This window comes from Thalia democratica, chromosome 3, assembly GCF_965202585.1.
Source record: "Thalia democratica chromosome 3, ktThaDemo2.hap1.1, whole genome shotgun sequence".
NCBI lineage: Eukaryota > Metazoa > Chordata > Thaliacea > Salpida > Salpidae > Thalia > Thalia democratica.
The window spans coordinates 87,119,376-87,263,554 of NC_139167.1; the positions used below are offsets into that span (position 1 = coordinate 87,119,376).

The 144,179-nt window shown below is 24.8% G+C and overlaps 5 protein-coding genes across 5 annotated transcripts; 2 read left to right on the plus strand and 3 right to left on the minus strand.

The window, feature by feature from the left end:
* Positions 1 to 8,064: 8,064 nt before the first annotated feature.
* LOC145832642 (phosphate-regulating neutral endopeptidase PHEX-like) lies at positions 8,065 to 23,452 on the minus strand. Its single transcript, XM_082939942.1, has 21 exons — positions 23,363 to 23,452; positions 22,882 to 23,041; positions 19,452 to 19,605; positions 18,759 to 18,865; positions 18,385 to 18,450; positions 17,723 to 17,884; positions 17,362 to 17,445; positions 16,515 to 16,708; positions 16,073 to 16,132; positions 15,372 to 15,566; positions 14,958 to 15,085; positions 13,235 to 13,357; positions 12,777 to 12,873; positions 12,250 to 12,432; positions 11,805 to 11,967; positions 11,150 to 11,204; positions 10,507 to 10,709; positions 9,551 to 9,612; positions 9,046 to 9,147; positions 8,592 to 8,668; positions 8,065 to 8,164 (listed from the first exon to the last, which is right to left on the minus strand). Exons 1-21 carry the CDS (start codon positions 23,450 to 23,452, stop codon positions 8,065 to 8,067), a joined length of 2,565 nt encoding a protein of 854 aa, XP_082796068.1.
* Positions 23,453 to 28,778: 5,326 nt separating this feature from the next.
* LOC145831270 (methionine aminopeptidase 2-like) lies at positions 28,779 to 44,456 on the plus strand. Its single transcript, XM_082938452.1, has 12 exons — positions 28,779 to 28,800; positions 33,516 to 33,630; positions 34,169 to 34,231; positions 34,482 to 34,680; positions 35,325 to 35,474; positions 35,761 to 35,834; positions 36,353 to 36,565; positions 36,943 to 37,032; positions 40,787 to 40,893; positions 41,165 to 41,286; positions 41,599 to 41,696; positions 43,106 to 44,456. Exons 2-12 carry the CDS (start codon positions 33,525 to 33,527, stop codon positions 43,267 to 43,269), a joined length of 1,386 nt encoding a protein of 461 aa, XP_082794578.1. The 5' UTR covers positions 28,779 to 28,800; positions 33,516 to 33,524; the 3' UTR covers positions 43,270 to 44,456.
* Positions 44,457 to 44,466: 10 nt separating this feature from the next.
* LOC145831268 (methionine aminopeptidase 2-like) lies at positions 44,467 to 70,241 on the plus strand. The gene is made up of 14 exons (XM_082938451.1): positions 44,467 to 44,569; positions 45,303 to 45,405; positions 45,941 to 46,048; positions 46,619 to 46,784; positions 47,352 to 47,513; positions 49,711 to 49,784; positions 60,641 to 60,794; positions 61,358 to 61,416; positions 61,568 to 61,657; positions 62,166 to 62,269; positions 62,733 to 62,772; positions 63,894 to 63,975; positions 64,379 to 64,474; positions 69,398 to 70,241. Exons 1-14 carry the CDS (start codon positions 44,474 to 44,476, stop codon positions 69,552 to 69,554), a joined length of 1,491 nt encoding a protein of 496 aa, XP_082794577.1. The 5' UTR covers positions 44,467 to 44,473; the 3' UTR covers positions 69,555 to 70,241.
* Positions 70,242 to 77,914: 7,673 nt separating this feature from the next.
* On the minus strand, positions 77,915 to 87,211 carry LOC145831366 (tRNA (guanine(26)-N(2))-dimethyltransferase-like). Its single transcript, XM_082938605.1, has 15 exons — positions 87,039 to 87,211; positions 86,216 to 86,271; positions 85,973 to 86,019; positions 84,497 to 84,687; positions 83,745 to 83,860; positions 82,872 to 82,984; positions 82,370 to 82,518; positions 81,857 to 81,928; positions 81,400 to 81,472; positions 80,936 to 81,070; positions 80,107 to 80,192; positions 79,446 to 79,554; positions 79,134 to 79,291; positions 78,665 to 78,718; positions 77,915 to 78,274 (listed from the first exon to the last, which is right to left on the minus strand). Exons 1-15 carry the CDS (start codon positions 87,188 to 87,190, stop codon positions 78,148 to 78,150), a joined length of 1,638 nt encoding a protein of 545 aa, XP_082794731.1. The 5' UTR covers positions 87,191 to 87,211; the 3' UTR covers positions 77,915 to 78,147.
* A 14,732-nt stretch (positions 87,212 to 101,943) lies between these two features.
* Positions 101,944 to 120,268, minus strand: LOC145831510 (uncharacterized). Its single transcript, XM_082938787.1, has 5 exons — positions 120,148 to 120,268; positions 116,842 to 117,020; positions 115,466 to 115,580; positions 112,767 to 112,880; positions 101,944 to 104,353 (listed from the first exon to the last, which is right to left on the minus strand). Exons 1-5 carry the CDS (start codon positions 120,238 to 120,240, stop codon positions 104,246 to 104,248), a joined length of 609 nt encoding a protein of 202 aa, XP_082794913.1. The 5' UTR covers positions 120,241 to 120,268; the 3' UTR covers positions 101,944 to 104,245.
* Positions 120,269 to 144,179: the final 23,911 nt, after the last annotated feature.

Sequence of the window (144,179 nt, forward strand, 5' to 3'; positions counted from 1 at the left end):
ATCTCTAAAGCTTAAATAGTTCAAGTGAATATTTAACGAGTTAACTACTTTTAATAAGTTAAGACTATTTTGAATTTATTAGTTTTAAATTTAATATGTAAAAACTAAATGCATGTCAATCTTAATTTTTAATCTGATAGCATTAACATCTAGATAAACAACATGGTAATTAACAACATTATTATGATACTCAAGACACAACTATATAAGATTAAAATTGAAATTCTTAAACAAAAAACTAAATATATCTTAACAAGCATGAGAATTAAACAAAATGATCTCATAACAAATAAAGTCAGGTGAAAAAAAAAACTTTTTATCATCACACCATTTCAAGTTTATTTACTAATTGAGGATAAAAATGTTATTAATTAAAAAACTGTCATTTAACACAAAAAGAAGTGTTTATTTTACAAAAGGAAGTCACACAAGTTAATCAAATTTAACTTAAAATTGTTACACTGTTTATAGTGTTCTTTTGCACAGCAGGTTAACTTAACCTTTAACCTTAAAAACCTTTAAGAACAAGAACTTCAACTGTATGAACTGTTTCTTGATCAGTAACAAATTATAACTGCAATTAAATGTTTTTTAATAATTATAATGAATCAGTAATTAAATTATCATAATATTTTCTCAACATATTAAAAATACATAAAGAACTTGTTTTTAAAGAAATGTAACACTAACATAATATAAATACCAGTAGTTCAGACTTGTGTAACTAAAACTTCAACCAGCTCTATCTATGTAATACAAGTTGTGTGTGACAGTTTTAAACAATTATTATACAAACGTCTTAAGCACTTTTATATGATAAACAAAGAACTTTGTCATGTGCAGTTTTTTAACAAAGGTGTAATCAAAAATCATAAAAACTTCTCAAATACAGCAAAACTGACTGTCAGAAAAACCTCTTTTATTTTAAAACTACTAAAAACTACTAGATGAGTACATGCTAAAAATAAATTTACTTCCTCTAAATTATTTATGTAAAATTTTGAAACACTTAGGATATTCCATAGGTTAATCAGGGTTGCTTAATAAATCAAAAATAACAGCCTGAGTCATATCAGACAAAGTTTACTAACCTGATAACAAATTCAAAAAAAGGAGTAAAGGGCCAAAAAAGAAATGATTTACTGTTATTCAATAATAATACTTAACATGAATATAATAATGACATTAAAACTAGATTTTTAGATCTTTCAAACATAAAAGCTAGTACTGAAAAAGTTTTTATTTAAAAAGTTAAAATATTGACTTGACTGATAACCCTTAGGCTGTGATTTTTCTTATTTCCATTTAGGAGTTTTTTTTTTCTGAAAATATGGTCAGTTTCTAATAAAAGCTGCAAACCCCTCAGCTATATCAAGTCAAAAAGTTTAAAAAATAAAGCTGATCAAAACATTTGGTTCTTAACCTTTTTTTTCATGTTTTACCCCTTTTTGGAAGGTTATAACCAAACTTACACCAATTATACAAAATAGTGTTTAATTTTGAGGAAAAAACTAGACTTTTTTAACTTCAAGTTTTTCAAATAAAAAAAATCGTGACATTTAAAGAAAACGGTCAACTTTTAAAATTAATCATTTAATTACAAACTAATAAATTAAAATGACAATTGTAAAATATTAATTTACACAACTTGTAATAAAGAAAACTTACATCCTAATACAAAGGTAAATTAACCACAGCTTTAGAACTGGTGGTGTAAATAGTAACTTTGTATCACTATCAGAAATTTATAAAAAACTGATGTTAGTAAAATTAAAGAAGTAAAGAAAATTAAAGGCTCTTAAGCATGGTAAATAGCTTGGTCCTATTAACAGCATTGACACTGTACAACTTGTCAAGACCAAAACCTGTAACTCAACACATATATAAAAACGTGGACCTAGTAAGGAGATAGATAATTGTGTCATTGAGGACTCATTTAATTTGTATAGTGCTGGATGTTAAAATTAGTCCTGGACAAGACGTTAAAAGATATGCAAGTGCAACTCAATAACCAAAAGGTTTCTGGTGCACTAGGTCCTCTGATCAAACACATTGAGTGTATTTTTTGTTGTTCAATAAACTATAATATAAACAATTAAAGGCCTTTAAGCTACTCTAATAACTTTATTTTGTTGTCTAACCAAAACCTAACTTTAAAAAACTTAAATCACGTTTAAAATTTTTTAAATCAAACATCCAACGTTTAAAATGTTTTAACTACTTTTAATTATCTGAAATTAAAATTTATTAAAACCTTAACCACAATAAAAAGTTTTATCACAAACAAAAAACTACAATAAAAAAATGCTTTGTTCAATGAACATCTAAAAATAAAAACAAAAGCTTGTTTTGATTTACACAAACTTCAAAAATATTTTTGAAACAGCTTAGTTCTTAAATACAAAAAACCTTAAAATGATGTAATATTTGGCACTTAGTTTGAAATTAGAGCTTGCAACCATAATCAAAAGGAAATTAAATTCCCACTCAAGCAGAGCATTTAGCTTTTTGCATTCAAAACTTTCAACTAAATAAGACATTTCGCCCTATAAAGTCGATTTTCTTGTCTGGCAAGAGATTTATTGTTACTAAAAATGGACAAAAATAAATATACCATTAAATAGATTTTTTTTTGAAACAAAATAAAAGATTTGACATGAGATGGAATTTTACTGTATAAAAATCTACAAGTTGTTTTAAAAAATAAGTTATTTGTTTAATCTTAAACAAAATGTACATAAACTTAAATAATTGTAAAAAAACCAATATGAATAAAAAATATTAAACTTTTTTTGGGCTTTGATTTAAAAATAAGTTTTTAAATTAGGTTAAATTCTAACTCATGTTTATTACTTATCAAAACAAGCATTAATAACCTTTATTAATGATAACTTAAATGTCAATTGATGAAACTTCAAGTCAAGTCTTTATTTTTCTTTTTAACTTATAAAAATTATCCGTGTTTGTATTAAGTCCTAAAAATAAGTTAACAAATTTGCTTTACAATTTTGTAATTAAGTCTAATAAATAATAAATATTAAACTTAGCTGCCTAATTTCGACGTGCAGGTATTTCAAAGGGTTCTACCTTAGTTTAATACAGAATAAATAAAATGTTATATTTTTGAAGTGTAAAACTAGAATAGTAACGTTGTACACTGATAACAAACATATATTTACATTACGTAACAACGTAAGTTTGGACAATTGAAACTTTGACAATTCAAGTTCTCAAAAATGTATTTAATAGACTATGTCTCGAAAAGTAATATAGATTTTTTTAATAATAAAGGAGTTGTAGGTCTAATTAATAACATTATGATGGTACAATAAAAATTAACAAAAGTATTTATATAAGTAAAAATTTAAAATTAACTTAAAAATATTATATTTAAATACTTATTATAACTATTTAAAATATGAAGTCAAGTGTTTGTTAACAAAATATCCCACTGAAACAAGTTCACTGGAATATATAATAATAACAAACTGTACATTGTACAGTATCCTTCTTTTATTACACAGGTCACAGACATATGTTTCTGTGTGTTATGTTAACGAATTAACACACTTCTACTGGGTTCTGTGAATAAATGAATACTGTAATGAAAGAATAGAAGCTAAAGTAAGTGTATACATGTGTTCATTAAAATAAAAAGTAATTGCTATATATTTTTATAGGTTAATGATTAAAAATAGATAAAATACTTAATGTTAAGACCGACTATATTAATATTTAAATAATTATTATAGCCATATCTTAAAAAGTACTTGATATCTTGCAAAATAAAAAACTTTCTGTAGACAAATAATAAAAGTGCAACCCATTTTTAAATTTTTTCAAATATTAATTACTTTTTAAGATATGATTTTCATTTTTTTTTTAGAACTTGAATTTTTGTGCACCCATATATTAAGCACTATGCTATGTTAGTTTATTTAAACTTCTTAAAAAACTAGAATCTTAAGCTTGCCATTTAAAATAACAAATGCTTAAATTTAGATATTAAGTTAAGACTCATATAGTTTTTACATTAGGGGTGGGTAACGTACGGTCCGCGTACCGAACATCAAAAATGACCCCAAAAGTTTTTTGAATTTTAAATAGGGTCCGCCCGTAGATGAAAATGACCGGTCCACGAGTGAAGTCACCGGCCCGCCAAGGTCAATATTACAAAACTTGTATTAATCTTTGTATTGAAGTTAAAACAACCGTAAGAGTTTAACTTATTAAAAAAAAATGTTTAAAAGCAGTTTGATAAAGTTATTTATCTACAAACTTAGTATTAATTTTTCTCACAGCTACAGTTAATATTGAATTATGAAAACTAAATAAATATTAAGTTAAAACCTCATACTTTATTTTAAGTTTTATATTTAAACTTTTGTGAGGTTAATGGACTCAAAATAGTGATCTACCGGCTCAACAAAATTAGTATCCGACTAGATCCGAAACTTTTAAAAAATTAGTATGCTGTCGAATTAGTTTTTTTAATTAGGATCAAAAAGGCATTATTCGGCTGGATCATGTTGATAGCTAATTCAAAACACTCCGGTCGCAAAGGACTAAACTGTTTCGGATCCGGCTCGCCGATAAAAAACGATGCCCACCTCTATTATATATCTTAAAGGTATTTTAAGTATAAATACTTATGTTTTAGCTATATACCTAAAGTGTTATACTTTGCTTTATTAACCAAGTGTCACAATCTGATTTAAATATATATTACTTCAACAAATTATAAGTTAATTATTTAGTAAAAATATATTGTTTTTTTACTTATATAAAGTTATCTAAATGCAATAATTCACTAGTGACTGGTAGGTATTTAAATTAGTGGTAAAATCTGTATTAAAATTCTAAATGTAATTGTTTTAACACATGACAGTTATTAGTTTAAAGCAAAAACTATTAAGTATTATTTTAAAGTAAAAATCACAAGTTTAGTTTTACAAAAAATATATATCAGTTCGCCTTCTTGCATAAAGCACTAAAAAACTCACTTCAAAGTAAAGAATTGTAATATTCATTATTAAATATTTACTTATAAGATTGGTTTCATGTTACAAGTTTTATTTCTGGTTTCATTTTCAAAATCATGTACAGGATATTTAATATTAGCCGTTTATAACTTAAAAGTTTTAGTTTTTCTAGTATTATAACTGAAGTCCCTGTAACTATTTATAAGATAAAACTTAAGTAAAATAAATATTTGAATAGCATTGATATATTTACATATTTTAGCAGACACTTATAGTTTAACATTGTTGTTCAGATTTATTTTAAACTTAAAAATTAAGTAAAAAAACTAGTCTACAATTTTTAAATAAAAGAGAAAAAGTTGAGGAAGTTTTATTGAGTTAGATCTGTTAAAAAGTAAAAAATATGATAATGTAATTGTTTCTCTTGTTTAAATAGATAATAGAATTTATTAACTAAAGTTAAGTGTATAGAATTTAAACAAATTTATACTTTTGATAAAATCACAAATTCAAACACTAGCGTGAACTTAGCTTGAGAGCGTTTTTTAGAAATTTTATAAAAATGTCCAAACTTAAGACCAAAATATTTTCCTTATCTTAACAGCTAATTAAAAACTTTTCATTTTATTCTAGAGAACGGTCCTTTGTCTTTAATTTAAAAAATCCATTGAATTGGGGTTTGACTTTTTGAGTTGGGCCCATTTAAAAGTTTTGTGTTTTTTTATTTATACAACCTTTTCTCCAAAACTAATATTTTTATTTCAAGTATTTTTTTTAACATACTTATAAAAATGTATTAATAATTTTGTAATTTTTTTTAAATTTTTTTTTTATACCATCAGCCTGAATAAACTTTTCAAAAAAATTCCAATTTTTCACGATTTTCGTTTTTCAGATATCCAACTTTTTATGCAAAAATAAAATATTTTTTTAGTAATTTTTATTTTTAACAGATTTGTATAGTTATGTTTTGTGATGTTGTGATATTTTTTTTCCAGTTTGTTTAGCTTTTAAAATAGATGACCCATACAAGTTTTAACTAAATTCTTAGCACTTGAGCGTGAAATCCCTCAAATAGCGTTGCTAAGAATTTAGGTAAAACTTGTATGGGTCATAAATTTTAAAAGCAATAATAAACTGGGATAAAAATGTCACAATATCATAAAACATAATTATACAAATCTGTTAAAAATAAAGACTATTAAAAAAATATTTTATTTTTGCATAAAAAGTTGGATATCTAAAAAACGAAAATCGTGCAAAATTGGAATTTTTCTGAAAAGTTTATTCAGGCTGATGGTATAAAAAAAATTGAAGTAAAAAATTAAAAAAAAAAATTACAACAACATCAAACTCATTTTTATAAGTATGTTTAAAAAAAATTGAAAAAAAAGTATTATTTTTGGAGAAAACGTTTTATATATAAAAGACAAAGTAAACCACAAAATTTTTAAATGTGTCCAACTCAAAAAGTCAAACGCAATTCATTGAATTTTATTTTTTATTAAAGACAAAGGACTGTTCTTTAGAATTAAAAAGAAAAGTTTTAATTAGCTATTTCGATAAGGAAAATAATTTGGTCTTAAGTTTGGATATTTTTATAAAATTCTTTAAAACGCTCTCGAGTTAAGTTCACGCTCGTAATTCAAACAACATTTTAAATTTACTCTTTAAAAGCTACATAATTAAATAATTACTGTTTAATGTTTAATAAAGCGAATAAAAAGTTTCACCCGGTAAGCATTAAGGTCTATTATTACACTAAAACAAATCTACAGATTTTTGTCTACTCAATACACAAAGAAGCTTTTCTTAACTTTTAAACAAAGGTTTAGTAAAAAACGTCTAATTAGGGCAAACTACGGTCCGCGAATCAAATCTGGCCTTTCAGTAAAAGGTTACTGGTTCGCGATGTAGTTTTTTTTGTGGAAAAATCAAAGTTCGACCTTATTGAAAAAAAACAAAGTTGTGCGTTTTAATTTTTTTAAGTTAACAGTAGTAATTATTAACATATCATTTCATCACAATTTTGCTTTTTTTTTTCTTTTTTTTTTATATACTTTATCAAAAGTTTCGAGTATCATGTTTTTTGAAAGCACTGTTTATGATAGAATTTTTAAGCTTATACTTTTAGAATGCATCTAAATCCGGGTTTCCTAAACATTTTTTTAAATTGCCTTCTTTTTATAAATTGAAATAGCAATGGCCCCCTTCTACCAAGTTTACTCAAAAACACCTAAGACTTTTTTTTCTTTAGCTCATCATCAGCAACTCTAGAATATCAAGTATAAGTTTCAAAACTACCATAAAAACAGCTGAGACCTTTTTTTTTATCATCAACTCCAGAATATCTAGTGTAACTTTTAAATAATGACCTCATTGCCCCCTGTGGCTCCTTTACTGCTAATGCCCCCCCCCTTTGGTCCCTTTGCTACTCATGACCCCCTGAGTATCTGTCATGGCCCCCAATGGGGCCACTAAGCCCACTTTCGATCTATATCTTTACTGATTTGAAATTGTCTTAAACTTATTTATAGCTTAAATTAAGATAAACATCTACTGAATATTATAGCAAGTAACATAAGTGTATGTATCTGTTGTAATTAGTTAGTGAATTTTTTACTTTTGTCTGGTAGCTTATAAAATAAGATATTTTATAAGTAAAGACAAACAAAAGCGTTAAAAAATGCTATGGTTGACCAATAATTTTTTTAGCTTTTTAAAGTTACATTTATATTATCTTAAAGCATTGAATTCATGTTTTAAGCAGCTAAATAAAACATAAACATTTTTTATGTTACTTTTTATTTGATTCGAATAAAAATCAAAAACTACTTGCATAGTTATGCAACAAATTTAAATTACAATAAACAAGTACAAAAGACAATTGCAACATAAGTTATTCAATAAATAGAAATTTGAGGTAAATATATATAAGTTAATCATATTGCACTTATTAATTGAAAATTGAGTAAATGTTTTGGTATCGAAACTTTTTGTTAATAAATAATTTCGTAGAAGTGTATTGATTTTAGAACCAGTTAAATTAATAAAACTAATAAATAAATATTTTTCTAGTGCATCACCATAACAAACACTTTTTCTTCGGGTTCATGTAAGACCCTGCAGGACAGTTGAATGCGTCTGAAAACTTCTCAAAATTCTGAAGTGATCCTATGACCCTGTGAAAATATATAAGCGTTTTATATTTAAACTTTTATTTGATTAACATGTAAAATTTTTTTTTATACCAGGTTTAAGATACTTTTAAGAGTGCTAAACTTACTTTGGTTATCTATTTAACACATTATATTAAAGTAACAAAAAAAACTAGCCTTTATTTTTTCTTCTAAACCTTAATGATTTTGATTAAAAATGTCAAATTATTTTGGTTTTAATTTATTTTAATTACTAATGAAAAATTATTAATACCTGTATTTACCTGGACTGTAAACGCCTTCTAAAAAATGTTTTACAAAAATGTTGACTTATTTTATATACACCAGTTTTTAACTACTAGTACTTGTTTTTCAGCATAAACAAGTATAAATCAACAGTTTTATAGTATATAAAGAGCATATAAATTTATGTATAAATTAAATTTTATACCTGTATCTGCCAGGGCTGTGAACGTCTTCTAACAAATGTTCTTCTGCCGCAAAATGCAACTCTTTTGCGCATCTCACCTGTGGAGAATAATACATTGATAACATATGTTTAGCAAATGAAAAATACAAAAATAAAACATGTGAGCATTTTTTTAATAATAGTCTTTAACCCTAAAGTTACTGCCATACTCGAAAAACTTGATTTTTATTTTTACTTACAATTATCAAATAAGATGTACATAAATTATTATGGTTTTTCATGCCGCAGAATATTAAATGTGAATGCACAATTGTCGAAAACTACCTTCATAGTTTCGTGTTAAAGACAGTCTTGTAAACTACTTACATTTGCAAATCCAACAAAGAACATCTGGTCATTGGTAAGACCTGTACCTAGTTTTTAAAAATATATAAACAAGCACACATATATTAAAATATAAATCTATACTACTCACATTAGCAAATCCTACAAAGAACATCTGATCATTGGTAAGACCTGTAGATGGTTCTCTATCTTCTCCTTTCAGTCCTTCAGATTGCAGCCAGAACTTGTATCCCTAAATAAGTATTTTAAGCGCATTATTTTTTGTCTTACCCAGAGAGAGATTTTAGTATAAATTTAGTGCGACTTTCAGTAAAAGTTAGCTAACAAATAAGCAAGTACATAATTTTATATATTAAGTCGCTCAACAAAACTTGAGGTAAATACAGTTAGCTATCTTTTGTAATTTTAATTAATTAAAAGTTGCTAAACTCCAAGCGGTTCAAAAATCTCAATAATTTATGCTATGTATTTATATTTGTTAAGCATTTTAAATGTAAAACCTTATTAGTACAAAAATAATAACCAAGATTCTGTACTTGACTTTTTTTACTTACAAACTTGGTGTGAACTTACACATAATTATTAGCTAACAGTTGTTTATTTGTTTAAATAAATAATTTAACAAAGCATAAAACCTGATGTGAGTTTCTGATCCCTCCAACATCAGCAATATTCTCTCCCAACGATTTCAAACCGTCTATCTGTTTGGAAAAGTTTTTATATAAAAACACTTAAATCTCTTTTTAAAACATAGGAAGAACTTTAATCTTTAAACTTTGAATAAACTTTCTGCAAAATTTTAAAGAAACTCTTACTAAGCTCTATTTAATACCTCATTTGCTGGATGAATATGCATTTTTGCACTTTTGACCCTCGCGGGTCGCAGCTTACCAACCCCTGCTCTAAATTAAGCTCAATCACAAGAGACAAAACTATACAAAATGTCATATAACTTAGAAAACTTACATGCATTTTTGCATTCTTGTAGCACTAATTAAAATAATGATGTTAAATAACTTAATTATAGTAAACACATTTTTTTAACTTTTAAGTCTGTTATAAACATTAATAAGTTTGATAGACGACAACAAGGGACATGTCCTTTCTTTACACTTCTGTATCTTTGTATTGACAATTAGAATACTAATCTAGAAATCTATACAAGCCTAAAATACGATAAACTTTTAAACATAAATAAAAGACTTTTTTTAATTTCTGTATATTTGTAGAACTAATCTAGAAATCTACACAGGCTTAAATTACCTCTTACTAAAACAATGTTCGAAAAACCCAACAAACAAAAAAAAGCACATATGCAGGTTTGAAATAGTAATTAGAATACTGATTCTGTACAAACTTTTTATATATATATAATTACAAAAGTTTAGTAAGTTTTTATAGCTAAAGAGAATAACAAGCTTTGTGGTGTTTAAAATTCAATAAACTCACTAAAAAAAATTAGTTAAAATTAAAAAATCATTAACAATATAATTTAAACTGTTTAGTAAGTATTTCTAATTAAAGGAAATGTTAAGCTTCGTAATGACTTAAAGCTCAAAAAATAGACTTAAAAATCCCCTAAACCACAAACTAACATGCATCTCGGCAGCCTTGTAGTAGTAGTTAGAATACTGATCCTGAATGCACTTTATCCTCTTGTTGAACTCCTTCAAGCTGCTTGGGGTCCACCAGTTCTTCCTGTTGCCATGGAGATCGTACTTCCTCCCCGTGTTGTCGAACCCGTGCGTGACCTCGTGGCCCAGAATGGTCCCGATAGCCCCAAATTGGAACACTCTGGGTTAAATTTACCAAATTAAGTAATTTTTCATGACAATAAACTTAGATTGACTTAGATTTAAAAAACTTTGTGTAGCCTTTTTTTTTACCTTACAAAACAGTTTATTTTGTTTTTTTTTGTTTTTAGAATACCAATATAGTTTTTTTATTTTCTTTTGCTCATTAACTTAAAATAAGACTTAATGGTAACAGAATTATAAAAATAAGTCTAGTTTTAAAAGGTTTTGCTTTGTTGTTTTTCTAAAGAGTCAACTTAATCAAGATAAAACGTTTTGCTCATTGAATAAACTACAATTAGTAACCATGGATGAAACTTTTACGATTTCGATATTCTTCTTCATGAACTGCCTACCAAAACGTGAATTTACAAACACAACAATTAAACTAAGTGAAAAAAAGTTTGGTTTTAAAATTTATAATTTTTATAAAAAGTTTACCTCAAAAATTTGTCTCCCCAGTAAAACGGATACTGCATCTCACCGGCTGGCAAAACTGTTAATAAATACTTTGATAAAATAAAAAACTAAGTTATCTTTTAATACCGGATTATGATAATAAATCTACTTCATTTTTCAACTTTTACTTGAAATAATAAAATAAGCAAGTATGTACTGTTTAGTTTCATATGACTATCAATAAAATAATGCTCACAACCCATTTATAAGAAAAAATCCAAATTTATTTCAAATTCAAATACTTTAGAAAAACAAACTCATGTCGTTTTTCGAAGGGTTGTAGAAAAATATATAGTTTGTGTATGTTCATACAACTTTATATCTATATATACACATATAACATGTAACAATATAAATATATATGTGCTATAAGCAGAAAATACAAGTCAGTTTTCAAAATTAAGTACATATGAGAAAACATCAACAAAACGAACTCATGGCGTTCTTCGAGGGACTGTAGAAAAGGAAAATAACAACTAAAGAAAAATACATGGTTTATGTCTGTTCATACAGAAACTTATAACTTTTCATATAAAAACATCAACAAAAAAACATATTGAATCTTTCGAATATATAGTTTAGGTGTGGTCATACAAAAATATAAACTTTTTATATAAAAAATATCAACAAAACGAACTCATGGCGTTCTTTGAGGGGCTGTAGAACGCGTTGACGGTTGACGGCACCGACTTAAACGCCACCTCGTGGAACTTCTTGTTGAGGAGGTTGAATCGCTTGGTGGCGAAATGTTGCAGGATGTTCAGAGTGTTGTTGAAGTAGTTTGTAGAGGTTGCGTATAACTGTTGTTTACAAAAAAAAGTTAGTTCATTTCATTTGTACAAAAAAAAAAATACACATTTTCGCTGATCAGCGCCAAAATATAAGACTTGGATATTTTATAGATAAAGTAAAACAAAATGTAAATCAAACTAGATTTTCAACTTTTATTAATCACATTGTTGTTATTTTGCTCATTTTATCCGAGTAAAACTTTGATGTTTTTTTAATGATTTTTGTTAAGTTTTTTCTTGTATAAAAACCCCGGATAAATTATTTATAAACAGAAAAATAAAAAAAGTTACGTTTTTCATTTCTTCATTAATAAGCGTCACGTTGTTATAAAGTTGCTCGTTGTATCCGATGAAACCCCGGATGTTTTTCGCTTTTTCCCGCGCTTTTTCCTTGGTCTGCGCGTCCATCCAGTTCACTTCGTGCTCCAAATTGTAAATGAAACCCTTACGAACATTCTTGAACAATATTTCTGCCTGTGAAGAGTTATTTGTATTAACATTTGAAAACTGAAATTACATTTTTTTAGACTGTATATTGATTTAAATTTGCAACACAATGAACAATACTATGGCTGAAACCATGAAAAATTAAAATTAATTATTATTAAATTTAATAACTATACCATAATGCTATATTCTGAATACTAAAACTAAAATAAAAAAAAATAATTTTTACTTTTCAAAATAAGCTGTAACTCACGCTTATAAAAATTCATCATAACTTATTGATACTAAACTTTGAAGTAATAATTATTTAAACTAAATTGGAGTTAAAGCAAATGAACTTGTAATTTTTAAGATGCTAAAAATAAACTTACAGCTTGTCTCTTGTTGGGGTCAAAATACTTGGTAATGAAAAGATGACCCGTTACTACTGGCAACCCTTTTATGATCTGTTCACTGCAGGTCTTCCATCTGTGAAGTTGTTATTGATATACTTTCAAAATACATTATTAATGAAACTTAACTCGTTAACGTTGAAAACTGACTTTATAGGTTTATGATGTTAGGCAACTTATGATTATTAACAATTGATTAATGAAACAAATGTTAACTGCTATCGGAAAACTAACATTTTTTGATTTTTTTAAAACATTTTATTCTATTTCAAATGTATACAAGTAAATATGGAAGTATGCGATCTCTAAAGTAAAAGTAAATTAAATAAAATTATACTCATACAAATGTTAACTACAAAAGGAGTGTAAAGAAACAACATTTACTTCCAGGTTTTTTGTGAACAAAGTAAACAACTTAACGAAAAATTTTTTCCAACCTTGGAGTCTGACTTCTTATTCCGTAGGAAGTCCTGAACTTGAGCAGCTCAGATCTGAATTTGGATCCCAGAGATGAGAGTCTGTGCTTGACAAACCTCCATATTACGTAGTTCAGTATTGTTCTGGTGAAAAAAAAAAAAATTTAAAACATTTGGATATGTTGAAAATACTGACACACTTACTAAAAATAGATTTGTATCAATCATCACAGCTTTTAAAAAGAAGTTGTGTTCAATATAGTATGCAACGAAAATAGTTGGGTTTTTATTAAAATTTACAAAGACCTTCTTGTCTAAGTTATTTTTTTTTTTTTAAATATGTAATAAAATAAAGTAGTTTTTCAGTACAAGCAAACATAAAAACGATAACTCAATTTATACAATTATTTTAACATGTTGCACAACTATATCAAACAACGTCGTTTACAACAATTGAAACTGTTAACTTATTTTAACCTAAAAAGAATAAAAAGTTTAAACTACAATACAGCTCTATAGTACTTTTAAGAACTTAACTCAATTTATTTAACTATTATGTAAACATTATTTAAATTTAATTGTTTAATCTTAATTTTTCACAAATTTATTAATATACAATAAGTTACACAAGACACACAATTTCAAAAACACTAATATATTTCGAGTAATTCTCTTCATTAGAGTACAATGATAACAAATAACAAGGTTTTACACACTTATATAGTAACCAAGTAATCATAAAATAATCAAGAGATTAACAAAAGACAAAAGCAATAAAGACAAAAGCAAAACCTAGAGTTGTTTTTACCTCTAAGCCACTATTAACACCAGGTGGTAAGGATCCAGTATCAAAATTAAATAAAAGTATGGTAATCTACCAGTACAGTTGCTGTTGTACAGCAAGTTATATTGGATTAACGACTAGACATCTTAGGAAGAGAATAAAAGAACACATACCAAAATGTGTAGAGAATTTTGCCTGTCAGATAAGAAAGATGATATACCGGTAAAGGTTTTAAAAGAATCTAAACGTTCATCTATTTCAGAACATTTAGTTAATAATCCAACTTGTGCAAACAATTATAGTATAGAAAGATTTAAAATTATTAAAATTTGTAGTAATGTTTTCGATTTGATTAAATTAGAAGCCATTTGTATTTTGTTAAGGAAACCTGTTTTATGTAAGCAAAAAGATTTTGACTATACTGTTTCTTTATTTTCGTAATATTTTTTAAGGATTGTTTTTATTTACGTTTAGTTTTACTGTAGATCAATTATAACAAAAATGGACTTTTTAAAATTTTAACTGTTACTAATTGCTTTTGTCTTTTATTAATCTCTTGATAACTTTATGACTACTTGATTACTTGGTTACTTTAAAAAGGTATAAAATCTTATTATATGTTAGCATTGTACTCTACTGAAAAGAATTGCTCGAAATATATTTAGTGTTTTTGAAATTGTGTGTTTTGTGTAACTAATTGTATAATTACTGATCACTTATGTTCCAGAATTTATTAATGTCGATAAATAGTGCTGCAAGTTTTAACAAAGCCTTTTAACAAGTGAAACTTTTATTTTTGCTTTACAGATACAATAAAAAAATACAGCTTAAGGAAAATAGCTGTTACAGATACAGTTTTGGAAAATCTAATAATAGTTAAACTTTATATAAATTTACTCAGTCAATAGTTTTTTTAAAAGAGTTATAACAATAACAAATATCAACTTCCTTTTTTTTTACCTAGTAGGCGTTTCATCGACTAACGCCAATAACTTTTTCAGCCATCTAACATTTTTAACTTTCACCTTAAAGTTGTCAGTTATTTTCTGTTCCAATATCATCTTCCTGAACAGCCTCCCAAAATTTATCTGTTTAAGTTTAGACATTTGATTTCTGTAGCAAAAATCTGTAAACTTTTGGTTAAAAAAAGTTTCAAAGTTTAATCTGTTTTTTTATTTGTTGATTATATTATTAATTTAAAGCATACTTAGCTGTTTAAATTAGTTTAAGTTTTGTTAATTAATTTTCAATTGGTAAAAAAATTATTGGTAAGTAAACATAAGTAGATAAAAAAATTGAAATTTTGAACTTACTTTATTATTTTTAAACTCGTTATCGATATCTTTCAGTTTGAAATTCAAGTTTTTAACTAACCTTACTATTTTTAAACTCGTTATCGATATCTTTCAGTTTGAAATATTCTTCTTTATCCTCATACTCTTCCTCTAATAATCCAACCAGTTCTCTTTCGAATCTCGCAAGATCTTCAATGTCTCTCAAAACTGTTTTACTGTCTGCGTTTAAATGCAAAGCTGTTTCAGCAATCATTCGAAAGTACGCTTTTCTAACCTAGAATTGTGTCATAGAAATAAAAACATTAAATAAATACATATAAAAGTATTAGAAATTAAAGAGGTAAAGTTCTGTTTCTGCCATGATTTCGAAGAACGTTTTTCTTACCAGGAATTATTTTTCAAATAACACATAAAATATTACGTTATTAGTTACAACTGTTTAAAATGTTTACTTTTAAAAGTAATACTTGGTGCAAATAAACGTATGTGTTTGATTTAAAACCATTTATAGGAAGAATATTGAAAAAAATTAAGATATAAAAAAGGTAAATGCTTTATTAATTATTAATTAATCATTTGAATCTTTTATTGGTGGTGTTTTTTTTTTATAAACTATATACCTCACTGTATCTATCACTTGTTTAAACTGTATTGTTCATATTTATAATAAATTAAATTTATATATACATTTTTTATTAACCTCACTGTATCTGTCACTTGTGTAAACAGCATTATTCATATTAATAATAAATTAAATTTATATATACATTTTTTATTAACCTCACTATATCTGTCACTCGTGTAAACAGCGTTGTTCATCGCCATACCTCCTTTGTATATCTGTAAATAAATAAGTTTTTGTTTTATAACTTATTACTTAAATATAACTTAGATATAACAAACATCAACTTTGTGTATCTGATTTCAAGTATATATTCAGTCGAGTTATTTTTATTTCAAACTACTTGGTGTTCCAAACAAGAAAGGTGAAAGTTTTTGAACATTAAACATTGCCACATTATACACAGGTTCATTATTTAGAACAAACAAAGGTTACTATTTGTAATCATCACAAGAAAACGTGCTTCCATGGCAACATATCACCATAGCAACATATCACTATGGCAACATATCACCATAGCAACACATCACCATGGCAACATATCACCATAGCAACATATCTATATAGCAACATATCAAACACATCACCATGGCAACTAACAGCCATGATGTAGTATTCCCCCTCCTCAATCACCTCGAACCGCATCAGGTTGTCGTTGTTGAACCTCCTCAGCGTTGCTATGGTGTCACTAAGCAACCTGCCACCGCAACACGGGTCCGTGCCCAGGATTGGCCACGCGAGGTCGCCACGGAGCAGGTTGAGAAGGGGACCGCTGCCCCTCATTTCAATTAGTTCTGAAAAAAAAAAAGATAATACAAAGTTTTAAGTTGTAAAGTTAACAATAAAAATTCTCTACTTATGTAGGTATAAGAAGAAAAATTATCGAGATTTTATCAGAACAGAATTTATAAAATGATAAAGATTTTAAGATCTAAGTAATAAATTTTAAACAATTTGATAATATATAAAAAGTATTTTGTGTTGATTGAATAACAGTTAAAAAATAGATTTGTTCAAGTGAAATACAGCTTAATTGTTTTAGTTAATAAATTTATTTACATATTCCACTTAACTTAATATAAATCTTGTTGTAAGATGTAACGTTAAAAGGCGTTAAATCTGTGGTATAAATCATTTATATAGAATATGAATTTGTAAAAATAAGATAATCAAAGAATGCTCAAAAGCAAGTTTCAAAAAATCAATAAAGCATAGTTTTATTTTTGAGATTGTTTTACTTTTTTAAAGTTCCTTTTATATATCAAATAATAAAAACTCAAAAAGAGTTGTTTAAGCCTGGCAGAAAAAAATTAAAAGATAAGAATTAAAAGTGTTCTTTTAAAAAATATATGTCATATCTATTAAGGAGCAAATAAAGTTATGTTAATTATATGTATACTATTTAATGATTGTAAGATTAAATAAATGAAGTATTTTAATAACTTACTTGTGTTCATACAGGATTTAAAGATTTCTTTCGCTTTGATAACAGCACTTATATCTTTTTTGGTCTCTCTCGAATTCATAAGACCTAAAAACAACAAAAATAACTAGTTTATGTGTGAAGTTAAAAAAATCTGATTGTATTAATAAGCTATTCTGTAAAACTAAATTTCAAAGGTTGAAATCTTTTTTTTTTCAATAAAACTTTTATAAAACAAATACTTTTTCGACAAACGTTTAGCAAAAATACTTTTAGTAATAAGGTAATGGAAGCTTAAATATAAAAAAAAGTTAACTTATTGCTTATAATTAACAGTTAATATATGTAACAAAAAAGAAAATATCATTTGATAAACTTATAATACCTGCAAGTTCCAATTTAACTCTGTCCCTGATAACAGAGTAAGTTGAAATTGACATTCTATGATGGGGTATTTTAGATTCTTTCAACCATCTCCCGCAAGCGTATTTGTAAAAATCGTCACAAGGGTTTACTGTGTAATCAATCTTGTTTGTGTAGTAGGCAGCTGAATGATGCATTTTTGTTACTAATTTTTTTACTATATATCTTTATTTTGTTACTATGTATAAATCATTATAAAATTTGATTGTGTAATTTATGATGTTTGTATAGTATACGGTTTCAAAATAGTTATGTTATACTATGTGTTACCTATAAAACAAACAATCAAGTAAAAACAAAGTTTACAAACAATTTTAACTTCCTTTTGTTGAAATTTACTTTTTCAAACTATATCGTTCTTTAAAAATAAAACAGTTTTTTTTTTAACTGCTATAATTGTTTTTTAAGTTTTCAGATAACTTGCCTAAATGAACGCTTTAAAATTAACTGATAAAAAATTTAAGATTCACTATGAATAACAGTTATGTATTAAAAAGTCAAAAATTTTTAATTTACTTTTACGTATTTTAAATTATATATTTTCTCAATATGTAACAATATTTGAAACTAAGATTTAATTTTTCACTCTAATTATTCAAAAAAAATTATAGTCAAACATCTAACCAGTTTCAAAACATTCTTTCGTTGTACACGGCTTTGTATCATGAAGTCTTTCAAATTTGATTGCATCTATAATTTATATCTTATTTAGATTTGTTCAAGCCATAGTTTTTAAACTTTAATCGTTTTTATCTATTTAAGTTTTAAAAAAGCTTAAAAATAACTTGAATAAATTTTTTGTTGTACTTTAAAAATTGCAAAAATGACCATCTTACTACCAACAAGTCTATTAAAATGATTTATTAATTAAATGTCTGTTATAGATCACTAAATTTAATTCTAATAAAAATAAGGAGTTTTGTAACATGTTAACTTGTTAGTGAAAGTTAATCTACTTAATTTTAGTTATAACTAGCAATAAAATGTATAACTTTTACCTCTAATACAGGCTTGTTGTGGTGTTTTGTATCCTCTTAACTCGTAAGACCATCTGTATTTTGTTTCTTTACCGCAAACTTCGTAAGACGTGTAAGAAGATTGTGTACTGTATGAAAAAAATAATATTTTTATAGGTACATGTTAGATTAAGCATATTTTTAAACTTTTACAAATTAAAGTACTAATTGAAGCATATGTGAGTTTAGTATGAAAGTTTGGATTTATTTGAGAAAATTACTAAAATTTTAGTTTTAAAATTGAAGTGAGCTCAAGATTTTTTTTGTTTTACATAACCATAAACTTTATTATTTTATTTTATAAATCATTAAAAAGTAGTATTGTAGACAAAGATAGTGTTAATAAAATGTTTATATGCTTCAGTATAAAAGCTAATTTTCATATTAAGCATTTTAGCAAGTTGTATCAACAATTTTCAGATTAACTATTTCGATTTTTTTATATCCTGAATCTAATCTTTTAGAGAAAAATTGATTAATTTAGCTCTAAATAACTATTGAATACTAAGTATCAACTTTTTCATGTTTTACATTTTGAAGTAAAAGTTATGAATGTTATCTCAACTATCACTTCAAAATAAATAAAAAAGACACTTCCAAATTATTATTAATTAAGATATAGTTTAATTGTCGTTAAAAGGATAAAAAAAAATCAATTTAAAACAACAAATTTACCTGCCACTCACTCCGCAAGAAACTTGGCAAGCGGTCACACTTCCAAGTTCTCCATCGAAATCCTCGCATTTTATCGTTTGACTTCTCGATGATCTTTGTAATCTCGGACACCGGATCCTTGTTCTTGAGACCTCGTGTTGTGACTGACCAAAAACTGATAATACAGTAGAATCTTGTAAGAAAAATACTTTTGACTTTGAAACTTTAAAAGTTGATATAACAAACTAAAAAAGAGTTAATAATAATGTTTATGTACTTAAAGTTTTGTTTACATTGAATTAGTTACATTGAAAATAAAAATCAGACATACTTAATTTGTGATAAATACATATCAAAAACTGTGTGATAATACATTAGAATCTTAAAAGAATAATATTTTGACTTTGATATTTTAAAATTCAATATAACTAACTGAAAAGGAGTTAAAAAATAATGTTTATACATTTTATGTTTTGTTTACAATCAACTAGACAAAATGAAAATAAAAATCAGACATACAAATTTTATTTGTTAATGACTCAAAACTATCTTAATATAAATTTTAGCTGTATAGTCAAAATTGAATAAGTTTATCTTTTGTTATCTATCAACGTAGTATGATGAAAAAAGCTATGGATTATAAAATTTTAATTATTTTGAAGCTATATAAACTTAAACTAAAATAATCAAGCATGCATCAATCTTACAGATGACTAATTTATGAATAGCTCATATTAAAAACTTTTTAAGCATTTTACCCTGATTACATTAAACATTAATTGTTTTTATAACTTAATTATATACAGCTAAGATAAAAATCTATCAAAATAAGTTGCTTTAACACATAAAAATTTTGACTCAACTTTGAATAGGATATTAAAACACCATTTTAATTTAAAATATAAGTATTTTGTACGTTTTAACTTAAATCTAGAAATCTTTATATAATTCAGCTTGTAAAAAGCATAATGTTTTAGGAAAAAAAAACTTTTAAGTACTAATTAATCAAGTACTACAAACAAAACTTTAATAAAACTCACTTCACGAACAAAACTTGTTTTTCGTTTTTACAGAAATTTGGATTAACATATTAAAAAAAAGTTTTACTAACTATTTTGCTTTTATAAAATACATACAGGCTGTTTTTTTTTTTCTGCAATGCGTAAAAAGCTTCAAAAAGAGCTTTTTAGCTTAAACTATTTTTGTTATACACGTCCTAAGTATTGTTTAAAGCTCTAAATATTAGAATATGTTAGAATGAAAGTATTATATAGTCTTTTCGAGAAGGAAATTTAAAAGTTTGTTATATATTTAAAAACAGCATACATAATGATGTCCTTTTAAACTAGTAACAAACTAAAAGTACAACAAATGCAAAATCTAAATTAAAACAATAACCAAAAAATAATGATTCCAAATCTCAAAGCAAAAAAGTACTTTTTTATTTAGAAATAGTAGAGCGTTTTATAAATCATTAAGAAAAAGTAATCAATATATTTACTACAGATTACAATGATTTTAACTAACTTATATTGTTTTGACACTGAACTTACTAAATAAACGAAATTGGTTTTAAACTAAGCAAATTTACTTTTAATTAGAAAAATTTAGAAAAGAATTTTATAATTGATTCATAATTGTTTTTTATTCAAACAATGTTTTTTTTTTAATAGGTACATTTTCTCTAAAAGTCCATGCTTTTCTAAATGAATTACAATACACATGAGTTCACGCGTATACAAATCACGGCTAAAAAAATAATATTACTTCAAAGCATACTGTCCATGATACAATCGAACTAAACTGCATGTCTCTCAATGAAAATTTAAATTTAAAAATTATTAATTTTAACTTACGTGATCGTAATATATGTTCTATGAACGTCGGAAATAGCCCCACTGTGAAATTTCATAAACTTTTCGTAAATTAACTAATATACTTAAGAGAATTATAAAATATCTTTTTAATGTTTATACACAAGTCAGTTTAGTTTTGTTTCAACCAAAAACGTTTGTTACAAATTAGCTTTAAGATATTTGTTTGGTTGTTTTTGTCACTTGGTTATAACATTCACTTTATTTTGTTCTATGGGAAACCTAAGCATTTGTAACTAGTTGATAACTTATTTGTTTACAGTGTATTTTATTCTTAGCATTTGTTTTACTTATTACAAATGCATATTTTTTAAAGTAAACAACATAGTCTTAATTCGACAATGAAGTTATTTTCACTCTATTTACAACATCCACATTTTTAAACCTAAAGTAATTTTGGTATAAAAAAGTTGAAAAACTTAAATATTCATATTACAATCATAATACTGAACTTCAAAAGAATCAAAAATGGATGTTAATAAAAACTGTCTTAACATTTGTATATGAGTAAAGGTAACAACTCAAGAAATTATTTTTTAGTAGTTATAAAAGCAGTAAAAGCTTTATGGTTTAAAAAATTTTCTAAATTAACTTAATACTTTTTTGTTTAACTTTTTAAAACTAGCTAAAATTACAACTTTATTCTTTTTTTGTTAAGAAAGAGTCTTGTAAGTGAACTTGAATAGCTCGTTGAGAAATTTAGGTTAACATTTTTTATTTTTTTATTAAAACTCTTTCCTTTTGAAATTAATGTACTATTTTTTTAATAATTTTATTTTAAATTAGTTTTTAAACTATTTGGTACTAATTAAAATCATACTTAATAAAAAAAAATACAACTACTTTCATTGATGCTATTTATTGATAAAAGCATTTTATGTAATAAAAACTAAATTAACACAAAATTTACAACTTTATTGTGATTTTGACTAAGCATGGGTAACAACTTTTGTAAACCTGTTAATAAACACTTTGAACCTGAAACTAAATGGTTAGTAATTCAAAACAGGTCCAGATATATTATAAAAAGACAATATTTGTACAATATAAACAACGTTGATTTCGTTATAGTGGAATTTTATGTCAGCTAGTCTGTTTAAAGAAGAAAATATTTTACTATATAAACTTTTTTTTGTTTTTAAAATAATGGAAATATGGTATGAAGTTCATAGTTATATAATTAAATAAGATGCGGAACTTTAGTTATATGCTGTCAAGTTTTTATAATTTTGTAAACTACAAAACTTAAAGGACTTTAAGTATTTTTCAAACTTTATGACAAAAAAACTTTTTATTTTCAAAACTTTAGGCTGGTGACAGATTTTACTGTTTTCAACCTGACTAAGTGTTTAATAATTAAATAATTTTAAGAAATATAATTGATTAAAATATTACACTTTTGTTTTTGTATCAAATAGCTTGAAAAATGGGTTTTAAATAAAGTTTTATTTGCTATGAAATGTAAAATAATTTATTTTTTTAAAGTTACAACTTAAAGTAAGTCATATAAGATTTTGTGTAAACTTTAACGAAAAACTTACAATCAATAATAACTGTACACAGAAAACTCTCAAAACCTGAAATATCTTTCTTGCCTTTCTTTTCATTGTAATCTTTCAAATCGGTGAAGTCGTGAGCTTCGAAATTGTCTTTTCTGTTTTTATTCTCATAATCTTCAATAACTGAATTGAGCTCGTCTCTTAAATTGAAATCATTCCTCTTTGTTTTGTTTGGTTTCTAAAAAACAAGTTTAAATTTGGTTACAGTGAGAAATAGTTAAAATATAGTTGTTTTTGCTGTATCTTAGTATATGTTTTAGTTTAAGATTAATCACAAATATTTTTAGATACTAAATTTACAGTTTTTAGAAAAAACATTTATTAATGAAAACAAAAAAAATATTATATATCAAAAGATAATAAAATAATATCTATGAAATGATAGTTTAAAATACTATTAACTTAATAGTAAAAATAATAACATTCGAATTGATATTGGAAATGTTTTAAAATACTATTAAAACTTTTAAAGTTTACAAATAAATATTAAAAAACTTACATTGTCATGACTCTGGTATTCAAGTTGCCTCATAACAACATTCATTTCAGAAAATTCCGAATCAAATTCTGAGTCAGGACGTTCATCCATGCATGATACATAAGTACATGTTGATAACAAAATAAGTACTAACAATCTCATTACAAAGTCTGAAATATTAACATATATACATTTATTTTCATACATAATACATAAATACATGTTGATAAGAATAAAAATATTAACAATCTCATTACAAAGTCTGAAATATTAACATATATACAACATATATACATTTAATTTCATCCGTAAATAATACATGATAAGCTCATAGTTGTAAAATTAATTATTATAAAAATAACTTCGATAAAAGGTCTAAAACATTAATATGCATATTTACTTTAAACTACAGTTAAGTAACTTAATATTTAACTTCGTTCATACATAATACACAATAAGAACATGATTGTTAAATTAACAAAATAACTAGTTTATTACAAAGTATAACATATTAGTATTTATATATAGTTTCATCCGTACATAACACATGATAAGTTCATAATTTTTAAGTTAATAATACTAAAAAGTACTTCAATACAAGGTCAAAAACATTATATTTACTTTAAACTACAGTTAAATGATTTAATATCTAATTTCGTTCATACATAATACGTAATAAGTACAACATGATAACAATAACAGTAAAAGCAACTTTATTACCAAGTCTTAAATATCAATACTTCTTTAATTTTGTCCATACATATTACATATGCATGTGTTGAAAAACGTAATTGCAATAACAACTTCAACACAAGGTCTAAACTAAACATTGATGTATATTATTAATTTACATGTACTTTATTTTGTTCATACATAGTCCAGAGAAAGTAAATATTGAAATAGGTAAAAATAATGGTGCAAAAATTCCTTTCAATAAACTTTACCTAAGGTAGTTGCTTTAAATAGAGTAAAAGTAAGTTTTCATTTTGAAAAACTATAAAATATGTTACTACGACGCTTTAATCAATTATCTTAATAATCGATGTTTTTTACATTTAAATCGGATGATAATTTATTTTAACTTTTATTTTTTACTGTTGTACTAATAAAACACTTACTTTGACATTTAATTACTTGAAATTGATGAGTTTTATTAGTTAATATAACTTAGTCTTAATCTAAAAAACAAACTAGAGGTCAACAGCTCTAAATTCTATTAGAAAATAAACAAAGAGTTAAAATCTAAAAATTCCGTTCAAGCTTTACTTTCTTCACAGCAAAACTTGTTTTTAGTTATAAACAAAAGATACTAAGAAGAATAAGTATTACCAACATTTCGAACCTTTAATACTTTCTTAAACCATAAAAAGTGCAAAACTCTAATTTGAATAAAAACTATGAAAAATTGAAGAAACTTTTCGTTCCATTTTTCTTTTTATCTATTGAAAATTTTGTTTTCACAAAGCATAGCTGCTTTTCAAAAACAAACAGTATAAATAAGAGTATAGGCAATAGAAAAAATAAACAACTTTGTTGTTAAAAAACAAAAGTGAGTTACACATCTGTGAAATTTGCTTAAACTATGAAAAATAAAATAAAAAATATTTCCTTAAAAAAAACACTGGTACTCTTAAAACAAAAACAGTAGAAATAAATAAATTTGATATGAAAATTCAAACGTTGTAATTATAAATATAAAAATTAAATATAAAAAAAAAAATAATAATAATTCTCTGACAATTATGACTGTAATGATACATAAAGTTTAAAGAATATTATTTTTTCTCAAACATTTTATTCAACAAATCAAAGCTAAAGTTAAAGAAAAAAAGCTTAAATGTAAAAAAAATTAAAACGATCACATTCTAAAAGTATATAAATAAGTTTTACAACTCTAACATCTACAAAAACAACTGATAAATTGAAGTGAATTAAATTAAACTTTTAAATAACTTAAAATTTAAATTATTGCATTCAATTAAGCGCAGCTATTCTTGAAAAAATTTTTTATAAAATTAAATTTTAGTCTAATGCTTAAATATGAAAATCTCGAAAACCGTAAGATTTTTAAAAGCAAAGACAAATTAAGGTAAACAAATACAATTTTTTCTTATAAATTTAATTCATTTAAGCACAGCTACTGTCAAAACAAAAATAAAAATTCAAGCACAAGCAGAATATAAAACACAACAGTAAACATTTTTTAAATCGACTGAAACTGCCTAAACTTAAGGAAAAACTTTCATATCATTGCGAATATATTCAATAAAGTAAATTTAAACAAAAACATTATAAGTAGTCGCTGCATATGAAAAATCAACAGTGTTTTTTTATTTAAAAACAGACTAAAACTTTATAAACTTTAAAAAAAAATGCAAATTTATTGCAAGTTTGTCATTCAATAAAGTACAGCAACTAAAACAAAACAATAGAAGCTCGGCTGTATATAAAAACTCAGCAGTATAAAACCCACGCTTTATAAATTGCAATATCCGCAAATTTCCATCACGATTTTAATTTTTATTATTTTTCTCTTAACAATAGAACTTAGAAAAACTTTACCATAAGTAGAGTAATTGAGTAAATCCGTAATTTTATAATTTGATCTCAACTTTTTATAACTTGACATGTAATAGTTGCAGTGACTAAAAAAACTATGTTTATTCTATGGGATAAGAGTATGAGTTTATGGTTTTCATTTTTGCAAAAAAAAAAAATTGAAACAATTCTGTTGTATTAAACATTATAAAACTTGTAGTTGTTTACCTTTTTTAAAACTCTGTTTTAAGGCAAAAGTTTTCTTGTACTTTTCTGGAAGTTGTATGTTAAAACGCAAAGTTTTCTAAAACGTTCGAAACTAAAACACATGCACAACTAGAGATTTTTATGAAAATAGTTTACTACTAACAGCAACAAAATTAAATCGCTTAAGCAAAAAAAACTCTTTTAATAAGCATTTTATGGTACAAAAACTTATTTTTGCTATAGTAGGTTAATAGTTAACATAACCAAAAAACAAGCTTTCGAAAACGCGGGAAGCTAGAGTTTTGCAGATAACCAAAACCAAAAATTGGCGTATTTTGAACATTTATTTGCAATAAAGACGTTTTCGTAAAAAACTACCGGAGCTTACAATTTTTATTCAATTTAGACAAAAATCATCCTAACTAAACGATTTGTCTTGCTATGTGTTTGTGACTTTTTTTTTAACTTGCACAAAAGCAACAAAAAATATCTTTTATATGACCTAAAAGTCCAACAAAAATACTTGTTGAATCTAAGAAGACAAACAAGTTTTTTTGATTAACAGAGCTTCCCGTTTTTATTCAGTTTAGACAATGAATATCTCAAACGATTCGTCTAGTTTTATAGATATAACATTTTTTGTTTAGGTTTTTAGTAATAACCTCTGTTCACTTATGTAGCCGCTATTACTACCCGCATTTATTTGCTTCCATGGTGTTTTCCTATAAAAAACGGATAAACATAAGCATAAACTTATATATAATTAAGTAATAAACTAATTAAGTTTATCAAAAAAAAGTAGTTTTAGTTATGTTAAACAGAAGAAAGACTCGTTTAAAAATAACAAAAAAATGCCATGTCTACTAAGCAAAACACATCTTTTAGATGTTTTTTGTCTAAGTTGAATAAGAATTTTAACTTCCATATAATTTTTACGAAAACGTATTTATTTCAAATAAATGTTCAAAATACGCGAATATCTGATTTTTCTTATCTGCAAAACTTCAGCTTACTTCGAAACACAAAAATAAAAATTATGAATTGAATTTTTGTTTAACTTAAATAAACTAAAAACATTTCTATATATCAATAAATCTAAATAAGTATTGTATTAAAATGTTTAAACAATATTTAGTTTTATGAAAATTTATAACAATTTTTTCACTAAGATGCTACTGGCTTTTTATACTACATACACGGTACTTATAAATTTTTGATATTTTATACAAAACAAAATTTAAACAAATAAATAAAAAGAATAGCTTACAAATAAAATACAAAATTATCATGTTATCAAAAGTGATACACAACCAATATTAAGCTTAAAAATTATTTTATAAAGTTAGGTATTTTAAGTTAAAAAAACAATAAGTATGTGTATGCTTTACAACTTTTTATTTCATATGTAGTTCTTTGCACATGCTTTTATTCATATAAAAGGTTTAAAATTTACAATCTAAAACTAACAAAAGCATTAATTAGTTTATTTTTAGTTTACTCTGTTTCAATTTTAAAAACTTTATTTTTCAAAACATTAACTAAATTATTTTGTTTATTGTTCTGAACATGTAGTTTTAGCTTACAAAGTATTGGATTATTAAAGTACATTTTCAAATTATTTTTTCTTAATTCAAAAAAAGGTTTAAACTTATAAAAATTTTAGTCCCTCTGAATATTGTTGAGACTCATTGGCTAGTTTACATTTATATCTTATTGGTAATGTTTAGTTGCTGTCTTCTAATTTGCTTAACAAGTTATAGAAATTAAGCTTATTTAAATTTAGAGGTTCTAAAAAAATGTAGTGCAAAAAAACTTTTAAACTTAATTTATCTGGTAAATAACAAAAAATTAGTAAAATATACAATTTTATTTAAAAATTAATTTCTGTTTTTAAATATCTGTACTTAATCTAGTCTTTATGTATTTAAAATAGAGTTAAATTTTTATAAAAATTAAAAATCTCACTTTACTTGTAAATTAAGCTTGTCTGAATAATATTTGCTATTTTCTAGAACGAATTTTGTTTTACTTCTTAAACAAAAGTTAAATCATAAGTTAAAAAAATTTTTGGCACTGAATTAAAAACTTACATTTAATAGTAAACATAATTGCATGAAATCGGCTTTGATTGTTTCTTTATATTTTTAAGAACTTTGTTAAATAAACATTTTTAAAGTTCATCAACATTAAAAAAAAGTTTTTTTTTAATTAAGAAAAACTTTATAAAGTCTATGATATTTTTATAAAGTTCTTTAGGTTTAAAGTACTAAAAAAACTTTTAGTTTTGGGATTAGCTCTTTTAGAAATTTAAATAAGATAAAACTATAATTTTTGTTATCCTTCTCCTTACTTAGTGTTAGTAGTTAGTACTTCTTAAAAAAAAAACTAAAAAAAAAATACTATTGTCATACGTTTTACATACCAAAAAGTTTACTAACTAAACCTATTAAACATGTTAAGGTTTTTTCCATCAAAAATTACTAATTAACTTCTTCGATAATTTTGATACAAATTTGAAACTACTCTAATAATTTTCACTAAATGTTTGTAGATAGTTAACTCTTATTTTTTTAACTAAACTCATTTGTAGAGCCCGAAGCTACAGTTTTTATATATCAGGTGATTTAAGAAAAAAGCCAAATTGTTTGAACAGAACAAATTTTAATGTTTCTGCAGTTTGTATGAGTTCTTTGCAACATATTTCACAAATAGAGGTAAATTCTACATTCATTTATTATACAAACTCATTACTAATATATTTTATAAGTACATATGTTTTCTAATTTATTTATTATGTTGCTTAACGTGACTTTTGATTAAGTGTGATGTAATTTTCTTGAACATTACTCACTTGAAATATATAAACAATGTATTTAACATAATTTTATTTTTAGCAGAACAAAAAAATATAAAATTTAGATATATGATTTTCAGTAGTATTTTTAGTAATTGAAATCAGTGTTGGTTTATCTGAAATTGTGCACACCATATATAATAAAATATTAAAAATTTTAATGGTAAAACGTGATCTAAATTATAATCTGACAACTATTTTTGCCTTTTTGATTCTTGCAAGTAATTATAGTAATAATTGGAAAAAACACTGTCTATACATTATGTGGTATAAATTAATGTGTAATATATAAATATGTTTTATAATTTTTAACAGTGTAATTAAAAACAAATTTTACTGTCATTGCTTGACATAACATTGTTTGCTGTTTTATTTAAGTACAATGTTGAATAATGCATCAAGACTATCAGTTAAACATATGGGTTTAAGGTCTATAATCTATGGATTATGAAGTAACTTGTACATTTAAATATTTACAAGAAATTTGTTTAAAAGTTTTAATAACACACTTAGTTGAACATTAAAATTGTCCTCGACACTTAAGTTTAAAGGTTTAAAGTTAGAAAGGTTTTTTAAAAGGTCTTAGGACCAAACATTTAAATGTCATTCAAAACCAAGTAGTTGACAAAAAAATATTGCAATGGCAAAAAGTCATGCATCCATATCAGAGCAGTTCTAAAAAAAATTTAGAGTGTAAATTTAAATAAACTGTTGAAGTATTGTTAATATTATCAAGTTTTATAATGTAAACCTATAAAGAAAAAAAAAAAAACAAATTTCATGGCTATTTTTATCAAGAGTTAAAAAATGATAATGAAAATGTATCTCCTAAACTTATTATGCTTAACACCTTGAACATTTAGGTAGCTTTTTAGCATGACAAAACAAGTTGCTTTAATGAATTTACAGATTAAAAATAATAATTTTATGACTAAAATTAGAAAAAAGCTTATTTTAAATAATTTACTTTAAACTAATAACACACTTCAATGCAATTTTTTATTTTTATATTGATATTTTAATAATTTCTTGTAATTTCTTTAAAACTTATAAAACTTTTATTCCTGGAAAAACCTGGAATTTGACAATTTAGGCTAAAAAAACTGGAAAAGTCAGGAATTTGAGAAATTAAAAAAAAACCTGGAGTTTTGAACAAAATCACTAAAATACATGAAAAGTTAAAGAATATTGAACAATTTTTCCTGTTAACTAGTGAAATTTCAAATTAGTACATAAAATCTATTATACAGATAAAAAATTTCTGTTATCATCAAATATTTTCAAATAAAAAGCATATTAAAGTAACTTTACAGTATTTTCAATGTTAAATACTATTATGACAGTTTTTTACCTTAAACTCAATTTTATACATAAAATAGATATAGTTTTACAAGTAGAATTTCTCAAAAACTGGAAAAAGTTTCTTAAAAACTATTGGCAACCCTGTATTGCTCTCTCAAGCTACCTTATTCGCGTCAATTTCCTTAGTTCTGCAAAGCTTTTTCAAAAATTACTTTGAATTTGTAATGCAGTAAAAAGTTACTGGTGGCTTAATAAAAGATCTGCAAATTGAGACCAAGTTAAAAAAGACTGTTCCCCTTATGTCTTGATAATAATAATAATAATAATAATAATAATTATATAGATTAAAATATATATTAAGAAATAAAAATTTATCTTTAAATTTAAATTTATATGTCAACTCTTATCTTTATTTTATATAGTTTCCATTATTAGTTTATAAATCTAAAAAGATCAATTTCCTTACAAAACACAATTTACAGTTGTGTAATATTGTTTTATGTCATATAAATAAATATATATATTATATTTTAAATTATTAAGGTGTCAGTTATTTGACCAATGAAAACTTAAATTTTAATAAATATTATAAAACTAAATAGTCTTAATTTAGGTTATGATTTTTTCACAAAAAGTAAAAATATTTTTATTGTTTATCTGGTATTAAACCATTTTATGATCAGTATTTATGAGGTCATAAACTATACAACTTTGTTGTTTTAAACTGCAGTAAAATATCTGTAAAAACAATGCAGCTTCAAGTTTTTTGATTTTTATAGTACAAAATTAAACTTAAAATATTTAAGATGTAAAATTCACAACTCTATTAGCTCTGTTGTTTTTATTAATTACACTTTGTGAGCATTGATGCAAGTTAACAATTAAAAGGTTGTTTTTTAATAAACATTAATATTAAATGATTGTATTTTAGCTGTTTACTAATACTTGACATTTCAAAGCACAGAAATAGGTTTTAAACATATAATTTTAAGATAACAAAACAATTTTGTATCGAAAAAAGTATTGATTACTAAATATTTTTAAAAGTATTCTATATCACTAATTAATACTAACTTTAGGTAAGAAAAAAAACTTAAATAAATTATTTAGTTATATAATCTTTATTCAGTCTTTGCTTAAAGACTAAATTACTGTTTTACCACTAAAATTTTGTTCATAAACTTTGAGGTTAATTTTTCTGCTATGATGTGGCTTTCAGCATATTAGATTTAAATTGAAAAAACCTCAAAAATACAAATTATGAAGTCAATATGTGGAAATCAACCGAAAAATTTTAATAAGAAATTAACCATTTTACAAAAAAGATATACAGTAAAACGTAAAGTAGTACAGTCTAAATTATTGAAAATTAAATCTGCATTAGTCTATATTATAACTACAACTTTATTGATGAATAGTAATGAATAATGAAAATAAATACTGGGAAAAAAAGTCAAGAGATTTGCAACTATTGTAATTTGTAACTCATAAAACTTTGGTTGTTGGAAATTATTTAGTTTTTTAAGTGCTAAATAAATTTGGTTTAAAATTTAAAGTTTAAAAGCTGTATTGAATGACTTTGATTATTGATATAAGTCAATGCAAACTGTTATTTATAATAAAATATTTAAATTTATAATTTAAAATAATTTCTGACAACTATTAGATAAATCAACTTAAAGAATATTTATTTATTGAAAATTTTAAAGTTTAGAATAATTAAAAAAAGTAAAATCTTACCAGATATTTAAAAAATGGAATTAAATTTTACTTATCTATAAAATGAAATATATTATATAGGTTTGATTTAAGTCTGTAAAATTTTATTTTTCCCACTATTGTGACATGGAGCTTTAGATTTTTTCCTTATAAACAGATACAATTATATAGATAAATATTTTTGATATTAAATATTGTGAAATTTTATTATGGTTAATTTAAAAGTAAATAGTGAAACTAAATTAAATATTTTATATAAGTATAAAAAAGCATGAACTGTTAGTAAGTTTATTTGGTTTTGTCATATTTTTTCAAAAATATTTCTCAAACTTTTGTTTGAAAATATTTATATTTTGCAAAAATAATTTTAAAGTTAATTTATTTCTTCTTCACTGGTTGTTATTATGAAACAGTCATCAACGTACCTCATATATTTGGTGTTTGGGTGCTTAGTTATGAATTTGGGTATCACTTTTTACTCAATATATCCCATTAGGATATTTGCTAATGTCGGTCCTAGAGGGGATCCCATTGCAACTCCATCAATTTGAGAGAACATTATGTTATTGAAACTGAACTCGACTGAATTTATTTCTTATTGTAAAAAAAACTAGATTCAAAATTTATAGCTAGTACAAGCATAACAACTAAAAATTGTTTGTATTGTTCAAGTTTTTTGTACCCAAAAATTTTAAATTTTACATATAAAGTTGTATTTAGTTATATTTTGTTTTGTGACACACATTAATGTTGTTGTTATAAAAAATATTGAACAGCTATAATGTTATATAATAATCTTTACTGAAAGTATGTAATTTTTTAAACACTACTGTATTTAAACCATTATATACTTAAAATTGCTTAAAATTAAGTTGATTTTATGAAAATAATTGACTTGTAATTACTTGAAGTGTTTCTTAGACTTAACATAGTTAAAAGCTACATATGAACATTATGTATACAACAGTATTTTTTCAAAAATTGTTGTTTAAATGAAACTAAACACAACAATGATTAAGAACATTAGAAATATCAGGTAATATAAAGTTATTTATTTTTATATTTTTGAATTAAAGCATTTATTAAAATACATTAATTGTTGATGTTTAAAAAAATATTTATAAATTAATGTACATACAAGCTACCCAGGATAACTCAGGATAGTTAAATATTTTTTGGAAATTTAGACAAGGTTTTTATGACATTTTTGATCTTCTTGTTTATTGAAAATTGTATTGATAGTCAGTTCTTTTGTTATTATTTAGGTATTTTAAAGTATTTAAGCTTAATTAACTGTACTTTTCATGAATTTTGGCTAGTGCTACTTGTTTTTCAGTTTTTTCAGAATAGTTGGATGTAAATCTTACAAGTTAGTCACCCAGGCTTACTTTTTGTCTGATTAAATTTCATTACCTCTAGTGCTGTTTTCAGCCTACATTTATTTTATTAATATTAATCAAGTATGGTTGGTGTAGAATATAAACATCTATCTGTACCAAGATAATTTTATGTCGTATGTCTTGAAAATAATCTGAATTTGATAACTTATTTCAGATATTAACTATGGCTGATATTGAAGTTAATACTAAAGATGAAATAATCAACAACCTTGAGGGGTTAGCTGTTGATGAAAAACAAAAGAAAAAGCGGAAAAAGAAGAAAAAAAAGAGTTAGTGATAAATGTCAATTAAAAAAATAAAATAATGATAACAAGCTATTACTCTTTACTTGAAAAATTTATAAAAAAAAAACAATTTAAAGAAAGAGTTGTAAAACACCAGAGATGGATTTTAGAAAATTTTGTGGCCTTGTAAAATTTTTTCATTGTAAAAGTTATATGTTGTAAAGCGGTTGTTATGGTTTTGCACCTAAAGAAAATATCTTAGACACATTTCTTGAAAATACTTAAACTAAAATTTTATGAGATTTTATAACATTTATAGCCACCAGAAATCAGTTTTAATTAACAAAATTTTGTGATAGAATATTAAACTAAAAAAAATAGGAAGATAATAAGATTATTAAATATTAGAAAAATATATTTTATAAACTTTACATTTATAGACAACAAAAATAAACATGTTTTGTTAGTTTTACTTTCTGGTACATTAAAAAAAAATCAGATTATTTTTTTGAGATACTGCCAATTAAAAGTTTTCAAACTTTATTGATTACGGCTAAAAGTTTATAATTATTTTATATTTCAGACAACAACAGCAATGGTGAACAAGTCAATGGAGCTAATGGGGAAGCTAAACCAGAAGTTGAAGGTTTTTTTAACTAAGTAAAAAATTAAGAAAATATGTAGCTGTTCACTATACAGTAATTTTTTTGGTTGTCATAAAAATTTATCTTAAGCTTTAGAAGCCACCAATGCAGACAATGTAAAAGTCAAGAATAAATAAATAAAGAGTTTTAAATTAATTTTGAATTCTAAAAACAACTAAAACATAATTGATGAAGCAAGATAAAAATTTGTGTTAGCTGTTACAAGTCAAAATTTTTTTCTTTTTTTAATAGCTACAAATGGAGACAATGCAGAAGTAGTAGCAGAAAATGTAGAAGCAAAACAAACCACCAAGAAGAAGAGAAACAGAAACAGGAAAAAGAAGCATGCGGTTCAAACCAACCCACCCACCATCCCTGTTAACAAGTTATTCAGTAATGGGAAATTTCCCCTCGGTGAAGAACAAGATTACCCACCACACTCAAATCATAAGTTAGTTGGTAAAAATATTTTAAACCTAGAACTTTGAACAATTTTAACATGTACAGTAGTAACATTTCGATTTGACAAAAATGTATCATATAAATTAATAATTTTTTTTTGTCATCATAAATTTTATTATTTAAAAATCATTTAAGGTAGATTTATAGTATGTTTTCAATGTTTTCGTACTATTTAAAACATTTTCTTACCTTAAACTTACCTTTTAGATAAAAATAGACTCAATGTGTACATACTTTTGAAAACTTGGAGGAAATTTTTAAAACCTGGATAAAATTTGGCAACCCTGGTTGAAGATAATATGAGTCTTTGTATTTAGTTTATAAAAAGTTATTTTGAGATTTAAAAATCATAAGTATATAATTTTTCTGCTGCTGCTAAAAAAACACAAGTAAATAGAATCAGAACACAACATGGAGCAAAAAGTGTCATGCCGAAGTGTTTTTAGAACACTCATTACCATTGATGGTAGCTCTGTTGTAAAGAGCTGTTATAATAAATATTTCTAACATTTCTTATAAAATGGAAACACTAAATGGAGTACAATATGTCAAGTATTTTTTATTAGCTCTGTTTTAAAGAGTTCTTTAAATGACTTTAAAACGAATATTTCTAATCAAATACATTCCTTACAGAATGAGAACACAAAATGGAGCTACTGAGAAGACAGCAGACGAATACGAATCGTTGTGGAATGATTTCAGACAATCGGCTGAGGCCCACAGACAGACAAGGAAGTACATGCAGGAGTATATAAAACCTGGTTTGACATGTACTAATATATGGTGAGTTATTTTAAATTTTTTAATATTTTTTGTATAATAGAAATAAATGCAAGAGTATATTAAGTTAGTTTGACGTATACTAATATTTGTTGAGTAACGATTTTTAGATAAAAAATAAAACGTATAGAGAAATCTATTTGGTCTTACTATACATAGTATATGATAGTGTATGTATGTATAAACAATTTAGTTGTTTTATAATAGCTAATTTAACACCTTGGGTTTTAAAATGACAACTAAGCAATTTTAGTTCATTATTTACTAATAAATTATCAATCGTTTATAGTGAAACACTGGAGTCAACATCAAGAAAAATGATTGATGCAAACGGCCTTGAAGCTGGTATTGCATTTCCTACAGGTTTGTGTTGCAAAATAAGTAATTAAAAAATATTAAGCATGCTTGTTTAAAAAATAAACTTATCTCTATATGCTCTTAAGTTGCTCTCTTAATAATTAGAGTGTAGATTAGTTAATTTTAAAACTTATTTGGTTTTAGAGTTTCCAAAGTAAGTAATATTGTTTATCTTTTAAAGTCTGGGCAGTGGATACATATTGTGTTTTAAGATTAGGATGTTTAGGTCTGTAGTAAATTGTTATTACAATTTAAACATACACAATTTTTACTACATACAATAAAATAATGTATAATATTTAAATACAATTTTCATCCAACAACAAGTTGTTTGTTATACTCTGTAAACCACACCTAAAAAAGATTCTTTAATTTTTTTAGGCTGTTAAAGTCTAATTTAAACTCTTCTAAATCTTAACAAAAACTAGGTTGTTCCATAAACCACTGTGCGGCCCACTTCACATTATTTACTATAATTAAATATACATTTTATACAGCTTTTTAATTAATTATTAATCTTTCAGGTTGTTCCATCAACCACTGCGCGGCCCACTTCACACCCAACGCAGGTGACAAAACTGTGCTCAAGTACGACGATGTTATGAAAATCGATTTCGGAACTCACATAAACGGCAGGATAGTGGATTGCGCCTTCACTGTCGCACCCAACAAGGCCAAGTACGAGAACTTGCTGATGTCAGTGAAGGATGCCACTAATACTGGCATCAAGTTTGCAGGTCGGTAAATTGTAAATAAAATATAAATATTTATAATTAATATATATGTATGAGAATCTGTTGGTAAGTGTTAAGGATGCCACCAATACCGGTATCAAGTTTGCAGGTTGGTACACGTTTACCATACAAATGGATTATTACTAGCGTTAATTTTATTAGTTTATAGATATGATTGTTGAGTATAAAATATGCATCTGGTATCAAAGTTACAGGTTTGTGAAACTAACAATAGAATAACATATTTTAAAAGAAAGTAGCTGTAAAGTAAATTTATCTTAAGCTTTTTGGGTTATAAAAAATAGATAGATATTGAAACTGATTTCAGCATTGCAATAAGTAATTTTTATACTTTTTGTTTATGTTAATTTGTTTTATAGGTATTGACGTGCCACTGTGTGATATGGGAGCTGCCATTCAAGAAGTCATTGAGAGTTATGAAATTGAAATTGACGGCAAAACGTATCCAAGTTTGTTTAAATTTTATTTATTTTATATTAGTATTTAAAAGTTATGAAATTGAAATTGACGGCAGAACGTATCCAAGTTTGTTTTGTTTTACTTGTTTATTGAAAAAGACAAATTACATTTGACAGTATGACTAAATTTATATTCTGGTAACTATGAAAAAATTAGACCTATTTTTTGAAAATATTAAAGTATAGTATTAAATAGATCACTAAAAATTTTTATGCGTATATCAGAGTTGCCAAAAAACCTGGAATCTTGGAAAAACCTTTTATAAATTACATACACATTTAAAAAATCTTTAACATATTTTCATTGTGGTCAAACTATTTAACACAGTTTTTTACTTTAAACTTAATTTTAAACTAAAGATATACCCTAAAACTTGTAGTTTTAAAAACCTGGAATAAATTTTGAAAACCTGGAAAAATTTGCCAAAAACATTTGGCAACCCTGGTATATATAACTAAAAATAAATAAACACAATGGAAGTCAAAGAAAATTGTATTTTACAAGTTATTAAATGCAATTGATACAAACTTCCTAAATTAAATTACCATTAGAACAAAAGTTGCTTTATAAGTCAATGCAAGCTTCTACTTAATGGTATACATTTGTATTTTAATTAATTAAATTTTGTTGAACTGGTATTTAATGAAACTTAAACAGTATAAAAAAGGCAAAACTTACATCTTTTGAATTGTTCACATTGAAATAAATTAAATGACCCATTTTAAACAAATAATCATAAAATAAGCTTTTAAGATTTATTGGAACACAAGTGACCAGTAATTATACAATAAGTTACAAAAAACACACAATTTCAAAAACACTAAATATATTTCGAGCAATTCTCATCAGTCGAGTACAAAGCTAACAAGTAATAAGAATTTATAAACTTATATAGTAACCAAATAATCATAGAGTAATTAAGAGATTCATAAAAGACAAAAGCAATTAGTAATAGTTAAAATAATTGATCTGCAGTAAAACTAAACAAAACAAAATGAAAACAATTCTTATTGAGTATTACGTAAATAAAGAAACATAATAGTCAACATCTTTTTGCTTACATAAAACAGGTTTCCATAACACAATACAAATGGCTTTTAATTTAATCAATTCGAAAACATTACTAAAAGTTTTAATAATTTTAAATCTATTTATATTATAACTGTTTGCACAAGTTGAATTACTCACTAAGTGTTCTGCAATAGATGGACGTTTAGATGTATTTTAAGATTTACACATTTTTAGTGCCAAATGCGTTGATATTAACATTATATTCCATTAACCTTTGAAACTTTTACATAGTTTTAACAAACCATAAACTCTATTTTAAATATATTTTTATTTTTTGTCTATTAATTACAATTATAAATATAAAAAATTCCATTATCAGATGTTTAAAATGACCAATACAATTTTTTTTGAATATTTTCCGTTACCCATAATTCTCCAATAATTTTTATCGTGAATTATGATAGCAATGACACAATGATAATCACACCATAACCACAGAAAACTTTTGTTAAAATTAAATATTTAAATCGCACTAAGTTCTGCCCAGTAATTAAATATTAATAGTTTACTATAAACTTAAGAGACTGCAAGCTAATTATAAACCTTAAATATTTATAAACCCATTATAAGTGAGTATGCTTTTATTGACAGTTCAAATCAGCCATTGTATATTAAATATTAGTCTGCAAATTAAAAAAAAAATGTTCCTTACTAATAGATAAACTTGTATCATGATCACAATATTTATTTCATTGTGTGTTAAATAGGTTTGTGTGAAATTTCACCACCTAAAAATACTAAAGAATATTAACTAGTTTTTATTAAGTTAGACGTTCTGTAACAATAGTGTGATTTGTAAAAACCTGAATACACTTGATCAAGTAATTTGCATAGAATAATTTTCTAGTGGTTCAGTATGCATATTTTACTATAAAGTTAAAAACCAGAATCTCATGAAATACTTTAAATATTTATAAGCCCATTATAAAGTGCTTGTGCAAGAATTATTGACAATCTCTTTTTGCAATGAATTATTAATTTAAAGTTTGTTGGTTTTCTAAAAATTTATAAATATTTAATACTAATTTAGCCAATTAAGTTATTAGAATAGTAGAACTTTTGTTAAAATGAGTATATTCATGAAATTGTGAATATTAAATCCCTTTTAGTAAATAAAGATTTAATGATAAAGATATCAGTAGTTTATGAAGCACTTATAAATATTTATAATGCTATTTAAAGCCCAACTCAGTTGTAATTAATTATTAATTTTTGAGTTTTTTCTTTCATTGTTTAAATTGATTGGCTTTGATCGCTAATTGGGTTTCCCTTTAAAACTCTTCTAATCCCTTTTGATCTGTTTTAAACTCTTGATTATTGATTTAAGGGCATAGGGGGGGGTAAACACCTTTTTTTGGTTTTAGATCTTATTTTATATAGTTTTTACTAAGCTACAAGATGCTTTTTACAGATTTTAAAAATTCAAAGTAATTTTTGAGATATATCTGGTTTAAGTCGGAGCCAACAATAGGTTCCTTATGGGAGGCGCAAACTAAAACGTCAAAAATAGACTATTTTACTAAAAATCTATCTTTTACGTTTTTTGAGATAACTACCTCAAACTTTCAGGAAATGTTTCTTGATATATCTGTAAAATTCTGTCAGAAGGAATTTTGAAAAAAATAAAAATTAAAATTTTATATAAAAAACAAACAGAAAAAACAGTTTTTTTTTTGGTTTTTTTATTATAAAATTTTTATTTTTATTTTTTAAAATTATGTTCTGACAGAAATTTCTAAATACTGCAAGCAACATTTCTTAAAAGTTTGAGGTATTTATCTCAAAAAACGTAGGAGGAGATAGATTTTTAGTGATTTCTAGTTGTTTGCCGTTTTAGTTTGCGCCTCCCATAAGGATCCTATTGTTGCCTCCGACTTTGACCGGCTATATCTCAAAAAATATTTTGAATTTTTTAAATTTGTAAAAAGCATCTTGTAGCTTAGTAAAAGCTATATAAAATAAGATCAAAAACCAAAAAAGGGTGTTTACCCCCCCCTATGCCCTAAAATACTTGCAAGTTGTATATATCTTGTGAGAAAAAAGATAAAGTATTCAAAGTGTTTTGTTAATGATGACATACAGTCTAGAGAAGCTAAAACTAGTTTACGGGAGCATTTAATTGGCTAAAAAATAATTTTTCAATATCTTTGAAGTGTAAAATAATTAAAGCTTGAATGTTAATATATGTTACACAGTCAAACCAGTTAGAAATTTATGAGGACATTGAATAAGTCAATATCGAATATTAATTTTCAAAATATTTTTAGTATTGATAAATAATAACAATAGAGAAATTAATATCAATAATAGAATATTGCTTCACAGTAAAACCAGTAATAAATTTATGTGGACACTCAATTTGGTCAATACTAAAAGTTTATTATTAAATATAATAAATACAAACAACTAATAACAATAATAAACTATTTATTGTTTCACAGTCAAACCAGTAAGAATTTTATGTGGATATTAAATTAGTCCATATCGAATAAAAGTTGTTAAAATATTTTAATATATGATAAACAATAATATTGTTTACACAGTCAAACCAGTTAGAAATTTATGTGGACACTCAATAGGCCAATACCAAATATTAATTTTTGAAATATTACAAATATTGATAAAGAATAACAATAGTGAAAACAATATTAATAATAGAATATTGTTTCACAGTAAAACCAGTTCGAAACTTATGCGGACACTCTATTGGTCAATATCAAATCCACGCTGGTAAAACTGTTCCTATTGTCAGAAACCCAGCTAATAGAGATAGAATGATTGTAAGTTTATATTATTTTTAAGTTAATAAAATAATATGTTATATACAGGTTGTCTTTTAAATTATTTATTTTATTAGTTGTCTTTTTAGTTATTGTTCATGTCCTGTTTTTGATTAAATAATAAATAAGCATACATACAAAAAAAAGCAGTTCTAAATAATACCTGAAAAAAAGTTTGCAATAGAAATATCCTCTAAAAGTCTAAAACAAATATAAACTAACTTTAATTCTATAAATGTTAAATATTTAAAAGCAATAACAAATATTTTAGGAAGGTGAAGTATACGCAATTGAGACTTTCTGTACCACGGGTCTCGGTTATGTACAGAACAGCGGCGACTGCTCACATTATATGAGAAATTTTGATACTTTTGGCAAGCCAATTCAAATTAAGTTGGTGTTATTTAATATTTTAATATATTAGATATGATTTTTGGAAAACTAGTAAGTTACAATCTCTTTTTGCCATTAATTATTAATTGCAAGTTTGTAGATTTTCTGAAATAGTATACATTTTTATACTAATAGAGTCAATTAAGTTATTAAAATAGTAGAACTTTTGTTGAAATTAGTATTTTCATAAAAATGTGTACATTAAATCCCTTAAGTGAATAAACATTTAATAAATCTATATAAATTTTTCGGAATACTTGAACACAGAGAATAGTAATTATTTGATGTAACTAGTTGTTAAAATTTATTCAGCGATGGAAAAGCAAGAAAGTTGCTTCAAAACATCGAGGAAAATTTCAGAACACTGGCTTTCTGTAGGAGGTGGTTGGATGATATCTATGGTGGCACAGGTAATTAATAGTTTTATTTTATCACAGATGTTCTTGTGCTAAAACTTTATTCCGACTAACGGCGTTTCACTGCTCTCAAATAAATTTAAGAACAGATCTACGGAGTCTATAAAATGTTAACACACATTAGAAAAAAGCAGAAAAAAGCATGTATAATTATGTATAGTGTTTATCTAGGTAGTAACTATAAATGGACTTTATGGTTTAAAAACAAAGTTTGGGATAAAAGCGTAAAATTATAAAATTGTCTACAAAAAAAAACAAATTTAATAAAAGTAGGCACCAACCTCAAAAAGCTCTAAGAATAGGCAAATTTTAAAAATGAAAATTAAATTGAGTTGTGCAGAAATGTTACGTCATAATAATTTTAACAAATTTAGCATAATAGGCAATTTAAAATTTGCCTATTCTTAGAGCTTTTTGAGGTTGGTGCCTACTTTTATTAAATTTGTTTTTTTTGTAGACAATTTTATAATTTTACGCTTTTATCCCAAACTTTGTTTTTAAACCATAAAGTCCATTTATAGTTACTACCTAGATAAACACTATACATAATTATACATGCTTTTTTCTGCTTTTTTCTAATGTGTGTTAACATTTTATAGACTCCGTAGATCTGTTCTTAAATTTATTTGAGAGCAGTGAAACGCCGTTAGTCGGAATAAAGTTTTAGCACAAGAACATCTGTGATATACATTCCGATAAGCTTAGCTTATCAGGATCTCCAGGATTTAACGCCTTATAACGTTACATCTTATAGTTTTATTTTATCAATTTTTCTAAGTATTGTTATCTCAGTTGTACTGCATTATATATGCTGTACAACTACAACCACAAGTTACATGCAGAAATGTAATTAAAACAGTCGGTTCGTATAACTAGTAAATTGAAACTTATTATGGGTAAAATGTCTCAAACAATTGTGTATTTATCCAAGACTTCTCAACAGGCAGTATGTGCTTGATGCTATAAAAATTATTATAAGCATTGTGTGTATGTAACGCATAAAAATTACTAACTAAGAAGTATGCTTTCTTTAACGCATCTTGTATAATCCCACAGGCATTATGTGTCTAATGCAGTTGAAAATGATTACTACAAATGGGAGTTGTTAAATAGGTTTACTATCTAAAATAACAAATAATTTAAATCTGTACACATTCCATATATCAATCCATGTAATAACTGAAATACTCAACAAATATGTACAGATGGGAATTGTTAACTTAAAACATAAATATACAACATACTTAAATGTATGATAAAAATACTTATTTCTGATGTAAACTTATCGGGCAGAATGTACCTGATGCAATTTAAACAGCTAGTCTAAACGGGAGTTGTTAAATTAAAACGAAAATACACAACATACTTATAATAAATAAACTTATGATATAATCTCATTACAGGCCGAATGTACTTGATGCAGCTGAAGCAGTTGGTCCAAATGGGAGTCGTGAAAGATTACCCACCGCTGTGCGACAGAAAAGGATGCTACACAGCGCAGTACGAACACACCGTTCTGTTGAAACCCAACTGCAAGGAAGTTGTAACGAGGGGGGACGATTATTAAGAAGATGGAATGAACATTTTATAATGACTTATAGTAGACTTTATTTACTGTTGTTATTGTCATAGTTTATAAGATGTATTGTTAGGATAATAACAAGTAGCCGTTTTTGTGTTTATTGATTTATTTTATAAAACTTAGATTAAACTGAGTTTTTTAAAAAGTAAGGGTTATGAATATTAAAAAACAATTGAATCTCTCTGCTACACTTTTCACTTTTTTGAAATTATACTGGTTTGCCATTGTATAATGTTGATTAATGGTTCATAATGGATAAGAGTAATAGAAAGTGGGAAGAGTTTTGGAAAAGAACAGTCTCAAGGTAATAAAAATTTAAAACGAGTTTATCGAAAGTACTAAAACAAAAAAAAATAAAAAATTATATTTTACTAAAAAATTTGAAGAAAGTATTTTTTTAGAAACCATTAGGGCCATTTAAAAATAATATTTCAAGTATTCAATTGTTTTGTTCTTCATTGTTAAATTGTCAAAAACCTATATAAAAGTAGTAACATAAATTTCTATAAAATTTCAAAGCTATTTTTTCTATTCTGAATACTCATTTGAAGTTTATTTGTTTTGAAAATGTGAAATATTAAGTTTTTGTTATTGTCTTTATTATGTTTGGCAACTACTGTGAAGACGTTTATTGTTGTTTGTCTAAATTTATTTATTTTGCCTAGACAAGTTTAAGTTGTATTAAAACTATGCATATTTTAATGCAAACATTTGTACTGCTGGGCCATATAATAGATATTCTAAAAATTAAAAACTTTAATTTAATTCTTAAAATTGAAATGAACAAAACTGAATAAGTTTTTCATAAGTAATTTATTAAATGAAGAAAACTAAAACTGGCATGAACAAAATAAAATGGCTAGCTGCTCTAATCCAGTATTGTGAGTATATTTACTGAGCTGTGTGCCTTAAAAAATTATGACAAGTAATAAAAATGTTTGCATTTTTTTGAAATTTGTATGTTTTTTTAACTTTTTTTTTTAATTTTAACGGAAAAGTACTATTGTTAAACTTATAATGGCAGCTATTCAAAATTTTATTTGCAACTTTTTTTTCTGAGATATACAAACACCTTTTTTTCTTAGATTTAGAATGCAAGTTATTTCAAATAATTTTTGTTTAACTATCAGTTTTTCGTCTTATATTTTGCATGGTTTTTACACAATAAAACAAATTAGAATATATAAATATGAGTGATACTAATATGGAAGTGGCAGCTCAAGTAGAATCTGCAACTCCTCAAGTTGAAAAAATTGAGGATAAAGTTGAAGAAACTAAAGAGCAGGTAAGAAGTTGTTGAAATACTATATATTTATTAAGTAACTAAAAAAATTATAAAGTTATATTTGTTTGATGTTTTACATCTCTTAAATAACTATTAAAATCACTTTGACACATGTTTAAAAGTATAAATAAATAGATAAGTTTTGCAAGTATATAAGCTATTGGAGTTAAGCTAGCTAAAATTATCAAACATCACTAAAGTACTTTAATTTAAAGATGAGCTCTTTGATGAAAAAGCTGCCAATTTACAATATAGTTTTTATACTAATATTATATGTAATATTTATGTTGTATTAAGCTTAATGGTGAGCTAGGTAATGGCGAAAACGTAGCAACCTCAAATTGTTCTATGTATTAATGTGGTTTTATAAATATTATTATTTTTATCAAAGGTAAATGGTGAACCAGTATATGATGAAAGTGTAGCAAATTTTTATTAGTTCTATAGATGTCACAATTATTTTTGCATTAACATACTTGTGCATTTAATTTAATTTTTTTAAAGGTAAATGGTGAACCAGTATATGATGAAAGTGTAGCAAATTTTTATTAGTTCTATAGATGTCACAATTATTTTTGCATTAACATACTTGTGCATTTAATTTAATTTTTTTAAAGGTAAATGGTGAACCAGTATATGATGAAAGTGTAGCAAATTTTTATTAGTTCTATAGTTGACACAATTATTTTTGCATTAACATACTTGTGTATTTAATTTATTTTTATCATCTTAGGTCAATGGAGATCCTGCCAACGAAGAGAGTGTAGCGAACGGAGAACAAGCTTCAGAAGCTGCAGCTAAAAAAAAGAAGAAAAAGAAGAAGAAGAAGAAAAAGAGTTTGTATAAACATTATTTTATTTTAGTAATGAATTCTTTTTCAGTCTACGACTACCCAATTAAAAGCTAAATAGCTTGGACGTTTCATAAATTTGCACTCAAAATTTTTTAACGATTAATTCTATGTGTGTTAAAAAAGATATCGCTACCTACTACAAACGAATTCTTGAATTATGATTAATAAAAATTCTTTAATCGTTACTGATTGTTGTTAATGTTACTCAAATTATTACGGCTAAATTCTGATCATGTGCAAGCAAAAGTTTTATTAAATAAATTACAATTTGTTTCTCCACTAGACGACGCAGCCTGAGTAGTTTCTGCACATCGTCTTGAACTGTTGTTAATTTGTGTTTAAATATTTTACCGAATAATTATCTCGATAAATTGAAAACAACATTCTGTAAATTTTTATTAAAAGAACGACAATGGAATACAATTTTTTCCTCACCAGACAATTTTAGATAAAAGCGTTTTTGACCTTTTTGAATTTATTACTTTTTATCTTCATAAAATTTATTTACTTTTCTGTAGACAACGCAGCGGCAAACGGAGAGGCGCCAGCTAACGGTGAAAATCAGAATGGAGAAAATAACGGAGAAACAGCTCAACAGGCTAATGGCGAACAAGCTCCTCAACAAGGTAAGTTTGTTTGATAATAAACCTTTACTTAATATAATCTTGATTATAATCAGTAAATGTTTAAAATAATAAAGTGCCCATCAAGCTCAGCCTCAAGGTATGCTGGCTTTTAAATTTTTGTTTTTGTTATTCCAACATCTTAGTACTTAATAACCTTTTATCTTAAAGGTGTGTTGGTCAATTATGATTTGTTTGTATTTTAAAAATAAAAATGTTTACAACCAATTAATTTAACAATGTTCACACACGATATGCGTTACTAATGAATAAAATCAAGCTTCTCAGGGTGTCAACTGATTTAAAACTTTTATTCGTGCAAAATTTTTCGTGTTTTATAAAACTTACTATGATAGTGTATTGAACGAATTGCAAGCAAAAATAAAACGAATTGCTATATAAAACATCAAAATGTAAACAATCATCTAAAAAGGAGGAGCCACTAGACTGAAGTTAATTTTATGATTTTTAATCGTTCCAAGTCAAACATTAGAAGGAGCAACAATTTAACCATATTTTAATTCAATTGTTTGTATAAACTACCTATTTTTAAAATAACTTTCCTTTCTTTAGAAGGAGCAGCCACCGGCGAGGGAGCAGCGACAAAGAACAAGAAGAGGAGGAACAGGAAAAAGAAGAAAGTACAAACCGATCCGCCGTCGATTGCCGTTAGGGAGTTGTTTCAAGCTGGCAAGTTTCCCCACGGTGAAGAATGCGAATACGACAACAAACACGATGAGTTTGTTTATTTATGTTTTTATGTATTTTAATATAAATATCTAAATCAGGGTTTCCCAAACTCTTTTCATAAGGCTTCCTTTGACCCCCTCTCTCAAAAAACTAATGTTTAACACGCCCAAGACTTTTTTGTTCTTCATCATCAACTCTAAATTATCTAGTGTAAGAGTTACATTATGGCTTTATGGCCCCTTTATTACCCATGACCTCCTTTAACCCCTTTGCAGCTTAAGGCCCCTTGAAATTCTTAAGTGGTCCTCAAGAATGCCATATATGTCCCACTTTGGGAAACCCTGATCTAAATACTGCTTAAGTTTACTGCAATCTATAAGAGAGTTTAAAATTTTTAGTACACAGTTTTACTGTTATGTGTTTTATAATAACCTCATAGAGTTTAAATGCTTTTGATGTAAAGGGATCTTGTTTAAAAGTAAAAACTTTTAACTAATTTTATAGCTAGAGAATCCAAGATATTAGTTTTGAATTAACAAAAATAATTAAAAAGAACAACATTATAATCAGTTGACATTGTAATGAAAAGTACTAAAGTAAATAAATTTTTTTCCAGCATGACCGGCAAGGACAGAATGACATCGGAGGAGTGCAGAAACCGAGATTTGGTCAACGAAGAGATCTGGCAGGAACTGAGGCAAGCCAGTGAAGCGCACAGGCAGACTAGATTGCACATGCAGAAATACATCAAACCTGGATTGACTATGATCGAAATTTGGTTTGTTTTATTATTTTTATTATATGTATATTAGAATGCACATGCAGAAATACATCAAACCTGGATTGACCATGATCGAGATTTGGTTTGTTATTAAGTTTGTTTTATATAAATATATGTTTGTATCATATTGTATGCACATGCAGAAGTACATCAAACCTGGATTGACCATGATCGAAATATGGTTTGTTTTATTATTTTTATTATATGTATATTAGATTGCACATGCAGAAGTACATCAAACCTGGATTGACCATGATTGAAATTTGGTTTGTTATTAAATTTATTTAATTTTAAAATATATGTGTATATTGTGTTATGCAGAAGTACATCAAACCTGGATTGACCATGATCGAAATTTGGTTAGAAAAATATTAATTTAATATTTGTGTGTATGTTTGTGTTGTATAATTGTTTGTTTGTTTTAAAATTAATATTAGTGTTATAGTGTATGTATGATGCATATGCAGAAATACATCAAGCCTGGATTGACCATGATCGAAATATGGTGAGAAAGTTTTAATATATGTATGTATTCTAGAATGCACATGCAGAAATACATCAAGCCTGGATTGACCATGATCGAAATTTGGTTTGTTATTAAATTTATTTAATTTTAAAATATATGTGTGTATATTGTGTAATGCAGAAATATATCAAACCAGGATTGACTATGATCGAAATTTGGTTAGAAATTGTATGTTTTTAATTTATTGTGTTAATATGCAGAAATATATTAAACCTGGATTGACCATGATCGAAATATGGTTAGAAAATAATAATTAAATATTTGTGTGTATGTTTGTGTTGTATAATTGTTTGTTTGTTTTTAAGTTAATATTAGTGTTATAGTGTATGTATGATGCATATGCAGAAATATATCAAGCATGGATTAACCATGATTGAAATTTGGTGAGATATACTAAATATAGTTAATTTGTGTATGTATATTGTGTCAATTTGTAGAAGTATATCAAACCAGGATTGACTATGATCGAAATTTTGTTTGTTTTATTATAAAATTTGTGTGTAAAGTATACTAGAGTGTTAATTTGCAGAAATACGTAAAACTCGTAATGACCATGATTATAATTTAGTTTTTTATTTCTATAATGTAAATATTAAAGTATTTCTATGTTTAAAAATTAATATTAGTGTTATAAAGTATTTAAAATATATATTCAGAAATATATTAAACCTGGAACAATTAGTTCAACGCATTATGTAAGAAGATAGTTAGCATGTTAGGATTTACAGAAATATAGAAAACCCGAAACGACCATTATTGAAGTTTGTCTTTATGTCAATTACACTTGTCTGCTAATCTTGAAAGTGTTAACCGGTTGCGAAACAATATTTCGAAATTATTCAGCTTTATCAAAATCAATTTCGCCATATTCTATATTTCTCATTTTACCAAGTTACATAATAAAACCACAACATGTAGGTTCAAAAAATTGTATAAATAACGTGTGTATAGAGATTAAAACAGGATTGGAATACGGTTTGTCATTTTCAAACAGTTTTCTAGTAGCTGTGAATTAAATTCATAACCATTGCAAAGCGGTATACCGAACAACGGTTATATCTCTCAGATTTTACGTCACATCACAAAATCACAACCTGTATGTTCTGCGTGTAGTATATAAACCGTGTTAAATAAATAGTAACAGTTCCTTTACATCTGGTTGATTCAATTTCTAACGGCTTTTTATCAGCTGTAAATCAAATACATGTTTATCTACAGCAGTCCGCTAGATCAAGTATTCTGGTGTAGTTCGGTTGAATTCAGTCCAGAGTTCAACCAGTGTATCCCGACAACTTCATTGTATTATATCTTCATATTACAAAACCACAACAGATTCAACGTGTCGTATGTAAAAAAAAATTTAGAACAATATCATTGAAATGTACGCAATTTTAAAGACCTAACTATTTGACATTTGAAATTTTTGGTTCTAATTTTTTAGCGGAGAATCTGGTAAAACTTCTCTTATATTAATCTATTAGAATTTTATATTATTTTGTTGTTGATTTTTTTAAGTTAGTGTATATATACTAGTTAAGCAAGGAAATTGAGAAAGCATCTGGACTTATGATCGGTGAAAATAAATAAGTAGTATATATTTAGCATTAGTTTGTTTGTTCAATTAATTTTCATGTTTAATTTTTACTAACTTGGTTTTTTATTTTTTAGTGAGGAACTGGAAAAAACATCTCGACTTATGATTGGTGAAAACGGACTAGAAGCTGGATTGGCCTTTCCTACTGGTTTGTTTTAAAATATTAATAAAAATAATAAAATAATAACAATAATAGTTTGGAGGCTGGACATGCTTTCCCAACTGGTTTGTTAAAAAATATTTCAATAATATTTAATTAATAAATATAATAACAATAATAGTTTGGAAGCTGGACTTGCTTTTCCTACAGGTTTGATAAAAAAAAATAAAATAATAATAATAATAGTTTAGAAGCTGGATTGGCCTTTCCTACTGGTTTGTTTTAAATATTAGTAAAAATAATGAATATAATAATAATAGTAGTTTGGAAGCTGGACTTGCTTTTCCTACTGGTTTATTAAAAAATATTAATAAAAATAATGAATATAATAACAATAATAGTTTAGAAGCTGGACTTGCTTTTCCAACTGGTTTGTTTTAAAATATTAATAAAAATAATTAGTATAATAATAATAACAATTTAGAAGCTGGACTTGCCTTTCCAACTGGTTTGTTTTAAAATTAATATTTCAATAATAAATACAATAATAATAATAGTTTGGAGGCTGGATTGGCCTTTCCAACTGGTTTGTTGAAAAATACTAATATTTAAATAAATAACTATAGATATTAGTAAAACAATAGTTTGGAAGCTGAACATGCTTTTCTAACTGGTTTGTTGTTTTAATTTAATATTTAATTTATACAACATAAATATTAAAAGCCTGGTTCGCTTTTCCAACTTTATTAAAGTGATACAGATAATAGTGATATAGTAAAAAACTTGGCTGTTGAAAATTATATGTTGTATAAAATTAGTAACTCAGCCGCGAAGGACTTTTACTATCAAGTCTGTCCTGTAACTTTTCAAAAGTTATTTTTAGTATTATTGAGATATAAGACTTAGCATTCGGTTAGTCTGTTTTTTTTTAGTGGCAACGATTTATGTTGTTCAATATAATCATAAGTATAAATTATTTTTTTTTTAGTTTTAGCAAAAATTGATCTAAAACTAGTTAGTGACGTCATTTAAATTTTCACACATTTTGTGTCGTAAAACTTTTGTTTATATTTACGAACTATCATAGTATAAGTGCTTCTGCCCAAAATGATGTAGTAATCCATGTAATTTGGAGCAGATATATTCAGCCGTAAGTTTTATAAAAATTATTTACTTAAAAACCTAGTATAGATATATCTATTGCACATGCTTGTATAGAACGTACCTTTGAGAGGGTAGCTTCAGATTTCCACTCCTTTTTTGAATAGCTTGAAACTCATGCAAATAATATGCATATTTGCTGAGTCAGCAAAAGTTTATTAAAACTTTTCTTTAATTTTTTTATACTTATACCCTTATCTCTATCTTACCTTACCCGAAAATGAAAAGATAAATTTAAAAAATATTGTTAAAATTTGTTATAGTATGATTTTTTTTGCTGATTCAGCAAGTATGATTTGCTACTTTTATGCAAATGGTTTGCTTGTGTTTCAAGCTATTTAAGTAAAGACAAGTGGAAAACTGAATATTAGAATTTGAGACTTTGATTATTTGAACCCCCTTTGAGACTTAAATTATTTATTTTATTATTGGTTTGTTTGAAAATTAAATTTTTATTTGTGCAAAATGGTCTAGAATGAATATTAGAAGTCGGACTCGCTTTTTCAACTTGTTTGTTGAAATTTTTTATTAACCAATAATAGTATAATTTAGATATTAGAAGCTTGGCTTGTTTTTCCAACTTTATTAAAACAACACAGTTTAATTACAATATTTAAATTGTTTGTTGAAAGTATGTATCCGCAGTATAAACAACGTAGCTGCTAAATACTTTTACTTTTTAAATTTTTAAGCCCAGTTGCTTGCTAAAGTTACTGTTGAAAGTTTATGTTGCGATTTCGGACTCAGATTTCAAGTAAAACTGTTCGTTTATAAATGACAACGTGTTGGTGGTACATTATCATCAAAAGTGAAAATAATTTTTTTAAACCATTTTAACTTCAGCAAAACTTGACCCGAAATGTTTTTGGTGCCGTCATTAGAATTTTAACGCATTTTTAATTTTTAATATTTGAGCGATGTAAAAACAAATTTCAAGCTGATAAATTCGGCAGTATTTCGAACTTGAATAAAAATCACAGTTTAACACTTATTTGCTGAGTCAGCAAAAATTTATTAAAGCTTTTTCAATATTAATAAGCTTATCTCTTACTCACTTTACTCAAACATAAAAAACAAATCAAAATAAAAAATTAGAATTTGTTTTTGTATAAAAATGAAGTTTTTTTTGCTGATTCAGCAAATATGATTTGCTAATTTATGCAATTGATTTGCATAATTTTCAAACTATTTAATGAATGTAATGGAAATCTGAAGCCACCCCCTTCGAGACAAGAACCTTTTTTTATATTTTGTTACTGGTTTGTTTTAAAATTAAATATTTAGTTGTGGACTCGCTTATTCAACTGGTTTGTTGAAATTTTATTTAAAAAAATAATAATATGGCCCAAATATCAGAAGCTTGACTTGCTTTTCCAACTTTATTTACAGTTTAAATATAATGTTCAAATAGTTTGTTTAAAGGTATATACTTTTTAGATTATAAACTTAAGTTTTACAACTTAACCGCGAAGGACTTTAACTACCAAGTCTGTCCTGTAACTTTCCACAAGTTATTTTGTGTTATTGAGATATAATACTAAGCATTCAATTAAAACCGTTTTTTTAGTATCAACGTTTTCTTTGTACAATAGCAAGGGTTGCCACTCGGTCAGGAAAAATTTGAAAAAATGACAAAAGTCAGGAAAAAATGGGGGGTTTTGAAAAAAAGTCAGGAAAAGTCAGGAAATTTGATAAAATTAAAAAAAAAGTCAGATTTTGTCAGTTTAAGATTACGAAATTCCTTGTTTTCCAAAGCCTTCAAATGGTAAAAATTAATTAAAAGTCCTTTAAAGTCAGAAAAAATTCCTAACTTTTCCAATAAATTTACAAAAATATTTAATTTTATTTCCAATGCCTTCATCTGGTATGAAATAGTAAAATATCCTTTATAAAGCTGCAAAATACTCTATTAACACATTAAACAAGTACCCTACTTGAAAAAGCAGATTTTGTAAGCTTTTTAGTATTGATGATCTGTAGCAAGGACACTTCCATAGTGAAACTGTGATATATAAACAAAATTTTATCTAGCATAATTTTAGAATCAAAGTGTTTTTTGTTTAAGTAAATAATTGAGTTCTTTATAACTAAGCAGTTAGTTTAGTATTTTATGTAACAAGTTAATGTGTATACTGAAGCGGAATGCATACCAGATGAAGGAAACCATATCTTCATTAGATGAAGAGGTTGAAGTGCTAATAAAAAACGAAGAAAATAAATTTTAGTACATACATTAAAAGAAACAGTGTTTGATTAAGTTCTTTATTGTTTTAATGTTTTGACTGTATAAGTTCCTTATTGATTAAAGGTTTTAATTGTAAAAGTTCCTTATATGTCGTTTGTTTATCTAGATACATTTATGCTAGGAAATGCTAAAAAATTGTGTTATTTTTCAGACAACTTGTGTTTATAAGGTAATAACACAAGTATTTTGCTGATAGAGCTGTTTATTACAAACATCAGTCATACACAGATGGTTTAAGTGATGTACTGGAAATTTGATGATAGAATTCAGCAAAAAACTGTTTTTTTTAACCTGTATTAAAATTAGATTTAAAGCTTTATATATTTTCAAGTGTTAGGTTATTTATTTTAGAATAAGTTTAATTTAAGAGTTTGATTTAGAAAAGTCAGGAAAATTTTTGTATAAAGTCAGGAAAAGTCAGGGATATTTTCTCAGCTTGATCAGTGACAACCATGAGCATCAAAAGTATAAATTTTTACTTTAAGCAAAAACTGATCCAGAACTAGCAAGTGACGTCATTTAAAATTTTCACACATTTTTTTTTTAAACTTTTGTTTATATGTATGAACTATTCTGGAATAATCACCACGTCCCATGAGTATGTAATAGTCGATCAATTTAGAGCCGATATATTCGGCCTTAAATCCCATTCAAACTTTTACAATAACCTAAATTGTAAATATGTAAATTCCATTTTGTTCCTTGTATAGTGATTACCTTTGACGCAAGTAGCTTAACTTATATATTTTATTGCTAGTTTATTTAAAAATTGAATGTTTAGCTGTGTAAGCTGGTATAGTTTGAATATTAGAAGTTGGACTCGCTTATTCAACTTGTTTGTTGAAATTTATGTTAGTATAATAATAGTATAATTTGTATATAATAGTATAATTTAAATGTAATAAGGGTCACTTATTTTTTCAACTTTATTAAAATAAATTTATTTAATTACAATATTTAAATTGTTTCTTGAAAGTTATATATTTATCAAATTATAGATTGAACAACGTAGTAAAAATAACGTAACTGCGTAAGACTTTTACTGAAATATCTGCCCAATTGCTTGTAAAAGTTACTGTTGTAATGTCTATATTGAGATGTTTGACATAGAATTTAAGTAAAACTTTTTTTTTTGAATAACAACCTTTTATGTTGTACAATATCATCAAAAGTATAAATTTTTATTTTCAGCAAAAACTTTACCCCAAAACTAGTTAGTGACGTCATTTATATTTTCACACATTTTATACAGTTAAACTTTTGTTTATAATTATGAGTTGTTTAGGTCTTAATGTCAACTTATTAGGATATTATCGCTTATTTAATTTTGAGCCGGTATATTCGGCCGTAAGTTGTAAACAAACGTGTTTTTATGTAATCTAATATATTAATATGTATTTAGATTTTGTAAAGTAATTACTTATGAGACAAGTAGGTTATATATTTTAGTACGGGTTTGTTTTAAAATTAAATATTAAGTTGTGTAAAATGGTAAAGTATAAATATTAGAAGTTGGACTGAGTTTTTCGACCGGTTTGTTGAAATTTTATGTTGAAAAATAATAATATGGCTCAAATATCAGAAGCTTGGCTTGCTTTTCAAACTTTATAAAATAACACAGTTAAAATATAATTTTTAAATGGTTTGTTGAAAGTTAGTTATAAATTGAATAACGCGGTATGAATAGCGTAGTTGAGTAAGACTTTTACTGAAAAATCTGCTCATGTAAAAGTTACTGTTGTGATGTTTATATTCAGTTGTTGGACTTGGAATTCAAGTCCTTTTTCAAGCAACAAAGTTTTTGTAGTTGTTATTTATGCCATGATTTTTACAAGTTGATCTTATTTTAAAGAGTTTATTCTAAGCTTTAAGATGCTTTTTATGGTTTAAAAAAATTCAAATTATTTTTGAGATATGACCAGTCAAAGTCAAGCCGCATATTATATTTCTATGGGAAGGGAAAACTAAAACAGCGAAAAAAGACTATTTTATTTAAAATCTATCTTCTCCTACATTTTTTAGGCAATATTCTTCAAACTTTCACCGTTTAATCTTTATACAATTACAAAAAAATGCTACTTAGGAATTAAAAAAATTTTAACTAAAAATATTTTTTTTTTGAAAAAAAAAAAGACTTTTTTTTAATTTTTATATAATTTTTTTATTTTTAAATTTTTAAAATTTATAAGTAACGTTTTTTTTTTACAATGTAAGGAACATTTCCTGAAAATTTGAAGAAGACTGCTTGAAAAAAGAAGAAGGAGATAGATTTTTAGTAATTTTTAAAATTTCCAAGAAAATTGACCCCAAAAAATTTGCGGTCAATACGTTTGTATCGGAAACTTAATAAAAATATATTAATTAAAAGTAAAATACCTCAAAAGTTTAATGATATGTTTGAACTCTATAAAAACTAGCTTGTAGTTTGTACTTAAAGCTTTCATATAAAAGTCAAAGTTAATTTTTGGAAAAAAAATGTTGTATCCCCCTATGGCCTTAAGGGTTTATTAAGATTTGAGTAATTAATTAACTAGTAAAATGCAATTATCATCTCCAACTGGTTCATTAAAAATAACATATTTAATAATTAATTAAGTTATGTTGTACAAACAACGTAACTGGGTAAAACTTAAATGAAAAATCTTCCCAATTGCTTATAAAAGTTGCTGTTGTAACGTTTATTTTGATATTAATGTTGGACTTGCAATTAAAGTATTTTTTTAATTCAAAAGTTTTATGTTGTACAAAATCTTCGTAAAGGATTTTTTTAAACAGTTTTAATTTCAGAAAAACTTGATCCAAAACTAGTTAGTGACGTCACTAACATTTTCACACATTTTTTGTTTTTCGACTTTTTATAATAAATGTAATCAAAATGATCACCTTAATTAATTCACATCGTTGTTAATTTTAAGCTGCTCAACTGTGGCCTTACATAGTTTTATCTTAGTAATTTCATTAATAATGCCAAATTAAAATATTTATTATTAAATGTTTGTAATTGAATCTACAAGAATGTGATTAAAGTGTGTGATACAGTCTTTCATCCTCGCCCAATTTCTAGCCGGGCATTGAATTCAAATACAAATATTCACACAAAAGAAAAAAAAATACTCCCGACTTGTTGATTATTTTTCAAAACAATTTTAAAACTCTTAACTTTCATGCCGCTTTGGTGGTTTGTTACTTGTTATTAAAACTCTTTTAATAGTCTGTTAATAATTTGTTGTAACAATCTGTCTGCAAAATGCTTTGCGTGTAAATCTGTTTACTTCTAAAAAACGAAAATCTCTTGTTTTTGCGTTGAAGTATTTTTTTTTAATTAGAAACGTTTTTATCGCAAAACAAACAAGTTTTGAATTTTCAAAAGTTTTAAAATCAATCAATTTTGGGACGAAATTTTTAACACAGTTGTAACTTGAAAAAGTTTTTTAAAGAAAAATATTTGTATGAGAATATTTTCATTGTAATCTTCCAATGATTTCAAAACTTTTGCAATTTGATGCCGATAGACCGCGGCAGAATTTTACACACAGTGAATTTTTACTTCAAATTTTGAAAATTGTTCAGTTTTGCGATTAAAATGTTTACTTATTTCACTAATATTTTTTTGCGATATTTTATTATTTTTAAATTTATATATTGTCAACAAGTTTTTGAAGAAATATGAGGTAAAAATGTCTTAAAGCTATTTAATATCGACGAAATTCGACAGTATCGAAAATTTGTGCAATATGTGCAGTAGTCTTCCAATTCACGCGTATTTGCATTTATCCCAAATCTAAATTGTGAACTATTTATTTAGGTAGAACTTCAAGATCTTTTTTACACACAGTGGCAAATGCAACAATTTTTACTTCGAATTTTTGAAAACTATTCACTTTCGCGCTTAAACTTTTTACTGACGTCACTAATATTTTTTTGCGATATTTTGTTATTTTTAAGTTGATATTATAAGTTTCTTTTGATGAATGTTGAAAAAATATCTGAACATGCTATTTTAAGTCGACGAAGCTCGACAGTACAGAAAATTTGAGTTTCATGCCCATTCGCCCTTAAACCATCACTTGAATTAAACTAATTAAAACTTATTGTTACTAGCTAAAAATGTTTTAACTTAATTTAAATTGTAAACTTTATTTCATTCATAACTAGATCTTTTTCTATTTTTGACAGCAAAGAAGTCAATTTTCATCCGGAAAAATTCGGTAATACGTTTACGTTGAAATAAATATTTACAACAACTTTCTATCTACAGTCCGCATTTTTGAGCAAAAAAAACTTTGTTTTCTGAATGCACTAAAATACAGAACAAGTTTTGACATTACGGTGGTGCTATTCAGTTCAAAAGTAAATCATTTCCACACATAACTTCTAAGATTTTCTAAGCTCTCATCAGTTTAATAAATTTTATAAATAACATCCTCATTGGTTTGTTATTAGATGACTAACTTTCCCAATTTTACCACTAGCAGTAAAACTCCTACTGATACAACTTTTAAAAACGTTTGAAAAGTTTAATCTAATGTCTGGTGTTTAGCAAGTCTCATGTTAGATTAACTGCCACTAAAAATTTTAATTGTAAACTTTTTTAACCAACGGAATTAACCAAAACATTTTTGCTAATGAATAGTTGAAGGAAAAATATTGTTACTTTAGATGTTAACCTTTTTAATGAAAAGTAACCATCGACGTTCTCCCAAACCTTAAAAAAATTTTTTTTTTATTACCTTTCTACCTTCTGTTAAGGAAACTATCTTATGGTTTGCCTAAAATTTAAAATCGAAGGTTTAGTAAACGAAATTTTTACTTTTATATCAAACGGTGTTAGCACGCAGCAGTTTTCAGTTTAGTTTTAAATTTTGAACCTATCCGCAAAAATCATTCGGGTACAACTCTTCAATGACGTCACTAATATTTTTGAGAAATTTTATTAATTTTGGAATTTTTATAAAAAAATAACATGTAGATTATCCAACAAGCATTGTGGACGAGAATCGTCAACAATTTAAAGCCGCTAAACCGCGGCATTGCAAAATCCAATTTTATTAAATTTCTGAACAATGTCACTTGATTATGCGGTGTAATGTTTAAAATTATTTTTTATGCGTTGAAGTCTACTGTTTCATTGCTCGTTTCATTCCAATAATCTACATTGAAATCAAAATTTATTCAATTTTACTTTGCAACTTTTTCTTAACGTCACTTTGTTTTTCATACATTTTGGTTTTTCAACTTTTTGTTTTAAATTTGCCATACTTGAAATTTATTATACAATGAACATTCAACCCCAAATTTGAACTGCGCGGCAAATTTAAGTTATGGATATTTAAGATTATTTTGTATCTTAGATATGTAAAAGTCATTTACATGTAAAAAGCAACATTGCATTACGATCTGCTTGTTATTTAACTGATTAATTTAATTATTATAATAGAATTGAAACATGTGTTTGATGCATATATTTAAAGTATTCGTTCGTTAAAAGAAAACTCATCCTTAATAATTCTATATCTCTAATTTAACATTGCAATTCTTGCTATCACTAAAACATACGTACTATATACCGTGTTTGTAAAAAGTATTATTTGCTAGTTTTCAATTAAAATATGTAATTTGCAGATTCTTTTGTTTTCTTTATTTTTTTTCCACACTAAAAAGTTAGAAGTACATAAGAAGAAAAGCATCATACATAGTAAATTATTAGTTGGCATAAAGGTGTTATTAATTTTTAAGTGATCGAAAATGAAACACTATTCAACAAACCAGCTTAAATATTAAGTAACAGTTGTAATATTAACGACCTTTTATTTTTCTCAAATACTTCTTTTATTTCTGCCTGAAAAACTTGCTAATGACGTCACTAAGTATTAAACCCTAATTTTATCGTTTAACTTCTCTTACATTATAAGTTGAATCTACTATTGAATGTTGTGCTTAATTTAAAGCTGTCCAATGCGGCCTCATACACTGAGTTGGTTACGACTTGTTTTTACTAACTTTTTAGTTTCAATCAAATTTTACATTTAAACAAGCGTCGCTTTAAACACAATCGTATGATTTTTACGTTTTTATGTTTTGTTTTAAATGTATGGATATCAAATAAATTTCCTTCATTTACTCGCTAGTTTGTTAACGCTTAATGCGGTCAAAACTAACTAATTTTAGGTTTGCCACAAACCCAAACAACTTGTTTTCTAAACTCAAAGTTTGACAACTGCAATTTTTTTACCTGTAACTATCTTTTAATGTTGTCAAAAAAGAAAGGAAAATTAAAGCAACTAAAAAAAATAAAAACTCAAGAAGATAAACTTTCCCAACTGATGTTTAGTTTTCTCAAAAAAAAAAAACTCTTACTTTTTTGCTTCTAAAATGTAATAAATTAAAAATTATTGTTCATTTAACGCTTAAGAATATCTTAGGTGTTTCTTTAGCATGAGTTTATTTTATTCAATTTTAAAAATTAATTATTTTTACATCTCCTTGTTTAGGATACTAAAAAGTTATAATAATTTCTTATACCTTATCCAATAATAACTTTTTATTAAGTCATAAAGTTTATAATTGCATAAGATTATTCAGTTTGTAATTGAATATTTTTTCTAAAATTTGCACGAAAATAAGTCAATGACGTCATCTAGCTTTCCACACAAACTCCACTTTTTAATTTCGTATTAACAGTTGCCAAAATAAAAATGTTTTGACATCCTCCTGAGATTAGTAAGATTCGTCATTTTAAAGTCACTAATGTGGCCAAATAAAAAATTTTCATCGACAAAGAATTATTGATGCTAACTCTTTGTTTAAGTTATAAAAAAACAAATTCATCTTTTCCCATTTTCAAGAAATTTTTGATATTAACTTAGACATATCATACGGTCATAGTTTAAATATTTACTTGAACTAGACACTTTATATACCAAAGACACAGATGTGGCCATGCCTCATTCATACAAGTAATCTTTATATAAATTTTTAGTCTTCATGATTAAGAAAAATCCAAAGACAACTTACGTTTCTACGGATTTCAGTTTTTCTATAATTTTTAATATGTTATATATCGTTTTAATTTAAGCTCACGGTTGAAAAGCTACTAGACATTGTAAATATTATATTTAAAAGTTGTTTCGTAACGGAATTCTTACCAAATTTAACATCTTTTTACTGGTTGCTCATCAAGATTAAATCACTGTGCAGCCCATAAAATTAAATATAAGGTATCAATTTTAATTTATAATTATTAAAATTAATAATGTACCTTACAGGTTGCTCACTTAACCACTGCGCTGCCCATAAAAAAAAACTTAATTGAAGTAATTTTTTTTATAATTAATATTTTTTCTAGGTAGTTCACTTAACCACTGTAAAACCAATAAAAAAATTAAAATAATAATTTTTATTAATTATTTTATTTTATTTCCAGGTTGCTCACTAAACCACTGCGCCGCCAATAAAAAATACTGAAGTTTTAATATTTATATAATTAACATTTTTTCAGGTTGCTCACTGAACCACTGCGCCGCCCACTACACACCGAACGCGGGAGACAAGACGGTACTCAAGTACGACGATATTTGCAAGATTGATTTCGGAACTCACATAAACGGAAGGATCGTCGATTGCGCCTTCACCATAGCACCTAATGAAGCGAGGTTATTTGATTTGATCTAATATTTTTTAAATATTAATAATAATATTAATAATAGTATCTTGTGTTATAAATGTTAAAAGTATAAATTCACCATCGCACCTAATGAAGCGAGGTTGTTTGGTTTAAATTCACTAATTGTAAGTAAAAGATTCGTATATAATTTTAATAGTTTGGTTTGATTTTTTAAATTAGAAAAATTTATGTTTAAATGTACAATTTATGTTTAAATTTTCTATAGCACCAAATAAATCAACATTGTTTAATATAGATTTAATTGATCCAAAAACGTATTCTCGTGTAATAAACTGATTGTTACATAATATTATGCAATTTAACTTAATTGATATTTGTATACTATACCACTTAATGAAGCAATGTAAATTGACTCGACTATTAATAACTCACAAGTACTGTTTGTAAATAAAATGTAGGTTTGAAAAATTGTTTGTTAAATAGCTCTGAGTACAGATGTTTAAGTGTGAATTATGATATTCTTAAAAAGTAACAATTTTGCAGCCTCAGTAATTTAGAGATAAACATATATGTTCAAATTAACTTTTTCAGGTATGAAAATTTGATGAAAGCTGTCAAAGATGCGACCAACACTGGAATAAGATATGCAGGTATGAATTTTATTTTATCATTATAAAATGCTATGAATTACTCTTTATTTTAATTTATTTGTATCTGTTTAGGGTTTTGATGTACAACAAATAAACATAATTGAATGATATGTTCAAGTAATAATTTATTATGAATAATTAATATTTAAAGGTATTGATGTACCTCTCAATGAAATCGGTGAAGTTATCCAAGAAACAATGGAGAGTTATGAGATCGAAATCGACGGAAAATTATACCCAAGTTTGTATTATTATTTGTTTTATTTATATTAATTGCAGAAAGTTACAAAAATGAAATTGACATAAAATGTGTTAAATTTCATAAAATTTTTAATACTTTTTCTTTTGGAATAAATTTTTGTTTACAACTGAAAAAGACAACTAAAGTTTTCTCTAAACAGAATTTTCATCAAACGTTATGTTAACTTTAACTATTTAAATGTTTCTATAAAAATCATAATGATTTTAGTTGTCTTAGTTTATGTTCAACAGTTTTGAACAATCTTTTACAAATAAATGACCTTTGCAACCGAGTCCATTTAAATAAATCTAGTAGTCAAACGTTATAGTTATATATTACTTGTATGCTTACTTATTATAGTTGATTTGTTTTTACAGTTAAAGTCTATAAGAAATAAAGGTTTTTAGATTAAAATTTTTAAAGCTCCAAACTTTCTTTAAACTAGAATAAAAAGTAATTTAAGAGTATTTTTATATTTAATAATCCAAATAAATACTCAACTTTACAGTCAAGTCCATCAGGAATTTGAGCGGTCATTCCATCGCCCCTTATCAAATTCACGCGGGAAAAACTGTTCCGATTGTGAAAGGCGGTGAAGCCGTGAGAATGGAGGTCTGTTTAGTTTAATATTTAAGAGAAAAACAACAGTAAATATTTAATATCTTATTGTGCAATTTGTACATTTTATCCGTATATTTAAGTTAGTAGTGTAAGTTATATTAAGTACTGTAATTGTTTGATTTAAAACTGAAAGAATAGCACTACAACAAAGCTAGTATTTTTTAAAAACTAAATTTTAGTTAATAATTTAAATTGCAAACATTGGGTAGTTTTTGATAAAGTATTCAGTGTAAGAAGTATTGTTTAAAACTTCTAGTTATTCAAAATAGTAGTTTTAAATAAAACAATGAAACAAATATAAGCTTTTATGCTGATAAAAAGCTTGATAATAAATTCAATTTTATTAACAAACAAAGTGCTTTTGTTTATCACGTCTTAATGTTATAATAATTATTATACAGTTATGTTATTTATAGAATTACTATCACGATAATGATAAATATTTTTTTTATAGGAAGGTGAAGTATTCGCCATTGAAACTTTCGGATCTACTGGTAAGATGTTGAAATACTTATTTTGTTTTTTGTAATTATTTTTGTATAAAGATAACAATAAGGGTAATCAGAGAAGGGAAAAAATTAAATCCACACTTTGTTGAAATTCTCAAAGAACAAATATGGTTGCTTTTATTAAACTCCATTAAACAATAATTTTTTTTAAAGTTGTGGTTACATTTATCTCAATAGACTAAACCCAGCATAGTTTCTAGTGTCCCAATATATAGGCGCTTATGGGTAATAGGGAATACAAACGGTATAGTAGAAGACATTTAAGATTGATATACAAATTGAATGAAAACTAATCTTTTAATTACATGAACTAAAAATGCACAAACATACATTAAAACTACATCAAATTATACTAAAACTACAGTTAAACATAAATGAGCATACAGTATTAATAAGCTTCTTATAACTTAAGTAGAATGCATTAATTCTAAATCTAACGTGTTTATGTTCATTTACAACATAGTAACATACAATTACTGCCGAATGCCAAAAACTTTCAAAATATTGTCAATTTTATATCAAAAGCAAAGAAAATTTCTTTTTATTTACGTATTCATTGGAAAAAAATAACTCCTTAGAATAAACAATGTTGTTTTGGAAATTGGGAAAGTTGTATTGAGAAAGCTTAGTAAGTGTTTACTAAAAATCCCATATTTATTTACACCCTTTAAAGTTATAAAATGAAGTCTTGATTTCATTACACATTTACTATGACATATTCAAATATGTTAGCTTGTTTATTGTCATATTCATAATTATATTTTTAATTGAAAAAGAGATGCGACATTTGTAAAGAGTATTGAATTAAAAATAACTTTAACTCGATTGTAAACAGTAATTATCAAGTAAAATACTTTGCACTTATAACGTTATGTCGAGTTTATTTTCGATTTAAATATAAGTATATGGTTTGTTAATAAGTTTACTTAAAGTTGTATAAATTTAGGTTTATATAAATTTAGGTATATATAAATTTTTATTTAGGAAAAAAATATCTTTTGCTTTATTTTTTAAGGAATTCAACCAAAGTTTTTGAAAACATTCGTTAGATAGCTTGAAAAACTTTGGATAAAGAAATTTAAAAATTTTAAAACAATTATTTTTAGGCAAAGGATACGTGCATGACGATATGGATTGTTCGCATTATATGATGGACTTCGACGTTGACCCTAGAAATGTTTCATTAAGGTAAATAAATAAAATAGTAAACTAAATTTTATTGTTCGCATTATATGATGGATTTCGATATAGAGTACATCTAAGAAATGTTTCTCTACGATAAAAAGAAAAAAAAAGAATAAGTATACTGAATCTAACAATTGTTTTCATAGTAAATTGAGTAATAAAAATAATTTAATTATTTTTACTTTCCAACACTTTTATTTTTAAAGTGTTGGAAGTCTTTTGAATGTTAACAACAGAAGAAATCTTAAATAACATCAAAACTATATTTTTTATAAATAACACAAAAAACTACTAATTAAGGTAAAACATTTGTTTTTACGATTAAATTAACATTGATTATTTATCAATAAAAATTTCTAAACTTTAATTAATTAATAATAATTTAAATTTACTTTTTATTTAATAGAATGGGAAGTGCTAAGCGCCTTTTGAACGTGATCAACAAAAATTTCGGAACACTGGCTTTCTGTAGGAGATGGCTTGACAGGATCGGAGAAAAGAGGTGAAAACTATTCATTAATAAATATTTAGATTTAAGAAAAGAACTATTTTATTAATCTATTTAGTATAAAAGTATGTAAGTTTGTCAATGATTTTCTAGCGATACTTATTATTGAAATATTGTCATTACCAATCAGACACTGTTTGATAGAAATTGTTCAGATTGTTGCTAAAGTTTGCTATTTTTCTTTGCATTCCTATTCTTTTTAAGCAAACTATTCAAAATGCAAGTTTTCGAAATTAGCCTACTGACGTCATTCTGTAAAAACCACAATTTAATGCTAAAAAAGCTCTATATAATCAAACCATTGTTGATTAAAATGACCCTCAAACCCAATAATGTCGTCTATTGTAATTTGAAAGCTGTTGTTAACACGGCAAATAAAATTGTTATTTTACTACTAGTGTGCAATAATAGGTTGTACACCTTAAAGTGCTTATCTGTTTAATAATAGCTATTTGAAATGTTTTTTGTTTGTTTTCCCCGTAACTCCATGTAAAGTTGATTAAGAAATATTTGTTTTATAATAAATCTTACCATATATTGCTAATATTTCTGGAATTTTTCCCCACGTCATGCAGTTGTTTTAGCTACGTCTAAGTGAACATAGATATAATTAATTTAAGTTTTGTTTTTCTGATTTAAAAACTGCAATATATAATAAAAGTTTGAACGCAATCAAGATTTTATATTAAGCAAAATTTAAACTGCTGGAAATTAAAATACTGACGTCATAGCTAAAATCCCACAGTTCAGTGCTTCTAAAATATTTACTTATTCTAACCATATATGGACACCCAAATCGATTCATCATTTTATAATTCTATTCTGATATTTGTGAGCCGTTACTAACACGGCTGTATAATACTTCTTACCAATAAGTGCATACCTTATCGATTCTACTTGCATTATAGAATTTATTTTTGATTCTGTTTCCCGTAATTTTAAGTAATCTTGTCTAAAAAAGTTGACTTACTTCAGCGATTCTTGACCTGGGGTAAATTTACCCATGGGTTTTTACATACATACTTTATAAGCTTAAAGTTCAAAACTTTTTTTAGCCTCAAAATTGAACACTATTTTTGTATATTGGGGGTAAGTTTCGTAATAACCTTCCAAAAAGGGGTAGAACATGAAAAAAGGTTAAGAACTGCTGATTTACTTGGATTCTTTGACCTATCAGTTTTGTACCTTTAAAAAAATATTCTTTCTTGTGTACTTATATTTTCTTGACAATTTCCCTACTCCATTTGTTAAAGCAACGTTTAACCTAATAAAATTTGTATTTCCCGGTTGAAAAATTTAAACTACAAGAAATTAGTTTACTGACGTCATAATTAAAACCCTCAATCTAATGCTCGAAATTTTCTATAAATAAACAGCATCACACACTAATTTGTGTTCCGGTCTCACCATGTCCGCTCTGATTTCAAGGTCGTTGTTAACACGGCCAAATAAACCATTAACTCACCCCTCTTAGTCTTGCACGGGTTTGGTAACCTTTAAAAACCTCTTAAGCTCATCTTATCCATCTCACCTTTATCATTGCTAGAAATGTTTTTTGTTTTTCTCTTTATTTTATGTAGTATCTTCGGATTTGGTTTACTTGTTTATCCCAGGCAGTTTTTTTATACCAACCCTTAATTTATATTGCTAATATTTTCATGAACTTCTATTCACATCATGCAGTTGAATTAGCAACGTACATAAGTTTAGTAAAATCCAAGTTTAATTTTTTCTCTGATTCGAAAAGTTTAAACTGCATGAAATTAGTTTGCTGACGTCAAAGCTCAAATCCCACAAGTCAGCGCTTTAAAAAGATCTACTTATTTACTATTTTTGATAATGTTGTTATTAGAAATTTAGCTTCTTGCCCAGATAATCTGAAAGTCGTTCTCAACACGGCTAAATAGAACTTCAAACTTTTTTTTAAGATTAAAAATAGTAAACTTACTCGTCCCTATACAACGATAAACGTTTAATGCAGGTTAAGCAACTTGTCATCACCTCCTTTAACATTAACAGTAAACTAACCAAAAAATTGAAAAAAGTCTATTTAACTGAAAAAAAAGTTTCCTTGGTAACCAATGCATAACCAAACGAGCTTTCTGGTAACATCAATTTGAATGCTGTCTCTAACACGGTTTATTTAAAATTCATTTTTATATAGAAGAGCAACAATTTTAATTTAGGTTTAAATGAATTTTTATATTTGTTGACATTTTAAACTAATTAAACTTAACTTAAACTTTGTAAAGCAGAGCAAGAAAATCCAGTGAACTTGTTGTTTACTGCGCACTTTTGGAACAAAACCTTTTTGTTTACATTTCAGTTTTCTATTTAAGATATTACCATTTTATGTACGAGTTTTTGGCTTGCATTGAAGCTTGCTATATTTAAATGAAAAGTACTGTAATTCTCATAATCCAACTTGCTGAAAACTTTGTTATGTTTGCATTTAATCATAAAAAATCTTAGTTTTGTTGTATGTAACAAACAAAATACCTCATGTCAGTAGTGATTTCTTATAAACACCATATTATTTTTTCTTATTTTATTTATAATTGTATTTCCATTTTACTAATTGTTAATTGATTACGCGGCTCTCGAAGCGCGTACCTATTCTATATTTATTTGTTATTAGAAATGTACGTACAGCAATTGAAAGAAAAAATAAAAAAATAAATTTAGATTGCAGAATAATCGTGTACTGACGTCATTGCTGAAAACCTTAAATTTTACAATTACAAAATTGTACAAAATTAAAACTAAATTGTAACATTCATCCAACTTTCTTATCTTTCACATTTAATTTTTAAGCTGCATTTTATACGGCTGGATTAAAACTATATAAATTAAACTTGAAAATTTAGTTCGACGATTTAGCTAAATCAGCGGTTCTTAACCTGGGGGTAAATTCCCTTGTTTTAGGGGGTAAACTTTTGTGATTATAAGTTATGTAAATTCATTTTTACTAGTTTTTGTTTAATATTAATCTGAAATTTTTGTAAAATTAAAAAAACTAAATATCCTGATATAAAAATATCAAATAAAAAATCTTGTTTTTCTCCTATAAATTATAGACCATTTAGTATATTGGGGGTAAATTTGATATTTACTTTCCAAAAATGGTAAAATAAAAAAAAAAAAGATGAAAAAAGGTTAAGAACCACTGAACTAAATTAAGAACTTTCTATACAGCTTTGGATTGTTTTTATGAATTTTACCAGTATAAATTTCAAATTGCGTACCTTTCATAGTATGTATGTTAATTATAATTATTATAATTGTTAGAAATGCTTTTATAGCAATACAAAGATGAAGGAATTAAGTTTACCTGATTGATCAGTTCAAATTGCACCAAGCAAGCTTACTGAAGTCAGTGGCAAAAATATAAAACTCAACTTATATTTACTTAATTAAAACTAAGTTGCTGAAAGTGTTTTGCATATCTTCAATGGGCATAATAATTTGGAAGCTGTTTCAAACACAGATGGTTTGATTAAAGTTGTATTCAAACTGAAAAGTTAATTTGTTATCTCACACCTTTGAAACAAGCATAATCTTTTCACGCCAGAAAATAGGTAATATCTACTATCAAAAAAAGTTGTCATGTATTATTAATTATGTTATAGTCTTAGTTTTGTTACAATATTACAAAACACCTCAGTCAATAGTTATAACTTATTTCACATTACATTTTATAAGCAACACTGTTTTTATAATAATTTCAAACACAAATTTTAAATTTCACGTTAATAGTGTACTGACGTCATAACTAGATTCCCGCAATTTAGCATTTTGAAAAATTGTATTAATTAAACCTTAGTAGTGAATGATTATTACCGTAAATTGTAGACTATTTTAAAGCTGTTCAACACAGCTAATTTCTATTTTGTATAATGTTAATAAGTAGGATGTAAACATTGAGAAATTCACTAAACTATGTTAATTTGAAAACTTTACAACTTGGTCTAGCTATACAGAATTTAACGATTAAGTTTCTAAAATTTTATATGTTACACGCTAGTTCATATAATGATGATGCAGATCTAAAATGTTAAAAACTAACAAAGATAAAAATTGATAACTATTAAGACGACACAACAATTCCTACAACTTATTTGAAAGTTCATGCGACAACTTGCTATTACTAATATAAACGTTTAACATACATCAGAGTATATTGTTTCTTATGTGTCACAAGTTAACATATTTCAGCATAAAATAATATTTCTATATTTATATACCTGCACAACATACTGATTTATACACTTATTAATGCTCATTTGTTGAACAACTTAAAATAAAACAGTTCATACTTGTTCGCTGAATAATTTGTGCGACAACTAGTATAAGTTATATTACTTTTTTATAAACATTGCAAAGTTTATCATAATTCTTTCTTTGAATTTCAATCTCATACATAAATCTTATACCACTGAAGAAAATATGGTGTCAACTGATATAAACAATAATTATTACATTATAATAAAAATCTACATTTTAATATACTACTTATTCTTTCTACAGATACCTCATGTCACTGAATAACATATACAAAAATATAAATGATTATAAGGCATAATAGTGTATGCTAATTAATGTAGAATTTTATTTTTTATTTTTTCAAAATTAGTAGAACTTAACACAAATATTTGATGTCATTGAAGAACTTATTGTATGCAAAAAATAAATGTTAGTTTTTGTTACAACAAACTTATTTAATTCTATTATTTAATAGTATAAATTATTCCAAATACCTCACGTAACTGAAAAACTTGTGCTAAAAAATATTATAATAAAATTTAGTTTATATAAGTTACTTAACAAAGTTTTAAAATGTGAAAGTTAAATTACAAAACTGTATAAAATAAATATAAATACTAATTAACACTAAACTAGTCATTATTTTATTAACAGATACCTGATGTCACTGAAAAACTTGTGTGACAACGGAGTGGTCGAAGCTTACCCACCGCTCTGCGACATCAAGGGGTCGTACACGGCCCAGTACGAACACACCATCATACTGCGGCCCACCTGCAAGGAGGTGGTTTCGAGGGGGCCCGATTACTAAGGGGGGTTTTATATGGGGGACTGTTGAGGGTGTTTGGGGTCTTTTAGGGTTTTTTAATGAATTTTTAAGGGCTTTAAAAGATTTTATAAAATTTTAAGGTTTAAGACTAGTGTATGGGTATCTATTAGTCTTTTTAGGAAGCTTTTAAGGTTTTTGAGAAGATTCTTGAATGAATTTCAGAAAGTTTTTAAGAGTCTTTGGTGTAAGAACTTCTGCATATATTTTTAAATAGTTTAATTTAAATTAAAATAAGTTTTAAAATTGCCTCCTTAAGTTACTTTTAGAATATTGTTTTAGATGTCTTTGAAATATTCAAAAGGTTTTTAAAAGATTCTAAAACCCGATATGGTCTCCCTAAATCTCTTTAGTCATTTAATTAGTCTATTTTTTTCTAGTCGTAATTAGTATCTGTGCATATTTTAATTTTTGCAAGCCATCTGCAATTTTTGGCTTCCCAATAGTGATGAAAAAAAATTAGCACAAGTTAAAATTAATGTCTAGGTTTATACAGAATTTTGGGAAAAATTATAAGGCTTTAATTGGCTTCAAGTTAGCAAAAAATTGAAAAAATTATATAAAAAAGTTTATTTTATATTGTGAATTTAGTCCTCTTATGTATTAGTAAATGTTTTGTGTGTTTTTTTTTTGATTAGCTTTTTAATTGGTAATAAACAAGTTATATTTGAATGTTGTGTTTTTTAACCTAAGGCTAGGTTCAAGTGTTATAGTAGTAAAAATACAAATTTGTTCAAGTTATAAGAATTTTGTTATAAAACAACAATCATAAGTATAACTAAAGTTAGTTAAGACAAAGCTACAAATGGTTTTTAGTGAAAAGAGTTCTTAATCTAATATTTTCTTCAATTACAATCGAACAGAAATGCTTTTATAACTTGTAAAGACCAATTCAAATTAATATTTGAAAAAGCTCGTCTGATTTAAAATTTATAATCGGTTGTAGAAATTGAATAAAATACTGAGGCTTGACTTTAAATTAATATTTTAACAGTAAATAAAAAATGCTAGCAAATTTATCAAGATTAGTTTTTACATATTATAGAAGTAGTTTTCAGCATTTGTATATAAAGATGCATCATCTTATATCCTAACGTACGGAAAATACTCCAATACCAGAAAGCTAATCAGTTAATTACAATGGTATAAAATAACTAGTTTAAATTATTATAAAACTTAAAAATAATCATTATTTATCATGTTAAAAAGATTTCAATAAGAAACCACGCTTTTGAAAGAACTCTCACAAAAACAGTTACGTTGTAACGCTTGATTAAGAGTTGCATGACAATTCATTATTTTTACAAATATTATATAGTTTTATAACAGTCAGATTTAATATTTTATCTTTTATTAACCTATAATAACCTATAGCCATTTTTTTTAATGGACACATGTATATACCTACTTTAGCTTCAATTCTTTCCTTTCAGTATTTTTTACAGAGCTCACTTGAAAGTTGTTAACTCATTTAACACACAGAAACATATGTGTCAGTGTAATAAAAGAAGGATAATGTATTATAAGTTATAAAATATATTTATAAAATTGTTATTATTATAAAATATATATATAAAAAAAAACAAATTTTGTGTTATTTATATTTTTTGGTTAAAGAACACATTTAAAGTAGGATAAGAGTATAACTTCAACATGTCTACCCTATTTAAAAAAGTTTTCATTAAACTGAGTTTTAAAAAATAGTACTTCCAAAAAATTGGAAGAAACTTTCAAAAAATCATGACAAAGCTGACTAATATAACAGATAAATTACAATCTTCAAAAATGTAAATGCGTTTAACCCATTAATTTGATAATGCAGATAAAATATCAAATGTGCTGGCAGCTTTAAGTAGGATACTAAAAACTTCAATTATAATAAATTCGAGCTATGTTATTTATCTAACCTTCGTACAAAAAACTGTCTTTAGTAAAGTCTAAGATAGTTGGATTGTAAAACAATCTTAATTAAAAAAATCAAAGCCTTATTTCAATGTATTAATACACTAATCTGAATGAGAAAAAGCTTTTATGAGCATTTCATGCCTTGATTAATCATGTTCAAGATAAATAAGAGCAAAAGTGTCCCTTCGTGCATATTTGAAACCTACCCTAGTTACCTATTTGGCGCATACAAACATAACTGAAACAATTGTAATTAACATTTTAATGAATTAGAACTTATTGATGAGGTACAACTGAAGTTAATTTAAAGATTAAATTATCATACGTCCACTTACTTTTTAAGTTTTTGATGTGGTACTCTTAAATATTTTTACGTTAGTATAAATTAACTTAAGTAACTTAACTTTATGTTTTTTTTTTCTCTTAAATACCAAAAAACTTTTTTTTTTTTTAAAGATTGATTTTTCGATAATAGTCATATAAACGTTTAATTTTACAACCTTCTTAACGAAAAAAATCATTAATTCTAAAAATTATGTATAAATTATGTTCTTTTTTGTTTTGAAATCGTTTACAAATAAGAACTAGCATAATGATTCATTACTGTTTTTAAGAAAAGGCAGAAATTTTATAGGGTTGCCAAAAAACATTGAAACCTAGAAAAACTTGAAATTTGAAAATTTAGGCTATAAATCTGGAAAATGAGAAGTTTTGTAAAAAACTGGAACCTTTAATTTAATTTTTTTTTAAATGTTAATTAATAAAATTTTGATTTGACACAAAAATTCTATCAAAGAGATAAACAGTTTTTTATTAAAAAACCTGTTTAAAGTAGCTTTAAAGTATCTTCTAAATGTTTTTATACTCTTTAACACAGTTTTTTACTTTAAATTTGACTTTAAGCTAAAAGTAGACCCAAAAATGTCTACTTTTAAAAAGCCGCAGGAAATTTTAAAGACGTTGATAAAATTTGCCAAAAACATTTGGCAACCCTATTTTTAAGGCTTTATTCCAAATGGAATCTGTTAAAAAATCTAAACAGATTCGAATTATACAAAACTGTGATCTAACTTAAAATTTTGATACGAAAAAATATTTTATTTCTATTTTTATAGGTTTTTGATGCCACCAAGTTTTTAAGAGGCGGTTTTGGTTACCACATTAATTCTAGCAAAAAAAAGTTATGAATTAAATAAAATGTTAATAGATAAATCTAGATCGACATTCGGTTGTGACTGACTGATGAGTCCTAATCAGGACGAAACCGTTCTCAGTTTACCGAAAGCTTGTAGTTTGATAGTCGAGTTGGCATGATCAACCCTTTTGTTAAATTATAACTAATGCTTAAAAAAGTATTTTAATTGTATAATAATTCAAAAATGTGGTTGGGGATGGGAAGTATTTTCAACTAGTTTTAGTTTTTGGTAGTAATTTTTTTGTTAATACAAAATAAAAGGCTTGGTAAACAGTTTTACTTTAATTCATATCACGGCTTTAAAAATTGGCCAAATAAATGAACTTTTTATAAAAAAATCAGTAAAACTAAATTTTTAATATTTTAGAACCTGTTTCCAATAACTTTTTTATTTGATTTTAGGAGCTATCAACATTTAAAAATTAGAACACTCGAATAAAGTTAGATATAACTTTAAGGTGACGAGAGAAAAAATCAATCTATAAACTTATGCTTTCTTAATATAAGGATAAGAATATCATAATATTTTTATAAAATATTAAAGCAAACTTTTGTACAGTATCGCAAAAATTTCATTGATCATACTTCATTTTGAACTTGTAGCCGTATAAAGTTTAATAAACAGTTTAAAATGCTTACTTAAAGCATCGAAACTTTGTTGTTTCGACAAATGTGAATGCACCCAGAGCATTACAAATATCTACTTTGTTGATACAGTTAATTTTTTCTTCAAAATATGCACCGAAAATTATTTTACGAAAAACTTCTTTTGTTACAAGAGTTTAGTTTTAACCTAATTTAAAATTTTAACAAAACTTATTTTGTCAAAAACTCTATTTAAGCAGAAGGAATTTAGTTTTATCAGGTCTCTAAAAATTAATTGAAGTCTAGTAATACGAATTCTTGAACACAGGAGTGTTTAACTTAAAGCTAAGCTGTAAGTTTTATCATAAAACTTATTTTCTATTTCAAAAAGTTTTGTTTTTATCATTATTTAAATACCGTATAAATAAAACGTCTTTGTAATACAAAGTTTGGACTTTAAGATATCAAAAAAAAAAAAAAAAAACTAGAACTATACAAAAACTGTATCTTAGAAAATGCCTATTACAAGTGTTAAAAAACCATCAAATAAAACGCTGTTCATTTAGACATATTCTAATAATTTTTAAACTGAACTATTTTCAGACTTTTCAATGTAAACCTGAAAACTTATTCTAATTATTCAACATACAGTAGCTAGAAACGCACTTATTTGTTGGTGGATTTAGCAACTTTTGCGAAAGCTTTTAAGCTAACAACATCTGTTTTTACATCAAAACCATTAAGTTTTTTGTAAAAAAAATACCAGTGAACTTCATGCATCTTGTTTCAGATATAAAATAGAATCAGTTGATAAAATACTAAGCATTAAAGAAATATGCTAACTTTACATAAAGTATTATGTCATGTATTAAAATGTAGCTTGCCTAAAGAATTTAAAAAAGTCCAGTCCAGCAAAAAAAAATTGCTAAAATTGTTTAAGTTTTACAAAAACTGTAATACTTTTTTGTATAAGTTTTTAGAAAATAAGCATTAAAACTTTTGTTAGTGAATTTTCTTCAGAAAAATTTTAAACTGGAAGTTAGATTGTTAGAAGCTTTTGAAATTTATGCAGTATTAACATAGTAGCTGTTTAACACTAAAAAAATAAAATTTAAGCTATGGTTATATAGAAAGAGCCTACGTTTTTTAGCACCGTTTTAATTCAAAACTGCTTTAAACATCCTTTAAAAGTTTATTTAATACAAGATATTTTCAATTAAGACTTTATATGTGTTTATATAATCCTAAACCTAGTAATAGTCTTGTTTTGATATTAAACTGTATCCAATAGTGTAGGTTTTTTCGTTCACCAGGTCCTAGGAGCAACTATTTAGAGCGCTTTCATTGTCGTTCAAAAAAATAGTTATAAATACAGTTTCTACTGAAGCAGTGTTTTTTAGCAATGAACAGTAAAACACCTTTTTTTTGTAAAAAAAAATGCAAGTTTACAAAAATTATATATATAAATTAATACTTAACGTTTTTAACAGTCATCCAGGTAAAACAAAACTTATTTCCTTATGTTTACAATTTGATTTATTCAGATAGTTTTTTGTTTTCGTAGTTTAAAAATAGTACATTTATGTTTTGAAGAAATTGATTGAGAGAAAATCAATGTTTTAGTTGAAATAAAGTGTTTTTGTTCATATTGTTTTGTATTAGTCTCAAGTATAAGACTTTTCAGAAGTTTTGTATTTAAAAAATGGTCTTTGAACTTGAAACAAAGAATTTACACGTCTAATATTTTTATAACTAAACACAAAGACTCTAACTTCTTTGCATAAAAAGCAATTTTGACATATACATGACTTTTTATACTCATTTTTTAGGTTAAACTTAAAAAAACAAAATATTACGCTTTAACAGCTTTAAATAAGTTTTGAAAAATGTTCTTTTATATAATACTAAAACTCTTTTAAATTTGATAGATATTTTTACACAATCAACTTTAAGACAATTGAGTGGAGAACGTGATAGTATGGTATTTAGTTTTTTCTGGAACAAGCATTTTTTTACTTACATGATAAGTTTGTTCCTTGGTCTATTATATTCTTAATATTCAATACAATCTTGCTATTTTTAGATTAAGCTAAATTTAAGTGAAAATTAGATTCTTTACAATAAATTACAATTTTACAATAAATTTATCAAAAGAAAACAACGCAATAAGTTTAATTATTTTAAATTTAAATTTTTGTAAGTTCTTTTTTTTTATTTGTAAGATAAAAAAAATCCTACGTTTCATTGAATTCTGTTATAGACATGTTTTACTAGGGATCTTTAGTTATAATTAAACCTTTATTAAAACAGAACTGTTTCTATTTTTTGTCAGATTTGCATAATACTACTTATAGAGGAATTTGATTATAATCGGAAATCTCTTAAAGAATAAAAAAAAATTTAGAACGGAATTCTTTGAAATTATTAACTTGTATTTATCTTCTCGAAACCAAATTAAGAACTCTATTCTTTTTTATTTTATCATTGTGTATCATGTAAAGTAAATTGATTTAATAATAATAAAACAAAACATTGGAGAGCTTATATCTTTTTCTGATTTTAATGAAGAATATTTTTTACCATGTTATTTTTTGGAAAAGAACCAAGATAATTTTAAACTAAAAAACTAAGAAAACAATAAGCCTAAGTTGATAAGATTTTTTTTAGCTTTATTTGATAATTTCTTTAACCAGATTTTATGATAAAATATGCTTTCTTTAACATTCTTTGCTATTTTCTATAATGCAGGGTATGGAATGCATCATTTTTTTTGGAGATTTTAGTAATTTCACGACAATTGCAACAGGGTTGCCACATTCAAAGTAAAAAAAAGCTTTCTAGAGTAATTTTAGTTAAAAATTTTCTAATAAAGTTGGTAATAAAAGAACAAAATATAGAAACTAAATCTCATTCAAAATATTTCTGGATTTTATAATAAAATATCTAGAAATTACAAAATACCCGAAGTGTGTGGCAACCCTGTAGCGATTTCTGGCAGTTATAAAATTCTTAAAGTATTTTAACCTAGATGTCCTGAGACGTATTATGAATAACGAGGCATTATATTTTTAATTCACTGCGAAGAAGTGATTATGTGAGTTTGCGAAATTTTACTATAAAAATCTCAAACGTTAAAGCGAAATTGATAGCAATAAAGTTTTTAATGACATATGAAAAAATTGAGAAATTTAACCCTAAGAATACTTTTGTACTGATAGCTTTTGATGATGGTTGATATTAATATATGTTGCTATAAAACATATCTTTTTATCTAATACTAAAAACATGATCAGAAAATTATACTCTTAATAGGATTTTAACGTCTGGTAAACCTTTTAGTATAAAACTAGATATAAAAAAAACTTTTTATCCTACAACGAGATTTACTTGTAATAGTAATAAAGTTTTCAATGAAAGCTGGAAAAAAAGAGAAGTTTAACACTAAAATAACTTGATCCTTAAATTTGTTAATGATGGTTTATATTACATATTTTGGTATAAAACATCTCTTTTTATTTAATACAGGGTTGCCACTTGTTTTTTCAAAATTTTTTTCAGGTTTTTAAATGTACACATTTTTGGGTCTATTTTTAGTTTTAAGTTAATTTATATTTAAGAAACTGTGTTAAATAGTATAAAAATATTAAAAAGATACTGTAAACTTACTTTAAATGTGTCTTTTAATAAAAAAAAATTTGATGACAAAAAATCTTAATTTTATGATAGATTTTTTGTATCAAATCAAAATTTTACTACTGAAAATGTTAAAATTATCAAAAATTCCAGGTTTTTTTCAAAATTTCTCAAATTCCAGCTTATTTTAGCCTAAAGTGTCAAATTCCAGGTATTTCTAGGTAAAGTGGCAACCCTGTTAATACTAAAAAAACATAAAGAGAAAAATAACAATGTTAATAGGATTTTAACGTCTTGTATAAATTTTAGTATAAAAACTAGATATGAAGATATATTTTATATAGTCTATTGGAGCTCTTATGTTTTGTACATTTGCATAAAATTTTTAAATAAATTTTAGCTAATTTAAACTGTTATTTTATATTACTGTTAGAATATATTCGCTTAAATAAACTATATCACAATAAAAAGTCGAAAATAAAACATTCAAAAAAACTGAATTCGATTTAATTATAATATTAATTATTGGAAGAGTAGAGTATAAATACAAAAATAAAAACTAAATTTTTCAATGTACTATAAATTAAATTTTAAATATAAGTTAAAAAAGGATTACTTACTAAAAATATTGTTTAAAGTTATACGTTTTTTTTGTTTCAAATAAACTAGTAAAATTAGTTGATTACATATATATTTTTGATATGTAGTCTATTCAACACAATTATAAAATTAATTTTTTTTTTAATGTTTAGTTAAGGTGTACATAAAACAATCATAGTTTATTTACACAAAATTAACAAGCAAAGTTTATCATTAACAATTTAAAGAAAACATTTATAAACATTCAAATTTAACTAAACTTTATATGCAAAGCTAATAGCATTAAATCAAGTTTTCTATTAACTGCTCTTAAAGCTTAGTGAATTAAAACTAAAAGTGAATGTTTAAATGTTATAAAAATCTAAAGATGTTACAAACTAATTTTTAATTTAAAACTTTTAAAAGCATCATCCGTTAAGTACAATAAACAAGCTCAAACTTTAAAAAGAATAATCTAAATATTTAAAAAGCTATTATTATAAAATTGTCTAGTGGAAATTAAAAGACCTAAAACCGGATATACCTAAAACAATTTAGCTAAGTTCAAAGTTGATAAAAATGGGTATTAAATAAAGTAAATAATTCACAACTTTCAGGGTTAATAAATATTCAAAATCAAAAACAATAAAATATTTATCTAGTTAAATATCAAATTTAACATTATTCTTCGACTTTTTGTTCTGCCTTCATCTTTTTATTTTCAATTTCCCTCCTTTTTTTAGCAAGTTTTCTCTTTCCTTGAAATTTGCGGCTTTTTTCATTTGCAGACATCGCCAAGCTACCATCCCTGTAAATAAAAAAAATACATATTTTACTTTTCTCAGTAGACTTTTAATAGAAAAACTTGATAATTATATTCAGTACAATTTACAGCCATCATAGAAACAAGTAAACAGCAAAGATAATTGTCTAATTTTTACACTTTAGTTTATAAGTTTTATGCTTATTTCTGGTTTCTTGCTGTTAACTTTGTTGTTTACTAACTCAAATAGGATAACTATAAATTACATACAATTTAAATCTTAACAGAAATTACATTTTTAGTTTAATTTTATGAAACTTTTGCTCAGTTTTTTCAATATCTATTCTTGACATAAAAATAACAATGTTATAAACTTTAAAAATTTGTCTATGTTAAACCTTTATGTTAAACAATTATATATAAATTCAAACAAACTTATTAACAGTTGCTCTTGCTTTTGGTCCCCAATTAGGTGGCATCAATGGAAATCTACAAGAAAAAAAAAAATTTATTAACAGTTTTTAGTTTGTTGAACGACAAAAAAAATGCTCAAATTATTTGGTCCTAGGACTTGGTGTACAAAGAACCTTTCGGTTATCGAGTCGCACACCACATGGATACCTTTTAACGTCTTGTCCAGGACACGAGTTAAAAAAAAATTAACAAATAAATTATAACATTTAATTTAATATTTCAAAGCAACGCTTTTAATATTCAAAGTAATTTTAGTGTAAAAATTAAACAAACAAACATTGTAAAAACAAAATTCAAAACAAACTACAATACCTCTTAATTTTCATAAATATTAAAAATAAAGTTAGTTCTTTATAAAATCAAACAACAATGCAGCTTTTTGTTTTTTCAAAAGTATTTTAAATAAAAATCAAAACTAAACAAACAATACCTTTTAATTTTCATTCTGACTGAATCTGGCATGCAGTTCTTAACAATAGTCAAATCGCAATCGGGCGATGCTTGTTTCGAGAAAATTTTAACCGCTGGGTGGTTCACTTCCAGTTTTGACAATCTCTGCTTCATCTTTTCATTGTTCTGTACGTCAACCTAACAATTTTTAAATAAGTTTTATAAACTACAGGGATAAATTTAAGTTCTACAAAGAATCTTTTAACACTAGTTGTTCTTTATGTTTGACTTCTAAAATCACTTGATGATGTTCAAAGTATCAAAAAAAAAGTAGTATTTTGATAAAACAGACCCATTTTCGCATGATATCCCAAACGAATTTATTGGGTGCATTTGTTTTAATCGATCTGAGTCTTCCGTGGAATCCTGAAACCTTGTAGCCAGAATTCAGCAGGGCAGACCTGAAAAAAAAGGAATAAAACTAAGTATGTATAAATATAAAAAATTTGATAATGGTAAATTTTGTAAAGTGACGAAAACTACTTCGAAAATAACTAGTTACATAAACCTTTCATAAAAGATAAGCAGTTCTGTTAAAGATAATGTGAGCAATGTTGTTTTTTTAAATAAATAAACATAAATAAAAAGATAAAAAAAATAAAAAAGAAAGTTTAATGTTCTTTCAAGCATGTGTCATAATCATTTCGAGTTCAAAAGTTTTAAGTGTTAGATATTTTTATTCTTAAAAGTTTTATTGAAAAAATAGTCTTTAGAACAAATTAAAACTTTAGTGAGAATAAAAATAAACAAACCAAATAATATCCGCACTACTAGTTGTTTAAAAAAAAACCTTTAAATAAAAAATAATTTAAAACTTTTAGTGGGTATAAAATGAAATAAATTCTGCTTAACAGAAAAAAAAATGTTGTAAAAAACTTTTTACAGTAAATCTTTGAAAAGTATATGTATTAATATACATAAGTACCACATTTGCAAAATAAAATCAAACAAACCAAATCACATCCGAAGGGGGTGCGTCACATTTAAGAACTGAAGACATTTGATCTGAGATGAAATAAAATGGTACATCCTCTAATTCCTAAAAAATATTAATTAATTATATGTGATCAGAAATAAAATAAAATGGTACATCTTCTAATTCCTATTAAAACATTAATTAACTATATTTGATCAGAAATGAAATAAAATGGTACATCTTCTAATTCCTATTTAAATATTAATTAATTATATGTGATCAGAAATAAAATAAAATGGTACATCTTCTAATTCCTATTAAAACATTAATTAACTATATTTGATCAGAAATGAAATAAAATGGTACATCTTCTAATTCCTATTTAAATATTAATTAATTATATTTGATCAGAAATGAAATAAAATGAGACATCTTCTAATTCCTATTTAAATATTAATCATTTATTATTATATATAATATTTAATTTAAGAACTGAAGACACTTGATCAGAGATAAAATAAAATGGTACATCTTCTAATTCCTATTAAAATATTAATTATTTATTATCATATGAAATATTTAATTTAAAAACTGAAGATATTTGATCAAAAATAAGTTAAAATGCTGCATCTTCTAATTCTATAAACACCATTTTTCAAATCAGAAATTATTATTTTTTTAAACTAGTCACATTATAATTAAACACACAATTGTTCATTTCAATTTTTATTTAAATTTTTTAAATTTTTATTTTAATTTTTTATTAAATTTATTTCAACTCTTTTAATTTAGACAAATATTCGTAAAAAAAGTCTATCGATAACATTTAAAATATTTTAATAAAGTATCAATAACTAAATAAAAACCTCAGTAATCATAGTGAGAATACCATTCAATCTCTCATAACTTCCATAATTATCTTTTTTATTTTTAACATGCTGTAAAACTTGCTTGGTGAATTTCACATCATGAAGTTTGCTACTCCAAAATGGTCCTCCGATCTGTAATAACAAATAAATTATTTACAAAACATCAGATTTTCAATCAAAAATTTAAGCAGATTGAGTGTAGTTACACTTGATTCTTTGTTGAACTAATTTTAAAGCTTTGATATTTTCAGTAAATAATAAAATTAAATATAGTCATATTTTAATACTAGACATTAATATTGCCTTGATTGTGAAAATTTACTTAAAAAAACTGTTTTATTATTCTCAGCTTTATTTTACTGCTACAACATTCAGTTTTGTAGAAATTAAAATTGATAAACTTAAATTAGTACATTTAGAATAATAAAACATAAATACATCTTTAATAAATAATTTCTCACCCTGATTTTTCCATTGCAATGTTCACAATTTTGTGAAAAATTCGGAACTTCGGCGGCTTTCAAACAACTTGTTCTGTTAAAAATTAATTAACTAATTACATATTTAACTAACATACAATACAAGTGACTAGCATTTAGGTTTATAAATGTAACACAAAATATATTTGGTTTTATTTAAATTTTAAAAAAAAAACTTCGGCAGCTTTCAAACAACTTGTTCAGTTGAAAAAAAAAAAGCGTATGAAATTATTTAATGAAGTAAAAGTAGTAGCAATTAGTTACTTGAATGAAGCAAGAGTTAGTTATTAAATTAACAATTTTAACAAATTTTTATGTCGCAAAAAATACTTTGATAAATGTTTATTTATATCTAAAGTAATTCCAGAAGAACTGTAATTTTAATAAAGTAATAAGTTATTTTACATAAAATAAATAAAAAAAAAATAAAAATACAAACTTTACAAGCTCAGCCATTGGTACGCACTCAAATGAAAAGCAGTTTTGACACCTCCACAATTTCATGTGGTTTCTATACAAATTAAAATACAATTAAGACAATAATAAATAAACTAAAGTAGCTAAAATCAATTTGAGTAACTTCATAATTTTATGTGATCTCTTTATAAATTAAAAATTAATATAAAAAATTGACGTCTCTATAGTTTCATGTGATTTTTGCATAAGTAGTGTGTTTATCAGGTGTAGTAATTTAAATCAAGTAACATTATAAATTTCATATAGAGCTGATAATCAGCTACTTAGATTACTCTTTGCACTTCTGAAACAGAATATAATTCAAAAGAAAGACTTGCCTATATTTCTTATCTATTTCTGTATAAATACATTTAGTATATTGATTAATAGACTAGAGGTTTGGTACACTTAAAGTGTTAACTAGTAAAATTCCATACTTTTACACTACTTAAGCATTATCGCTTCACAAAATTAAACTAAATAACAAAAAACTAACAAAGCACTGAGATTAGCATGCTTAGGAGACTGATACACCCTGACGTATACTCTGACGTAATAATCAATCGAAAATGATATCAGTGGAACGATGTATCTTTGGTATCTTGCTGCGGTAGAAGATATAGTGTATAACAGTATACGGAGTGCCTGCAAAATTATTTTTTAAGTACTAATAAAAAAAAAATTATTAGATATGGTTAAGTAGCTAGAGGAATTAGAAATAAGTATTTGATATGTATGATAAGATACGAAAATCCTGTGAGGAAAATGTACTGTAAGTTTAAAAAACTTCAAATTTATATTTGCAAAAGCATTAATACAGATATTTTACTTTTTTTTGTTAAAGACTTTCATTCATGATTTGCTTAAAAAAAAACAAAACTTTTGTTTTAAACTTTTCATGCTATTGCAAAACAAAATTGTTCATAATATGAAAATAAATTCACTTTAAATTTTTCAAACTAATGTGAAACTTAAGATATGCTATAGGTTCACTTTACCTGTTCGTGACAAGCCTTGGTTTTGAAGGGAATTGTGTTGTATTTTGAATAACAAGTCTCAGGATGGTTTCCAGCTAAAACTGCCATATCAGTGCAAGTCACACATAAAAGACCTGTGAAAAAAATTGGTAAAATATTCTGCAATAAAAAATGTTCAAAGTTAGTTTAAAAAAAACCTGGGAAAATAGAAAAAAATACACACAAAAGTCCTGCAGTAACATACAAAGTCTTTGAGAAAAAAAAGTATTTTAATATAAAAATTAGATGCTTGAAAAGAAGTCTGGAAATTGTTAAAATATACATAACAAATGTTTTATAAAGTATTGATGTACAAATTTAATTTTTTTTTACCTCATATAAAACAATAGCTATGTAAATTCTTCCAGGTTTTTGAATGTACACGTTTTTGGTTCTATTTTCAGTTTAAAGTTAAGTTTAATGTTAAAACTGTCTTCAACAGTATAATGAAATTGAAAAGAAATTAAAAATTGTATTGTAATGCTAATTTAAATATAAATTTTATTTAATAAAAAAATTTTTTTGATGATAATAAATTATTTTTATGTTAATAGCAGATTTTTGTATCAAATCGAAGTTTTATTACTTGACATGTAAAAATTGTTTAAAATTCCAGCTTTTTTATTGATTTTGTTCAAAGTTCCAGTTTTTTTTTCAAATTTTTCAAACTCAAGGATTTCCACGATTACAGGTTTTGTGTCAACTCAGATTAACATATTGCACATCACCATAAATAATAAACAGAACAGTACTTAATATATTACCTTCAGATTTAACGCTTTGCACTATTCCATGAATGAAAATACTTAAAATAGCAATAAAAACTTATTTAAATACAATTTCATAAAAAAATACCTCCGCTTTTAACACACTGAACTGCACCGTCAATGAAAATACTAGCGCTTCCGTAAGGGTCAATATCAACCACGTCAAATTGATCGAATTTTCCACGACTTTTGTACATCAGTGATCTGAAAAATGTTGATTAAATAAACATTTACTTAACATTACCGTTACATGACAATTCAAGTTCTTAAAAAAGAGGCTGTATTTCAAAAAATAAATAAAAAGGTTGGAGACCTAATTAATAAGATTATGGTTGAAAAATACATAAAAATGTTTATTTAAGAGAGTTTTTAAAAAAATTAAAACTACTATATTTTAAACTTACTTCAGCCATACCTTAAAAAAAGTTAAATTTTGAAAAAGTTATTAGGTAATTAATAAAATTACAACCAATTTTTTATTTTTTTCAAATACGTATTTCTTTTTGAGATATGGCTTCTTAAACACTATTTTAAGAATTTAAACTATACAAATTTTAAATAGGTTTGCACCTTTTAAATATTTAACATAAAACACTTTTTTATTAAATAAGTTTGATTTGCTAAGTAAAAATGACATTTGAATTTGTAAGAACACATCTTCATCTAAACTAGTTTTCAAAAAAACCCAACTTAAATACAAACATTGAGGACAAAAAAAATTATAGACAAGTACTTACGTAGCATCGTCTAGATTAGCTTGTATAACTATTTTAGCTCAGTTATTTATATTAAAAAAAAAAACAAAAATTATATATACTTAACTTAAAACAAATTACTTACGTTGCGTCATCAAGATTAGCTTGCACAATATCTCCTACTTGGTTATGATCAATGTTCTGCTGAATATTCTCGTAAGCTCTTTTGGACATGTCGTTAGTAACTATCTTCTTTACGTTTGATATTTCCTTGGCGAATCTCATTGATCTGATACCAGAAGCTGATAGTGCTTCTAATATTGTGATTCCTTCAAACTGGAAAGATAAATAATAGATTGGTCATTTAATTTTTTTTCTAAAACTAATAAAGCTGATAAGGCTTCTAATACTGTGATTCCTTCAAACTGAAAGAAAAATAATAGATTGGTCATTAATTTTTTTTGTAAAACTAATAAAGCTGATAAGGCTTCTAATATTGTGATTCCTTCAAACTGAAAGAAAAATAATAGATTGGTCATTTAATTTTTTTTCTAAAACTAATAAAGCTGATAAGGCTTCTAATACTGTGATTCCTTCAAACTGAAAGAAAAATAATAGATTGGTCATTAATTTTTTTTGTAAAACTAATAAAGCTGATAAGGCTTCTAATATTGTGATTCCTTCAAACTGAAAGAAAAATAATAGATTGGTCATTATTTTTTTTTGTAAAACTAATAAAGCTGATAAGGCTTCTAATATTGTGATTCCTTCAAACTGAAATGAAAAACTAATAGATTGGTCATATAATTTTTTTGTAAAACTAATAAAGCTGATAAGGCTTCTAATATTGTGATTCCTTCAAACTGAAAGAAAATCATTTATCAGAACATTTATGATTTTTTTAATTTCAGAAGCCTTCTTTAGTATTTTAATGTTTTAATTTTAATGCTACTATTGATTTTTTTAACTTATATTTTCACTCTTTTAAATTTTCACTAATTTATTATCTGACAATAGATGCAGATAAGGCTTCTAGCATTGTTATTCCTTTAAACCAGAAAAAAAAACATTTTTTTTATCTTTTAAAATTTTAGTTTAAACTAAATAAATGATAATGCTTTAATATTGTGATTCCTTTAAATTATAAACTTAAATAAATAATTTTCATTAAACATTTTAATATAGTTGACGAGGCTTCTAATACTGTTATTTCTTCAAACTAGAAAGAAATGTATATAACAGGTTTGTCTTAAAGTTCTAAACAAAACTAAATAGCTGATAAGGTTATTCCTTCAAGTTGTTAAAAAAAATTAAGATTCAATAAGTTAAATAAATAAAAACATTTTTTCATTTGGAAAGTCAAAATATAGTAATTTATGATTATAATGTTGTCATTATCTAAACTAAGAACATATACAGCTTTAAAAAAAAATTGAGCTTAACAATCATATATAAAAATTTTACATATTGACATATTTATGCCTTTAACATTTTATTAGTGCTTCTTATAGTGTTATTCCTACATCTATATAAAATATATACTTTTAAGAGACTTTATTAATTTATTAGTGGTAATGACATAACAATATTATTGCTTTAAAAAAAGTTAGTTAAAACAAACCTCCTTTTCTTTATTATCTCCTTCAGTATTTTGCTTTTTCTTGCTATCTGTAAATCATAAATATTAAAAATATAATACAAAACATATTTTTGAAATAAATACTTTATAGCTTCAAGAGTATATGTTTAAAAAGAAAGTAATTTATAAAATTAAAATACATAATCAATAAACTCAAAATCTTATACACGTTTTTTTGTTATAAAGAAAAAAACAAATTACTATTATTATAAAAACTAAACAAACTTTTTTCCATTTCTTCAGCTTTTCTATTTTCACTAAACTCAGAAATGACAGCAATCCTATAATATAAATTATTTAAAGTTTAGAATGTATATTTGAAAAAAAAAAAACTTTTAAAATGGGAGTTTTACAATTCAAATTTGGACAATTAAAATTCTTAAATTTTTTCATTTAAGGGTCAAAACTCAAAAAGCAATATATATATTTGAATTAAATAAAATACAAATATGTTGGTCTTATTATTATCTACAAGCCATTTTTTTTGGTAAAATTTTTAATATTTTCTGAGTTGTGCCTAAAAAAAATAAAATATGGTAATTCTAAGTAATTTTTAAATATCTCAAATAATATTTCAAATTTTGCCAAAAAGAAAGAATGGGTTATAGATATTAGTAAGACCTACAAACCTATTTTTTTATTTTTTTAAACTTTTATCAGTTTCTAAAATAATGTCTCTTAAAATTTTTTGTAAGAATTTGAATTTTCATGTAATAGAATAGGTTTAGAATAGGTTAAAAAACACACTCTCTGAAGCTCAAAAAAAAAAACATCACACATAGCTAAACATTTTCAAAAAAGAATAGCAAAGTGTTATTAATTTATTCTAGCTTAATTAAACAAAATAAATTCAAAAACATGTTGTAAATTAGCTTTGTGTTATTAATTTCTATTTTTTTTTACTTTTGCTTAATTAATAATACTTCTTCATGATAAGCATTCTAAAATTTATCTATATACAAGTGATTTAAAGTTTAAATCAATATATTACAATGTATTTTATTAAGAAAAATTCATTAAAATATTATAAAAAAATGCTTTTACTCACGTTAGATCTCTGTTAAATTCCTGAACTTTGTTGTAGAAAACTCCATTTGAAACTGGAAATAAAATCTCAGCTTTGCCCTCCGTCACTTTTTCATACTGAGTTGTTTTACCCTCTGATATTTGGGGTGCTTGTTTGTCTTTTACTTCTTCCATTATTAAATGTTTTACTTTATAAATTTCTAAAAATAGTGAAGCTTTAAATATACTCTAAATGTTAAAATTTATTTGTATAATAAAGTAATAAATATTAAGGGCATAGGGAGGTCAAACTTTTTTTATAATATAAAAATCAGTATTAAAACTTATTTGAAAACTTAACAGTATATACTATAAATGTCATTTATTTCTTTCATTATTATGTTATAATATATCTTTATAGGTTTCCAGAAGAATTACAGTTAAAATCTATCTAGAAAGTTTAAACAAGAAACTAATACAAAAACTTAAGTACATACAACTTTATTTATTTTATAAAAGCATTTTAATCAATTTTGGTTGTATTTTTATGTTCTAGTTAATATTTTTAGCTTTAAGAATTAAAGTTATAAATACATTTACAGCATTAAAACTAATATATATTTATTTAGAAAAATAATAAAAATTTAAGTATATACAACTTTTTCCAACCCTCAAAATTTTTGTCATAGTTTTAAGTATCATGTAATATAAAAAAAAGTTAAAGAGTTATATCTTAAAATTTAGGGTTAAGAAGTAATTAGTTTTTATTTAATAATAAAACATTTCTGAGTAAAAGTTCAAAAAGTACCACTGTATGTATTTTAACTTTATCATTAAGATACATTATAAACAATTAAAACCATAAGTACATAAATAACTTGAAGTATAATAGTTAGAGCAATTTTAAAAGTGAATTAAAAGTAAGAAATACTAGGATGGCATTTATGTAGAACAAATTACGTTTAAAAAAATCAGAACTATTGGTTAAGCTTAAAATCTGCTATTAATTTATTTTTTTTTAAATATTTATCTATCAAACTAGCAAAAGAAAAAGAGTTCTTGTTTTATAAGTAAAGTTTGAAAAATTGCCATGTTTAATTTGAGTTATTTTATTATTCTTGTTGTATAACAAACCCTATTCACAAAAACATAATTTCAAAAAAATGTGTTTGGGTTTTTTAAAGAAAAAGACCTTTTAAAAAATTTAGTTATTTTGCAAAATGTGCAGTTAATCATAAACTTATCAAAAAATACAACACAATCAAAAAAAATTAATTCAAGTTAAAACATGAAGCTTTTTGCTATATTTATTTTTACTAGACTGAATTTGACTTATCATGACAACATTATTCACCTTAATTAAACAAAACAGTTTCATTAAAATAAAATAAGCCTATAAATTTAAAACTAACGTATTCTTTATTTTTTTAAGTATTGGGTGAGCTTACTTATGGAAACTGCATAAAAAATATATAATAACATTGGGTTGAAATATTGATTTTAATATAGGTATATAAGCTGTAAAAAACCACAGTTTTATAAATATTTCACTTAGTTGAATTTAAAAAAATTAGTAAAAACAGTTTTTTTAAATGAACATGTAAAAAATAATAAAACTAATTTCAAATTTTATTATTCTTACTGCAAGATTTGTATTATTTAAACACTTAAATATAATAAGAATATAAATTTGATAAAACAAAACATGTAAATAGCAAGTTAAACTTTTGAAACTATATAGAAAGCTTATTTTTATCCTTAACTAAACTTTTAAATTGCTAACTTTATAGTAATTAAAACTTCATTAGCTATTTTATAAATACATTCCTTGTTTTAATGTGTTTTAAGTCAAAAAAAAAAAAAACTTCAAACATCAGAAAAAAAATGCAACAAAACAACCTTTTATTACAAAAGGTTCAAATACCAATACTTTTCATAAAAACAAAACTTAAGGCATACATGGTTTTAAATTAAAAGCAACCTGTTATATGATACCAAACTTAGAACTATTTCTTTATACTGCATAAGTCCTATATATACCTTTACTTTAGAGTTTAGAGACATCAATGTGTAAAGTACTAATTTATTTTAGGTATTGTTTTATAAATGATATCTATTTTTTATAAAATTCTGATGAAGTACTAAAGTATTGAAATTTAATACCTGTTACTTAGTTCTAAATACTTTATTAATTAATTTATGTTTTACAGGGATCCTGTTAGAACTTTAAAAAAGAAATTAACTTTTTTATTCAAAATCATTTAAAAAAAGGCTACAGTTACTGCTAAAAAAATTGTAAAAATAACTTTATTAAATATAATATTTCACTCTTATCATAGTATAACTAAAATTTATAGAATGTAAATGTAAAAAAGTGCTAGAAAAGGCTTAATGTTAGAATGATTTGGTAACTTTTTAAAAGGTTTGAAGTCATATATTAATGTAATAAATTAATTCTTTCTGATATGAACTTATTTATATAAGAGTTATCAGGGTTTTTGTGTATATTTTATTTGACACATTGAAATATGAGATTATTTTCCAATAATGCATGCTTAAGCTACCAACATAGTGGTTGTGAATAGTGAATAAAGTTATATAGTGGCTGAGTGATAAAAGGGTTTTCTATAAACCATCATTTGACAAAATGTTTGGTTTTTTAGTAGATATTTATGAAAGTGTGACAATAATGAAACAATCAAATTTGATATTGAACAGAGTGAAAGTATGCAGTTTGTAGGTATTGTTTTGGCTAACAAGATGAATTGTTGGTCAAAATTAAGGTCTCCAAAATTTAAGCTTTTTGAAGGGTAATTTATCTTTATACAACAGGGTTGCCAACTCAGCAAATATGCATATTTGCAGCAAATATTTGCAAGTTTCTCAAGCTATCCAACAAAAAGAAGTGGAAATCTGAAGATATTGTCTTTATACAGCAGGGTTGCCATATGCTGCAGCAAAAACATCCTAAATGAACTTATTATTAAAACTTCAATTCTAAATTTGCCATTTTTGTTATGTTTTCAGCACTGCTAACACAAATTCAAAAGTATGTTTAGGTAACCTTGAACACACATACAATTTTTTATAGTCTAAGTAATTTGTGGCATTATTGCATAAGGGTCTTAATGAAAGCTTAGAAACTCTCTGAGTTTATGGTTGCAAGATCAAAACCCATGGCCAAAATGTATACAAAAAATAAACAACAATGAAGAAAAGGATCTGGTTAGAAATTTTTAACTTTTTGATGAGATATCACAATGACTGCACTGGTAAATGTCTTAAAAGAAAAGTATCAGTGTATGCACTCCTTACATACATGGCCTTCAGTTTATTGCAGTAAATAGATTTTAGGGCAATTATAAAACAACAAGCAAAGACTCAGTAGACAATACAATATGGTACTCAAATAACTTCAAATTTTTCTTCAACTAGAGAGTGTGAGAATAGCTTCCTAAATTCTAAAACTATTTTGAAACTGAGACTGATTGAGAAACTCAGGAAAAGTTGTATAAAGTAAAGACAATTTGCTAACTATCAGAAACTGATAAAAAGATGGAAGAAATAACACAATTTATTCATAAATAATTCATAGATAAATGATGAAGTTTACTGAATTTATGATAACTTTATTATTTAATTTTTACAAAAGTTATACAACCATAGTACTTTGTTGAGGAATTGACTTATTTATTTCTTATCTTTATTAAAAAAATATTGTTAGTTTTGTTTAACTACCATGCTGCATAAGTTCACTATTCATAACAATCATAGCTTTAACTTAAGCTGGAGGAAAATTTTAAAAGCAGGGATGAAAAAATAAGCTTGAACAATTTTAATAATTATAGTCAACTGTTGATTGTTCAAAAGCATGATTGCTAGGTTAATATGAGAAAATCGCTACGCATTTACTCAAATATGAAATTTTAAGTCAATTTAGAACTTAAAAAATTTAAAAACTTTTAAAAACTCATTTTTGTTTGAAACCTGGATTCTGGAACTCTTTGGCGTGTGTGAACGACCTTTCGGTCATCGAGCTACACTACCATACACATAATTAACTTATGCATCAATAGAAAAAAACTTTTTTTTTGTACATATAAAATTCGTTTTTTAAAATTTAAATGCTTTCAAACGATTTTCTAAAAATAATCATACAGTGCTTCATATACTAAAAAACGCGGTTAAAACATATAGCAGAAAATACTTTAAAAATTAGGTTAACAACTACACTAGGTTAACAAAACACCTATTTTTATTCTCCTATTTTGTGAGTTTTTAAAAACATTTCAACTAAAATCGCTAACTAAAAAAACAAATCTGCATAGCTCGTTGTCATAAATTTTAATGCTTATGACTTATGTTAAGTTTTAAAGGTATCTTAAATTTTTTTACACGAACTAACACTACCTAAAATATTTTATTCATTGTTTATTTTTGATTTTAAAGTAACAATTCCACATAAGTAGAAAAATGCTTCAGCTACCATCAAAATCTAACAGTCTAAATTGACAAGAATATTTCAAAAATTATCAATATTTACATTTTGAAGTAGTTTAAGCTCTTTAAGTTTAATCTTAAATACAACAATATACGTTAGCAAACCTGTTAGTGTTTGTAAGATTGTAAAATAGTTTTTAAATTTTTTAAATCATTAAATAACTAAGACGTTTACTTTGTTATATTTCGTTTGCGGAAAAATTATAGATTTTATTTGATAGTTTTTTAATTGTTTTTAAGTTTAATATAATTGCTACCACAGAAAATAAATAAACTAAACCAGACTACTTATGGCAACTTAAAGTGTTGATTGAATTTTAAACACAGAAGCCTAAATTTATGGTAACAAGTTTCCTTTAAATAAAGTTTTTTTATAATTAAAATAAACCCGATTATTTTAGGCAAGTCAAAGTTTTAATTAAATTTTAAACACAGAAGCCTAATTTTATGGTAACAAGTTTGCTTTTAATTAAGTTTTTGCCCTAAACGTCACGTGGTACCCGGGGAGCCATGAGCAGCAAAGGGGCCACATGAGGGCCATGAGGTCATAATTTGAAAATTAAGTAAATATTCTGGAGTTGCTGATAAAGAGCAAAAAAAAAAAAGTTTTAGCTGTTTTTTAGGGTAGTTTTTGAGTAATCGTGGTAAAAAGGGACCATTGCTTTTTTAATTTCTTTAAAATTGGCGATTTGAAAAAAAAGTTTGGGAAGCCCTGTTCTACAGTTTTATAAAGAAAAAAGTCTTTTATAAACTTTAAATTTTGAATTAAACTATTCGTTAACTCAACTTATACTTTCTATATTAGCTTAAGTAGAGACATGTTTACATTATAGCTGTGAAACTTTTGCCAAAAAAAAGAAATAAACTTTTGTAACCAACCTATTCAAATGCTATATTATGTAGCTCAATTTAAAGATCCTGTGATTGAAATATTTAAGTATTGTTTTTTTATCGTGTTTAACAAAGTAAAACAGTTGTTAAATTCTTTGTTATTTTCGTTAAAAAATCTTTTTTCTTAATCTATATACCACTAGAGGTATTTAAATTTTATTAATAACAAATTATACAATGTTATCACACCTTAGTTTAATTAACTTAAAATATTTATTAAATTGTTTATTATACCTTTTTCAGTTATATATCCCAATATTTTACTTTTAAACTTTAAAGTAAACTAATTATTTTTGATATTTATTAAAGTAACTACGAAAACTATAAACTAAGTTTATTAAAGTTTATTTTAAAACAAAGTTAAACTATATATTGAAGCAAAAAACAAAATCTGATATCAATACAAAAACATAAACAGCACACAATTATAGTTTGAATAGTTTTCTTTTAATGCTTTTTTATAGAAACAGCTAATAATCTAAAATAGTGATTAATAATAAAATTCTTAATATAATGATGGTTAAGCTTTTCTATAAACCAACAAAATGATTTATTTAACATTTCAAGCTCAAATTTTTTTTTTCGTTATAGTCATTTACTTAAAATATACTCTATAAATAACAGCAACAGAAACAAATAGCTAACATATAAGAACTAATAAATTTATAAACAATTATAAAATATATTATCATGTTCTAGTGTTTCTGTGTTTTTCATTGAATAATTTAAAACAAAATCACATTTTTAAGTTCTTAATTTAAAGCTTTGAAAATTTATAAGTTCTAGATTAAACTATTTAAACTTATAATTAATTTCAAACCTTAAATATTTCATTGCACAAAGTTAAAATTAATTGTTAAATTGAATGACTTGATTACTTTTATTACGTTTCTTTCAGATTTCAATTTAAAAAAAATGGTTTATAAATAATAAGTTTTCAATAGTTTTTTGGTAAAGTGTTTTATAATAAATTTTATAAACATTTGGTATAAGTTTTATCTTTGTCAAACATTTTGATTGTTCTTTTAATATAAGTCGTTTGCTGACCTATAAAATTTGACTATGTATAAAAGTTTAGGAAGGTTTTTTGTTTGATAAAAGCAAAAATACTTAACTGTAACTAAAATATATATTTTTATTTTAAGTTTAATGACAACCAATAATAAATTTTATTTAATGTCATTTATTATTTAAACTCAAAATCAGAAAAAAATTAATAGAAAAGTCATAAACCATCTCTGCCGGGCAATTCAATTAAACTATTTAAATTTCTAAAGATGAGAAAATTATTTTTTTGAAAATAAAAACTAACAATAGAAACTTTAAACAGTGCTTTAGAACCTTTAATTAACGTTTTTATATTTTTTAGCTAATATATCTAATACAATAAAATAATAACAGAAAATTTTTTTTACTATACTATAGATATCAATCACTAAGCATATAAACTAAGTAAAAAATAAATCAATAAATAAAAATAAACAAAAATAAAAAGTACGACAGTTTTTTTTTTGTTTTTTAGTGAAGGATAACTTAAAGGGTTTTCAGTTAAAACTAAATATTAATGAGATTAACGTGTTTTAGTTTTAGCTTTTCACATACAAGAATTCATACGCCCACGCATATTATAATGCAACAATTTAATTTTTTAATTAAAAAAAGTACACATTTTGTTTTTTTATATATCTTTTATCATTTTAGTTAAATAGCAAAAATCAATTTTATAGACAATAACTTTTACGCAAATCATTATGCAACACTTTTAATTTAAAAAAAAAAAAACTTGTTTTTTTTTTTTTTATATTTTATTAATAAAATACAGAGAGAATAGAATAAGATAAAATAAACCATAAAAAATTAAAGTTTAATTAAAAAATAATAATTACTGAAGGTAAACTAGATATAAATTTATTATATAAAAATTAATACAAAATTAATTATTAATAAACTATTATTCAAATCAAATTTTGTTTTGATAGTTTAACATTTAGTTACAATTTTTGGTTTTTCTAAACTTTCATACTAATGATCTTTTTACAACCATTCAAATACAGATATTTTTTTTATCTGTCGACTTTTTTTCAGTTTAAAAAAATGCTTTTATAAAATTTCTAGTAAATTCAATTTTTATACTGATTTCTCAGCTAGAAATATTATAAGGCTTCAGTTTAAAAATACGCAAAACTTTTTAATATGTTCATCAGTAATTATTTTAAACAGAATAATAAACCTACATGCTATATAAAAAACACTTTTTTACCCATTAGAGGTAGTCAACTATTACCACTCTTTGTTTAGTTTTTATATTTTTTTCAATCTATTATTTTTAAATTTATTGTTAGTAAAATTATATAAAGAAACCGAATCTTATGAAACCAAAAAAATAAGATAGTTTTATGTTTTAGGTATATCTATAAAACAAATGTTGATGTATTTTTTTTCAAAAAACTAGTTTATTAAAATAAGTCGAAAATATGCAATTTTAAAACTAGAAAAAATTTAATTATATATTTTACCATCAAAATTTAATTTAGCGTGCACAGACTTGATAAAATGTTGTTAATTTTTCGAATGTGGTTTGATCAAAAAACATTGTTCATATGTTTAATAAAATTAGACGAAAATTTTATATAAAATAAGTTGATTTTATTTTAAAAGTATTTATAAATGACAACTTAAACAAGACAACTAAAATTAGTGCTTGTAAATTTATTATTACTTGCATGCAATTGCATCTTTACTATTTACAGTTTGATATACTATTTCATTAACGTAATTACTACCAAGCAAATTTTAAAACTACCATAAACCTCTTAAAATAAAATGTTCAAATTTTTCTTTAAACTAATGAAATAGTGATCGTTATTCTTAACAATTAAAGCATGAAAACTTTGGTTTGTAGGTATAGTTTTCGCACTTAATTTAGAATGATAAAAAGGAATAGTAAGAAAATTCTTAATATTTATCATTTAATTTATTCTTCATTTTTAAATTAAAACATTTTACTACGCTAACTTAAGCTTGATCGTTAAGTTTAATCACTAAATAAAGTTAGATTTGATATTTTTAGAACTGTAAATTCTTAAAAATGAGTTTTAAATGACTTTTTAATTGTAATTTGTTAAGACTTTTATATACACTTTTATATAACTTGATTTTATAAAACAAAGTTTCGTAGAAACTTTGATTCAATAGAGGTAATAATATTTAATTAAAATTTTAATATAAACTACATCATCACGTTCCTACTGTCTGGTTTTTATTGAATCATTTAAAACTAGTTGTTAAGTTAAAACTTTAAATGTTTAATAAAAATTTATAAACTCAATTTCCAACGGTTTTAAATTAAAGTTTATTTAAAAACTAAAAAGTTTTACTTCACTAACTTAAACTTGATTGTTAAGTTTTATAATTTGAAAACACTTATATCATTTTTTTAAATAATGGTTGACTCTTACTTAACCATTGGTTTCAAGCATTAAACTTTCTATATTTATTTGTAAATTGTTTGAACTTCTACATACAATTTGTACAAATTTTTATCTTGCTAATAAAATGTAACAATTCTTATAATAAGTAATCAAGTGGTTTACTGCTTAAAAAATTTAATTATGTAAAAACGCTGCTAAGGGTTTATGCTTCAATAAAGGTAATAATAGTTAATAATATTGAAAGTTATTTTTTGTGTTTAAGTTTCGTTATACCTAATTATAACAATATAAAAATGATAGTATTTATTTTATTTTCTTTATAATTAATAGTAAAAACACAAACTGCCTCTTGAGCTATTAAAGGTAATTTATTTGTAAGCTTATTAATCATTAGGTTGAAATAAAAACTATTACTATAATTTCAAATATTACTTTTACTATTATAAGTTTTTGATATTTTTGGCTGAGAAATCAGTTGTTTATAAGAATGTAAGACAACAAAACAAACAATAGAAAAAAAAACCTTCTCACTTTGTTGCCATTATAAGCATGAACAAAATTTAGTACAAAAACAAACTACTCAATGATACGCTGTAAAGTATTTAACTTTTTATGTTTCAAAACAAGATAACTTGAAAGTTATCTAAACTAAAACTAAAAAAAATTGTTTACATATAAAAACTGATCCACCCATGCAAACTGTTATGCAACTGATATGTTTTGAAGTTTGTTAAAAGATATATTTCATATTTGTATTTAATCTTACCCTAAAACAATGTTATAAGTAAAGTATTTATTTTGAATATCTTTGTACAATAATTTTGATTGACTTAAAAATTAAGTAAACTACAAAAGGTAAGGTACACTATCGTTTTTTTTTAATTGAAGTTTTACTAAGCGGTCCTACTTTAGTATATTATGGAAAAATGTTTGACTTTTAAATATTGAGTTACAAATTTTAAAACTTGCTAAATTTTACAATAACGCTTGAAATACCCAGTGTTTATATATAAACCAACTTTTAATAAATTTATAGTATTTTTTTAAAGTTTTTAAAGATTTTTCAATTAAAAAATTATTGAAAATCATTTTTTTAACTTCAGTGCGTTATGCTCAAGCTTTAATTAGGTTGTCTATTTAACTTAGTTTTAGTTTTAAACAAGTTTAAATGTTTAGGTGTTCAAAATGTATTTCCTAGTGTAAAAAATATTTCTAAAAGTTTACTCCATAGAGCTTCAATAACTTTATTTTACCAGCTGAAAAGTTATTTTACTGAATAAAACTTTAGCTGTAGAGTAAACAGTATCAGTATTCATTACGATACTTTCATTATAATAATCAAATTAGTAAATCACTAAAAAATTGTTCTACTAAAAAATATTGTCCAGCTAATTCTATAATTAAAATACTATAATAACAAAAGTAGTTAAATATTAAGTAGCAACTTTATATTAATAATTAGCACTGTTTATAAGAAAATCGTCACACATTTAATCGAGCATGACATTTAAATTATAAAAAAACTTATTTATTTAGTGTTCAGAATTCTTTATTTTTGAAGTTATGAAAACACTACTATTAATTTTTTTATTTTTGTATATGTTTATAATACAACTTAAAAATATAATATACTTAACCGAAACTTCTTCTTGAGTTTATTTAAAATGAATTTTTTTCCATAAGTTAAATGGTACTTAAAGTTTTTTTTTTGAGAAAAGTTGGTGTATTCTTTTATCTTTACTTTTAGTTATGTTCAAGAATATCAATCATTTATTTTGCTTTTTTTAAGACCTTAGTTTAATTTTTTTTTCAAATAAAAATAAATATACGGAATACGGATGATCTGTTTTGCAATGTTATGTAAAAATAAAACAAACCATGCAAATTTTCTAGTAAAACCTTGGTACACAACATTTATTGTATTTTTAAAGGAGAATTATTCAACTTACAATGAATCACTGTTTAAATCATCCAATCAGATTCAGTTATTTTTTATCAAGCCATTTTCACACTTTTGATGGTCTTACTTTGTAGCTGGCAAATACTAGATACCTGTTGTTAAATTATTTTAGAGAAAAAAGGAGTTGTAAGATGTTTAGTAAAAAAAATAGTTGTTTTATCTAAAAAATTAAAGTTAATATACTTTTTTGAGGTGTATGCAGCATCAGTATTTATAACTTTGTTAAAAAATAAAAAGTTTGATTTTTATAAAGCATAATTAAAACCTATGAAAGAATTTTAGAGTAGTTTGATCTAAAGTTTGATTTTAACAATTCAAAAAAAAAAAAAAAGAGCTAATATACAGTCAGGAAATCTTTTAATTTTAAAACATCAGCTTATTTTTTAAACAACTTTGTATTAACAGGCATTATGTTTAAACTTTAAGATGACTATTTTTAGCTTAATTGCTAACATTGCTAAATTTTAAAAGATCCAAATTTCTGAGTGCAGTTTACAGTACAGTTATTTAATCTTTAAACTGTTCCTATGGAAATAAAATTGAAGTAGACTATTTGAATTGTTTCAAAGTTTTGTCAGAAACTTTTTTTCTTAAAAACTAAATCAGAACATTTAAATCTGGTAAGTTACTGTACCAGTTTTATTAACAAACTATCACCTATATATATTCATAGTCGTGTTAAACTGTTGTTTATAAAAGTTCTATATTTATATTCCAACTTTGCCTTTAGTAACTAACAGTTTTAGCTAACAAATACTGCAAAATAACATTTCATGATTTATCTTGTTTATCAAATAACTTGTTTTTTTTTACAGATTAGTATTGTACAAAAATAATATGAAAGTTTTCTATAAAATCTGTTTATTAGCATTTTTCTTGATGATGCTATTTCAACTTTCCATGGCTTTGAGATACTTTAAGCCAACCAACGATTGGCAAGTTGTGCATGAAGGTTAATTTTTTTTTGTGTTACAATATTTTGTCAAATATTTACTAGATTTGAAATGATTGTTTTTGATTTACAGAAAGTTTACAGTTTTTTTTTTTAATACAAATTTTTATAATTAATAATAATTATGTTAACACTCTTGTTGGTACTAATGATCATCAAAATATTTGCATTTAATGCCTCTTAAATCATTTATGTACTTTTATTTTATGTTCTATTATTATTTCACAGACGACATTTGTCCTCCAGGCCTGCATTACAAAATTGACATGACAACTGGTTTGAAAATGGCTAAATGGATGGACAAAAATGAATAATTGTTTTTAAATTACTGATTGTTTTTATTGCCTTCCTGCTTTTAATTGTAAAGCTATAGTGCAGTATAACTGAAAAGTACTATAAAGTTGTTTAAATAAAAGTTTTTTTTCTAATATTTCATCATTCTAGTGCTGTCTTGCTAGAAATAAAACTATAACTGAAAATAACTAAATACATGAAAAACAATATATATTTCTCTAATTTAAAACCTTTTGAAAATAAAGTTGTAAAGTTTTATTAGTTTAATTATTAGAAGTTAAAAAATGTTTTGAAAAACTGTAAAGCTTTTAGTATAGATTTTATTGACAGGTTTGAATTCTCATAATTTAAACAAATAATGCAGCAATTTCTTTGTTTTGTGTTATTTTTTGTGCTTTTAACTAGGCAGTTGAAGTGTCATTTGATTATTGCTACAACATTGTCACACAATATTTTAAATAAAATCTTATAATTAAATTAAACTTTTAGTTTGTGCTGAAATAGTTATACTTTTATCTTTTGGCTCCAGGTTTAACTATTTTAATTAAAGGTTTTGTTTTAGACATTTGTAAAGACATTTTAAACTGTTTTTTATGTTGTGAGTAAATAAAGTTATAAAAAATAATAAAAACTACCTAATGTGCTAATACATAGTATTTAAAAACATTTTAATATTTTATTTATTTTTTGGTAGTTTTTTATGTTTTATTTCTAGATATCTCATAACTTTCAATTTTTAATGGTCTACCTTATACCTTAGTGCAAAAGTTGTGAACTTAGTTCAAATTTTAGTCCGTTATAAATTAATATTAAAGTTTAGTAGATCTGCAAAAATATTCTAAAAGTTAGTTTTTATCATCAGAGTTGCCAGTATTTAAGAAAAAAAGATATCTGAATACTAAACGTTTGTTTGTTCTAAACTTTTCTGAATGCTTGAGTAATTGTCAGGAAATTTTATTATTATAACCTGGTAACTACGTTTAGGATGTTTTTTAATAATTTTCTTGTTTAGAAAAAAGACTAAGTGATACATTTATACAAAATAAAATGCTAAAATTGTAAATTTTGAAGTAGTTTTTTAAATAATGAAAAATTGTGTATATATGTCTATACAACACAATTACAACAAGTTAAAAAATTACTTCAAGTAGATATGGTTTACTGATACAATTTTCTAGTTAAAAACAAATACACAAAAATTATTTTCGCCAGGCTCATAAGTGTAATACCATTAGGTAAAATAGCAACTACACAATCAATAATATCTAAATGAAATACAGTAAATAAACTTACAAATACACACACTCTGCAAAAATAAAAATTGAATAAAAATTGAATGAACAATAATGACTAAGATAGGTGTGCAATTAAGAAATTTAAATTTATAGTTCAAATAAGAAAGCTTACTATTCATGTTAAAAATTTCTTGTTTAAGGCTTAAAATGCAAATTGCATTCAAATTTTAAAGACTTGAGATTTAAGATAAAAATAATTTTGTCCTTTTAATAATATTTTAAAAGTTTTCAAAGCAATTATAATAATTAATGATATTGTATTAATAATAAAAAGTAAATATTGATTTTTTGCTAGACTACTACAAACATTTTTCTGTTTCTACTAGCCTTTTTTCACTGTTTGACATTCCCATAAGTAGTAATTAAGTAAGTTTTTGGTAAATGTTGACTAATTCGGTTCATTTTATTACTACTTTTGATATACGTTAGTTTACAAGTGTATAACTTTTTCTAAATTACACTTCAACTGTTATGCGTTGTTAGGTTATCTTTGTTGTCAATCTTTAAAACTCAATTGTAAGATTCACATAACTGCATAACAACTTCTGTATAGATAATTAAATTATAAGTGTGTTATATTTTTAATTAGTTATTAGCTTCATAACGTTAGCTTCAAATACACAGTACACTTATTACAAATTCAGGTTTTGTTTTTCAAATTGTGGAGTTAATAATGTGTAAAGGATGTTACAAAACTTTTCAAATTTCCAATCTTAAGAATAAAAAATTTGTCAGATGAGATTCTTATCGGTCTATAAGTTAGGAAACTGATCAAGTTAAAATATTGTTTAAGTTGATCATTAAATATTGAAAAATATATATATTTAATTTTTTTTACTAGACTAGCATCAATAATCTAAAGCCAGAAGAATTTAAATAACCAATAAAATTTGCTAGTTTTATTGAAAAAATTGTTATTGACTCATTGATTAGAAAGCAAGAGTGGAAACCCCGATAATAAATTAATTGAATAAGTTAGGCAAGAAAAAAAGTCTAGTAAAGCATTAATGTAAATATTTTTCAAAACAATACTCCGTCAGTTTAAGTTATATTGAAAAAGTTTACAACTGTAAAATTTTTTTACAAACAATTTCTATTCGTAAACAGGTCGTAATGATATTTGTAAAAAGGAGTAATTTTTCTTTATGGAGAAAATTTCTGAAATTTTCAATATTTTGAGATCATTAGTTTAAAATGCGTATTTTTACTCGTTCTCAAGGTATTGTACAACATTTTAAGAACAGAAAGTTACAAACGTACCCATTACTGGCTAATTGACTTTTATTTCTATAGCTTAAATATTTAATAAAACCGTCCTAAACAGGCCTTTGGATACTCATGGATATTTATTTGTTCCTAAAGTTAAACCTGTTTATAAAACCTTTAATGTCAAAATAAAAAATTGTATTGGCATGTGCTCAAGTATGCTTATAAATTGTTTCAGCTATTTGTAATTTTAAATTTACAATAAATACCAAGTTGTTTTCATACTTGACAATCTACAAAGTTTAAGAAAATTTGAATATTTGTTGTAAACACATAAAATAATATACTAAAACAATAGTATGAATAAATAAACAAGTGATATGATAACTATTTTATTTGAAATCATAGAATATGCACGATTAAAATGATTTTAGTTTGAAAATAAAAAATCATGATAAATATAAAGTACTATATACCTTCGAAATAAATGTAACTTTAATTAAATTGACAAATATTTGAAATTGACACTCATTATAAAAACACTTGAAAAGCAAAAAAAAAAAAAATATATAGTCATATAAAGAAAGTCAAAGTTTTTTTTATTTATTTTAAACCTCTGATTTAATACTTAGTTTTTTTTTTTGTTTATTTCAAAATAAGTTTTAAAAACGAAGTTCAAAACGTATATAAGAATATGTAATAGTTACAACAAAGATATCATAAGTTTTTTGACATATGTGATGAAAAATAAAATGTACTACAAACTATTGACAGTATATGTTAGAACAGTTGCATGCATTTACCATATCTATTAAAAAAAGTGTGTTGTTTATCAACTCAATTAGTTTTAAGGTTTGAGGGGAAAATTTAAAAAGTAAAGTTATAGTGGAATTCATGTATGAAAAAATTTAAATTTGGAAAAAAAATATTTTCGAAAGCAGTAACTAAAAAGAGAATTTATTTCAAATTTTAAGATAAGTTAGATATTTAAAAAATGAAATAAATTGGGTACCGCTTTATTTTTTTACATTAAAATAAGATAAGTGTATATTCATTAGACTGTATATATTTATAAGCTTTACAAACCTTGTAATATAAAATACATGTTTTTTTTTAGGTTTAAAATTTTTAAAAGTTACTCACAAAAAATTTTAACCAACCATAGACTTATCTATTGCTAATAATTAATTCAAGAAATAGTTTTTATCAGATTAAAAAAATGTTGATACATACATCTAGTATTTCAAAATACTTTGTTAAAAATATCTCATTGCAACTTTAAGTGATACACAAAAGTAATTAAAAAAAATACGATGAAAATTTAAAAGTCAACATTTGTAAGTGAAATGTATTGAAATTATTTATTAATATCTACATTAATTTTTTTGATATTCTTGAAAGTTTGAGAAAAAAGTTTAAAAAATAAATAAAACTTTTAGCAACCAAAATAATCTCTATTGGCGCTATAAAACCCCTTATAGTTGTTAGAACTTTTATATGCAAAACACTTAGTAAATATCACTTTAATTAGATAACCTCCAGAATTTAAATAGTAAAGAAATAACTTTTATTTACTTGATGCAGTTATTGTGATCACTTGGTAATACTAATATACGGTAGAAAATTAATATCAAAATTAAAGTCATTTGGGAAGAAATAGTTCACAAGAAACATCATAAGAGATAACCAAAAATAAATGATCTGTAGAAAAAAATCCAAACTTTTAGTAATTACTTAAATTATAACAAACAACTACAAACGATGTGTCTCAAAAAAAAAGATTTAAGATCATGTGAGCTATAGAAAAGACATCTGTACGTCGACATGTAGTAACTTAATGTCACTATTTGAATTTAAACAAGAAAAAATATAGTGTTTCTTAAGAAGTTAACAAAATAATAACATGTCAGTATCGTTATTACATAATCTGAAGGCGTAACCAAAATTATAGTTTTATTCATATTAAATCTATTTTGAGATATTGGTAGATCTGTGTCTTGTATGCATATAAATAATCTCCATTGGCGCTATAAAAACCCCCTTATCAGTTTTTAGAACTTTTATATGGAAAACACTTAGTAAAAATAATTTTAATCAGATAACCTCCGGAATTTAAAAACAAAAGAAATAACTTGATGTTGTTAAATGAATTGTAAACTTTTAAAGTATTAACTTGATGCAGTTATTATAATCTAATATACGGTAGAAATAAACATAATCAAAATTAGAGTCATTTGGGAAAAAATAATTCATAAAAAACATCATAAAAGATAACTAAAGATAGATGATCTGTAGAAAAAAATCCAAACTTTTAGTAATTACTTAAATTATAACAAACAACTACAAACGATGTGTCTCAAAAAAAAAGATTTAAGATCATGTGAGCTATAGAAAAGACATCTGTATCTCAACATGTAGTTACTCAGTGTCACTATTTGAATTAAAACATATAAAAAAATCGTGTTTTTTAAGAAGTTAACAAAATAATAACATGTCAGTATCGTTATCCTATAACCTAAAGACGTAACCCAGATTAGAGTTTTATTCATTTCAAATATATTTTAAGATATTGGTAGATCTGTGTCTTGTATGCAGATAGAAAAAAGCAACAAAAACATATTTAACATGATGGGATAAAAAAAAATTCACATCAATTCAACGCAGATGTAACCCATGATAAGATGAAATTTCCATCAATATACCCCAACTTTTATTTCAAATCTACTTGGAGTTGTTGGTGGATCTGTGCCTGGTGTCATCATCACTTTTCAGTGGGACGTTTTCTTCCTTGGTGAAGTTTTGAGTTGAATCGTCGTTACTGAGCATCGCCTGTATGATAAATTAATTCTAATTTAAAAAGTTTTACACATTTTATTGTATATAATATATGAATTTATTTAATATTTTCTTCCTTGGTGAAGTTTTGAGTTGAATCGTCGTTACTGAGCATTGCCTGTATGATTAAATTAATTTTAATCAATAATATATATATATATATTTATAATAAATAAATTATAGCTCAGTACTATAAAATACATTTCCAGATAACTACAAACAACTAATAACAATTTGTATGATTAAATTAGTATATTTATAACTTTAAAAATTTAATATAATTTTTGTTATTGTCAATAAATATTTTTGTTTGTGAGTATCGCCTGTTAAGATATTTAATACTAAATATATGATACTCATAACAACAAATTTTTTACAGTATACATACTTCTACACCTGATGTATACAGCTTGGTCAAAACTTTTACATCTTATAATTAGTATTACATGCATTTAGAACTAAAAGGTATCTTGGAAATATTTAAAAAATAAAATATTTACAGTCAGTAGCAATGCTTTTAAAAATTAAATGGGTAATTTTTGTTTAGTTTTTCAGGGAGATTAATAACTTTTTGTATAAACAAATGGTTAAACAATACAAATTATATTGGCAAACTAAAAATGTATTTTTATCATAGTTAAAATTATAATATCTTCAATATCTATAACTATATATTAAATATGTTTAGTACTTAGCCAATGAAAAACTAATTTAAAAAATAATGATATCCGATTTTATTCAAATATTGCCTTACAGTTGATGCAATAAGCTTGCTTCATGATTATTTGGTTAAATAAATATTTGAACAACGTTGTTATATGTCATACAAACAAAAATATATGAAAACTTTGTTGTAAAAATGTTAAATATATTAATTAACTGACCAATTTTATAAAAAATTAAATAAAATTTAAAAACTTAGTTATCATAAAGTTAATACCTAAAATTTTCAAGTCACAAACATAAAAAGTTTAAAGTTTTTAATATTTCAAAGTTTAAAGTCCAAAACATGTGGGCAAACAAGCTTTTTCAGCTAGCATTTAAACATTTTTTTGTTAATTTCTATTTAGTTAGAACTTTTAAAATCCTTTTAGTGGTCATTAAATCAAAAATTCTTAGTTTAATATTAAAGATTAAAATGCATAAAACTCACCAACAAAACTCATATTTTGCAGAACTTTAAGCATTCATAGTAGTACTTCAGTTAGTATTTAATATTGATTTAGTAATTTTTTTACAGTAACATTTTCCTAAGCATATATAGCAGTACTTAACCAAAATTCATAAGATTAAACTTCAAAGATAAATAACATATTTAACATTAAAACGTATCACGTATATTCTACAGAACTTTTAAATTATATACGCTGTATATAGTATTGAATGTAAAACTTGTTAGTACAAAACTTAGTTTTTTAAAATACTATACCAAAATTTCAAGATCTATAACAAAATTTTAAATTGAAAAAAAAACACATTTAGCATTTTAAATAATTTTCTGCAAAAACAGATTAAAATACAACGCAAATATTGATAATCACACCACAGTTATTTGCATTAAATTTGCAATATTTTCTATATACTTCAACAACTTGTTATTTACTAACTCAATAATTATAATTTATTTATTTTAATTGTTGGTGTATTTACTCATATATAAAACACAATTATTAAAAAAAATAAAACAAAAATATAATGCACATAAGTTGTTTTAAAAATGATGTTATTTACAAAATAAAATACTCAGTTAAGACTTTTTATAAATTTTTGGCGAATAAAAAAAACAATATTCAAAAACACTGCATTTATATTTGCATTGTATTTATATATAAACACATTTTGCATTGTAAACTAATATTTGCAGTCAATTTTTGTGCGTAACTAAGTTGTCATGTACGAAGGTGAATAAGCATGGGCAAAACAATAAATTAAATAAAATTAAATACATTTTTTTTAAACAGATCATTAATAATTTTGCACTACTAATAGTTACTTGCAACTTAATATTTTATTCTTACGTAAACAAAGTGTAATGTATGAACGTGAGTAAACATACACATAACAGTTATGTGTCAAAACAATCGTATTATTACGTAATAACGCATACAATATACGTATTATGACGTAATAACACCAACAACACACTGATAAAAACTGCGGTGCTTTTTATTGAAGTAATATGGTTTTAAAATTATAAACTATTTACTAAACGATTAATGTTATAAAGAAATTTTCAAAATAAACATGGTACTTTGCATGGGTTTGAGTCTTTAACTTGATTGTTTCAATCAAACAATTATGCATTATGATATAAACAAATTTAAATTCAAAAACAAGTTAAAATTTATTTTATTTTTAGAGCTACAATAAATTAATCTTTGTAGCCTGTGTGTCATATTTATTAAGTTATGATTGGCTAATTATAACTTATGACTTTGTAATACATAAAAGGTATAATTATAAAATATGACTATTTGTGTGTCAATTTTGATCAATAACCTTTAAATATAAGGCAATAAACAGTTATTTTTAATTTCGACGAGAACTTTTATATAACATTGAACTAAATATTAGTGTGCATAAAAAGATAATTAAATTTATGTGTATTTTTACGAATATATTTAAACTACAACAGGTTTAAAATTAAAAAATGTCCTTCTGAACTATTCTATTTTTTAATATGCTATAATGTTTTTTAGATGAGCTAACTTGTTTTTTTTTTAATTAGGAAAAATGTGATAGCATAGAGGTTGTTAGAAAATGAACACACAAAAAATAACATTAAAAAAATCATGTTTATCTTAAAATAGCTAAGTTTTTGTTTTCTAATAAAAAAATAGTTGACCAAGCATGTTTTTAACAAGAAAAAAATAAACTGTACATAGTTTAAACTTAATCTAGAATTAATAAAAACATTTATTTTAAAACCTAAATTATATTTCTTATAATAAAAATACAAACGTTTCATAAAAACATGTTAAAGTATAAAAATAGTAAAAAATATTATTTAGAAATCATACTTATTTTCACAAAAAAAAAAAAAGGTGTGTTATAAAGCTAACACAAAAGACAATAGGAGTTTGCATAGTGAATAAATGCAGGTTGAAATTATCGATTTTTAGCTGCAAAAACAAGTTTTCTTTGCTGTTTGCTTCAATTTTTTTTCAGAATTTAGTTGAAGCAAACAAAAATTTTTTTTTGCATTAAACTTTAAAGAAGTAATTCATTTGCTTAAATAAAAATTTTCTGCAGTCTTAACCTGACAAAATTTATACTCGAGTTTTTAACTTAAAATCTGTATTCAAAACTTAAATGTTTTCACAAAGAAAAAACAGTGTTATGAAAGAAAACAAAATATGATTTAGCATCAAGGTAGGTGAATATTTAAAATATCAATTTTTGTATGAGACTTCAAACTTAAGCCATTTTTTCAGTTTATTTTGGAATTTTAATGCAGTTTTTGTGGCTAAATTTTTTTTAAATTATTTAAAACTAATTGAAAAAATTCATACTAAATGTAAAAACTTATACTTAAATTTTTTACATTTTCATAAAGAAAAATGACCTGTTATAAAGCATAGAGAAAAAAAAAACATAGTTAATGAATGAAGGTTAAAAATATCGATTTTATTATGTGAGCTGCAACAACAAGCACTCTTTTGTCGTTTGCTGCAAATATGTATGGAAATTTTAAATTCTGTCGGCTTAAATCCATAAAAGGATTTAAAACGTTGAAACCTACAGTCATTTTTAGTAACATGTATTTTTTAGTTTGAAACTTTGTTGAAAGCAGTTAAGTTTTTTTGGTATATTTTATAAAAACAATTTACTTTGTTCAACAAAAACCAAATACAGTTTCAAAAGTGATCAAGTTTAAATTTGAAAATTGAATAAAAACACGTTTATAAACTAAATTATTTACAGTCAAAATTTGATCAATCACTTAATCACTTATTTCTTCAAATACAAAATACACAATAAACTTTAAACTTAAGTAACTAAATTAAAAAGATTCGAACTTTTCTAATAATTGAAAGTTGGTTTGTTAAAAGGTATTTAGCTTTTAATGTTGTCAAACTAGTATACAAAAATGAATTTTATTTGTAATACAAAACAAAGTTTAATTACGATTAGTTATGATATTTGTTTTCAAATAGTTTAGTGTTTATATACTTGCTACAAAAAAAAAACAGAATAATAAATAGGTTTATTGTTGAATTTTTTAAAACTAAAATCCTAAAAAAACAATTTATACAAAAAAATTTATACAATATAAAACGCTTAAGTTAGACTCTAGAAACAAAATTTGAAACTATAAACTTTAGGCCTTGTTTTAATAAAGGTTTCATTTTTTTTAGCACATAAATATATTTATTACAATTATATACATTATTAAAGTTATTTTTCTAATATGCTTCAAAAATTAAGTTCTAATTTACATATATCAAATTTAATTACGGTATTTCTCAACACATCTTTACAGAACAACTTGAAAAAGAATCAACTGAGAAAAAAAAATCAGATATTGATTTATATGGTTATTTAAACTGCAATGTGTAAATATGTATTTTGTTGTTCTAATTTAGTGCTCAATAAAAAATACTGTGTGCAACAAAAACACAAACCAGCTTATGCCTTAACATTTAAAAATTCGCTTTAACGCTTTTTATTTACAATAGTTTAAATGAGATAAATCTTTAGTTATCAACTTTTGTGGTGGTTTTTCAGCTGCATGGTGTAAATATCTTGTGGTTTCATTTTTATAAAAATCCGATGAATCTCGTTTGTAACAAAAACACACTAGCTATGATCTTAATTTTTTTATTTAAACTGTATATTCTTTAAGTTGCAAAAAATTATACAGCTTAGAACAATAATAAAAGCAACTTAGTTTAACAAACTATCAATAGAGTACAAATTTCATTTTATATTGAAACTTTAAATAAAGTTTAGATAAATCTTAGTTGTTACAAAAACTACTTAGGTTTTGACATTTGAAATTTCACTTTTATAAAATTTTGTGCTTTTGGCTTTATACAAACTTGGTATTCATACAAAAATAACTTGAATTCAAAATAATAATTTATTCTTTTTAAGCACTTCTTTCAACTTGAACAAATTTCAGTAAGTTAAAAATAAAAATCATACTACTTTTATAGACAAATATGTTTCTAATGCTCAAAAAAAAAAAGGAGTTTTAGTTTTCATATTTCAATAATCGTACTGTAAATAACAAAGATTTAGTTTGTTACTTTGAACTTAAATTAATTTCTACTATTTCTTCTTAAGTAACAGATTTTTAACTTCAACTTGTTGTAAAGAGAAATAATTTTGAATTTAACATTTAAGTTTCAATCAGATTAAGGAAATGTATTGTATATGTTTATCTTGTTTTATTGTACAGTGTTTTTAAAATAAAACTTTGATAGCTAGGTAAACATTATTAAATTCAATAAAAAATTATTCAAACTTTTTTTTCGAACTACTTTTACAGTTTGTTTAAGAAATAAAAACTATAAAAGTAATAATATTTAAAATATTTCAGTGAAGAAATTGCAAAAAACTTAACTTTTATAGAACTTTATTTCAAAAGTTTTGAATTAATAACATTTCTAGGGTTTAAAAAATTGAAAATAAATGTAAACGCTTTACTTTAATCTTTAACAAATCAAAGAATACAAAAACAATGGCTTGAGGCATACTTAGTATATTACATTTTATTGTTTGTTTGATTTATTTTGTTATCACTTCAAAATTCAAAGTATTGCAGAAAAACTTAAAGAAAACACCAGAAAACCAACAAAAATTTTAATAATAATAGCTCACTAACAATACCAATGAAATAAATCTTAATATAGAAATGAATGATATGCAAAGAATGTAAAGTAAATAGTAATTGTCGCTGCAAGATGTAACTTCTAAGAAAGTTTAAAATTATAGACAGTTTAAATATTTTGCAATGCACAAATACAAAGACCTTATAAATTTTGAGCAATTTTTCAAGCATTAGTTTAAATATACAATATAAATAAAGTTTAAGTAATTTTTTGTGCTAATTTGTATATTTAACTAATTTTTAAATAAACATTGTTTTTTATGTGATAAAACATTATTGTACTAAAAGGTTATAAAGTTTTACAATAGTAAAAAACTAATAAACCCAAAAATGATTCTTAATAATACTAAGTTCTATTTAATTTAAGTATAATTTTAAACTTTTGAGGCCATAAAAAATACAAAAATATACATCCAATAGATTTAAACCTTAACTTGTTAGGGAATATTTAAAAACATAAAAAAACTATTATTTTCACAATGAAAACATCTTTTGCAAATCGCATAAGGCTTTTTTAACAAACAAAAGTATCCTCTTAAACCAACTTCAACAATTTATCTTACAAATTTATTCACCAATGTTTTTTGGTCACATTAGACTTAAAAAAAATGTACTAAAACGAAATTTTAAAGCACAAAAAGAGAAAGAGATTATAATTTAACCACTGAACTCAGGGTTGAAATGTAAATGCAAACCTTTTTAAATCACTGAACTCAAAAACATAAGTTCAAATATTAATATTAATAAACTTTCTAAATTTTACAATTTATTTTGTTCTTACAAATACATTTCTGTTGTAATAAATTCTTTATGTGTGGGAAATACTTTATGAAAACAATCTCAAAAACTCATAAAACATATAAACAGTTAAATGTTTTTATTCTTCAACCTTTGTGTTTTAAAACAAAAAAATTATCATATGTCAAGTACATGTGACTTATTTAAAATGTAAATTATCAAAAACATCTTCAAGAAAAGTACTACAAATAAATAATTTATCAATGAAATTACAAACTAAAAGTGAATATAAAAAAAAAGAGTAAATATTAATATGATACTTAAAGTTAAGAGAAATATGATTTAGATAATTTTTAATTTAGTATTGAACATTCTATACAATATTATTATTTTTCTAAAAACTTGAACTATCTATAATTATTACAATTTTTTTAAAGAAAAAAAATTAGTATTTTTACAACAGCTCCACTTACATTTTTTTTCAATAGCGCTTATATAACTTTTTAAACTACTTAACTAAAAAACACTTAGTGTGTTATTTTATTTTTAGTATTTAATATAAAACTTAAACTGTAGGTTTTATTTCATTTTAAATATACTGTACTTAAATTGTGGCACAGTTTTACTGAATACTTTATAATAATTTTAAATTAAAACAAGCTATAATAAACAGCCAACTTGACTTGTATAAGTACTTACTTAGAAAGTTTTATTAAACTATAAAAAAAAACTTTAAAGCAACTTCAGCTTAAGCATAGGGCTAAAGTTTATCAGTGTAAATTACATAAATTTTCTTTTAAGCCTAAATTTGGCAATTTTTCAACAAATTTAGTTATTGGATGTATTAGATACTTATTTTACACTTTTAAATTGAAACTAGGTTTAACATACTAATAGTTTTATTCCAATAAGTACATACTTAAAAAGTTACACTAAACTCTAAGAAAAATTAAGAAAAAAAATAAGAGGAAAAAAATTTCCATTTCAAACTAATTCAGCTAAAGCTTAGGGTTAAAGTTGATCAATTTAAATTGAATAATCTTTCTCTAAAGCTTTTAGTTGGCAACTTGACAACAGATATTGGCATTTGAATGAATTGAATTAATTTTATCTTATAAGCAACACACTTAACCTTTTGTTTTTCACAGTGTTTGTTTATGATATAGTATTTTTGAAATTCATTTGTTTTAAGCAATATTAAACATATCAAATTATAAATTAAATATACTATCTTTTTTGTAATTAAGTAGAAATTATCGAAGTTTAAAATAGTTTTTGTTTTTTGAAAATAAATTACAATACGATCAATTAAATTATATAAAATAATATATGATGAGTTTAAAGCTTTCCAATGGTAGTAATTTTCATTATCATATTGATTGCAAAGGTTTTATTTAATTTTTATGATGCATTAAGTTATTGTATTGAAATATGTGTGGATATACTATTCAAATTTCATTAAAACTAAAAAGTTAGAAGTTTTAAACAGATCAAATTAATTTTTTTCAGTTTGTATTTACAATATTTAATAACTTCAACTTTGAACACGCCATAGTATTAACAACTACAGTATTTTTTTATTTGTTTTTATAGAAAAACAATCTTTTGAAATTTATTGTCAATTTAGAGTTGTAATTTTTTGAAATAATTGGTAGTTACCTTTTCAGACTTCTTTTCACAATGGTAAAAAAATATCAAAGTTATTTGAACAACTCAAATAAACTATTTTTTTAGATTTATTTTCATAAAACAAAATAACACAAATAAGTATCGAAAATTTGAGAAAATCCCCAAGAATTAATCAAGTTAAAATAATAAATTCCAAACATTTACCTTTTTAGATTTCTTTTCATACAGGAAAATGACACATATAAGGATCAAAACTTCAAGACAGATCCCCAAGAATGGCCACAAAGCAGCAAGTCTGTCCTTTACACGGACGAGAATCTGTATAAAAATATATTAATGTACAAACAAATAATAAAATATAATGTATAACTTGATTTTTTTATCTCAATTTCTCATAAACGATAATGTGTATAAAAATACAGGTATGCACAAGCATTATGGGACTTAGATGTGGTAATATTATGAAGTAGAAGTATAAGTAAATGAGAATCTGTTAAAAATCTTGTATTTATTAGAAGAATATATGAACTACTATGAAGACTATAATACTTTGATACTATAACAAATCTATTTTTATACAAGATATCTAATTCCAACTACTTTTATATAAACAAGAATAACTTTTGAATGATGCTTTAGAAAAAATAAATATAGATATAGGAACAGAAAAGAAAATCTAACATAATTCTACAGTTCATATATTCAGGCATTACAAACTTAGTAGTAAATAAAAAGTAAAAAAAGGTTGTACTATACTAGAACTTGGTAAGTATTACATTATTGATCATTATATAAACAATTATTGCTAAGAAATTTGCAGTTGTTTTTTTGATATATATATAAAAAACTTTAATTTTCGCAGAAAGTAGTATTTCAAAACAGTATTACGTACATTGAGCAAAAAACATATTAATTTTTAAATAAAGCTGCAGGTCTGCTTTTTGAAATACATTCTTCTAAACTATAATTTTTTTAAAAGTAGTTTTTGTACCTACGCAGTAAACTACATAGCTAAAATGACAAAGTTATGTGTTTGTTGGCTGATAGAGGAACCAAATTTTTTTTTACTTTCATTATTATTTTGCTATAATTTTTGGTGATAAAATTATTTTACAAATTAACTTTAAGTTTTTTTAAATTTGGTAACAAATTTACAAGTAAAGTTTCCAAACCAGTAAATTTTACCTTAAGTTTTTTTTTTACCTTTTTATAAGTGTGTAAGATCATAAATGACAACTAAACAACATATTTGTATTACCTCATTGAACTTAAGTGAAGTTTAGCTGAATGAATTATTAACTATGAATTTATAAAAATGCCAAAACAACTTTCAAATTAGTTTTATATATGTTGTTTTTATCAACCTAACAATATCTATAAATTATACATTGTTGCCAAAATATGAAAAACTGTTTGCTAAAAATTTAACAATTGATGTATTTTTATAACTTAGGAGTAAAAACCACAAACACTAAAAACTCATGCATTGTAATATTATGAACATTTGCATACATAAAATCAATAGTACGCTAAGATACTGCTGACTATATTATAAAAAAACACAAGGTTTAAATTTTGTTGGGATAAAATTCAAATTGACTCCTTAATCAAAGTCACAAATAATAAAAAAATAATTTGTTATATTACTTACTGTTATAAAAAAAGAAAAATTTTTTAATAACATTTTTTTTGAAGTCCAGCCTTTAAAGGTTTAAATTTTAAAAATGTAACTTATAGTCTCTTTTGTTTTGTTTTTAGTTGTGCTTAGAACAAAAGTAACTTTGATGTTAAATACTAAGTTATATTTTTACTAAAATTTCTTTTTGTATACCATTTTTTAAAAGAGTCCTTTAGTTAAACTATTTATTATAAGTTAAGAGCAAGTTTATATAAATATAACAATTTTTGATAAAGTGAGTAAATATATAGTTAATTATTAATAGTTTTATTCATGTCATAACTTATTCGATTTCTGCACTATTCAAATTTGAATTATTTTAGAAATGATATAATTGAAAAACTTAAATAAAGAAATATTTATGATAAGAAGTAAAAAAAGCTGTGTAGTAAAAACCTAAATAAATAAAAAACACATAATTAACTCATATAAGTTTAAATAAGACAAACACCTTAATTCTGACATATACTAACTTAGCAGTTTGATAAGTTTTGTTAAAAAAGTTCATTATGCTGTAAATTTTCATCTTATACCGAAAATTGAAAATATTATACTTTTTTAGTTATCAGTGATTTTGCAAACTAGTAATAGTTTAAAAAAGTTTTTGTATTTGTGTTTACAACTTACGTTGAGAAACGAAATTATATAAAGACAAATACTTTTGATAAATAAAAAGTAAACTTTAAAATATCCAAAAATTGTGCTTGTAAGGTTGAGCGAATCGGAAAAAATCTTTATAAACAAACATGGCAAAAGATTAATTAGAAAAATAAACATTGTGAAGCTACTTCATATTATTACTCCCCAAATGCTCTCGATAAAACATGCACAAGTAACACAGACTAAAATAATAAATTAAATGTTTTAAAATTGTGAGTTTTTACACATGTAATAAAACTTCAAAACGGAATAATATTCAGTTACTACTTAAAAACAATTATATAAACTCACTTCATGATAAACATGTTTAACATTTAAATTAAACCGATACTTACGTTAATTATATTTATATATATAGCTATAAGTTTTTAATATTAGGAAAAAATCAATTATTTAAGAGTATTTAATTTCAGCAGCTAATTGTATTTACATTTAAAGTTATATTTAATTTTAAATTTGTGTAAAAATAACAAATAACAATCTTTGTTTCAGTAGTTTTGGTAACACTAGTATAACTATATTCACATTTGTAAATAAATGTTTAAATTTAATTAAAAACAATCACCTCTGCCTCAGTAGTTTTAGGTTCGTCAGTTCCATTTACTTTAGCTGTGTAACTGTAAACACACTTGTAGTTGCCTCTTTGCTCGTAATCCAGTTTCAAAAATTTCAAAGTTGAACTGTTTGAATTGAAAAATTAATGTACGTAACAAAACTTAATACTGCATCTACTAAAATCAGAGCTCAATAAAGTTTTATTTTTGTAAATTATTTTGATCAATCAATTCAAAAAATTAATTATTTGTTTATTATTTTATTTTTTAAATTCTCAGTTCACATTAAGTTTTATAACTTTATGTTGTTAAAAGCTTAATGATAACTTATTATTTAAAAATTATTTTCGGGAAGCCCTGGTTTAAATTAATATATTTAGCAAACGCAATGACTGCCACTTTTTGAGGCAAAATTGTCAGCCTGAGTGTCCGAAAACAGAGTTGATGAAACAGTTCAACAAGTTGAGTCAAAAGTGAAAAAAAATTACTCAGAGTTGCCAAATGGTTTTGAAAATTTTTCTTCAAGTTTTCAAAATTTCTTCCAAGATTATAAAACAACACATGTTAGGATCTATTTTAAGATTAAACTTAAGGTGAAAAATGTGTTATTTAGTAAACGAAACTGAAAAGATACTGTAAAGCTACTTTAAACGTGTCTAAAAAAACTTTTTGATGATGAGAAAATAAAATTATATATTTGATAGATGTTTTTTTTGTCAAATTGAAATTTTACAACTTAACATGTTAAAGTTATCTATAATTCCAGGTTTTTTGTCAACCCTGATTATATTTTTCACTTTTGACTCATACTCAACTTGTTAAACTGTTCCAGCATACAGTACAAATATATTTGAATTGTTAATTAAAGTCACAATACAAAGCAACAAATCAAACCTCTACTAAACCTTATGCTCTTCAAATCTAATGACTACTCATAGATTACCACAGCAAGCCTCCTTATCACATTTGTAATTATAAAAGTAGTTAACAATCATTTATATGAATAAAACATCTTATTATCTTCTTCATCAATCTCATAAGTATTTTCTTCTTCTTATTTATCATGTCAACTCAAACCTCTAATAAATCTTTACAACAATCTCATATGCTTTAAATATTTAAATTAATATAACATAGCTTGTTAAATGACATTTTTATAAAGCATATGCAGCATATACTCATAAAAACTATTTAAAAATATTTTATAAATAACTTTTAACAATACTTACCTATTATTAAAATTACTTTCAAAACAATTTTTTTTAAATTAACAAAAGTATTCACACAAAACATCAGCCTAACATTTCCAAAAGTTTCATACCAGCCTGCCATTTTTCCTCAGCGTGCCACAATATCAATACTCTCTGTATATAAAACAGTTTTTAACCTCTTGATATCTTCTTCCTCGATCTCATAAGTTTCTCCTTCTTCAAGCTCATCGTAATCACTTTCCTCTTCCTTCTTGTAGCTCCACGTGAAGTCTCCTTGGGAGAACTCGTGCGACAGTTTGCAGGTCAGCTTCCTTCCCTCGTCGCCATTGTTGAACGTCAGCGACTTGTGGCCTTGCTGCAAGAGAAGAAATGTTTTATGCACTTATTTTCTCAGCTGTTTCAAGCTGCATAAAGCACAATGATTGTATTAAAAACATGATACAGGTTTATTTGAAATACACATATTATATTTATCTTTCTTCCTTCATCTCAGTCTGTTGACTGTCAATGACTTGTGGCTGTGAGAGAAAATATGGTTACATATTGTTTTAAGCACTTGTTTTCCCAGCTGTTTAAAATTGCACAAAGCACAATGACTGTATTTAAAACACAGGTTTATTTAAAATAGACATATTATAATAGGGGTAGGGGTGAGTCAAAAATCATAAAAATATGTGATCTTTGGGGTCAAAATCATTTTTTGAGCAGGGAATTTTTTTTAAACAATTTTTGTTATTTAATATTATACTCTTTTTAATAATGCTAAAACACATCTAAATCAAAATGAATGATATAATTTTTACAACATGACCAAAAAAAATGTGCTGTACTCCCTACCCCTAATTATATTTATCTTTCTTCCTTCATCTCAGTTTGTTGAACGTCAGGGACTTGCTGCCTTGCTGTATAATAAACTTAAGATTACAGTAGTTTAAAGGAGTTCAAATGCGAGAGGAGAACAGTTGTGAAACATTTTTATTCCCATTTATTTTCCCAGCTGTTTAAAATTGCACAATGTTAGTAATAGAATAACAAAGATGACACAGGATTAAAAAATGTTTTAATATTTTGTTTTATTATATTTCTTCCTTCATCACCACTGTTTGTAGTCAGTGATTAGTGGGCCATACTGTGATAACAAAACATTTCTGTAAGTTAATTTTTAGATATATTTACATCTTCTTTGCTGAACACTTTGTTGCCTTGCCATGAGAAGAAAATGTTAAACTTACAGTAGCTTATTTTTTTTTAGAAGTCCTTTCATTAGGATTGAATAAGGTGTAATAAACATGACACAGGATTTCAAAAATTTGTTTGTTTTTTATCATATTATTATTTTTTCCTTCATCACCATTGTTTAAAATCAGTTGTTTGAGGCCTTGCTTAAAAAAAAAGAGCTGTTGTTTTATAACTTCTATTAATTAAAAATCTGAGAAAACAACTTTATCAACTCGAAAAAGGGTTTTGGAATGTACAGTGTAGTAATTGCATAACAATTTTGTTAACTTTTTTTTTTCCATTGTGAAGGGCATAGGAGGGTGGGCATAGGAGGGTCAAACACATTTTTTCAAAAACGAGTCTTATTTTTAACATATCTAAAAGCAATCAAAGTTTGAGCATTCAATAGGTATCTTATAGGAGGCACAAACTAAAAGGGCAAAAATAGACTATTTTACTAAAAATTTTTCTCCTCATTCAATTTTTGAGCAATCGTTTTAAAACTTTTTCAGAGTAGTTTTTAACAAATTTCAAACAATTTGTAGGTAACAGAATTTTAAACTTTTGGAAAATTATACAAAAAATAAACAAATAAAACATAATTTTTTAAATTTTAGTTTTTTTTTCTGACTTTTCAAAAATCCTACAAGTTGTTTTTTATATTTAAAAGTACATTTCCTGAAAATTTGAATTAAATTGCTTTAAAAATAGAGGAGGAGATTTAGTTTTTGAATTTTGAGAAAATTACCTTTGTAAATTTTTAATTCTATACAGTGTATTAGAATTTTTCTACAAAACTTGTTATATCTTATAAGTTAACTAAATATGTGGTATTAAACTGCTGGTTAACTAAATATGTGGTACTACCTTAAACTCAGTCTCAATATTAAAATTTGATTTGTTAAGTTTTTTTAGTAAAAATTTTGAGTAAAAATTTGGTTTTATTTTAATTTAATTGTTTAAATGCTATTTTCAATGACTGTCACATATCTTTTTAGATTTATTTAAGCACTGACGAGGTCTTTGACCAAAAATTAGTTTCTAAAATGAATTCTTGAAAGAATAAATTCATTAAATATGTGGTATAATAAAATGTACATGAATTTTTTTAGTTCTGTAAAAACTATCCTATAGTTTGTACTTTAAGCTTTGAAATAAGAGACAATGTTAATTTTTGTAAAAAAATGTTAAATGTCAAAAACTTATGGCCTTGCTGTAAAATTAAATAGCATGAAAATTAAATTTTTTAAGTCTTCTGCCAATGAAAAAATTTTTTTTTCTAAAAAATTGCTTTAAATGCCACACAAAGTAAGAGTAAATTATTTATTATAAGTTTTGTCTTCATTGTTGAACGTTTAGTATTTGTGGCTTTGCTGCTGAAATAAAATAGATTCAGTAACTTTATTTTCAAATCTTTTTACCAATCTCTTAAATCAGGGGTCGGCAAACTGCAACCCGTGGGCCACTTTGAACTTTTTTTATCTAGTCTAATATATTAATATTCCCAAAAAACGAAAATAAAAAATTAGTGTTGTCTTTAAAGGATAATCTGTCGCCTAATTTTTTTGTTTGAAAAAAAAAAATCATAGTTTTTTTAAGCACATAAAAAACGTTCCTTTTTAACCTGCCAACCCCTGTCTTAAATTACACTTTTGAAGCCTTATGTTTTCGTTTTCCCATTTTAAAATCAGAAAAAAGCTCATCCATTGCTCATGCTTAGATGTTAAATGACATTTATGTGAACTGGTACTATTATTAAAATCAGTTTATCGAATTTATTTAAATGTTAGTAAATTGTATTTTTGCTGGCACAGTAACATTTTGTATAACTATTTTAATAATTCTTACATTTTTCAATTTGCTTGTTTATATTTAAAAAAAAAATATCTATTTAAGTACAAGTTAATTTGATTTTAAATAAATGGTCCATTTTGCTTTAAAAAGCCTAACTAATAAAGTTTTTAACTTAAAAAATATACAATTGATCAATACTAAAAATGATACTTTTAAAAACTGTTTAGTATTATTGTTACTATTTTAGAAAACCGTGCTATAAATTCAATAAATTAAGCATATAAAAAAAATTTCTTACTTCCAGACTAGCAGTGACTAACTAACAAAGTTTTTTATTAAAAAAATATACAACTGATCAATACTTAAAATAAACATTTTAAAAGTTGTTAAGTTTAATTTTTTAATACACAATTGTTTTAGTAGTTTTGTAAATTAAATGAATCAAATATATAAATAAAAAAAAATCTTACTTCCAAACTAGCAGTGACAGTGTCATTGGAGGACGCAACTTCAGTGTTGGCACAACATAGGCCAACAAGTAACAAGCAAATAAACAGCTTCATTTTTATTTAAATAAATACCTGTTTACCTGTTTGTTAGTATATCACATTGAAATAATTCATTTACTGTCATAAAATAGATTAAATAATAAATTAACCAAATTAGAGATAAAGTAATGTCTTTAATGTAGAAAACTGATGTAAAATGGTTCTTTTGTGGTTTGATAGTGTGGCCCATAAAATGCAACACTATCAAAAATATTTTGTACATATCTTACAATATAAAACATATATAGCTACAGATGCTATCCATTGAAATAAATCAAAATAAATAGTTTTGGTATGTAAAGTTTTTGCTTGAGCTTCAGAATTTCCCAACCTTTATTATTTCATTTAAGGGTTTCCACAGATCAAACTGAAAAAAATTTCCTGACCCCAACTCAAAAAACAGTTATGGAAACTTTTTAAAATCTTATCTAGCTTCCATTTGGTAATGTTAGCTCCATGCTTAAAAGCTATATATATATATAGAAAAAAACTGTCCAAAGACTTGAAAAAAATCATAACTGTCCTTAGTCATCCTGAGTTAAAAAGAAATCTCAAGTTATCCTGTAATTTTCTAGTAGTTTAAAACAATCTGAGTACCATGAGTGTGTGGCAGCCCCTAAAATTTTACTAAATTTAAAGAAAGTTTTAAAAGGTGCTAGTTGCTATTTTATGGTATTTTAAGTACCTTTATAAGTTTTATTGAATTTCCAGTGATTTCTTGAGTACACAAGGTATTAGTTTTCTGTGAGTTTGATTCAAGTAAGACATTCTAAAACAAAAAATAAACATTCATAGTATTTATAATCATAGAAAATTTTAATTTACTCCAACAGTTCAATTAGAACCTAAAATAGATGAATTGCAAACAAAAAATTTAAGAAAATTATATTAATAGACTTCAGTTATTAGTGATGATAAACTTTCTTATTTTAAGAGTATGCTTTTATTAAATTTCCTGACTTTTTCTGAGCTTTTGCCAAAATCTTTGTTTTCTGCTGACTTTTTATTTTCTAACTTTTTGACAAACCTGTCAGTTAAAAATCTTCAAAAAGTTTTGCAATTATTTATAGTAATGTTTTCTAAACACTAAAAATATTTAACTGACCTTGTTTTTGATTGCATAACAGTAAATCTGAGTGAGGTAAAAAATTGAATGAGCCAAAAATAAAAAACAGCATTGTTAATTAAGCCTAACTACTTCAATAGAATTGATACTAGCAAAAGGACAAAGTTAAAAAACTCTTTTAAATTGTCATTTTGACTGTAAATTACTTGTTTTTTTTTTGCTTTAGCATAGTTTGTTTTAAACTATACTAAATACATTACTAATTTTTCGATTACACTTATAGTGCATGAAGTTTTTCATTACATAAACAGAAGAATATGGAAAGAATTTAATTTGTTTCAACAATACATAATTAACTTGCAGTTTTCTTGTTTATTTGTTTACTAACATTGCAACCAATAGCGTCTCTCAGTGGTTAAAAAAAAAAATCTTATAGCGATAAGTAATTGTTGAAAATTTTTATAAAAGTACAAACTAAACTACGATAAATATAGAACAAATTCACTGTGGAAAACGTTGATATAGATTTAAGTTTGTTTTAAAAAATACATAGTGTCAAAATTAAGTTGAAGTTTTGTTTTTAGAGATTTAACAACATTTCTTTAACAACAAGACAGCTTAAGTTAATTACTAAAGTACTACTAAGTAAATTCTTATTTCATAACTCAAGCAAGTTTATTTTAACAAAAAAAAAAGGAATTTATAACAATTGTAATCATTTACTGTACAATTAATGTTAGTCTAATACTTTTAGAATAATAGCATTTATAAGATATTAACTTATAAGTTTTTGATTTTGTTTCTACCAAAGTTTTCTTTTATGTTAACTTAACGTTTTTCGATAACTTAAAAAGTATCAGTTAAGGTAAAATGTACACAAAATGTATTTTTATACGCCTATATAAACTGTTTAAATATTTTCAATAGCTTTTTTTTCTAAAGTCCAAAATACTACCGTTTTGATCGAAACACAGAATAAAGATAACACCATAGTAAATAAACATCCATCAACTATACCAGTTAGTTAAGCAAACTTTAGCGGATTCAGGCAAAACTTTGTTAGTTTAAAAAAGTGTAAAGAAGTTTATTGTTTAAAAATACAATTTAATCGTCTTTATAAATCCAAAGATATTAATTATTAAGTTAAAGTTAGTCTACGAATTTACAAAGATGTTCACCTGGACTTGATTCTAAAGTAACTGTTGAGTTTTTCCCTAGTGTAAAAAAATATTTAGAATGTTGAACTTTAATTCTAGCAAGTTTACTTTTTGGTTTTTGTTGCTTTTTATTTGGAGACTGTAAATTAAAAGTTAAGCAGTTGAGAAGCTGTAACTATCATTAATATTTGCTAACCATTAAAAGAACATGGTTAATGATAAAATGAACTTTGTTTAAGATAATTGAGTTGTCGAAAATATTAAGATATTTATAGTTCATTTCTGTTATTTTTTATATTTCTCAAAAGTTATGGAACTCTTATGATAAAAATAATTCAAGATATCTTTATGGCTAAACAAATTAAATCATTTTAAGTAATTTGTTGTCATTCTAACTAAACACATGTTCATTAAAACAGTTTTAGAAAAGACTCATGGTCTGGTAAACATTTTAACTAAGTTTAAAAAACCCTAGATTTTGTAACTTGATAAAAATACCTAAAAATTTAATAATTTTGCAAGTAAGATAATAGTCTTTAGATAAGAAATACTCAAAAAAATTAATAAGATTTTTTTTTATTTAAAACTTCAAAAAAAGTAATATCAAACTACTTTTTAATATTTTTAGCTTTTATTAACCTAAGTTTTCTTTTTTTACTGAAAATAAATTAGTTAATTTTTTTAATAATTTAAAAAAAAATTTAAAACCATGTAACAAAATTTTTAAAAACCACAGGCATAAAATAAATATGTTTGTTTTATTAAAGTAGATATCAGCTAAATAAATCTTAGTTTTTGAATTTACTTCAGTTTATCTAAAGTTATTACTTATAAGCTTAATTACAATGATTTTTTGTAAGTAATACTAACTAAGTAATACTAACTACTAAATTAGTTAATTTTTTTAATAATTTAAAAAAAAATTTAAAACCATGTAACAAAATTTTTAAAAACCACAGGCATAAAATAAATGTGTTTGTTTTTTTATAGTAGATATCAGCTAAATAAATCTTAGTTTTTGAATTTAATTCAGTAAATATAAAGTTATTACTTATTAGCTTAATTACAATGATTTTTTGTAAGTAATACTAACTTAATTTAAAATATATTTAATACCTTGTAAAAATTGACTTATTCATGCATAAATACATTAGTAGCACTAAAATATTGCATAATTAATTTGGTTTATAAATTATTTTTGTTAATTTTTGGTTTAATTTTTTTAGATAATTTATCATTCCATGCATATTTGAACTGAAGATTAATTTATTCTTTTATTATTATACATATTTAGCCCATTATACGTTTATAATTTCAAGATTTTTTGAAAAAAGCAGCATCTTATTTTTTTTTCTCGTATCTTCATGCATGATTTAAAGAACCCAGGGTTGCCACTTGTGATTTGACAATCTTGGGAAAAAAAAAAAACCAGAAAAAAACCTTGAATTTTATTAATTTTGACATGTTCAGTCGTAAAATTTTAATTTGACTCAAAAATCTATCATAAAAATAAAAAAAATTCCATCATCTAAAATAGTTTTTATTAAAAAACTATTTAAAGCAGCTTTACAATATCTTTTCAACGTTTTTTCATTATTTTACACACTTTACAGTTTACACAGTATTTTACACAGTTTCTTACCTTAAACTAAAAATAGACCCAGAAATATATAGTTTTAAAAACCTGGGAGTAATTTTAAAAATCTGAAATAAAATTGGAAAAACGAGTGGCAACCCTGTAAACTTTGATAGCTGAAGTACCATAGATACTTGGTAGCTATAAAATATGTTTTCGGAAAAAAGGAACTTCGAGTAAGGTCACTGTTTTGTAAGAAATACTAAGATGCTGACAGTGCATTTCTGTTATTAAACTTTATAATGAAAATAACTTTATTTGACTGTATGGCTAAAAAATTAAATTACTTTAAATAATTTGTTGTCAAACAGTTAGTTTTAGAATAGACAATTGGCCTAGTGGGAATTTAACCTAGAGTTGAAAATGAATTAAATAAAAATTAGAACTTGATACTTGAAAATAAAATTCTGAAATATTAAATAACTTTGCATGTAAGGTAAGGAGCTTTAGATAATGTAAACCCTGAAAAATATCATTTGAAATTTTGTTAATTTAAAAGCCCATATTAAGTAACAATGCAGTATTATAAATAATCTTATATTATTTTAAGCCTTTTTTCAACCTAACTTTAGTTTCATATTAAAAATAAACAAGTAAACATGTTTTTAAAAACTTTGAAAAAATCATAAAACTGGAAGAAATTTATTAAAAACCAGAAGCCAGTTTGAAAAAAAATTTGGTCATAGTAAAGTAAATATTAATTCAATGCATATATAGACTGAAGATCAATTTAATTTTTTATTATTCATATATAACCCAATAAGGCTTTTATAAATTGAAGAAATTATGAATATGCTTATGACTTTTTTTTGTACTTTCATGCATGAATAGCTCAGGGTTGCAACTTTACCTGCAAACCTGTAATTTGACAATTTAGGAAAAAAAAAACAGAAAAACCTTATATTTTAACAATTTTGACATGTTCAGTCGTAAAATCTCTCTTAGTTTTGTTATCTACCTTTTACACTAAAGCTATCAAATAACTATTAATTTTTAGGTAAATTACAATGATATTTGTAATATTTACTCAATTTTAAATATACTCTATACCTTTTTAAAGTGACTTATTCATACTTAAAAATATAAACTACCTTAAGATGTTGCACATTCAACTTTGATTATTGAGTTAATTTGACACTTAGTTTCAATTTCTTTTAGATAACTTCAAATTCCATTCGTATATAGACTAAACATTAATTAGACTTGTTTATTAGTTTTAAAAGATATAATTTCACAATAATATTTTTGTAAGTTCAAGAAATCTTAATTATTAACATCTATCATTATTTTGTATTTTCATGCATGAACAGGGTTGCCACACTTTCAGGGAACTCAGGGAATTCAGGAAAACTCCATGAATTTTCAAATTTAAGAAAATCTCAAAGAAACATAAAGAAAATCGGGGAATTTTGATGTTTTTTTAAAAACTTAGGAAAACTCTTGCAGTTTTGATTTTTTCTAAAAATTTCAGGGAAGTTATAAGAACTTTAAAAAAACCTCAGGGAAATTTTTTTCTAGACCTAGAACTAGATTTAGTTAATCCTGTTTCAATATTTTGTTAAAGAAATTAGTTTTATTTATTTTAAAGTGCTTATTTATAGAGTTTTTAGTCTTTTGTCTAGTTCTTTAGTATTATAGAATTGACATTGTAGTTTTAATTAATTTGAACTAAAATTTTAAAAGTTTTTAAGAGTTTGAAAAAAACTTAGTGAAACTCTGATAGTTTAAGGTTACTCAGAGAAGTTACTGGTCACTCAGGGAAGATTTTTTGACTCAAAGAGTAGCAACCCTGATGAAAAATTAAAAGTTAAAAGCTAATAGTATTATAGGTAATTGGTAACTATTTAAACCATGGTTGCCAAAAATATGAAAATCGTTAATAACCTGGAATTTGACAATTTAGACTAAAATACCTGGAATTAGAGAACTTTTGATAAAATACCTGGAAAAACATAGAACTTTGAACAGAAATCACCTTAAAAACCCTGGAAAAACTTAAAATTTTAACAACTTAAGAATGTTTAATAGTAAAAATTCAATTTGACACAAAAAATTTATCTTATTTATAGTTTTTTTGTCATCATCAAAATTTTTTATTCATATAAAAACACATTTAAAGCAGCTTTACAGTATCTTTTAAATATTTTTATACTGTCTAACACAGCTCTAAGGTGTTTTAATGGTAGATATTTTGAGTGGTGTTGTCGGATGAGGCCATGGCTTTTTAATTTTTTCAAAAGGGGCCTTAAAAAAAATGGGAAACCCTGGTTTAGGATGTTTTGAAATATGTTTTTTATTATGACATTACATAAATTTTAAGCTTTCAGAAAGTTTCTACAATATGCAAGTTTTTGCAGAATGACTGCAACTTGATTTCCTTTTTGATGTATTTTGATATGTCTACCTTTATAATTTTAAGATAGGTATAGACAACTTTTTACCAGAAGAGCTTTAGGCAGTATGCAATCTGTACTTTTTAACTGAATATTTAAACTGTCAAGTTGTTGAAGTATATAAAAAACATTTAAAAGCTAACAAATTCTATTAAACAGGGTTTATAAAAATGCTTAAATTAATTTTCTCCGGTATTTTCTCCTTTCTTTTATCTGTCATTTCAAGCGGCCTGGCAGATGATTTCAAAGGCACGGGTATAGGAGATTTCTTATTATCTGTTGCTACTTTTTCATTAATCGTCACAGTTTTTTTATTTCTATTTTTTGTGATGGAGGTAGAAAAAAAAGAAGAGGCGAGGAAAATTGAAGAGGCAAAGAAAATGGAAGAGGAAAGGAAACGGAAACAGAGAAGGTATTTTAGCTTTACTTCTATTTTAATTTTTTTTATTATACTTCACATTTGCTTGCGTTTTGTTTACACAACATTTTAACAACAAGATAAAAGCTAGTATATTATTAGTTTTAAATTTTGTTTTAATTTATGTTTGTTCAAATCTTTGTTTGATTTAAAAAAAAAATCTATATTTTCAAACTTATTTGACATTAACCAAACTTGGACAGAAAACTGAAAAAGTATTTTATTATAAAACAAAAGTTTAAGATAAGCATTCAGTTACTTTGTAATAACAATTATTTAGGGTTTAATTTAAAAACAAAGGGCCAAAGTTTGAAGTGTATAATTATAAATTGAAGATAACAACACAAATAAAAGTATCAACAAAACAATACACAGTAAATGACAATTTAACTACAATTTTGCTATTAATGCTTTTATTTCTACAGCACAAAATTTAAACTTACCTAAAGACTTTTTTTTTTGTAAAATTAGTCAGATAAATAAGAAAGTAAGAGATTTATTTCTTTTAATACTAAAACTATTAAAGTTTAGAAGATAAAATATTATTTGTAATAGCACGTGAGAAATTGTAAAAGAATGTACGACTCGATAATCGAAAAGTTTTTCTTACACCAGTCCTTAGATCATTCTTATTGAGCCGTATTTTATCGTTCAATACACAATACCAAAAATTCATACACAGGGTCGCCACTTTACCTGGAATCCTGAAAAAACCTGGAACTAGACAATCTAGATCTGAAAAAGCTGGAATTTAGGAAATTGTGAAAATAAAATGGAAAAACCTGTAATTTTGAACAAAATTTACTAAAAAAACCTAGAAAACTTGAAATTTTAACAATTTTCACATGTTCAGTAGAGAAATATCAATTTGACTAAAAAAGTCTACCATAAAAATAAAAAAAAATTGTTACAATAAATTTTTTTTTAAACATACTTAAAGTAGCTTTTCAGTATCTTTTTGATACAATTTATATACAATTTAACACAGTTATTTATCTTAAACTTAACGTTAAATTAAAAATAGACCCAAAATGTGTAGCTTTAAAAACCTGGAAGAAATTTGGAGACCTGGAAATTTTTTTGAAAAGACGAGTGTCAACCTAGCATACAGTACGGGGAGCAAAGTAACATGAACTACACAAATCTTTTATATTGATCACATACATAATTTTAATTTTTAACATTATTTTCAACAGTTAATTTAGACTTATGTTGGACATATATAATTTCACAATCAATACTGCACCTAAAAACTGACATATAAGTATTTAATTCATACTAATATATACGTCTTTAACTAACTTTTCACACAAAATTATTATTTAGAAAGAGTGTTTTAGCACAAAAAAGATTTTTTACATATATTAAACAAAATATTTTAATTTAAATAGATATTTTTTTCAGGGAATATTGGGCTTCGATTTTTCCGTGCTTTTTTAACAAAGACTAAAGAAATGGATGGAATGGTGTAGATGATAAACTCAATTTGTTTAATATTTACTGATTTAATAAAATTTTACTTTGTAAAATGTTTTGTTTTATTATTTCAGCATATTTTTACACTAAACTTTTTACACATTATTTAAGATAAAATGGTATTTAATGTGTTTTCAGTATGCGGGGACGTAGCTAGCTCTTATAAGTTACGAGTCTGCAAATCAACAGGGAACATGATGACGTAATAGGGGATAATAAAACACGTGATGACGTAATACGGGATGCAGCACATTTTGTACTGCCTTTAGTGTTTTTGTTTTTTTATTAAACTATGTAGTTGTGTTAGAATTAAAAAAAAAGGAATTTTGGTCCATGAGAAATAGCTGTATACAAGGAATTTTATGTTGTTTCACACAAATTTCTTCGCACGAGCTTAAACTTGGATCGAATGACTTTTTTTGTAGTTTTTAAAACCAAGCTTAAATACGATACTTTCAAATTCTTTAATGGTAACTTTGAACTTTTTTTAAATTCTAAAGAACGTTCTTTTGGTTTGTTTTTTACAATTATCCCCATCGAAACGGAGTTTGACCTTTGTAATGAGGCCCCTTTAAAATTTTAAGATTTTTTAAATATACAAGTTTTTCTCCCAAAATATTAAATTTTCTTAAGTTTTTTATTAACATACTTATTAAACTAAGTTTAAACTTGTGATTTTTTTTATTGTTTTTTTTTCTTTATACCATAACCCTAAATAAACTTTTCAAAAAAATTCCAATTATGCGCGAATTTTCAAATTTTAGGTTTACAGCCTTTTATGCGAAAATATTTTTTTTTCTACTAATATTAATCTTTAAGAAATATGTATAGTTAATTTCATGATGTAATTATATATATTTTTTTAATTAGTTATTGCTTTTTAAATATATGTTATAAATATATATATACTAGTTTTACCTAAACTCTTAGCAAAGATATTTAAGAGATTTCTTGGTCATATGCTTAGAGTTTCGGTAAAACTTAATAGGTAAATATATCCTAAAAATAATAGTAAATTTGGAAAAAATATAATTACTTCATGAAACTTAACTATACAAGTCTGTTAACAATAATTTTTATAAACAAAAAAATTTTTTTACATAAAAGGCTGTAAACCTAAAAATCAAAAATAGTACAAAATTAAATTTTTTTTGAAAAATTTATTTAGGCTAAAGGGAAAAACAAATTAAAAAACAAAAAATTACAAGTTTAAACTTTGTTAATAAGTATATTAAAAAAAAAAAATTGAAAAAAAAAAATACGGTTAAAAAGATAAAGAATTAAAAAAATTGATAAATACTCAAAATTTCTAAACGGGCCTCACTACAAAAGTCAAACCCCAATTCGATGGAAATTATTGTCAAAAGCAAAGCAAAAAATGTTCTTTAGAATAAAAATAAATCAAAGTTATAATTAAAGAATTTTAAAATAATTGGTTTTAAAGTTTGGTTAAAAATTAAAGTACAACAAAGCCAAATTCAAGCTCGTTGTCCATGGAGGTGTTTTTGTTATGATCTGCGGAGAATTAAATAAAGTCCTCAAGTTTAAAACTTTTATTTTAAACAATTTTAAGGCCTTTTTACACTACAACTAGGGGTAGGGAGTGCAGCATATTTTTTAAGTCATGTTGCAAAATTCATACGAAGGGGTATGATTTGGTCGTGCTTTGGCTTTATTAAGATGAATGTTGCTGTTTACAAAAAAAAACCCAAATGTCACATATTTTTCGATTTTTTTACTTATACAGTAATAAAATCACTTATAAATGTCTTTAACTTATAATTTATATCTTAAATGAAAAATTATAATTCTAGGAGTAATTCAAAGAAATTTTTTTTGAAGTATTATGACGTCATTATAACACAAAATATGTAAATTTCGTCTGTAAAATCGTACTTTTTTTCAATATAAGAGGCAAATTCTTCTGCTTTTTAAAATTTTAGTTTTTTTATTTTATTGTAAAATGTGTGGAGTCAGCTAGCCAGAAAGATATTACTGATTTAATGTTATTTCAATAGCAAATTGATATAGATATAAAATACAATTTATAACTTTCCTTTATGGTAAATGACTAAGATAACCTGTCTAAGAGTAAAAAATCTAGACCTATATATCATAGAAACTATATGCAAGTTTATTAAACTGTTTATTATTAGCTTATAACTTATTTATTAAAAAAATTAGGGATACTTTTAAAAATGTTATCTAGCTTCCATTTGGTATTGTTAGCTCCATGCTTGAAAGCTACATGAGTAATGTAGAGACGGCAGCTACTAAAGTTTATAAGCTTACTCAAGTCCTCTTATTTCCTTGAATCCGTAACTTTTCAATATAAGGACCAGTTTGAAATAGGTCCTTCCATACTTATATGTAGCAGTCTTTATTCATCTAGAGCAGGTTTTCCCAAAGTGAGCAACATTTTAAAAAGTTCGGGTTGGGGGCAATTTTAAAATTTTTGGCAATTTAAAAAACACGTACTAGATATACTTAAGTTACAGACAAAGAGCAACAAAAAAGTCTGAATGTTTTAAATGGGAGCTTTTTAAGTAGTTTCGTTGGAGGGGCAATACCATTTTTAAGTTCTTAAAAAGAGGCAATTTGAAAAAAACGTTTGGTAAACCCAGAACCAGAGGTTGTAAACCTGAAAAAATGTTTTTTTTGAGTTCCTCAGCGTTGGTGTGATTCAGAAACTCCAAAGTCAAGTGAATTCTCTTGATTGTTACACGTGCAACAAACCAAAATTTCCGTCTGGTTTTATTAACGAATTAATTGTAGCTTACATCAAAGATGCACTTTACCACCTAGATTTGTTTATTGTTATGGAAATTACTGCTCAAAAAAATTGTTTTGGAAATAAGATTCAAGGCCTGAGGCTGAATTTGTTGTTGTCCCATGTGACTGTGATGTTGCATTGTCAGGATACATCTTGTTGTTAAGTTTTGGTATTTTGCCATAAGAATTGCAGGGTTGCCACCCGTTAAAAAAACTGCACTGAGTTTTGTTTTTTTGTTTAAAAAAATTTTGCTTCTTGCACAAACTACTCATACCTCATTTTTTTATTTCACCTAGATAATTTGGGTATATCATTTCAAAAGAATTAATACTAGCTGTCTATAATTTTAACTAAAAAGTATGTTAAAAGATATCTGTGGTGTACGACTTAATAACTGTATTAGCTATTTACTGAGTAAGGTTTTTTCTTACACCAGGTTCTTGGACTAAACTTAATGAGCGTTTTTTTTTTGCATTTTGACTATAATTTGTTTTTTCTTTTTTTAAGCTTTTTCCGAGTTTGTTTGATACAATATTAAAAAAACATTACTAATTTTTCGATTACACTTTCAGTGCATGAAGATTTTCATAACATAAACAGAAGAGTATGAAAGTATTTATTTTGTTTCAACAATACATAATTAACTTGCAGTTTTCTTGTTTATTTGTTTACTAACATTGCAACCAATAACGTCTCTTAGTGGTTAAATTAAATGAAAAACTCGTCTCGATAAGTAGTTTTGTAAACTTTTATAAACGTACTAACTAAACTACGGAATATCTGGAACAAATTTACTGTGGTATACGTTAGTATAGGTTTCAGCTTGTTGAAAAAATCTATGGTGCCGAAATTAAGTTTAAGTTTGTTTTATAAATTTTAACAGCATTTCTTTAATACCAGTTAGCTTTGGTTAGTTACTTAAGTACTATTAGGTAAACTCTTATTTTGCAAGCCAAGCAAGTCAATTTTGATAAAAAAAAGGAATTTATAACCACTGTAATCATTTACTGTAAAAAGATGTTATTCTAATACTTTCAGAATAATAAGCTTAATAAGACTTTTCAATATAAAGCATTTAAATTTGTTTTTAACAGAGTTTTTTTTATCTTAACTTAACGTTTTTCGATAATATAAAAAATATAAGTTTAGGTAAAATCTATATTTATAGGCTTAAATAAACTGTTTAAATTTTTTCAATAGCTACTTTTTTTTGAAAGTCCAAAATACTACAGTTTTGATTGAAACACATAATAAAGACAAAATAATAGTAAATACAATAGTAAATACAATATTAATAGTAAATACAATAGTAAATACAATTTTAATAGTAAATACACTTCTATTAACTATACCAGTTCGTTAGCAAACTTAAGCAGTCCCAGGCAAAACTTTGTTGATTAAAAAAGTGGTAAACAATTTTATTGTTCAAAAATACCATTTAATCCTCCATATAAGCCCTGAATATTAAATTTAAAGTTAGTCTAAAAATTTTCAAATATGTGCGTATGGACTGGATTCAAATATAACTGCTGAGTTTTGCCCTGGTGTATAAAATGGGAGCCGATCATTTCTAACCCGCTATAATTTCTAACCCGATCACTTCTAACCCGATCACTTCTAACCCAATTAAACCCGATCATTTCTAACCCGATCACTTCTAACCCGATCACTTCTAACCCGATCATTTCTAACCCGATCGTTTCTAACCCATTTTACTTATGTTACGTTTTTATTTTTTAATCTGGATTTCATGCAAAAACAAACTAGTCTTAATGAGGTTATTAAAATAAATAAAAAATAAAATTTTAGTTACTTTGAAACATAATGATTTTAATGTGTTACGTAAAAATGATTTTAGTATAAATTTTAATTTTAGTATTAACTTAACATAATCTTAATATATTTTTATTACCTCTTTTTTTGATTTTTTATCCTACACATAATTTTATTTTTTATTTTTTGTTTTTTCAATACTCTTTAAGAGACGATTTTCGTTAACCGTATATAATTTACTAAATTGTTTACTTCAAAGTATTTTGAACTCTTCTTTGTAGGATTTTAAAATAAGCAGTGATAATTATATTTTAGTCGGATCTTGTTGTAATTAACGTGACTACAATAGTTTTAACATAAGCAAATTTTAAAAAGTAAACTCTTACAATTAAAATATTCAGATACTAATACTTTTATATTACGGTTTAAAAACTACATTGAGAGTCTGACGTAAATGTTTTATTATTGCTTACTAATATATTAACCTTTTATAGTAGGGTAGTTTTAAGTTTCATCTTAATAACTAATACAAATTGTTATGCAACTTGCATAGACCTATTAAGATAATGGAATTCAAACAAACATTAGGAGAAGTTAAAAACTTTTGTTATATTGAGTGGATAGCATGGTTTTTTATTGAAAATAGCTATTAAAACAGTTATGTCATATAACTAAACAGCAAAAGTTGTTATGTCGATTGACCGTCTAGATTTCACATCATGAATAAATTCCTACCTAGTTTTAGAGCAAAAAAAATTGTTTAACACTAATAGTTAAACAGACAAGTTTGTTTGTATAACAAGTTCGAGGGTAATTAAACCTCGCCTATGTTTTAATTGCGACTTAAATTAGTACTTTAATTTCTTCTTTATTATGAGCAGTTGAAATAACGTAAGTAATAACAAAATAAGCATTAAAAATAAAACATTTTGAAATAGAATAATAAATTAATTATAGTAAAATTAAGTATAATTAGGAGCAGAATTTTATAAAAACTCAATTAAGTTCTTTGTATCTTTTAATCAAATATTTTACCAGACGATTATTACACAAAACATATTTATTTTTTATTCATTACAGTAAAGCTAGCTTGCAGTTTATTGACTTTATTCTAGGTGGTTTTTGGCACCTCTAAATTTCTATATATATGATGAGTTTTTTCTTAATTAAAAATTTAAACCTATATAATAAGTTTCACAATACAAACTGGTTTTATTTTTTTGTTATAAGTATTTAAGTTATATAGTTTTATCTAATAATTTATACTTACATTTAATATTTAATGATCGCTAAATAATCTAAAGTTTTTGTGTTTTTGAAAACTTGTAAAACAATAACTTTTAAAAGATACCAAGAAATTTATTTCAGAAATATCTACTATTAATCGTGAGAATAATCGTGTTTTTGCAATTTTAATCTGTGAAACTTTTAAATTTTTATGAAAAATGTAAATTTATTTACCCCTACATAAATTCATTTCAAAAGAAAAAGAAAAAATGCCTAATAATAAGTTTTCGACACTAAACTTTCATAGTTAAGTTTATTATAATTAATTATAACTTAATTACAGTAAATTGTTATATAAAATTTACCAATGATTTAAGAATTAAAATTAAATTAAAGTTCGAGTAAATGACAAGTTCTGAATATTTGAAAAATTTCTACCTCTACTTTTGGCTTTGTAATAAACAATATACACTTTCTTTTAAAGAACTTAAAATTTATATTATTAATTTTAAATGAAACCACCATTATAATTACAATTACTAAACTTTATTAACTGTATTATTTTAAGTGTCATAAACGCTGATATTAATATTTATAAAATGTTGTACTTCATATAAATTCTCCCTGAATTTGGAGGAAAATTGGTAATCTGGTTTCTACATTTTAAAACAAATATTAACCATATAGAATCATTTCAAAAGAAAGTACAGAATAGACTTTAACCGCTGCGATACTCATTATATTTCTTACATTGACGACTATCAAAACTTAATATTTAATCTTTAAAATACAAAAGACTTATACTTTTCCTAATGCTTTTTAAAACTAATTAACAACACTTAATTAATAATCCAATTTTAAACCTTATTGTCAAAACAATAAATGAACTAATTAATATCAACAAATAAATTTTAACAACAGCTATCTGAGTATTAGGTTTTATTTTAAACAAAATAAACTAAACTTCAAAAAGAAAAAAAACAGTTTTGTTGAGATTAATTTGTTCTTAAAACGAATTCTAATCTTAAAAAAATAATTAATTAATATATTAATACAGATCGGCTTAATAAACTTCGGGTTAGATATGATCGGGTTAGAAACGATCGGGTTAGAAATGGTCGGGTTAGATATGATCGGGTTAGAAATGATCGGGTTAGAAATAATCGGGTTTAATTGGGTTAGAAGTGATCTTGTTAGAAATGATCGGGTTAGAAGTGATCGAGTTAGAAATGATCGGGTTAGAAATGATCGGGTTAGAAGTGATCGAGTAAGAAATGATCGGGTTAGAAGTAATCGGGTTAGAAGTAGTCGGGTCAGAAATGATCGGGTTAGAAATGATTGGGTTAGAAGTGATCGAGTTAGAAGTGATCGTGTTAGAAGTGATCGGGTTAGAAGTGATCGGGTTAGAAGTGATCTTGTTAGAAATGATCGGGTTAGAAGTGATCGAGTTAGAAATGATCGGGTTAGAAATGATCGGGTTAGAAGTGATCGAATTAGAAATGATCGGGTTAGAAGTGATCGGGTTAGAAGTAGTCGGGTCAGAAATGATCGGGTTAGAAGTGATCGGGTTAGAAGTGATCGAGTTAGAAGTGATCGTGTTAGAAGTGATCGGGTTAGAAGTGATCGGGTTAGAAGTGAGCGGGTTAGAAGTGAACGGGTTAGAAATGATCGGGTTAGAAGTGATCGGGTTAGAAGTGATCGGGTTAGAAGTGATCGGGTTAGAAGTGATCGGGTTAGAAATGATCGGGTTAGAAATGATCGGGTTAGAAGTGATCGGGTTAGAAGTGATCGGGTTAGAAGTGATCGGGTTAGAAGTGATCGGGTTAGAAGTGATCGGGTTAGAAGTGATCGGGTTAGAAATGATCGGGTTAGAAGTAGTGATGTACCGGACCCACAATTTCGGGTCAGGCCGGACCCGGATCCGGACTTTTTTTTTCAAATTAGAATCCGGCCGGAACCGGATCCGGACTTTTTTTTCAAATTAGAATCCGACCGGATCCGGATATCAGACAAAAATGGCAATATCCGGCCGGACCCGGACCCGGATAGTGAGTCCGGTACATCACTAGTTAGAAGTGATCGGGTTAGAAATGATCAGGTTAGAAATGATAGCGAGTTAGAAATGATAGTAAACCGTATAAAATATATTTAGAACGTTGAACTTTAATCCTGGGGAATTTACTTTTTGGCTATTGTTATTTTATACTCTAAGACTAATATTGTACAATGAACCAAGTGAGAAGCTGTAACTACCATAAACATAAGTTAACTGTTTTTAACATAAATAATGATAAAGGGTATTTTAAGTAAGGTAACTGAATTGTAAAAAAAATCTAAATTCTTACATTTCATTTCCGTTATTTTTTATAATACTCAAATCTTATTACACTTTTATGATAAAAAATGATATTAGTTGTCTGTATGGCTATATAAATTGAATAACTTTATAATTTGTTGTAATATAGAACAAATGTTCATTCAAACAGTTTCAGAATAGACTGTTGGCCTAGTGAAAATTTAAACTGGAATTTAAAAATAAAAGTTAATGAAATCTTAAATTTTAATACTTGAAAAAACAAACCTGCAGTTTTAAATAATTTCTCACGTAAGATGATAATCTTTGGATAAGAAATACAGATAAAAAAAATACAATATTTTTCTATTTAAAATCTCAATAAAGTAACATTAATGTACTTTTCCATATTTTTTTGCTAATTTAGCCGTTTTTTAAACTAATTTTTATTTTTTTCTCTATGAATAAGTGAGTAAACTTTTGCTTTTAATTTTTGAAAAATTCTAAAACCATGGTAGAAAATTTGTAAAAACCTGAGGTAACCTTGAATAAAATGTTTAAAGTAGTTATCAGTTAAAGAAATCTTAGTTTTTGAGTTCATTTTAGTTGATCCAAAGTTATCAAACAGTTGTTATTTATTAGCTGAATTACAATGATTTTTTGTAACTATCACTAACTTAATTTTAAATGTATTAATAGTTTCTAAATTGATTTATTGATGCATAAATATATTAATAACACTAATATGTTGCACAATTAATTTGGTTTTCAATTTATTTTTGTTAATTCTTGGTTAAATTTTTTTTAGATAATTTTTTTATTCCATGCATATTTAAGCTGAAGATTATTATGTTATTTTATTATTATACATATTTAGCCCAATTATACGTTTATAATTTCAAGAATAAATGAAAAAGCAGCATCTTATTTTTTTTTCTCGTATTTTCATGCATGAATAAGTGAAACTCAGGGTTGCCACTTGTGATTTGACAATCTTGGGAAAAGAAAAACCAGAAAAAAACCTTGAATTTTATCAATTTTGAAATGTTCAGTCGTAAAATTTTAATTTGACTCAAAAATCTAACATAAAAACAAAAAAAATCTTTCATCATCTAGTATGGTTTTTATTATTAAACTATTTAAAGCAGCTTTACAATATCTTTTCAATGTTTTTTCACTATTTTACACACTTTACAGTTTACACAGTATTTTACACAGTTTCTTACCTTAAACTAAAAATAGACCCAGAAATATATAGTTTTAAAAACCTGGGAGTAATTTTAAAAATCTGAAAAAAAATTGGAAAAACGAGTGGCAACCCTGTAAACTTTGATAGCTGAAGTACCATAGATATTTGGTAGCTACAGAATATGGCTTCGGAAAAAAGGAACATCGAGTAAGGTTACTGTTTTGTAAGAAATACTAAGGTGCTGATAGTGCATTTCTGTTATTAAACTTTTATGATGAAAATAACTTTAGTTGACTGTATGGCTAAAAAAATTAAATTACTTTAAATAATTTGTTGTCAAACAGTAAGTTTTAGAAAAGACAGTTGGCCCGGTGGAAATTTAGCCTCGAGTTGAAAATGAATTAAATAAAAATTAAAACTTTATACTTGAAAATAAAAACCTGGAATATTAAATAACTTTGCATGTAAGCTTTAGATAATTTAAACCCTGAAAAAAACATTTGAAATTTTGTTAATTTAAAAGCTCATATTGAGTAACATTGCAATATTTTAAATATTTATATATTATTTTAAGCCTTTTTTCAACCTAACTTTAATTTCATATTAAAAGTAAGCAAGTAAACTCCATGCACATATAGACTGAAAATTAATTTATTTTTTTTATTATTCATATATAACCGAATAAGGCTTTTATAAATTTAAGAAATTTTGAATATGCTTATGAATTTTTTTTTGTATTTTCATGCATGAATAAGTAAACTTAGGGTTGCCACTTTACCTGGAAACCTGTAATTTGACAATTTAGGCAAAAAAATAAACCAGAAAAGCCTGATTTTTCAACAATTTTCACTAAAAAAATCCTAGAAAAACCTTATATTTTAACAATTTTCACATGTTCAGTCGTAAATTGTCTCTTAGTTTTGTTATCTACTTTTTTTCACTTAAGTTATCAAATAACTATTAGTTTTCAGCTAAATTACAATGATATTTGCAATTTTTACTCAATTTTAGACATACTTTATACCTTTTTAAAGTGACTTATTCATACTTAAAAATATAAACTACCTTAAGATGTTGCACATTCAACTTTGCTTTTTGAGTTATTTTGACACTTGGTTTTAATTTCGTTTAGATAACTTCAAATTCCATTTGTATATAGACTGTGCATTAATTAGATTTGTTTATTAGTTAAAAGACAAATTTTATACAATAATATTTTTGTAAGTTCAAGAAATCTTAATTATTAACATCTTCTCATTTTTTGTATTTTCATGCAGAACAGGGTTTGCCACAAACTCAGGGAATCTGGTAAATCTCAGGGAATTTTCAAGTTAAAGAAAATCTCAAAGAAACATAAAGAAAATCGGGGAATTTTGATGTTGTTTTATAACCTCAGGAAAACTATGGCAATTTTGATTTTTCTGAAAATTACAGTGAAGTTTTAAGAATTAAAAAAAATCAGGATTCTCCTAGAACTAGATTTAGTTAATCCACTTTCACAGGGTTGCCAATTTACCTGGAAACCTTGAAAAACCTGGAATTTGACAATTTAGGCAAACATAACCTGGAAAAACCTGGAATTTGAGAAATTTTGAAAAAAACCTGAAACTTTGATCAAAAAACCTGGAATTTTTGATAATTTTAACATTTTAAGTAGTAAAATTTCAATTTGACCCAAAAATTTTATCATATAAATAAGAATTTTTTGTCATTATCAAAAATTTTTTTTGTTAAAAAACACATTTAAAGTAACTTTACAGCTTCTTTTAAATGTTTTTGTACTATTTAAAGCAGTTTCTTTTATGTAAATTATTTAAAACTTAAATAAGACTCAAATATGTTTAATTTAAAAAACCTGGAAGAAATTTAGAAAATCTGGAAAAATTTTTGAAAAAATGAGTGGCAACCCTGCTTTCAATATTTTGTTCAAGAAATTACTTTTATTTATTCTAAAGTGCTTATTTAAATATTTTTTTGGCCTTGCGGCTAGTTCTGTAGTTTTTCTAGAACTAACATTGTAGATTTTAATGAATTTTAAATACATTTTTAATAGTTTTTTAGAATTTGAAATAAACTCAGGGAAACTCAGGGAAGTTTAAAGTTACTAAGGGAAGTTTCTAGTTACCCAAAAAGGTAGATTTTTTGACCCAAAAAGTGGCAACCCTAATGAATAATTAAACATTAAAATCTATAAGTTAATAGATAATTGGTAACTATTTAAATCAGGGTTGCAAAAATCATAAAAATCGTGTTAAACCTAGAATTTGACAAATTAGGCTAAAAAACTTGAAATTAGAAAAATTTTGATAAAATACCTGGTAAAACCTAGAAGTTTGAACAAAAGTCACTAAAAAAACCTGAAAAAACTTATAATTTTTAACAACTTCAAAATGTTTAAAAGTAAAAATTCGATTTGAGACATACATTTTATCCTATAGATAATTTTTTTTTGTCTTCATCAACATTTTTATTTATATAAAAGCACATTTTAAGCATTCTAGTATCTTTTCAATGTTTTTATACTGTTGAACACAGCTTCTTACCTTAATCTTAACTTTAAACTGAAAATTGACCAAAATCGTGTTCTTTTAAAAACCAGTAGAAAGTTATGAAAAGCTCAGAGAAATTTGCCAATAACATTTGGCAACCCTGTTAAAAGAACACGGTCTAGAAAAATAATCAATTTTGAGCAATATAACTGAGTTGTCTAAAATATTAAGGTTCTTACAGTTCATACCGTTATTATCATAAAACTTCAAACTTATTAAACTTTTATGATAAAAATGTTTTGGAATTGACTGTGTAGCTAAATAAATTTAATCATTTTAAGCAATTTGTTGTTATTTAAAATTTGTGTTCATTTAAATTTCATGTTCATATAAATAGCTTAACAGTAGAATGGAGACAGTAGGTATTGTTTTGGCTAACAAGATGAATTGTTGGTCAAAATTAAGGTCTCCAAAATTTAAGCTTTTTGAAGGGTAATTTATCTTTACACAACAGGGTTGCCAACTCAGCAAATATGCATATTTGCAGCAAATATTTGCAAGTTTCTCAAGCTATCCAACAAAAAGAAGAAGAAATCTGAAGATATTGTCTTTATACAGCAGGGTTGCCATATGCTGCAGCAAAAACATCCTAAATGAACTTATTATTAAAACTTCAATTCTAAATTTGCCATTTTTGTTATGTTTTCAGCACTGCTAACACAAATTCAAAAGTATGTTTAGGTAACCTTGAACACACATACAATTTTTTATAGTCTAAGTAATTTGTGGCATTATTGCATAGGGGTCTTAATGAAAGCTTAGAAACTCTCTGAGTTTATGGTTGCAAGATCAAAACCCATGGCCAAAATGTATACAAAAAATCAAACAACAATGAAGAAAAGGATCTGGTTAGAAATTTTTAACTTTTTGATGAGATATCACAATGACTGCACTGGTAAATGTCTTAAATTAAAAGTATCAGTGTATGCACTCCTTACATACATGGCCTTCAGTTTATTGCAGTAAATAGATTTTAGGGCAATTATAAAACAACAAGCAAAGACTCAGTAGACAATACAATATGGTACTCAAATAACTTCAAATTTTTCTTCAACAAGAAAGTGTGAGAATAGCTTCCTAAATTCTAAAACTATTTTGAAACTGAGACTGATTGAGAAACTCAGGAAAAGTTGTATAAAGTAAAGACAATTTGCTAACTATCAGAAACTGATAAAAAGATGGAAGAAATAACACAATTTATTCAGAAATAATTCATAGATAAATGATGAAGTTTACTGAATTTATGATAACTTTAATATTTAATTTTTACAAAAGTTATACAACCATAGTACTTTGTTGAGGAATTGACTTATTTATTTCTTATCTTTATTAAAAAAATATTGTTAGTTTTGTTTAACAAATTAGCTACCATGCTGCATAAGTTCACTATTCATAACAATCATAGCTTTAACTTAAGCAGGAGGAAAATTTTAAAAGCAGGGATGAAAAAATAAGCTTGAACAATTTTAATAATTATAGTCAACTGTTGATTGTTCAAAAGCATGATTGCTAGGTTTATATGAGAAAATCGCTACGCATTTACTCGAATATAAAATTTTAAGTCAATTTAGAACTTAAAAAATTTATAAAGTTTTAAAAACTCATTTTTGTTTGAAACCTGGATTCTGGAACTCTTTGGCGTGTGTGAACGACCTTTCGGTCATCGAGCTACACTACCGTACACATAATTAACTTATGCATCAATAGAAAAAAACTTTTTTTTTGTACATATAAAATTCGTTTTTTAAAATTTAAAATGCTTTTAAACGATTTTCTAAAAACAATCATACAGTGCTTCATATACTAAAAAATGCGGTTAAAACATATAGCAGAAAATATTTTAAAAATTAGGTTAACAACTACACTAGGTTAACAAAACACCAATTTTGATTCTCCTATTTTGTGAGTTTTTAAAAACATTTCAACTAAAATCGCTAACTAAAAAAACAAATCTGCATAGCTCGTTGTCATAAATTTTAATGCTTATGACTTATGTTAAGTTTTAAAGGTATCTTAAATTTTTTTACACGAACTAACACTACCTAAAACATTTTATTCATTGTTTATTTTTGATTTTAAACTAACAATTCCACATAAGTAGAAAAATGCTTCAGCTACCATCAAAATCTAACAGTCTAAATTGACAAGAATATTTCAAAAATTATCAATATTTACATTTTGAAGTAGTTTAAGCTCTTTAAGTTTAATCTTAAATACAACAATATACGTTAGCAAACCTGTTAGTGTTTGTAAGATTGTAAAATAGTTTTTAAATTTTATAAATCATTAAATAACTAAAACGTTTACTTTGTTATATTTCGTTTGCGGAAAAGTTATAGATTTTATTTGATAGTTTTTTAATTGTTTTTAAGTTTAATATAATCGCTACCACAGAAAATAAATAAACTAAACCAGACTACTTATGGCAACTTAAAGTGTTGATTGAATTTTAAACACAGAAGCCTAAATTTATGGTAACAAGTTTCCTTTAAATTAAGTTTTTTTTATAATTAAAATAAACCCGATTATTTTAGGCAAGTCAAAGTTTTAATTAAATTTTAAACACAGAAGCCTAATTTTATGGTAACAAGTTTGCTTTTAATTAAGTTTTTGCCCTAAACGTCACGTGGTAACCGGGGAGCCATGAGCAGCAAAGGGGCCACATGAGGGCCATGAGGTCATAATTTGAAAATTAAGTAAATATTCTGGAGTTGCTGATAAAGAGCAAAAAAAAAAGTTTTAGCTGTTTTTTAGGGTAGTTTTTGAGTAATCGTGGTAAAAAGGGACCATTGCTTTTTTAATTTCTTTAAAATTGGCGATTTGAAAAAAAAGTTTGGGAAGCCCTGTTCTACAGTTTTATAAAGAAAAAAGTCTTTTATAAACTTTAAATTTTGAATTAAACTATTCGTTAACTCAACTTATACTTTCTATATTAGCTTAAGTAGAGACATGTTTACATTATAGCTGTGAAACTTTTGCCAAAAAAAGAAATAAACTTTTGTAACCAACCTATTCAAATGTAGCTATTATGTAGCTCAATTTAAAGATCCTGTGATTGAAATATTTAAGTATTGTTTTTTTATCGTGTTTAACAAAGTAAAACAGTTGTTAAATTCTTTGTTATTTTCGTTAAAAAATCTATTTTCCTAATCTATATACCACTAGAGGTATACTAATTTTATTAATAACAAATTATACAATGTTATCACACCTTAGTTTAATTAACTTAAAATATTTATTAAATTGTTTATTATACCTTTTTCAGTTATATATCCCAATTTTTTACTTTAAAACTTTAAAGTAAACTAATTATTTTTGATATTTATTAAAATAACTACGAAAACTATAAACTAAGTTTATTAAAGTTTATTTTAAAACAAAGTTAAACTATATATTGAAGCAAAAAACAAAATCTGATATCAATACAAAAACATAAACAGCACACAATTATAGTTTGAATAGTTTTCTTTTAATGCTTTTTTATAGAAACACCTAATAATCTAAAATAGTGATTAATAATAAAATTCTTAATATAATGATGGTTAAGCTTTTCTATAAACCAACAAAATGATTTATTTAATATTTTAAGCTCAATTTTTTTTTTCGTTATAGTCATTTACTTAAAATATACTCTATAAATAACAGCAACAGAAACAAATAGCTAACATATAAGAACTAATAAATTTATAAACAATTATAAATTATATTATCACGTTCTAGTGTTTCTGTGTTTTTCATTGAATTATTTAAAACAAAATCACATTTTTAAGTTCTTAATTTAAAGCTTTGAAAATTTATAAGTTCTAGATTAAACTATTTAAACTTATAATTAATTTCAAACCTTAAATATTTCATTGCACAAAGTTAAAATTAATTGTTAAATTGAATGACTGGATTACTTTTATTACGTTTCTTTCAGATTTCAATTTAAAAAAATGGTTTATAAATAATAAGTTTTCAATAATTTTTTGGTAAAGTGTTTTATAATAAATTTTTTAAACATT

Coding starts and splice junctions, on each gene's coding strand:
- LOC145832642 (XM_082939942.1), bottom strand. CDS start 23,452: ATGGATGAACGTCCTGACTCAGAATTTGATTCGGAATTTTCTGAAATG. Junction 15,567..16,072: donor CGAGTGACAGATATAGTGAG/GTTAATAAAAAA, acceptor ACACAATTCTAG/GTTAGAAAAGCGTACTTTCG. Junction 12,433..12,776: donor ACCCCAACAAGAGACAAGCT/GTAAGTTTATTT, acceptor AACTCTTCACAG/GCAGAAATATTGTTCAAGAA.
- LOC145831270 (XM_082938452.1), top strand. CDS start 33,525: ATGGCTGATATTGAAGTTAATACTAAAGATGAAATAATCAACAACCTT. Junction 34,681..35,324: donor CCACCACACTCAAATCATAA/GTTAGTTGGTAA, acceptor CATTCCTTACAG/AATGAGAACACAAAATGGAG. Junction 40,894..41,164: donor CTAATAGAGATAGAATGATT/GTAAGTTTATAT, acceptor CAAATATTTTAG/GAAGGTGAAGTATACGCAAT.
- LOC145831268 (XM_082938451.1), top strand. CDS start 44,474: ATGAGTGATACTAATATGGAAGTGGCAGCTCAAGTAGAATCTGCAACT. Junction 44,570..45,302: donor TTGAAGAAACTAAAGAGCAG/GTAAGAAGTTGT, acceptor TTATCATCTTAG/GTCAATGGAGATCCTGCCAA. Junction 47,514..49,710: donor TTGACTATGATCGAAATTTG/GTTTGTTTTATT, acceptor TTTATTTTTTAG/TGAGGAACTGGAAAAAACAT.
- LOC145831366 (XM_082938605.1), bottom strand. CDS start 87,190: ATGGAAGAAGTAAAAGACAAACAAGCACCCCAAATATCAGAGGGTAAA. Junction 82,519..82,871: donor CCAAGGCTTGTCACGAACAG/GTAAAGTGAACC, acceptor ATAATTTTGCAG/GCACTCCGTATACTGTTATA. Junction 80,193..80,935: donor TTCTCACTATGATTACTGAG/GTTTTTATTTAG, acceptor AATATTTTTTAG/GAATTAGAGGATGTACCATT.
- LOC145831510 (XM_082938787.1), bottom strand. CDS start 120,240: ATGAAGCTGTTTATTTGCTTGTTACTTGTTGGCCTATGTTGTGCCAAC. Junction 117,021..120,147: donor CTGTCACTGCTAGTTTGGAA/GTAAGATTTTTT, acceptor CTTCTCTTGCAG/CAAGGCCACAAGTCGCTGAC. Junction 104,354..112,766: donor ATGAAAAGAAATCTAAAAAG/GTAAATGTTTGG, acceptor TTTATCATACAG/GCGATGCTCAGTAACGACGA.